The 122,051-nt window shown below is 45.9% G+C and overlaps 5 protein-coding genes and 3 non-coding genes across 10 annotated transcripts; 2 read left to right on the top strand and 6 right to left on the bottom strand.

Moving 5' to 3' along the window:
• Positions 1–1,906: 1,906 nt before the first annotated feature.
• Positions 1,907–12,860, top strand: CRTAM (cytotoxic and regulatory T cell molecule). Its single transcript, XM_027721022.2, has 11 exons — positions 1,907–1,955; positions 4,339–4,494; positions 6,668–6,820; positions 7,016–7,147; positions 9,641–9,811; positions 10,258–10,365; positions 11,101–11,172; positions 11,637–11,741; positions 12,148–12,294; positions 12,472–12,555; positions 12,701–12,860. The coding sequence occupies exons 1-11, from the start codon at positions 1,907–1,909 to the stop codon at positions 12,829–12,831; spliced, it is 1,308 nt and encodes a 435-aa protein (XP_027576823.1). The 3' UTR covers positions 12,832–12,860.
• A 981-nt stretch (positions 12,861–13,841) lies between these two features.
• Positions 13,842–32,181, top strand: JHY (junctional cadherin complex regulator). Of its 3 annotated transcripts, none has more exons than XM_039379992.1 (9): positions 13,842–13,910; positions 15,790–16,174; positions 19,291–19,720; positions 23,947–24,039; positions 25,655–26,241; positions 27,634–27,889; positions 29,815–29,895; positions 30,553–30,678; positions 31,777–32,181. In XM_039379992.1, the coding sequence occupies exons 2-9, from the start codon at positions 15,813–15,815 to the stop codon at positions 31,975–31,977; spliced, it is 2,136 nt and encodes a 711-aa protein (XP_039235926.1). In that variant the 5' UTR covers positions 13,842–13,910; positions 15,790–15,812; the 3' UTR covers positions 31,978–32,181. The 3 variants fall into 3 exon arrangements, with proteins under 3 accessions (XP_039235926.1, XP_027576821.1, XP_039235927.1); XM_027721020.2 differs by lacking the exon at positions 13,842–13,910 and adding an exon at positions 13,963–13,998; XM_039379993.1 differs by lacking the exon at positions 13,842–13,910 and adding an exon at positions 14,974–15,240.
• Positions 32,182–37,155: 4,974 nt separating this feature from the next.
• BSX (brain specific homeobox) lies at positions 37,156–40,412 on the bottom strand. Its single transcript, XM_027721015.2, has 3 exons — positions 39,991–40,412; positions 38,938–39,134; positions 37,156–38,684 (listed from the first exon to the last, which is right to left on the bottom strand). The coding sequence occupies exons 1-3, from the start codon at positions 40,256–40,258 to the stop codon at positions 38,445–38,447; spliced, it is 705 nt and encodes a 234-aa protein (XP_027576816.1). The 5' UTR covers positions 40,259–40,412; the 3' UTR covers positions 37,156–38,444.
• Positions 40,413–60,251: 19,839 nt separating this feature from the next.
• On the bottom strand, positions 60,252–66,146 carry HSPA8 (heat shock protein family A (Hsp70) member 8). The gene is made up of 9 exons (XM_027721004.2): positions 66,047–66,146; positions 64,934–65,143; positions 64,250–64,455; positions 64,010–64,162; positions 62,699–63,254; positions 62,184–62,386; positions 61,714–61,912; positions 61,220–61,452; positions 60,252–60,736 (listed from the first exon to the last, which is right to left on the bottom strand). Exons 2-9 carry the CDS (start codon positions 65,136–65,138, stop codon positions 60,551–60,553), a joined length of 1,941 nt encoding a protein of 646 aa, XP_027576805.1. The 5' UTR covers positions 65,139–65,143; positions 66,047–66,146; the 3' UTR covers positions 60,252–60,550.
• LOC113987893 lies at positions 61,059–61,155 on the bottom strand. Its single transcript, XR_003540700.1, has one exon. It is a non-coding gene; the product is annotated as a small nucleolar RNA SNORD14 (small nucleolar RNA).
• Positions 61,996–62,092, bottom strand: LOC113987892. The gene has a single exon (XR_003540699.1). It is a non-coding gene; the product is annotated as a small nucleolar RNA SNORD14 (small nucleolar RNA).
• On the bottom strand, positions 62,463–62,553 carry LOC113987894. Its single transcript, XR_003540701.1, has one exon. It is a non-coding gene; the product is annotated as a small nucleolar RNA SNORD14 (small nucleolar RNA).
• Positions 66,147–71,727: 5,581 nt separating the features above from the next.
• On the bottom strand, positions 71,728–110,438 carry LOC113987884 (CXADR like membrane protein). Its single transcript, XM_027721017.2, has 7 exons — positions 110,310–110,438; positions 78,067–78,224; positions 77,215–77,416; positions 76,317–76,481; positions 75,560–75,682; positions 73,867–74,008; positions 71,728–72,332 (listed from the first exon to the last, which is right to left on the bottom strand). Exons 1-7 carry the CDS (start codon positions 110,335–110,337, stop codon positions 72,038–72,040), a joined length of 1,113 nt encoding a protein of 370 aa, XP_027576818.2. The 5' UTR covers positions 110,338–110,438; the 3' UTR covers positions 71,728–72,037.
• Between the last annotated feature and the right edge of the window lie 11,613 nt (positions 110,439–122,051).

Genomic DNA, 122,051 nt, shown 5'->3' with positions numbered 1-122,051 from the left:
TATTCATGACCTGCACATGCTTCCTGACAGAAAACACACAGCCAGTTCCTTTATTATGTCCCATTCAAATGTATTTTCTGAAGTTTCACTCAGTGACATCCCTTCAAACTCGATGTTATCAACTTTCCTGGTGTTTCATTTTCAACCTGTTGTAGTATTCTGTTTATTATGTTGTGGTTTTTTTTTTTTTTTTTTTTTTTAGTATGAGCAGATTGTATTTATTTGAGGGGGAAAAAAAAATGTTTGCTGTTTAAAAAAAAAACAATAATTGTATTGCCAAAAATAGCTGTAATTACCTGTGACATCTGTATTTTTTTATTTTGGGGGCGGGAGGGGGGGTTGGTTGGTTGTTTTTAATCTCAGTTTCGAGTGCTAACAACTGTTAAAACAACCACTGCAGTTTAATTCGCTTCTGACATTAAATGGATTTCTCGGAAGTCAGACAAAAAAAAAAAAAAGTCTCATAGGTGATTTAATAAAGATGCCAAACACCCTTCCTATTCCAGTTTTCCTCTGGAGCGTGTTGGAATTTGAGGCACGTTTTTGTTCCCTGCACTGATGGTGAAGTTCATCCGTTTGGCAGCAGATGGCACAAAACCCTCTCGAGTGTGGTTTTCCCTGGGGTCTCATCTCCTTGTTGCCTTTCCCCCCCCAGACTTATTTCATGTGTGGAATGGAAGCACAACTTCTAAACCCAAAGCGCTGCTAACTTAAATTTGGATTTCTTTTTTTAATCCAGCAATAGTTTTATCAGCCAGAGAGACTCTTCCCTTTCAAACCAACTCCATGAATTCATGACCTGCAGCTCTGTACCCCAGTAAAATTGATTATATTATGATTAACATAGAAACTGTAACTTTCATAAATCAGATGTACACTAATAGAATGATGCACTTCCCTCCACCTGAAAGTTTAATGGAAACAGTTTCTAATAAATTAGAAGCCAAACCAGTAATGCATTTATAATTAACCATTTTGTCCACTTCCCTCAAGCCCACAGCCTGCAAGTGCACACAGCTTTTAAGCCATAATTCTGACCTTATTAAAGTCAGTTTATTTTGACAGTAATAGCCATTTACACTAAATTTTGGGCAGTTGCAAAGAAAGCTTAGGATGTGCCAAAGCCTTTTGGAAGTCACCACACATAGTTACACCATGAAACACATGGAAAAATCTTGTGAAAAATCACAGACCAAGGGGGGACAGAAGGTTTTCTATGTCTCAGATCACTCCTGAAATAATCAGACCTGCAAGGGGACACGGGGAACCCAAATTGTGCCACCAGTCCTGTGGGACCTGCTCACTGCCCCCATCCCTGCCCCCCGTGCTCGGTGCTCAGCAAACCTTTCACAACCACCTCACCCCAGCTCTGCCCTCCCTGGAGAGCCACAAACCACACACAGCAAAAATTACCTTTCTCTCATTATTTCACCCCAACAAAAAGAGCCAAACAAACCTCCTGGGGCAAGAGCTGAGTGACACAAGGACTTTTTTTTTCAGGGATTTAAACCACACAGTCAGATTTTCAAGCCACCTTGCTCTGCCTTCCCATTTTGGGAATGAAATCCTGGACACGGCGCAGCTGGAGCATCACAGGGTCATGGTTCTCTTAACCTTTTCCTGCTCCCCCCCCCCGTGCATCTCTCCAAGTCCCCCCATCCTGTCGCCCACCAGTTTCATTTTTGGGCCCTCTGAGGTCACTGATTTCTCAGCAGTCGCCAACACACGGGAAATGTGAGGTGGGGGCAGAGGAGAGTGGAACAGCGGCGAGAAGGGAAGGGGCAGAGACCCCGGTGGGGATGAAGTCATGGGAAATCTGCTCCCCCCGGGCTGAAAAGGGACCTGCTGCTGCTCAGCAGCCCCAGCAGAGAGAGGAAGCCAGCACTGCCTGTCCCCAGAGCACAGCATGACTGTCACCAGGGTGCTGCACGCCGTGGCTCTGCTCCTCGTGCAAGGTAAGACCTCTGGATTATTTTGCTCCACCTCCCCTTTGCGCCCAGTCCAGCCTGGAGAGCTCTATTCCCAGAGTTCCAGCTTTGCTACCTTGTTTTCTGGTTGACACCGAGATATTGTGACTCCACTCCCAAAGCTGAGTCTCAGCTGACTCCAAAAACCAGGATCTGTGAGACCAAGTCACCTCCCAGCAGCTGGTGACATACTGGAGATAACAAGGGATTCTCCCTTAAATTGGGACAGTAGATCACTGCTTACTTTCCATAGCTTGGATATCTGTGTGTGCATTGCGGAAAAAGAGGCTGATAAAAGTCAGAATAATTTAAAAAGCACTTGCAAAGTACTTTGCAAAAAGAAAAGCACTTTAAATGCTCCTGCTAGAGGATGTAGCTTATACCTGCTTTGCTAATCTTCTCTCTTTCCTACACAGAAGTGTGAGAGATTCATATTTGACTGTGTCAGACAGGGAAAGATTTAAGGAAAAAAACAGCAGGACAGTGATCCTTGCCCAGGATTCCTGCAGGCTTCACTCCTGAGCTGTGCAGGAGGAATGAATGTGTGGTCCCTCTCCCTTACCAGTTCCTGGAGCAGAAACCACAGCAGGGCTGCTGCTGATACTTTGCTAATGCCCTCAGAAGCTTCTGCTCAGAGTATAAACCCTCTCCCCCCTCACTGCCAGACTCCTGAAGGATGAACCTGGATCTTGCTGACCACCACTGGCTGCTTTGGGCAGCACAATTCACTCAAGCTCCACTCACAGGTCAAAAATAACCCTTTAAACAGGGTGTCTGTGTGGGCCACAGGTTCAGAGAGCTCTGCTCTGAGTGCACATCTCAGTGCACTGAGTTCTCAGTGCACTTCCTGGGGGCTCTTAGAACAGCAACCAGAGGCATGAATTACTCTGCTCAGTGCACCCTGCAATTTCTAGCACAAAATTGTTGCTCTTTCTTGCCCAGAAGGTGGATATTTCACTGTATTTGATGCCAGCCTCGCTTTTCCAAGTGGGGCACACGTGGCACAAGAAGCCCTGTCCCCTGGAGCTGGCACAGGAGCATCTCCCACTCCCCAGTGACTGCAGATCACAACCAGGTCCAACTGCCCCCTGTGCAGGGAACATTTGACCTGTGAGTCATGGGCTGGGCAAAGCCATGGGCTCCCATGGAAATTACATGTATGCTCTGCTTCAGAAAAGCAAACAACACCCCCATTTCTGGCTCAGTCTTGCTGTTCTCACCTCCAGAGGTGTGATTTGAAAAGACCCCACACTGCTGGGGGTGACAGGAAACCATCACGATGAAGAAAGGCCCCATGGAAAACCACAGACAACCCTCCTCTGCCACTCAAACAACACTGCACCTCCTTCCACAAGGGCCACAAACCCCCCTGGGAAACAATTGTCTTACAGGGAGACAAGTCCTTCCCCTGTTTCCAGTGGGAAAATAACAGTTTCCAGCAACGATTCTCTACAAAAGCTTCATTTCTGATACATTTAAAATCTTCAAGAACATGAAAAGCTTTCCCAAAGCCCAGAAAGATTCATTTCCCCAAACTGCAGTAGGAACTTGCAGCAAAGAGCTACCCAGAAAATAAAATCAAAACACATAAAAAGGGCATAAAAAGCAAAACCCTCTTACTGCCTATTTACTTAACTCCAACCCAGGCACTGCTCTTAGTAATTTCTCCAGGGCTTGCCTTTTTTCTGGAGAAGGTAATTCATTCCAGGTCAAATATCTTCACAGAAAACATTATATATCTTAGAATGTCTGGAGAGAGCAAAAGACATTTTACTGTAAAATGAACTGAGAGAAGAGAATGAAATTTCATTTTAGTAACCTGTGCCAGGCCAGGTTTGTGGATCTTATCTTGGCAAGAAGTTTCCAAGCAGTTGCAGCATCATGATTTCTGAATAAAAGAGCCTCATTTTTCAGAGGTGCTGAAAAAAAATCCTCCGTTGCTCAGTCTCACACACTTGCAAATCAGGTTCAACAGCTCCTCAGTGAAACACAGAATTACAGAATCACAGAATGGTTTGGGTTGGAAGGGACCTCAAAGACCATGGAGTTCCAATAATGGAATAAAGAAAATGAATGTTTTAACATGCAGGGAGCAAGGGCATTAAATGGGTCTACTACCAATCCTTTAATGGTTAATAACATTTAATAACTAAATCTGGTTGTGCTGATCACAAACCTGTGGTACAAGTCCCCACTGACCTCTCTAACGACTGTGATTGATTTATATCAGTACAACCACACTGGTACGTTTCCCAGGGCAGAAAAACCCCTTGGGAAAAAGGACAGTTGCAGTATTACTGGGTACAAAACATTGTGAAGTTTATTGTCACACTTCAAGAGGTGTTTTTTTCCCCCCCTCGGGCTGTGGCAGGGGGGTTTCCAGGGGCTGGCAGTGAAACTGTGACTGTGAAGGAAGGAGAAGACCTGACCCTGCACTGCACCTTCAGCCCCCCCAGCGCTGCCCCCAGCTCTGCTCTGCAGTGGTTGAACCCTCGTGGTTTCACCATTTTTCTCAACAGCCAGCAGGGTGAGTGTGAAGAGCTGCTGTTCCACTCTCCACGGGGGTGGGGGTCACTCGGGGTGGGCTGGCCCAGCTCCTGCTCTGACTCACCCACCACCCAACCCCTCCAGGGGCTTTCACAGTGGAGCCCTTTCTGGCAGGAAGGTGATGAGATGGAAACCCCCCCAGGAGGGGTCTGGCACTGGAGCTTTCAGCAGTGAACTGAAGTTCCCCCCAGCACCCAGAGCTCAGCACTAAACCCCACTCTGGTCCCACAGGAGAGACAGAGGTGGATGTGCCTGAAAGCCCTGGGCACCCTCCTGCTCACCAGGGAGTTGGATGGAGTGCACCAAGAGAAAGTTTTTAGAAACAAGCAGTGATTTCTTAGATGTGCTGACAAAGCCAAAGCTACAGTTACTGCATTCCCTTCCCCTCCCTACACCTCACCTCCCTCTGTCCCTGTCTCTCCTCCTCTTGGAACAAACAGCTCTGCAAGATGAGCACTGCTTTGGCCTTCCCTATTTGCACAGTACCCAGCCAGCATTCCTTGTTAAACATTCCTTGTTAAATCCTGTATGTTTTAATGATAATAATGGCTGGGATTTATCCAAATTGGGCACCCAATGCCCACTGAAACTGCCCAATAGGTTGCTCTGGGAATCACAGCCACCAGGTCTTGTCACACCCACACCAAACCAGCTCACTGATGCTTCCCTTAAATATTGCCAATGTTTCTAAACAGAAAATGCCATGAGTAACTGTTGTTCCTATTTACTCAGCTACAAGAGCAAGTGGGATGAGTGCCCATTAGCCATTTGAAGTGACTCACCCCTGTATGGATGTGGAACTGTTTCCTGGGGAACCCAAGATCCCAGGTTCAGTATTCTCAGGGTGTGAACCCTCAGGTTTAAATGGGATCCAAAACAACTCCGTGCTGAGCCCCTGACAGCTAATCCAGGTGGGAAATGGGGCTATTGCAACCCACCCTGTGCTGCTTGGGCATCCAGGCCCCCAAAATCCCAACAGCCTAAGGCAAGGGTTCCTCTCCCCTCTTGCAGTCTGTTAGTCTGCAAACCTGGAGGGAAATCCTCTCTCCATCAATTATCTCTATTTTTGACATATATCTGTATTCTTGCTATTTTACACCACAGAGGTAGGCAAGGGCAGGAAAACCCTTTTATTTACACAGGTTCTTTATGTCCACAAACTCTAAGCAATTTTGGACCAAGACACTTGATTCTGTCCATCTCCAGTTTTAAGCATCTGCACCTTTTAAGCTTCAGCCCTTTTGATGCTTGAGGTTTTCTGAGCTGACACAATTTAACAAGGGTAGGGAAAGGACATGTCCATGGGTGTCTACAGCAGCAGATTTTAACCCAAGGGAACAAAACTTCCATCATCTGAGGATTCCCCCCATAAATCCAACATCCCACAATTACCCTTCAGTCAGACACATGATACAACACCCACGAGGACCAGAGTTTGCAAAGCATTTGGATCCTGGATAAGTCAGGCACACCAAATATTCTCCTTTTGTATTACAAAAGAAAACAGTCCCTGTTTAAGGAGAAACCAAAGCTGACCCTGCACATGGAAGTTTTCATTTTTCATTCTGAGTCACCCCAGGGAGCCTCTGTCTCGTGGCTTCTCCAAAAACCACTTTGTGAATCAGTTCCCTCCAGCCTCATTGCAGCTACAAACACAACACATCCTGGTTATCTCAGAATCATTTAGTATTTAATCACTTTGGGAGTGCTGTGATTTTCTCCAGGCTCTGTATTTTTACAAAAACCTCAGCTGAAAAAAAAATTAGTAAAAATAAAAAGATAGCTTTTGAGGTCTTTTTCTCCCCGTGACTGGTGCACACCCCCAGTTTCAGTTCATTTTAAGGGCAGAAAGTTACAGTTTCTGTGCTGCAATGGTGGGAAAAGTCCAGGAACTTGGCCTGACCTTGAGGGCTCCTCTAAGTCAGCCAGGAGGGATGAAATAAAGATTAGAAAGTCAAGAGAGAGAAAGGGAACTGTACAGCAGAGTAGAGATATCCTAGGAGATGGTTTCATTAAAAACTGCTCTGGTACATCAAGTGAGGAATTTTAAAAATTCAATTATAAAAACTGTCCTCATTCACCACTGCTTTGATTATTTGCCTTCCTCTCATGTACCAACACACATGGCACGCTGGGTTTTGTTTTCCTTACAGTTTTAAGAGACAAGAGGTACAAACTCATCCATTATTCCAAGGATGAATTATCCATCCAGCTGTCCCAGGTCACAGTGCACGACGAAGGCTCCTACAGATGCTTCTACTATGGCAGACCCTTCCAAAGCAAGGCCCAGCCTGTTGAGGTACTGGGTAAGTCCCTTCCCCTGCTTGTTCCAGAGGAGCAGGACAACAGAGCCAGCTCCTCAACTCCAAGCCTTTAGTTTTGCATGGAATTTTAATGGTGCTTAACACAACAGCATCCTGGTCTCAGCTGAGCCCCCCCAGACACTCAGAAAACTGAGGAGAAAGATGCCCCAATACTGACTCTAAATCTTCCTGCCACAGCTGCTCCTTCTAACCCAGTACTGGAAGTATCCCAAGACACAGAAAGAGGTATTACACTGTCCTGCTACACCCAAGGATGCAAACCCCAGCCCCGGGTCACCTGGCTGTTGGACAACGGGATGGAGCTCCCAGGTGAGTGCTCAAGGACCAGGGTTGATCACCAACAATTCCTTCTTACCAGCCTTGGGCAGCTTAAAAATACTGGAGGGTGAAACACCTTCTGCAACACATCAGTTTGAACCACTACTCATCCCCTACTACTCCTTTAGTACAACCTGGGGCAGGTTTGGAGCCTGGGCAGCACTAAATCCCAGCGTCTGTGCAAGGGAGAGGCTCCTCTGCTTCACTCAAACTCAGCACAGAACAGCAACACCTGGCACCAAAACCCCTGGAGAGCAAGAAATTCCACTGGAATGAAATGAGCCCAGACCCCCGGAGACACAGTTTTCAACCCCCCAGTACAAAGTCTGTTAACAAATCCATTATAACCATATTTCTCTGTTGGAACCAGCAGCCAGATTTGCCTCAGCTTTGCTGAGCAGCTCACACACACCAGCAGCCCTTCTGCTCATTTAACTATATAAAGAGCTGCTATTCTCAGATCACTATAAATAGCACTATTCTAAAAATCACTGCCTTATCATCTCTGGTGCACAACTGTATCAAAGTGTGAGAAAAACACTCCCAGATGCAAATGCATTTTCTTTCACACATTAACTCATATTTTGCATCATCAAGCAACATATTCAAAGCTTAGCCTGTAATAGTCCTCTGCCCCCAAGATAGGCTTTTTTGTAACTAAGGCTCAAGAAAACAACAGGGAAGTGTGCTGGCCTGAACACAGAGAGAAATCAGGAGTGAATAAAAAAAACCCAGGCTGCCAGACACAAAGGCATTAATGCAAATAAAGTGCTCAGGGAAGCAACACACCACCCCTGAGCTTTCATGTATGTTTTTCACAGTGTTTTTCTAAAACCAGGGGTTTCCTCAAATCAGAAACAACCTCAGTTCTGGCCTGATAAAGTCAATTATTTGTGGCATCACAACGCACAACTCAGACATTAAACATCTCCATAAATCCAACAAAGCATTTCTCCACTTACCTTAACAGTTGGGCTCTTCCTTCTTGAAGGCCTGGAGTGACTTCCCTTCCATCCTCAGCTTTAACCACTTACTGCAAATATTTATACTATTCAGAAAACAGCTAATAAATCTTAATTACGAGCATCACCTGAGTTCCACCAGGGCCCAGCAGGGGCAAATCAGCTGTAATTACTGAGCTGTTGCTGACAAAGATTAGTTCCTTCCCAGCAAAAACCACTCTGAAAGCCTTTGGAGCTCTTCCATGACCCTGCTGGGGATGGAAAAGAGGGTTGGGAAATACTGGTCTGAGTGATACAGTAATTATTTGCAAAGGCTGATTTGGAAACAAGGAATTTCTTTCATTTAAGGGATCAAGGGAAAGCATCAGAACCTCCACATTATAAACAGACAGTCAAAATTATTGTGCCACCACATCTAGAATACCTCCCTCTCCACCAGGGCTGTTCAAACACATCTCTGTGTCACATGAAATGCATGTTTCTTTTTCCAAATCATATAAACACAGTCAGTATTACCTGGAGGGGTAGGAGCTACATCAGACAGGTTCCACGGCTCTCCCTAATTCATTCTGGCAAGGCAATGAATCTTTGTGTTTGACTTCCCCCAGCTGGAAAAGGAGAAAAGTCAAACCTGCACTGCAGGGATGATGGAGAACTGTTACAGAAATATTTATTTAGTACAAATGTAACTGTTGCCCATCACTATTAACTGTGCACGTTTCTCGATGTGCACAAATATTGCACAAAAATCTTTTTTTTTATTTTTGTGGTTGGGGTAACAAATGCACAGCTGCTAAAACACAAATTCAACGCCCTTGGGTGTCACATAGAATTGAAAATCTTCTCGATCTCAGTTGTGCTGCAGAGCACAGAGAATCCCAGAATAGCTGGGGTGGGAAGGGATCTCTGCAGATCACCCAGGCCAAGGCAGGGTCACCTGGGGCAGGTGACACAGGAACACACCCAGGTGGGTTTGGGATGTCTCCAGAGGAGGAGACCCCACACCCTCCCTGGGCAGCTGTTCCAGGCTCTGCCACCTCCATGGAAAGAAGTTCTTCCTCTTGTTGAAGTGGAACTTGTGTTCAGTTTATGTCCACTGCTCCTCATCCTGCCACTGGGCACCACTGAGAAGAGTCTGGGAATATTGTCTGACACTGAGACTCCCCAGCGTCCCACAGAAAGCAATTTATTGTGTCTGGTAAGGCCCAGAATTGCCAGTGGGTGTGTGAACATTTCACTCCAGATGGTGTGTGGGGAATTTCCCCGTGTGAGTCACGGCACGAGCAGAGGTTTGGGGTTTGGGTTGAGCAGAGGAAGCGCAGCCAGGCCTGCACTTAAAACAGCTGGGAGGAAGAAAACCTGACCTTTGGGCTCCCCTGAAATCCATTTGCACAACAAACCACTCATGCACAGCGAGCAGGTGCTGCTTCAGCACAGCAAGGTGAAGCAGATTGGCTCTGGACAGGTTTTCATCCAATTGTCCTCAGCTAGAAAGCACTTCAGTGTTTTCTGAAATGTTCAGGTGACACCAAGCACGAGCTGGGATCTGATGGGAAGAAATGGAGCACAACCAGTACATTGAGAGTCCTCTCCTACGGGCCCAACGCCACAGCCAGCTGCATCATCCACCACCCAGCCCTGAGGGAAGAGAAGCTGATGGCATCTTTCCACTTCCAGGACCTCCCCAGGACAGGTACTCCAAGCTCCTTCCAAGCTCCTTCCTATTGTACTGCTCTGAGGGGGTCAGAATTGCACAGATACACAGGGAAAGCCAAAGCCCAGAGTCTGCTGCCCTGTGTGTGGAATCTGTTTTTAAAGGAGAAGGTTCCCTGGGGCAAAAAGAATTTGGAGTTCTTCCTCGGGGTCAGGTCTGAACAGCAGCACAGCCTCTGCTCTAAAAACACACATAATAGTGCTTCATCTTCATTTTATTCCTCATTTCACAGCATTAAATATATTCAGAGAGCAGGGAAACTGAGGGTGGGAGAGTCGGACTGTGAGTGTAACCCAAGATCAGACAGAGAACCCAAACAGCCCAGAGCATGGAGCTTGTAGGGCAGGTTTAGCTTTTCCAGGTTCAGTTCAAGTGGCAAAGTGTGTCTTCTGATTTCTGTCGTGTTTGGGGGGGGCTTCCTTTAGGGTCCAAACAACCAACCAGCCCTCCTGCAGCACCAGAGAGTCCAGCAGGTTCCAGCTCAGCACCAACACCAACCCAGCAAAGCCTCCCACCAGATCTCACATCTGATTGTAAGTTTGGTCTCTGTCCCATGAATTTATCGAACCGGGGTGGAAATGCTGCAAGAACAGCTTTACATCCCACGTTGCAAAGAACTGTGGAGCATTAAACCCAGCATTTATCACTTGCTTTCCCAGTTTCCAGCCATGCAGGCAGCCAAAGCCTCTCTCCTCAGATGCAGCAGGATGGTGGGATCCAGGCTGGGATCCTCTGGATGGGTTGCACTAGATGGCACTGTGCAACAACACAAACCTGTGCCTGCACCACGCTGCACTTACCGAGTTCTTTCCAGCAGAATCAAGAGCTCCACTGCCCAAAGAAGTTGGCCAAACCCCACCAAGGGTTTTGTGCCTGCCTGGCACGAGAGGTCCCTGCTGTGAAAAGTCAATTGCTGCTTTAGAAATGCACGAACTCTTTGTTTATTTTTGTTCAAAAGTGCTACATCGCTGATTACAAACACCACAGAACGATAAACAATTCATGCATGTGTTGATAAACACACATGGAAGGGGAGCCTGAATCTTTTAAGGGTGGAACTAGTTGGTCTTTAAGGTCTTTTCCAGCCCCAAACCACTCTGTGATTGTGTGGTTTTCACAAGGTGTGCTCACCCACCTGAGAGGGAGGAAAATGCAAAGTTTTGGTGCATCATCATCATCATTTTAGCTTTACAAATCAAAGTTAATTACACAAGGATGTATTGTCTGTGCCCATGAGAAAGTCAGAACTCATCTCTCTATCTGTGCAGGGCCTGAAGGATCAGCAGCTTCATCAGGAGATGAAGAATTGGGAGGTTCCTCGGGTTATGGTGACCCCAATGGTACGATTTACATCATCAGACACGGGGGGTGATGGCAAAGGACAGGGATTGTCACACTAGGACTGCACCTCTGGGGGCTGTGAAGACACTAAAGGAGTAGCCAGGGATATGAACACCAAAATATCTCCTTTAAGAAGAAGGATACACACTCATTCCTGGTTTTCCCAGCAAAGGAAGCAAACTGATGGACAGGGAAAGCCCCCAAATGACCAAAGAGTCAAAGCTCAGCTTTGTTTTAATTTGGCTGCAAAGGGGAACCATTGAGTTCCACAATGTGTAAGAGACTCTGAGGATTTTCTGTTCACAAAATTTCAGATTTAAACAAAATCCAGAATCAGGGGAGTGAGCACAAAGCTCTAAGTCAGGGGAAGTCCCAGGTGCTTCAAAGCTGCTGGGAAAATAAGCATTTCTTAAGCATCTCTTGGTCCTTCAGAGAAATATTGTTCTCCTTTCCTTTCCTCCAGGGTCTGAGACAGCATCCAAAGGAAATGTCACAACAGAGGAACTTCCCAGGACAGAAGCCCCACTGCCACGTGAAAACACCACAGTGACTTCCACCTTCACTGCTGGTAGGAACTCCTTAATGAGCTTCCAAACATGAAAGGAGCTTTCTGACACCAGGCTGGGTCTCTGACCACATTTCCCCCTCCAAACCCTTTGTCAGCGCACCAGGGTAATGTTTGTAAGGCTTGTAAATTTTGGGGGAGACCACAGAAACACAGCCATTTGTATCATCTAGGGGGAAAAAAAAGCTAAATTTTGCTATTTGTTGTGCCAGAGCACAAGTCCACCGATTTCAATCGGTTTTTCTTATTCATACAATAAAAAAATTGACCTCATATCCTAAAATTAAGTCAAATAAGGTGAATTCTGCTCCTCTATCACGTTCATCTGGCCTGGTCCAGGTTATTGTGTTAATTACCAGAGGCTCAAAGGACATTTCACAAGACAAACACCCCCTTGCCTCTGTTCCAGAGCAAGATCCCAAACCCAAAGGCATCATAAAGAAGGAGAAGGACCTCTTGCTGCCAATCCTGGTGGCTGCCCTGATTTTTGTGCTGCTCATCATTGTCCTGCTTTTCATGATGAAGCTGAAAAAAGCTCATGGAGTGTGGAAGAGAGGTGGGTGATGGCCCTGGAATATTGACCATGGAATTGCTGTGTTAAGCCTGAACTGGTCAGGTTGATTGAACCCCCATTTCATAACTGGACCCTCAGAATTTTCATGCTCAAGGCAGAGGGTGAGAAAGAGTTGTGGGAAAAAAATCATTCTCGTAATTACACTTGTTTTCTGTGCAGAAAATGATGTTTCAGAGCAGACACTGGAGAGTTATAAATCCAGATCTAATGAAGACAGTCCAGGCCACGAGAAGAATGGACAAGGTAAAAAACTTTAACCAACATAAACTAATTCCTTTGGGGCATTTCTGCAGATGATAGTAGTAGTAGTAATAATAATAATAATAATAATAATAATAATAATAATAATAATAATAATAATAATAATAAATGTGTGTTTGTGTTTCAGTTGCCAATCACAAGCCCAACCTGCAATATGTAGCAGAAGGATATGGGGAAACCACCCTGAAGAATCCAAGTGACAAAACCACTGCAATAAGTGAGAAAACGTTTGCATGTGGAAAGGAAACAGATGTATAGCAATGGGAAACCTGTTCCATGTGCAGAAACCCCCCTTTTTCCTCATGTCAAAGATCTCAGGTCTCATGATTTCAAGGAGCAGGAGCAGCAGCAGCTGCTTTCCATCCAAAAGCCAACTGGGACTGCTTTTATTAAACAGCAGGACAGGTAGATGGGACTGGTGCTCCTGAAAACCTGTCAGCAATGGACTGGTTCACCTGGAATCCTCAGAGGATTTCATTATCCCCTGCCAGAAATAGAGCTCATCAATCCCATCCCAGATCCCACCAGCAACTGGGGTCCTCTGAAGATATTCAGTCCATACAAAAATATTAATGTACTGCTCCAGTGATCACAGGACTGAGCAGGAAATCCAAGGTGCTGCAAACCTTGTATGATCTCATTCTGCCTCCAGACATGGACCTCCAGCTGGATTTAACCAAGCAGGGGGTTAAAAAAAGAAGGTTATTGCCCCTCTCTAGGATTTCTGCCTCAGTTCCTCACCTGTCCAAGGATAACATTTCTCACCTGTCCAAGGATAACATCCCTCCCTGCTGTGCACAACATCACCAGTTACAGTCTCCCACATCACCTAAGATCCCAGGGGTGTTATAGAGAAGATGGATGTCCTTTAAGGTCCCTTCCAAGCCAAACCGTTCTATGATTTTATGCTTCTATGAACGTGAAGGGGATGCAGGATGTTACACGTGGGACTCCCCTAAATCCAGGAGTGGAGTCACTTCCCTGCCAGCAGGCGAGGTGGGAGCTTCACCAGGACTTGACACCCGCAGAGCTCTGCCACAGCATCGCCTTCCCTGTCGCAGAAGGGTAAAACCGAACGCCTGAAATAAAGGACACGCACGGGACAACAGAAAGCGGCGGTTTTGTCGTTCGAATTCGTTATTTCTCGCTAGAAAAAAAAACGATGCAAAGCGGGTTTGAATGTCTAATGAGAGAAACATCCCTTTCGGTTCCGGGGGGAGTGGGGGGGGGATGGAAATAATCCCATTTTTCGGTGGAAAAGCGGCTCCTCCCGGGCGCTACCACAGCCCCGCCCGGGGGGGGGGGAGGACGAGCTCCCCCCGCTCCCCCCGCGCTTGGTACGTGCCGACCGCGTCCTCCGGGTTACCATGGCAACGGGGGGGAACGGCCGGGAATGGGACCGGGAATGAGCCGGGAACTGAGAGGGTGAGAGGGGATGGGAGCCGTGGGAGATGGGATGGGGACAGGGCACCGGGAGAGGGGAAGGGAAGGAACGGGACAAGGGACTGGGGACCGGGAGAGGGGACACGGGTGTGGGGACAGGGACAGGGAGAGGGGACTGGAATGAACGGGACAGGGACAGGGGACACGGGTGTGGGGACAGGGACAGGGAGAGGGGACTGGAATGAACGGGACAGGGACAGGGGACACGGGTGTGGGGACAGGGACAGGGAGAGGGGACCGGAATGAACGGGACAGGGACAGGGGACAGGAATGAACGGGACAGGGAGAAAGGACATGGAACTGGGGACGGGGACAAGGGAAGGGGAAGAACTGGGACAAGGAGAGGGGCTGAGGGGTTGGGGACAGGGGACGAAGAGAGGAGATCGGGGACAGAAGACGTGGGACAGGGGAGTGGGTGAAGGGACATGGGAAAAGGGATGGGGACAGGGGACATGGAAAAGGGGATGGGGGTGAAGGGACATGGGAAAAGGGATGGGGACAGGGGACATGGAAAAGGGGATGGGGGTGAAGGGACCACGGACAGGGGACTGGGAGACAGGGCTGGGAACAGGGGACTGGGGTGAGGGGAAATGGGGTGAGGAACTGGGAGAGGGGAAAGGGACAGGGGGCATGGGAGAGGGGATGGGGACATGGGACAGGAGACTGGGGTGAGGGAACACAGGAGAGGGAACTGGGAGAGGGGACCAGGACAAGGGACCAGTGTGAAGGGAGCAGGGAAATGGGATACGAGCAATGGACAGTAGATTGGGAAAGGGAACCAGGGTGAGGGGACAGAGGATGGGGACGTGGGACCAGGGAAATGGGACAGGGACAGTGGATGGGGGATTGGGAAAGGGAACCAGGGTGAGGGGACAGGGGATGGGAACATGGGACTGGGGACACTTTGGGGAACACACACCTGGCCTGGCTTTTCTTCAGGGACTGAGGTCCTGCTTTGGCCCCCAAGGGACCTGGGACAGGGGTTGCAGGCAGGGTCTCACCTCTCTCATGGACACTGTGGAGGGAGAGGCAATTCCCAGCGAGATTCCACCTTCCTTGCCCGCCCCGGGCTTTGCCCTCCAGGCTGTGGGTGACCAGTGATGGACCAATGGGCACAGGGGTCTGTCCAGGTGTCAGGGTTAGCACTGCTGGTCTCACCTGAAAAATTAGGAATTATTTATCACCCACGTGCTCAGTTGACACTCCCTGTGCACCTTTACCCACGTATGTGCTGTGACTAATGTACCTTTTATCATAAACCACCCTTTTCCCCCCCTCCCAGACACTTTCCCTTAAGGACTTCTGAACACTTCAATCAAATGTAAAGAAACTCTCATCCTAATTTAGAATGTTCCAGTTCTTTTCACTGTGTTGTTCCCTGTCACACTTCCTTGCTGGTTTTGCAAGTCATGTCAAGATGGTATCAAGTTGAATAAAGAGAACATCCAGAATTTATTTGAACTCTCAGAAGTTAACAGATAACATCTTGTTGCTTTGTCTCAGCTTCATTTTCCTTTTCAAAAGCTGGTTATGCATTATTTATGACCACCAGTAGTTTAAGGTAGATTTCGTAGCAGTTGCTGCATAGGGACCTTGATATTAACTGCTTAATGAAACATGAGTGTGACAGAGGAGGATAAAGAATTCTTGAACAATAAAAGCTCAAATTCTGAGCCTTAGCCAACAATAGTACCCACAACTGCAGCTTTTCATAAATATTATCATTATTATAAGGCCAACAACCTTTTTGTTTGCTCTGTTTTCCAAACACAGGGCTGGTGTAAATAAACCACGGCATGAAACCCTCAGCTCTGAAATACACTGCAGTGTTTTCTCCACACTCTCGCACCGTGAATAAAATCCACGTGCCTCCAAAAGTCCTCGTGCTGCCCGTTTTCCACCCTCCCAAATGGCAAAGGGTGTCTGTGAGGGAAGGGGGATCTGCCTCCAACCCCCAGGACTCCCAGGACTCGGACTCAGAGAGCCTTCCTGAGGAGGGGCAGGACCAGCTGGGGCTCCAGCAGAGGATCCTGGAGAATGAGGGGCTGCTGGGACTGGGCTCTGAGGAGCTGGACAGTGACAGCCTGGAAGAGGACAGCCTGGAGGAGGTGAGCTCAGAAGAAGAGACCAGTCCAAAGGGAACACAGAAGAATGGAAGGTAAGGCTTAGATTTCAGTAGGTGAGCAGAACAGTTCATAGAATCATAGAATCAGCTGGGTTGGAAGGGACCTCTGAGATCATCAAGTCCAACCCTTGATCCAACCCCGCTGTGGTTCCCAGCCCATGGCACTGATGCCACATCCAGTCTCACCTTAAACACCTCCAGGGACGGAGAATCCCCCACTTCCCTGGGCAGCCCATTCCAATGGCTGAGCACCCTCTCTGCAAAGAAATTCTTTCTAATCTCCAACCTAACCCTCCCCTGGCACAGCTGAAGACTCAGCCCTCTTGTCTTGCTGATGGTTGCCTGGGAAAAGAGACCAACCCCCCCCCGGCTCCCCCCTCCTGTCAGGGAGTTGCAGAGTGAGGAGGTCTCCCCTGAGCCTCCTCTTCTCCAGGCTGAACAGCCCCAGCTCCCTCAGCCTCTCCTCACAGCACTTGTGCTCCAGTCCCTTCCCCAGCCTAGTTGCTCTCCTCTGGACCTTGTATTCCTCAGAATATACAAATGGCATTTCAAGACCAGTTTATGCTGCCCAAGTGCTATTAAAGCACCTACAGACATAGCTTTAGAGGACCTACAGACATAGTCACACCCCCAGATGTACTATTTCATCTTACATTCATAATTACTATGCCCATTTCTCAGCATATAACATCAACTTTTACTATGTTGGCTGAAACATAAAATGACCTATGACCAGTCCAGGAGGGTAAGACGAAGAAGAAAACATCCCTCACAAATCTTTGGGCAAGTTAAATATGAGTCACAGTCGCCCAGCAACCAGGAGGGACATCCATTGTCCTGGGGGGCATCACCAGGGGTTGGACTTTATGATCTTTATGACCCCTTCCAACCCAAGATATTCCATAATTCTATGATTCTGCAGTCACTGCTTGCAGGGAGAACTTGGAGAGCAAGACAAGAGAGGAAGAAAACAAGACTCAGTACTGAGCCCTTCTCATTCCTTACAAAAAGTGCTGAACAAACCAGGCCACTTCTTTTAGAAAACTTACAGGCAAAAATTAATGCCTTGAATAAATGCAGTTTTGTCCTCATGGCTGTGTAAATCTAAAAATGTCCAGGGTTACTGTCAGCTTTAAACATCCTTTAGAAAGCGTTAACTTGGTACATAAAATGAAATTTAATTTGCTGCTGTACACATGAAAGGTTTAACCCTCTATGAATTGGGAATAATTCTCAAGTTTAGAGAGATTAAATTAAACCTGAAGTAATAATAATGTGCAGTTTCAATTTAATTGTCTACTTAAAATAAAATGACAAACAAATGAAGGCTAAATGATTAATAGCATGCTTTTATTCACCTCCTCAACAAGCAAAATGGCCAGTTATTGAATATTTTATTGTGAGTGCAAATGATGTTAATTGTACTAGAAACATGCTCTAATTTTTAGTAATTTTTTTGACTGAATACTGCACTGAATGTGAGGCTCTTCATTAAATGGAAATTTGATTTTATTTTGTTTGAACTTAGCCCAGTAAGTACTCCAACCCAGTCCATTAACCAGAGTAAATATCACAGCATATACATATAAAACCCCCTTCTACATCCATTACTAACCCTGGAATTTGAAGAGGAAGTGCTGCATCTGTTGTCTGCACACCCCACTTTTGTGGAGGAGCTGAGTCCATCTAACCTTCCTCTCCACTTGGGGCTGGGAGGGGGAGGAATAAAAGGTGCCCTTTTTGTCTGGGGGATGATTAGGGCTGAAGGGGCTCTTCACACTCATTTTATCCCCGTGCAGTGACCCGGGCTGGAGCCCGCAATTGAGCCCCTATTTCAGCACAATGGGGCCCTTTAGCATTATCCTCTGAATCACTGCAATTATATCACATATTTCTGTACTCATTCCCAAATGTGGTCGCCTGTTTCTGTTTACCTGCAGCGCTTGGCAACGGGAAATAATCCTATTTTCCCCCCGGGGTAAATCAAATCACCTCCTCTCCAGGACAGGGCACACCAGTGGTTACCTGAAATGAAAATGAAACGTTATTTTGGTGTTGTCAGGAGCCACTTTGCCAGGCAAAGGCATGTCACTCATTTAGAAACGTGAATAAATGGTTTATGGAAACGGTAATAGGATTAACTAGGCCACGCTTTGGAGAATCCAGCACATCAGGACATTTCTTTTAATAGAGGCTGAAGAGTCAACCAGGTTTCACTCTGAAAGACTCATCATGCCAGTGGCCAAGAAACCAGGGCTGTACTGCAGGTCCAGAGAAATAAAAACAGTCTTAAAAGCTTTTTCCTCCCACATTTCTTACTCCTGCTGCTTCCTCCACATCTCCTGGAAGCCACTTGTGTATTTGGCTCCTGCAGTTGGTTTTCCTCCCGTTGGATCAGATCATAAATCATAAATTGAACCAATTGTGGATTTTTTTTTAAAGCAGAGCATCTGTGTTTGCTTCATGACAAATGTAATTCAGAGCACTGATTTGGCCACTTGTTAAAAAAATAGGCAGACCCACAGCCCTTTCTTATTCGTGTTTTTCTATGCTTAGCTTTTAATGAAAAGTTATTTTAAGTCTTTCACAGAAAGAGATTTTTATTGCAATATCATGGTGTTTCATAGGAACGAGAAGAGAAAATAAAAATACAGGGCTGGAGGCTGTTCCTGCTTGGACAGTCTCAAAAGGACACTTGAGAGAGTGATTTTAGCAGGAATATCACTTTTATTTCACTCAGCAGAGTCTCTGAAGAAGGAGAAACACACACTGCCTTTTGTGGGCTACGTGATTTTTAAGGAAACAACAGAAGCAATATGAGATATCACTTCAACTTTTAGCTGATTCTACCACTGCTACTTGTGATTTCTATGCTGAATTTAGGATAATGATTGTATTCAACTGTGATCTGGATGTTAGACCAATTTATCATTCACTGGTAATGCAAATTAGGAATGAAGAGAAGGTCCTGCCAAAATTTTCTCCTAAAAAATGTTGGATAACACTGTTCTGATTCCAATCCCAATTCCTCTATGCACTAAGTCAATTGGCCATATTTGCAGGACGTTTGTTGGCTCCTATTGCAAAATGAAATAATAAAAAATTTGTACAATTTGTGCAGAATAATTGTGTGTTTGTTTTTTAAATAGGAAAAGCCAGTCTGTGGACAAATATTCCAGCCTAAAGTACAATCCTAACTGGAAGAACACAAGAAAGGCAGGAAAAGCATCTCAAGTTGGAGGAAGCAGTGTGGACTTTTCACAAGAGTCATTTTACCTCCATTCCAGTGGCTCCTCAGAAGAAAAGAGTCAAGAGGAGGCAAACCCAGAAAATTCATTCTTAGAATTCGGTTCAGAATTTTTAAGCTTTCCTGAACCAAATGTCCTGGTCAGCAATGAACCCCTTGGGCTCCAAACCAAAAAGAAGGAATCTGGAGATGGTTTTCAGTCCAAAGATCGACCACAGAGAGCAAAGAAAAACTTTGTGAAAAAAAATAAGCAGACTTTAGGATTGCCCTCAGAGAGGATAAATTCCTATTTGGAGTTACACAAGAAAAAACAACAAGGTCTTCAAGAGCAGGTGGGTAATTTTTACATATTTTTACAAATTGAGGACTGTCTAGTGTTAAAACTCAATGCATGGTGAGGTTTGCAGAGGAGATAAGGAGATTTGCAACCTGTCATGCAACTGATAAATTAAGATTTCCAGGGAGAATCTTGTTCCCTATGGAAGAATTGCCAAGTCCAGTAACAACCCCAGCAATGGCCACGTTACAAGCCCAGTAAAGCCACGTGTGTTCTTGGCCATGAAGGTGTCCCAGAGGTGATCTCACACTAGTTTTTAATCTTGATGCTAAAGAAATACTGGTTCTACACTGCCCCTTCTCAGTGGTTCTTTCTTTGCTGCCTCTGATTTTTCCTGCTTGGCCAGCATGAATTTGATGATGATGATCTCTGCTAATAGCAAATTCCAAGTCTTGTTCAGTGCAGAAAATACCAATTGATGGGATCACAGTGTGGCCTGGGTTGGAAGGGACCTTAAAGCTCATCCAGTTCCACCCCCCAGTTTACACCTTCCACTAGCCCAGGTTGCTCCAAGCCCTGTCCAACCTGGCTTTGGACACTTCCAGGGATGGGGCAGCCACAGCTTCTCTGGGAATTCCATCCCAGCCCTTCACCACCATCACAGGGAAGATTCCTTCCCTATCCCATCTAACCCTGCCCTCTGGCAGTGGGAAGCCATTCCCTGTGTCCTGTCCCTCCATCCCTTGTCCCCAGTCCCTCTCCAGCTCTCCTGGAGAGCCTTTAGGCACTGCAAGGGGCTCTCAGCTCTTCCAGAGCCTTCTCTTCCCCAGGTGAACCCCCCCAGCTCTCCCAGCCTGGCTCCAGAGCAGAGGGATCCAGCCCTTTGAGCATCTCCATGGTCTCCTGTGGATTTGCTTGGCCTCAAGCCTGCCAAGATCCCAGTCCAGATTTCCTCTTGGCCACCAGCAGCTCTAGAATCACGTGCAGCACTCGGGTTTGAAGGGCCTGGTTTTCCTGGGACTGTGAAATCTCAGCCAACTTGTGTGAAGGATGAAGTGGAAACGTAATTACAGCTCCTAATGAACCATTACACAGGAGTTTGTTGCTTTTACTTGCTACTTACTGTGCCTAATGGGAAGGTGGGAGTCACTGGGTCGCTCCAGGAGTTGTGGGACAGAAAATTCTAAGCTTGGAAAACCACTGGGACTTTGTGCTTGGAGTGAAACTTCTGCTTCCCAGGGCTAATGAGCAGTTGACACAACATTAGAGGGCGTGTGGTGACTCCATTCCTCTGGCAGGAACAGTGGACAGGCTTTCTTCTAGCAGGGCTATTAAGAGCACTTGTTTTCTTCCAGTTATAATTTGGCTGATGGCAAAAATAATTAGTGCAGATTGCTGCTAATTAAAGCTGTGTTGATATGATTATGTTTGCTGTGCGGGGAGTTCTGAAAATCTTTCATATCTGAGTCCTGGAGCCAGGGATCAGGACTCCATTGTGTTGGCACTATTCAAAGATATGTAATAGGAAAAGAGGGTTAACATCAGGGCTGTGATATAAGATTTCCTTGCTGAAGGGGCCATGGGGACAGCAGAGCTGTGACAAGTGCAGGAAAGGGTGTTTCTTCCACCAAAAACTTGATACAGCCACAACAGCAGAGGGGGTGGACTCCCCATCCCTGGAAGTGTCCAAGGCCAGGCTGGACAGGGCTTGGAGCAACCTGGTCTGGTGGAAAGTGTCCCTGATCAAGGTAGGGGGGCTGAACTAGATGATCTTTGAGGTCCCTTCCAAGCCAGTTCTGGAATTCTGGGATTCTAGGAACAGCATCACCACCCATGTATTTGCTGCACAGGAGGAAGCACTTACCCCTCATGTCCTTAATTCATTGCTCCATCTTGTTGGAAGGGGTGAAAGAAGTCCTGAAGGAAGGATCTTGTTGGCCCATGAGAAAACTTTGGTCACCTCACCTGGAAAACTTTACCACAAAGTGCAAAAACACCAAGGATGTGAAGAAGCAAACAAGCCACAGCCTCTGCTGAGGCAACCAAACTGTTGTTTCCTAAACTGGATTAATCTGAGCTTTGCAGGGGGTTGAAGCTGGTTTTATTGATAGGATATTTTTATTGATATGCCACTGGTGCTGTGGTAATGAATGTGGTAATGTTTACACTGAAGACAGTACTTTGGAGTTAAAATACTGGAGTTAAAATACTGGAGTTAAAATACTGGAGTTAAAATACTGGAGTTAAAATACTGGAGTTAAAATACTGGAGTTAAAATACTGGAGTTAAAATACTGGAGTTAAAATACTGGAGTTAAAATACTGGAGTTAAAATACTGGAGTTAAAATACTGGAGTTAAAATACTGGAGTTAAAATATTTGCAGCCTCCTTCTTGCAAGATTTACATCTGTTCTCTCTGTGCATGCGGGCTGCATGTACCAAAACACACCATAAACCTGTGCTGATCTGTATATTTACTAATTTATACAGCATTTTATAAAGCATCAAGTTCTTTGCAGCGTTGCCTGATTCTTAAAGAACCCGATGATGAGTTTCTTTGAGAGAGAGAGAGAGAGAAGGAGAGAGAGAGTAGTGGCCCAATCTAGCTCAGCTGTGCTCAATCTGAGTTGCTTTCCTACCTACAAGCCCCTTACTTCAAAGCCAGGAACATAATGTACAATTTTTTAATGGCTCTAGACCAAGGCACTCAGACTCTGTGTGCACTGTGCCTTACCTCCGTGTAAACACCTAATCAAGATTGCCTGTGCTTCAACAATAGCAGCCAAATGCAATTCGAGAACCACAAGCCTTTGAAGTCCTCACTGCAAAGGCTGGTTTTCTAGTCTGGGATAATGACATGCCATGATTGCTGTCTTTGTTGTATCTTTTCAGTAGAGAAGCAATTACGGGCCTCAATTTAACAGAATAGGCATTACACAGCTTATGATTCTCAAAATGCAATTTCATTTGATCATTTTCTCAATTTGATTGGTATTAATAGAATGGTTCACAAAAAAAAAAAAAAAAAAAAAAAAAAAAAAAAAAAAAAAAAAAAAAAAAAAAAAAAGAGGAAGAAAAAAAAAAATGCTGGCAGAGGTTGTGTCCTGTTCCTCTTTCAAAGAGATAATGTAGAAGTATGTTTTACCTGCCCAGGAAACCATCAGTGCAGTGAGTCAGTTGGTTCCACCAAAAACATCCTGCTGCCTGCAGAGCTGTGTCTTTCCACAGTTCAGGAAACCTGTGTGCAAAGTTTTAATTTGCTTTATAATTTCTGCATTTCCATTTGGAGCAATAAACCCCACTTACCTTTGCTTCGTGGTCCTGATCTCTCACCCCCAGAGAGGCTCAGCTTCCCAGAAGGGTTCTTCCACACTTTCTTCCCACTGATTTCACCATTCTGATTTGGAATTCCTGGTCCTCTTGGTCACGGGTGTATTCTCAGTGCAAGTCCTGTGTGGGTCACTCCTCAGTGGGGTGACACTGCCCCCCTCATCGAGGTCACTTGGCAGGATAGTTTGGGACAGCACAAATATAAGTCGAAAAAATTCTAAAATATAATTGTTTTCCTGCAGTTTTATAGATTAAGGGGGGGGAGGGAAAATGATGCTTTCAAGGAAAATGTTCATTATTGCTGCATTTACAAGGGCATCACCGGGCAAAAAATCATTCAGATCAGATTTGCAGCTCCCACATTTGCAGGTCCCACATTTGCAGGTCCCATCCTGCTCCCCCAGCTGTGGCCACGTGAAGGTTTTCTTGTCTGTGAGCTTGTTTTGCCAGGTTACATGTGTTGGATGCTTTATTCCTGCATCTCCCCCTGCCCTTTCCTCCCAGTATTACTGTGGTTTGCCATCTCTTTCTGCAGGACTTGCTCAGGCCCTGGCAGAGGGGGGGGGGTGTGTCATCCATCAGTGTCTGATTGCTTGGCCAGGGATGGTTTCTGGTTGTTTTTCTGTCATTAGGTGCATCCACTCCTAGAAATGGAGCAGCCCAGACACTGGAGGCTCACAAGGAGGTTTCTGTGCTGCAAACTTCCCGCAATTTTCTTTTCCTCTCTTCCCCTTGAAAGTAGAAGGAGCACTCCCTAATACCACACCACTGTTAACTGGATTTTTGCTTCCTTTTCTCTTCTAACCATTTGTTTTCTTGTTGCCTATTATATAATGCCTAACTTCAGCATTTTAGTTTTAATAGGGGGTGAATTATTGCTCATTCTTTCCCCTAGACTTTTAAAGCCTTTCGTTTCTTTGGGCTGTTGCCATAAACATTCTCAATTTTCAGGTTACAGATCCTAAAACAGTTGATGAGGAGGAACCACCACCCCAGACTGTGAAAAAGAAGCCTGAAGACAACCTGAAAGGACAGCAGCTCAAGGTTCCTCTTGGCTAGAATTTAATAACTGAAATATATGTGTAAAATCATTGAAGTTTGGGTATTTAAAGCTGTCATCTTGTTACTTTTAAAGTACTGGTGACTGACAATAAATCCCTGAATATTTATCAATAGGTAATCACCAAAATTTAGTGCATGTGCTTTATGGAGTGAATATTTTTAAAGCAAAAGGGATCCCAAATGCCAACGAATTCTGAGCTTAAAGAATCTTGCCTATTTATGGCATTATTTCGTTGGTTTATGACATTATTTAGTTGATAATAATGCAAAATCACAATGGTACATGGTCATGCTTGATGGCTTATGAGGATTCTGAGCTAGAACTCAGTCACTGCTGCCTTATTTGTCCCCTAAAATCCCTGTGAAAATCAAAAGTCACCATAAACCAGAAAATGCTACAAGTAGAAGTAGTTGGACTCACCTCCTCTGTACACATAAATCTGTTTTCTGCTGGCTTTAAACCAACGCACTGTGAGTCTTTGGAGCGCTGAAGAGACCAGGTTCTGATCACTGATGACAAAACAGGAGCTTCAGAACCAGCCAACTGCGATTATTTCTGGCAAACCTGGTTATTCTCAACTATTTGAGGTAATCCAGGCACTGCTTAAATTCCCGGCTGTTCACGCTGGAGGCTGCACCTCTGCAAAGCACAAACAGGATTTTTAGGCTGCTGTTCATCTGGACAGCTTTGCTTTATATACCTGGAATTTCAGGGTGTTTAAATGGGAAAACTTTGGCCTGCTCCCAGTTTGGCAGCAGTGGCACAATGTGGATTGTTAAAGGTTGAGCTAACAAATCACCCCGTGGGCTGCAGGAGGCAGGACTGCCCAGTGCTAAAGCTTTCACCAAAACCCCCTGGTCTCTATGTGGATTTAATTCCTGCCATTAAGCAGTTATTCTGAGTGCATATGCCATGTGCTGATTGCAAGTGTTGCTGACAAAAGAACCCTGGAGAGACGGGAGGATGAAATGGAGGATTTTAGCCCCGACAAAGATTAAATGGACTGAGAATGGATTTGTGTGTCCCCGTGTCTTCCCTCCAAGTGGGCAACACCTGACGCTGTAATTGGAAAGGGATAAATCTTAAATAAACTCCAGATTTAGAGCAGGGCAGTTCAGCTCACAACAGCAGCCCTGGTGTGGTTAAACTCTGAAATTGTTCCTTATCATCTGGGTTATGTTTTGTGGGGTACAGGCAGGGAGGAGGTTTAGAAATAAAATCATTCATATGATTGACATCAGTCTGTTCCTGCTGTGGATCAGTCTAATAGTGTGGACAAAGCCACCTTTCCCTGAAATTTGGGACAGTTTGGTTTGTACAAAGCCACCTTTCCCTGAAATTTGGGACAGTTTGCTTTGTACAAAACCATCTTTCCCTGAAATTTGGGACAGTTTGCTTCGTACAAAGCCACCTTTCCCTGAAATTTTGGACAGTTTACTGTCATTAGGGAACAAAATCCAAGAGTTGCTTCGATTTTTGAATGATTTTCTCCAGGTTGACAGTCCCCAGGGTTGGGAACAGGTAGTCCTGTGCATTTAAGAGCTCCTGTTGAACACCTAAACTGAAGCTCACCCCACTTTTGGTGACTTGTTTCAGGATCAGCACAATAAGTTCTCCCAGAGAGAGAAAACAAAACCCACCGGGAATCTCGATGGCAAGGATTTTCCAAGGAATGGCAGCCAACAACCACCAGGAAGAGCAGCAGAACCAAAGCCTTGGCACCACAATTCCCGGCAAACACCAGGATTTCAGGCTGCTCCCAGTGCAGAGGAGCAGGACAAGGGCACTGCCCTGCAGGAATGTCTGCATCCCAATCCTGCTGCTGGCCCTGATGCTGATCCGGCAGCAAAATCCAACACTGGCTTCAATAATTCCCCAAATTCGAGACATTTTGTTAACCAAGGCTTTCCCACACCTACCTGGCCTGTTCATCCCACATCCCAGCACTGCAGCCCAGCAGACACCAGCAAGGAGAACAAGAAATATCTGCAGGATTCTCCACGTGGAATTCCACATTCACCCCACCACATCCCTGGGCAGCATTTTGCAAGTACCAGTGGCCAAGCAAATCCGAAACAGAGGAACATTTCAAACATTTCATCTGCTTTTAATGCCAGTTTTCAAGAATTGAAGGACCAAATCCCGCTTCAGGACTGCAAGAAACACATTCATGAGGATAAAAGGTACCAGAACTATGATATCAGTAGTTTATGGTAAGGATATAAGTGTTGAGAGAGTATTATTACAGCACTGTGATGCCCAAAATATATAGAAATGGACAATAAAATGCTTTAAACCCAAAGTAAAAAGTTATTCTGCTATAAGGCTGCCACTATAGATTATTATTAACTTAAGATTCGTTGTAGCTATTGATTTTGAAATATGGCACAATTGGCAAAGGACACTTCCAGGCACAGAACTTCCCACAGCTGGAAGTTTCTAGAAGGAAAAGTTTAAAATATAGATAGGAAAGAGAATTTGTGCATAAAGCAAACCTGGCCTTCCAGGTGGATATCCAGAGTCAGTCCAGTGCCAGTTCTGGCTCCCTACCTGTGGGAAAGAGCAGGAAAATCCTCAGTTATGTGGGATTTATTTCAGTGCTCAGTGGGCCTGACCCAAAGCCATTTAAAAGCAGCTTTCCTTGGCTTTAGGTAACTTTGCATCAGGCTGAAAATCTCCCCATCTATAGTTTTTTCCATTTATTTTAAGCAGTTTCCATACACTGTGCAAGCAAAGTCAGTCATTGTGAGATACCCATTTTTCCATCTTCATGCTCCCAGTATGTTCCACGTGCAGGTTGCTTGTTGAGCTACCTGCTGTATGTAAAAAAAATACATAATAAAATATAAATAGATATCATAATATAAATATATAAAATAGAAATATCATATATAAAATATAAATATAAATATATTATATAAAATATAATATATAAAATATAATATATAAATATAATGTATAAAATATGAATATATAATAATATAAAAATATAAAATCTACTATATAAAATATAACATATAAATATAATATATAAAATATGAATATATATAATCATATAAATATATAAAATATATAATATAAAAATATATAAACAATATAATATATAAATATAATATATAAAATATAAATTTATAATAATATATAGAAATAAAATAATAATGTTCTATATACATAATCATACATAACAAAACATATATTTATAAAACTGTGAGAAATATTTATTTATAGAAAAATAAATTTATATAGTAATATATATTATATAATATTATATTATAGACTATATAAATATATTATAGATTATATAAATCATATGGATTATATATAGATAATCTAGATATAATATAGATATATATAGATTATATATCTATATATAGATATATATAGATATATATAATTATATATAGATACATATAGATATATAGATGATATATAGATATATATCTAGATATATATAGATTATATATCTAGATATAATATAGATATCTATATATATATAAATATCTAGATTATATATATTATAGATTATATAAATATATATCTCACTTTTTAAGGCCTTCCCAATGTTTTGTTCCCAGCTCAGCACCAGCTCCTTGTGCCACCTCTGGCTTTTCCCAGCTGCTGGAGCAGCAGCTCCCGGGAATCCCTGGCTTGGCAGGAGCTCCCTTTGCTCACAGGTGGCTGCTCAGCCTCCTCCCCCCTGCACTCCCACGGGTCCCCAGTGGTTCCCAGGGAGATCCCGAGGCAGGGAACCCACTGGCGAGAAGCAGGAGCAACTCAGAGGGCCATCTCACCCAAATGAAAAAGCAAACCCAGCCTAAAGGCAGCAAGAAGGTAAGAAAACAGCTGTGGATTGGATGGTTTAACGTTTCTATTCCCCCTCTAATTTTTTTTTTCTTAGTAATCCAAAGTTCTTTAGGGAAAAAAAGTGGGTGCACAGAGGAGGTGAGTCCCACTTTTTCTACCTGTAACAGTTTCTGGTTTATGGTAACTCCTTGAGTTCTACCTCAGAATCCTCATGAACCAAACACTTCCCTGTTACAGAGAGCACCCACACCAGCTTGCCCAGAGCATTAAAAAAAATCAAGGGACAAAGGTAAGAAACAGCCACTAAAATCATTCAGTGCAAAGAACAAGGTGATCCCCCAGCTCTGCCCGTGTCACCTGGAGTCCTGATGACCTTCAAGGACACAGAGGGCACCGTCTGTCCCTGAAGTTCTCAGGGCTAATGTGATTTAGGAGCTGTTTGGATGTGCCAGCAGGCAGCCTGGCCTCACATCTGAGCACACCATTATCCTGCTCAGGCTCATTTGCTGGCCAGCCCAAATCTCCTGCTTTCCAAGGGATTCCCAGGGAACAGCACCAAACTCGGAGGATTTGCAAAGCTGACGGCATAAACACAATTCCAAGCCTCCTGATGATCCCATTTGGGTCTTTTTGTCTCTTTTTGTCTCCTCTGTGTGTCCAGTTTCACAGTGGAACCAGTTAACACGGATGCAGTGGAACAGCATAAAGGGATCCCTGTGTGTCCATGACAAATTAAACGTTTAAGAAGTTTGCTCCGAGTCTCGGGGCAGACAAACTTAAGCTGGAATAATTATTGCTGTGTTTCATCTGTGTCTTGCTGCTTGGATGCCTCTAAGAAGAATTAGCAGGATTATGATAGTAACTGAAGGGCAGATTTCCTTCCCTTTCTGTTCCCCTGAGCTCAAACCATTGCTTATATCCTGTATTTTCAGTGGTTTTCTCACGCTTCATATGTGAGGAATGCCCAGAGAATAAGAGTGTTTGTGTCTCACAAGAAAATCCAGCTTTTCCTAATAAACAAATGCAATTCTACTCATCATTTGAAGTGAGAAAACCCTGATTTTGCTGTAGACAGCTAAAGGATTAACCACTCACAGCAGCTAAAATTAAAAGTTAGTAATTTATATCATAGGGGTAGCTGACACAGAGAAACCTCAGACAGAAAATTCAGTGCATTGAATTAGTTTCTCTGCAGTTGAGTTTTCAATAAATGCATATTTTACTTGCATATAGAAATGTCTTGGTGCTTCTGCTTTACTCCATGATTAAAATTACTGCGGAGCTGATCATGAGGAGGAGTTTTTAAAACATAGTTCACTTCTAAAAATTAATCTGGTACTCTCAAAAGAGCACTTTTCATCAAAGTTTATATTTAAAAAGCACTTTGTACTAAAGAATCTTTTTATTAGAATATTCTGGAAGCATTGGGATCTTTTTATAAAGAAGGATTGAAGTGGCATCACCCATCACTCTTCTCTTCCCATGCACTTGTGAAGCTTTTGCTGTGCTCAAGGCATGGATTTTTCAACTGCCTGGGGATAATTTTCCATTGCAGTTTTGAGAACAAAGAAAGGTTACTATTGCTATCAACATTTGCCTCATTTTTTTACCACCAAAATCAGGTACTTTTATCTGCTTCTCTTACAACACCTCCTTTGGAGTCTCTTATAGCAGTCAAAGGGGTCACTTGAAGCTGTTTAAAAATAAAGCTCACAAGAGGTCAGTTTTGACTGAGAAATTACTGCTTTGTGGTTCGGATAATTGGCAATTTCCCACCCAGATTCAAAGGAAATACAGTGTCCTTTGCCTTGTGCAATTAGCTCAGTCTTGTTGGTCACTCACTTAAAATGAGACGTGCCAGGGGTAAGGCTGAGACCCCGTTTGAGCCCCACTCCTGCTTTAATTATGAACCCAGAGGAAGGAAAAATCTCTCACTGCTGTTTGTTTTTCAGCCATGTGGCCCAAAAGTCTGCATAAACCTCAATGTGAAGCTCGGGGGCCTTGGACCTGACTATGAGGCAATCAAAGAGAAAGTGAGTAAATCCCTCTTACCTGCCCTGCTTTTCAGCTGTGCAAAGTGATTTTATAGGCAGAGAAATCACTGCTGGGAAGCAGCTTGTGGCTGTTTGGTGCTTCCTGTCCTTGGCTCTGGGTCTGCCTTGAGATCCTGAAGGGAAATTCAGATAGAAGGGAAGATAACTGGGTAATTTTAACCCTCTGATTTTGTAGTTCTAGAAGCAGGGAGTAGCTCACAGAACTCCTCAGTAAATTATCCACCCATGTGACTCGAGCTGCACTGTCATTCCCAGTGCTGAAGGTCTGCCCAGCCTTCCCAGTGGAAGTAAAACAAGTTGTGTGTGAACAGAAGCAAACAGCTGGATGCACATTTATACTCTGCTGAAATGGAGGCAGATTGTTCAGAACACTCAGATGTCACCTTTCTGCTGAGCTCTATCCTCAGCCCGAGGAAAAGCTCTTAAAAATGAAAAGCAACTAAAAAAAAAAAAAGCTGTGCCATTTATCAGGGTTTCCTGTTGTGTTCTGCTGAGGGGGGATCAATGGCCTGGCCAGGTTAAACAGCAGCAGAGGTGTAAATGGAAGGCTTGGCGGAAAAAGTGGTTCACTGATGGATCCACTGAGACATTCAATGACAAACCCTTTTTTCCCCCCCTTTTTTTTTTTTTTTCCAGAAGCAGAAGTTAAAGCTGCAAAAGGAATATTCAAGGCAGATTAAGGAATACAATATGAAAAATATTACTTTGGTTCAGAAGTTACCTGCAAAACCTCAGGTCACATCTTCAGTGTCGAGACAGAAGGTAAGAACAGATTCCCTTTAAAATACACCCAGGGAGAGATTCTGGGCTTTGCACAGAGGAAAGGGAATAAATTTAACTCAGAGTAGGCTAAAATAGTTTCTCCACTTTGATTTTCCTTCTAACAGCTCCATGAATCACAGATTTCCTCTTGTTAATTATTATCCACCTGCCCCTCAGGCTCCCTCCCAAACGTGCCCATCAGTCCCATAGCTACAGTAATTACTCTGATTTTTCAAGCCCACACAACCGTCACTTCAACCTTCACTGGCCTCCAAAAACAGCCCAAATGAGCAATGAGGGACTCCCTGGCATTGCATCCACACACACAGACCAAGGGAGCACCTTTTCCTCATTGCAGGAATTAACAAATCTCTGGAAATAACATCTTTTGAGCCACCAGTTCTGCAGGAACTCACCTGCCTGGGGATGTGTTTCTCCAAGGGGACAAAGGGGGACCTGCAGGGCTTCAGGAACAAGGCTGGGGGGTTGGATTTCAGTTGAATTCCTCAGTTACTTGCAGTTATTTCCAAACTTCACATGAACCACAAAGTGACAAAACTGAGTTCTCTAGGTGCCAGAAGGGCTTTGGGTTCCTTCAAAAGGCTTCCCACACACTCTTGGACCACGAACATGCAGCTTCCACTTGGGGCATAACAGGTGTTTTCCCAGTTCATGCAGCAAACACAGACACCAAAACACATCCCAGGTTAAACCAGGGCTCTCTCAGATCCAGGATTTCTGCAATCCTGTTCCCATTCCCTCTGCAAGACAGCCTTCAGCTTCCAGACATCATTCCTTACTACTGGACACTGGAAAAAAACGTTTATAACCTTAATAGACTCGTGTTGCTCTTTCCTTTTTAACACTAAAACACTCTTTCAGTGTCTGAGGTGGCTTCCAGTAGTGCCAGAAAGCAAAACTCCTTGGGGTGGGTTACTTGGCAGTCACCACTGAACCACCTGCTGTTGAATTCTGTCAGAAACAACATCAGGAATTAGGGGAAATATTAATTGGACTCAGCATAAACCCACCTAAGTGCTCTTGGAAACATTGGTCAGGTTTTCTCCCCATCAGTTACCCCAGTTTTCCTGGTTTTAGGCACTGGAATATGCCAAGAGGATTCCAAGGCCAAAGACTTTCATGACAAGACCATCAGACAAAGAGGTGAAAGAGGAAGTTCTGTCCCAGACTTCAGAGGGAAGCAGCTTCCCCAAAATCCCATCCCTGGAAACCCTGCGGAGCAGACACGAGAAGGAGAAGGAGGTTGTGGCTGCTTTCAAAGCCCTTCACATCCTATAAGGGATACATTTGAAAATATTTGGGATGTCTTCAAATCAAAAATGCCCAAACTATTTAATTATGAGCTCTGACCATCACATATTGATTTACCAGCCCACTGAAATACAAAGTGGCTCAAGTTTAATCACTGATAAATTTTGGACTCGGTTCTACCATACCTTTTTTTTTAAATAAAATAAATCTTTGCATGTGTAGCATTTTAAATATGGTCTTCTCTGTTACGTTTCTTTAAAATAACTGACCTAGCAGTTGCATCTTTCAGACTAATCAGCTGTTGGCTTGTCACAGCTGGATCATTTTTGGACATGTCAAACACATGGACACATCTACAAGACATTAAAAATGAACTTCTGTTTCACAGGATGATCTTAACACCATCAATATTTCTCTTTTTGAAGTGTAGAGGAGATTTTGGCAAACTGTCCAGAAACAAAGCCAAAAATAAGCCATTGCTGGTAAGGGGAATAAAAACAAAAATATGCACCAAACCCAGCAGTTGGTAATGATACAATACTAATTATTCAAATATTACTCTGTTATTTACTAGGGAATAGTTGTCACATTAAGACCAAAATTTTGAAGCTTCATCTGGGACAAGAAAACTCCAACCAAGTCCTGGCTGAGCAGGCAGACAATCTGTTATTAGCCAGAAGCAGTTGGAAAATGTATTGGGTGACTGAGGATAATTGAGAGCTACATGTTGGAGAGGAAACAGCTTTTAACAGATTAAGTCCATAAAAATAACAACAAACAGATGGGTTTCTTATGGTGGTTCCATTCCTTTAACTTGGTAAATTATGAATTAAGTCAGCACGTGAAATGTGATTGGAACTCACAGCAAGGGAATTTGGACTAAAATCTCCAAGAAAACAGGCTGGTTCCAAGGAAAATAAATAACCAACCCCCTTGGGATTGTGTGCAATTGCTTTGTCCGATTTGTTAGGTCTCTTTTTGTCTCCTACTGAGTTGGGCTGGGCAGCTGGAAGTTTGGGACACACGTAACATTTGGGGAGAGCTTGGTGGGAGAAGCACCTTGGAGCATGGGGAGGATGCTGTGCAAGGATCACCCTCCCAAACGGGTGAGGCTGCAGGGGGGATGTTTGGCACGTCTGGGAATATTTCCACTTCCATCCTCTGCCTCAGCCTCCCTTCTCCTCACCCTCAGGCACTGCCTGTGCCCTCTCTCCCTGTGGAAGGTGGTAAAATCCACCCACCCCGGCTGGAAAAATGATCCCATGCTCTGCCAGCCGCTGCTTTCCTACTTTTCATTTTGAAGCCAAATGGTAGCACTTGGAAGCATTTCTGCTCAGGGAACCTCAACTTGTTGTTTCTGCTTAAAAGTGATAATCCCCCCTTAATACAAACCTCAAGTGCCTATTTTAATGAAACCTTCAGATGAATATCAAAGAGCTATTTACTCGTATCTAATATTTTAATTAGATTATATTCTCAATTTAACCCATTAAACCCCCTTTGATGATCTCCATGTTTAGTGTTTAGCCCCAGATGCTGGAGGTAATGAATATTGGACCTTTGATTTAATGAGAACTTCTGCCTTTCCAGCCTGACTCCCTTTGTATCCCCCTTTTTTTTTATTTTCCCAGCTATAGAATCCAGTTAATTGAAGAAGTCTCTTATCACCACACATTAAGGAACCTAAATTAGCATCCCTTTTCTGATTAGAAAATGCGAGCAGACATTTTCTCTTTGATCTGAGGATTGAGTTGAAGTAGGCAACAGCCCCCTGAAAATGAGCTGATGGCCTTATTATTTGGCTGCCATGCAGATGCACCCATGTGGTACAAAATGCTTAATGTCTTAATTGATCACCTTCCTCCCTATCTGGCATCCCACTACCTTTTAAAGCTCCCATAAATTAGGGGGAATCTCTCTGGGTTTGGGGCTTTTTGAAGGAAACAATGAGCTTCCTACTAAACTAAAAGCCCTGGATGTGAAGCTGCTCCCGGGGGAGGGGGAGGTTTCTTTATAAACACTGATCAGCTCACAAAAATTCAGAAAAGTCTCTTCGTTGGGGTGTTGTTTGGGGGGGTTTTCTTCCCAAAAATTTGCAGCATAGGGTGGAAAGAAAATCTTTTTGATCTCCCCCAATACCAGCAGACCTTTTTTCCTGCACCCAGCAGGTCTGGTGGCACAAAGAGGGACCACACAAGTGAAAGATGAGCATCCATCTGCTGGAAAGCAAAAGCCAAACCTTCGTGTCTTTCACATCAGGAAGACAAGGAATTTCAATGGGAAACAGGCCTTGAATGTGGCATTAAATGTTGAAGGAGGGGTTGAGCTGGAGCAGAACCTGAACTAGCCTAGACTGACTTTATTTTAGTTATTTTAATTAGAGTAAGGGCAGTGACTTAGGGATCAATTTGAAAGAAAGAAGTAAAACATTTTTTGATAATGTAGGTAATGAACTGTCCTTTTGATTTTGATTCGAATTGCTGGGAAAAGTGTTTCGCTCAGATAACAAAGGCACTTCAGTTATCCATGCAGAAATATATGTAAATTTGTATATAAAAAATGTCTGCTGGTCCCATGGTCCAACATGGGGCAGAGAGGCATTTGTGTGCATCATCCCACGGAAATTCCCAATATTTACTTGGCAGGCCCTTTGTAGGGCCATAATTTCTTAATATTTTGGCTTCTGGGAGCGTTGCAGCCCAGAGAACCTTCAGGGGTCAAAGACCTGGGGTCACTTCTATTTAGGAACAACGTTGCTGCAGCAACATCAGCACCTCACCAAAGGTGTGGACAGGCTGCTGACCCCCCCCAAAAAAGGTGGGTTTATCAGTTAAAAACATCAAATAAGGCAGAACCTCAAAGCCACGTTCCATCATCACGTCTCTAAAGACAAAAGGTAAACCAGCAAGGCTGTGTCCAACTCCTGCAGTCATTAAATACTTGAACAAGCTCTGATGTTCAGCAGCCCACAAGCCAAGCATTTGATTGTTATCAACTCCTAGTAGGGTAAATTCTACAATAAATTACAGTGGCACAAAGAATATGCCCCTTTTTTTAATTATATTTTATTATTTAGCTTGTTTATTTTATTATGCTTATTTTCGCTTTTTATTTTATCATTTTGCTGGGCTTATTTTATCATTTTGCCCAAACCCGAGTGCTTTCTGCGTGAGGAAAAGCAGGAATGTGAAGAAAGGAGTGACTCTGACCTCCCAAAAACATCCTTTACACCCACCTGCCTTGCTACAACTGCATTAATCCTGCGAGGAGCTGCACCCACCCCTGGCAGTGGACCTGGAAGGGTCTCATCTAAGCTTATAATTCCTTAGAAATAAGATAATTCCAAGACAGAAATCAGCCACTTTTTAAGCCCTGTAAGACCATCCAAGCAGGAGTTTGCAGTTAATTAAGGTGGGGCTGTTTGTTATTGTGACCAGAAGTGAGGAAGAGCAAAGTCAAAGCTGTCCCTACACGTGTTTAACAGCAAGGTTTTGCAAATTATTCACTTTATAACTGCCCACACAACCTGCATATCTGATCTGCTTTTATGTAGCTCTGGCCACTGAATGAAAAAATTCGCTTTCCAGATCCAAAAAAAGTTAAAAATGTTTAGGGCAGCGAACGGGAAAGTGTTTAACATCCAAACAGCAAAGGTTCATGGAAGGATTTTAGGCTGCTGTTTGATTTTCTATAAGGAAAACCACAAGAAACCATTAACCGCTTAGGTGTTAAATAAATAACAGGAAACAATTTCATTTAAAAAAAAAACTCACTGAAGAATTTCAATGAAAATCAATCTTCAATGGATTTCTTGAAAAATAGGAAATCCACCAATTATTTCCTGCAAGCCACTTCCACTCCAGCATTTCCCAAATGAAGATATTAAATATCCTTTTAAAAAGAGAGAGAGAAAGAGGCAGCTCTAAACAATCTCTCCCCTGCTCCTCAAGCTTTTGGGGAGAGCACGGGCTGTTGTCATGGAATGAGCAAGGACCCAGGAATAAAAAATTAATTAAGAGAAAAATCGCTGAAATGAACAAATAAAACACCTCCCCAGCCCTTCCTTCTTCCCAGGGCCATCTCCACCCTCCAAACACGCAAGAAGCTCTTCCCAAAATCTTGCTCTCCCTGTCTAGAAGCTGCATCTTCCCAACATCAACCTGGCAGGAATCGCTTCCCAGCTGGGAAGGAGCTGGCTGGGGCCAGAGGGAATGTCTCAGGCAGTGACTAATTCCTTCAACTCTCTCAATCTCAGGGTTTTCCGCTGCAAACTTCCCGGGATAAGCAGCCTGTTCCCAAATCCTCCCGTTGCCTGCAAGGCTCAGTGCTCACCGCTGGGATGGGGACATCCCCGGGGTTGTCCCATTCTGCCCTCGTTTGCCAGAAATCAGTGACTTTTGTTCTAAATAATATGATTGTAGCTTTAAACACCGTCCCAAAAGTGCCTAAAAGCACAGAGAGGTGGAGATGGGCGGGTGATTGTGGGGGTTTTATTTTATTGATCAGCATAAAAACTTCGGGAAGAGAGTTCCTGTAGTGGCAGGGGAGAAACGGCAGAGACTTGAATGTTATTTGGGTCACATTCTGACCCTTCCTGGCACATCGCAGACCCCCAGAGCAGAGCCGGGCCAGCCCTGAGCTGTGTGCATTCCACAGGCTGCTCCCAGCCCTGGGAACACGGTCAGGAAAACACGATCGTGAAAATATCACGGCAGAGCTTCTCTTCTCTATCATTTTTAGCAGTTCCCGGCCAAGCACACGCTCGGGGGAGGCTGACAATGAGCACAGAGCAAAGCAAACAAAATCCTTGACGGGCAGACGTGGAAAAGCAGCGTCAAACTGAAAGGATTTTGAGGCAGTTTCCATCGCATCCCTGCACGTGTTGGGAGAAGGGAAGAGCCACGGAGCTGGGAGAAGCATTTCCAGCCAGAGGTGGGAAGTGACCTGCTGGACCTGCCCTTGGCTCCCTGAGCTGCTTCAAACACAGCAAGGCTGCAGGAGGATTGGTTGATTTACCTTCTGAATCATGATTTTTAGGGTGGCGTTTTGTTGGCGAAAATTATTGCCCTGAAAGTATTCACTAACACCACATTAAAAGCTTTTTCTGGATAGCTGGGATTTTTTTTCCTCCCCACAACGTGTAACTTTTATTATTTTACATGTAAAAAAAACCATAAAGAAAAACCCACAAAAAGGAAGCAAACGTACACTTTTCAATCATCTGTATTTTACATATTAAACAGGGACTATTTTCCCCCTCACAAAACAACACGTCCCGTAATCCAAAATACCCTGAAAGTGCTGATAACGCCAGACGACCAAAATTAAATTCCCGATTAAATCAAAAAACGTAAGGAAAATAAATTAAATAACGTAACGAGACATCGACGTGCCAGCGGGTTGTTGTGCAGCGGGGGCTGCACAGGTGATTTCTGAGCCAGAACAGCCTCTGCTCCAGGTTTTTATGGAGGAAATCCCCAATCCCACCATCTCCTCCCCGAAGATGCTCTGGGAGCGCGGCGGAGGCTCCGCGTTTCCCAGCCGGCAGCTCACAAAAATAAATGATAAAAATCTTAATTTACCTGGAAATTAAAACCATTTCCCCGGCGGGAAGATGAAGGCAAAGCGAGGGCGGCCGGTGGCTGCTCCGTGTGACCGCGACACTGAGCGCAGGGAGCCGGGGGGAGATGCAGGAGAGGGGGGAACAGGAGCCAAACCTGGAGCAGGAGCAGCTCCGGGGCTATTTGAGGGGAAAAGGGAATATCCGGGAGCTGATTCCCACCTGGAAGCCGTGAAGGCATCAGGCTGCCAGCGCAGGTGTTTCTCCAAGCTGTAGAAAATCCCTTTTGCTCGGTGGGAGCGCGTTTGCTCCGAGCATCCCCGGCAGGATCGAGTTCTTGGCGATGCTCCCCCTCTCCCTTGTCCGCATCGGAATTAAATAAACCGTAATTCCGCTCTTACCTGTTTCTTTGGAGGGCTTTTCTGCAATTCTTTTTTGTTTGAGTGTGTGCACGTCCTGGAAGCTCTGCCCGGGCTCAGCGTTAGGGATGGAGGCGGCGAGCCCAGTGCGTGGAAAGAGCGGCGAGGATTTAGGGATTCGGGGAATGGGGTTAGGGCTTACCCTGCCTGCCGCTCCCAGGAACGACAACATGCTGCCACGAGTATACATTTATTTGAAACTCCGGGAAAGTTCGGGGAACGGGGAAAAGTCCGACATCTCGAGGGGAAGGGGAAACCTAAAGGAAACTCGGCTTAGTTTACTCCCCCCTCCACCCCAACATCAGATTTCCAAGCAAACCTCAGGCTTGGGGTGATGCGGGAGGGAACCGGCGGTACTGCCTTCACCCCGGGGAGGGGAGGGGGCTCCTCCCGCACCAACAAAACCTGTGCCCCCCTTCCCTGTGCGCGTTCCTCAAGGCTGGGGAGGAGGGAGCGACCTGCGGGGTCGGGGCTGGGGCAGAGCCTCCCCGGAGCGCAGGAGAGCCCAGGCCGGGCTAGAGGCGGTGGGGGCAGAGATCCCCCTCCTCCAGGATGTCCACCTCGTCCTCGGGGTCCTGGAGCAGGAAAGGGCCGGGGGGACCCTTGCGGGGCTCGGCGCCGGCCGGCTCGGGCAGCTCGGGCTCGGGGGAGCTCGGCTCCCGGCTCTCCTCGCCGCCCGCCTGCTTCGGGTCGTCCTGGGTTTTCCTCAGCTGCTTTTTGTGCTTCATGCGGCGGTTCTGGAACCAGGTTTTCACCTGGGGAGAGCGGGGAAAGAAGGAGAAGGGAGGGGGGAAAAAAAGTAATAAAAATGAAAGGGAGAAGGATGTCGGAGGGGATGTGGTGATGCTGGATGGAATTTGGGGATGCTGGATGGGGTATCGGGGATTCGGGATGGACGGGATGTGGGGATGCTCAGTGTGATACAGGGGATGCTGGACGGGATTAGGGGTGGGCACAGGTGCCAGAGCCCTTCCCGGCAGGGTGATGCCTGTCCCCGCCGCCCCGTACCTGGGTCTCGGAGAGGCTGAGGGCCGTGGCCAGCTCCACCCGCTCGGGCGTGGAGAGGTACCGCTGGATCTCAAACCTCTTCTCCAGCCCGGAGAGCTGCGAGTCGGAGAACACGGTGCGGGCTTTGCGGCGCCGGCAGTGCTTCCCGGGCAGCTCGGCGTGAGCGTGGTGCTGGAAAAGGGCTGGCACCGGCATTCCTGGGGGGACACACGGCGGAGACCCCGGGCTGCGGTCGGGAAGGGACCCGGGGCCGGGAGGAACCCGCAGAGAGGCTGCGGCGGCTCGGGGCGGGATCTCCCCCTGCCTCTTTTAAATTTTTGTTGTTTTTTCGTTTATTTCGTTTCTGAGGTCCATTTATTCGTTTGATTTGGGGGATCCTGTTGGCTTTTCCAAGCGCTTCGAGCTCACCCAGGGAAGGCGAAGGCAGCGCGGGCAGTGCCCGCAGCGCTGCCACCGGAGGGGAGTCGAGACTGCGCCCTCCCGGCAACGAAACCACAACGAAACGGGCATGGAAAAACACAAGGGAGCCCTGGAAAAAGCTGGGAGGAGGAGAGCGGTCCTCCGCGTCACCGCTGGTGCACATTTTGGGTGCCCAGTGGGAAACTTTTGAGGTTTTCTTCTTCCAGAGCAAGAAACGGGCCCGGGGAAGAGCAGACGGAGCTCCGGGATGCGGGAGAGGAGCGGCAGAGCCCCGGTGGTGGGAAAGCGAAGCCCGTTTGGACAGCGCAAGGAAAAGGAGAGGCTATCAGTCTCAAAATAAAAGTGATTCTAAAAAAAATAAAATTAAAGGCACAGACAGGGAAACCCTCAAGATTTCGGGCAGCCGAGTGAAGGATGAGCCGCAGCGCGGTCGGCTACTCTCCCTTCTCCCCACTAACGAAGCCGGTGCTGCCCGGGGCTCCCCGGCGCTCCTGCCCCGGGGGATGCAGCCAGCGCGCCGGTGAGGGGTGTAGAAGATGCCCACCCACCCCGGAGGGGCTCGTCTTTCACTCCTGTCCCCACCCGAGTCCCCACCTCACCTTCCCAAACTCCCCGAGTCCCTCCCGCGCTTACCCGAGGTGGTGAGGAAATAGGGGTGGTGGTGGTGATGCTCCGGCTTGTGCAGGGCAGGGTGAGGGTGAGGCGCCAGCAGGGTCGGCGTTGGCATCAGGGGGTACCCATAGTCCAAGAGGGGCACGCGGGAGGCCAAGGAGCCCGGGAAGTGCTCGGGGGGCACCTCCCGCAGGGGTTTGGGCTTGTGCAGCAGGATGTCCTCGATGAAGAAGGAGGTGGGCCTGGGCGCCGACACGGGGTGCACGGGCGACGTGAAGTTGAGGTTCATGTCGCTTGTGTCCCCCTAGGGCAGCGCGGAAGGGAACGAGCCGGGCTGAGCTGCCGGAGGAGGGGGAGAGGGGGGCGGGCGGCTGCACCCCCGGGGGCGGAAAAGGGAATAAACAAAAATAACGACGACAAAAATAAATAAAACAGCAGTTTTTAAAAAGAGACGGAGTAAAAATAAATAACGATAATAATTTAAGAAATAAAATAAAATAAAATAAATACAATATCCCCCGGCCAGAAATAACCTGGCGGAGCCGGGGGAGGCGAGGCGGGCGGGTCGGGGATGCGCGGGGCGCTGCGCGCCTTTGAGGCGCGGTGGGAAGGGGGCTGCGCTGCGAGCCAATGGCGAGCAGGGGGGGGACGGGCCTGCCGGGCCACCCAAACCACCCCGGGGGCGAGGAGCCGCTTTGGAGCAGCTCCGGTGCCTCGCAGCACCCCCCGCAGCATCATCCGCACCCCGCAGCCCGCACCGCACCAGCCCGCTCAGCCCCCTTGGAGCGTTTTCCCAAATCTCAGGGTTACCTCCTTTTCCCCCCCTTATTTTTAAAAAGAGAAAACTTCGGGGGAAATAAATTAGCGGTTAAAACCGCTCCTAAAGCTCCCCTGACCTGTCCCCGCGCACGCAGGTTCTCCCTTCCCGCTCAGCTTCTCACCCCCGTTGGGGTTTTGTTCCCGTCCCTTCCCCGCTCTCTGTTGAGCCAAGACTTTTTTGGGGGGTTCTTTCCTCTGTTTGTCTTTTTTTTTTTTTTCCCCTCTAATCTGTAACATTCATTTCCCCGGAGTCAATTTGCTAAAATGAGGGTGATACACCACATCATAGCCGAGGTAATTTCGGTTCGCATCTCGGAAAATTGCTCTAATTATTGATGTTAAACTCAGGGAAATTAAAAGAAGGCGCTTCTCCTTCATCTCCTGATTTTAAGCTCTAATTTGTTGAAATCGAGTTGTCATCACAATTCCAATCACTACCGTTAATAGTAAAAGTGTTCTAATAGAGCCAGAATTCGCACAACCCATGCTATTAGATAATTAAGAAAGATGTTAGAAAGGCAAGTGCTAATCCTTGGGCACACGGACAGCGCTTCCATCTGATCCAGCAGGTAGAACAAATTAATTACCCGAATCAATTAGTCCTAAAAGTACAGTTCTCAGGGAAGTGTAAGCCATGTCTTCCATATGGATGAGCTGGTAAACGGTAAATAGATGAGGAAAAAGCTTTAAAAGAATAGAAATGGCAACCGTCGGGCTTTAATGAATGTGCGACGCCGTCGATTCTCCGCCACCGCCGGGCACGGACACGCGGGGGTGGGATGAAGATGTGGCTCCTGCAGCAGTGCCAAAACTCGGGGGGGAGCAGAGAGCTCCCCATCCCACCGGGAAAACCCACGCGGGCGTTTTTCACCCTGTATGTGTTAGAGCCACACACCCCCCTTGTTTTACCCCTGTAGTGTCCACATGCAGGCAGTCAGCACTCACTTAAACAACATATATACGTATTTAATATATATTTTTAAATCTATTTTACTTATTATATTTATATATTACATTCTGTTCTCATACTGTATATTTTGTATATTTATATATTATGCCAATTATTATATTTCTATTCTATATTATATTGTATTCTTGTATATATTATAGCTCGGTATATCGATATATAGGTATATAGATATATAGATATATAGGTATATAGATATATAGATACATAGGTATATAGATATATAGATATATAGGTATATAGGTATATAGGTATATAGGTATATAGGTATATAGATATATAGATATAAACTCTTGCCTGCAGAGTATGGATGCAGGTGCACTAATTCAGAGAAGCAGAAGCAGCCCCTCAGAACTGGGGGAAAAATCTCTCCCCTCCCTGTGCTACCCACAAAACTCCCTCTTTTTCTCTGGGAAGAATAAATAAATAAATTGATAGACGTATGAACAGATAAATAAATAGATAAATGTAACAAATCTGTCGCGGTGTCCCCTCCTCAAATGCCCATTTCAGCATCACCACGGGGTTTTGGCTGGGGGTTTAAAAACATGCCAACAACTTTCTCTGAGGAGCAAATGAGTAAGTGAATTAACAGTGATTAAAAGGGTCTAAAGCCCAACATGGAGTGTATAAGCTGCTTGACTGGCCATTTCATCAGCTGAGATTTCTTCTCTGGGAGAACTGGGGCTTTACTCAGCCCATAAATATATTTATTTAAAGCAGATCTGAAAGATTAAAGTTGTGTTTCTTCAGCCAGATTGGGTGACAGCTCTGGGACTCAGGCAAGAGCTTCTTGCCTGAAACCACATTGAGAGGGGCTGCTTTTTGGGGTCCCTCTTTGTTTAGGGTACAGAGAAATAAAGGAGAGGGGGGGTTGGGGTCCTCTTTTGATGTTTTCTTGCAACAACAGCAGCAAAACCCATCCCCAAACCAGGCAGTGGCACTTCAGCTGCTGGTGCCAGTTCAGGGCAAGAAGGGAAAGGCTCCAGGAAGGAGGGACCTCTGCCCTGCAGCCCTCACACCCAGGGATGTTTTAAATTTAACATTTCGTGGCTTTTTGGGACAGAAATGGGGTGCCAGGGGCTTCCCACCCTCTTTGCCCCAGAAGTCTCTTACCTGTTTTCTCCTTTTGCCCCTCTCCTGCAGGTCCCTGGGGTGGGGGGGCCCAGCAGGATGGATCTCACCCAGGGACCCCCAAACGTGCCCTCCCCAAGGAGCAGCCCCCAGATCCCAGGCTGGCCCTTTTTGCCTGCCAGACATGCCCACAGCAGGTATTCCTGGGGGTTTTTGCAAGCACACATCATCCCTTTTGCTGCCAAACCTCCTGGGTGAGCAGGGCAGGGGCTCCTGGGGAGGGGCTCCCACGGCTTTTCACCAAATTCAGCAGCAGCTGCCCCAAAGCTGGGCAGAAGCTGAGGTTCTGCTGGGCTGAGGGACACATCTAGGAGGGAAAACAAGAGGGCAAGGCAGGGAGAAGCTGCAGGTTTGGCTGTTTTACTCCCTGTGTGTTTCCCTCCCCGTTTGGGAGGAGCAGAATCGCCCCTCGGAGCTGCACTTTTACACCTTGGGGGGCTGGACCCCCAAACCTCATGGTTGATACCTAACCCAGGCAGCCACACTGCTGTGGAGTTTGTTTGTTGTTTCTTCAATAAAACAAAATGATTCTTACAGGCTCAAAGAGCTTTATTAACTTTTACAAACACATCCTCCCCGTGTATGCACACACCTCTCCCTTTCATGATTTAATAACACACATAACACGTGTGCTTTGCTTAGATAAACCCCAGCCATCATTACTTGCACGCTTAAGATCATTTCAAGGTATCACAGGGAGAATTTTGCCCAGGAAAACAGAAATTTATTTGACTCAAAACCTCGGGGGTCATTTAAAAGGTCGGTGCAGCCACACTGATGTTGGCAGCTTTATTTCAGTGTGCTGCATTAGGGATAAGTTTGGTGCAGTTTAAAAATACATGCACTTACCTTCCTGTGGCTCTTGAAGAGGTGAGGTAGCTTGGGAGCCCGGCCTTTTCATGCCTTTCAAGACAAATCCACTCCAAAAGGAAGGGTTAAATTAAAACCAGGCAGCCCTGATATGCTCAAAATGGGAGCCTGGCTGCAGGAAAGAGGTCTGAAGAGCTCAGGTTGAGTAGCCACACACGTAACATAGAGAGAGGTCTTTTGAACACAAAGCATGGCTTAATGGAGAATGTTCCATCCTGGTGCTTCAGGCAAAACCACTTCCCACCCTGCAGGAGCAGGTGCCCCTGACCTGTGGTGCTGCTGGGGAGAGGCAAAAACACTCCTGTCTTGCTCCAGCCCCTCTGCCCTTCCACACCCCACCTACCTGTGCCTACACCTGGCACCCAACCCTGCTTCCCACCGCCCTGCAGGCTGTGGAAAATCCATCCAGGAGCAGGGATGCTGTGATTTTATAAAATTCAGCTCAGCTGGCACGAGACAAAGGCAGTGGTGGGAACCCCCTGAGTACCAGGTTGGGTCTGCACCAGAGGCTTCTCCTGGCATGTCAGCATTGCCACAGAGAATCAGGAGCTGGGCTCTCTGTGGGTCCAGCTTGGAATATTCGGTGATTCCATGAATATTTTAGTGTTTATTGGAAATCCTCTGCTGTGCCTTGGCACCAGCCAGAGGACAGTGTGGTGGATGGGCTTTGAGGTGAAGTGCTGCCTGAAAGCACAGGGCCTGGGAGGTTGTGCCAGGGCTGAGAGAGGGTGGGAGGAGAAAGAAGCATCAAAGAGGGGTTTAACTCCTAACCAGGAGAATATTCAGAGTTTTCCAAGAATCAGAACTCCCCCTTGGCTTTTGCTGCCTCAGAAATGTGTCATCCCATGGACTGGCCCTGTCCTTCGTCTGTGCTGAGAGGAAGAGGAGGCAGAGTGAGAAACAGAGAAGAAATCAGCCTGTTGTTTTATCCCCTGACAAGAAACACTCAGGTCAAAAGCTGGGTCTGTGTTATTCTCACAGAATCACTGAATCTCCCCATGAACAGCACAATAATTTCAGGGCTGTAGTTCCAGGTGAAAAGCACAGGGGATGGAAGGGTGGCTGATGCCACATTAAGAAGGTGTTGAGACAGGAAGGCATTTTTGAGGTTTGTATCACTACCAATAACTGCAAGAATCTCGGGGATAAAAGGAGGTTTGGCATCACTGAGGGGCAAAATGAAACTTAAAGTGTAAAACCAGACTGCAGCTTCCTTACACACCTCCCAAACCCAACTGTGTGTGCACGAGCTCAGGGGTTCTATTCCTAGACCCAAAATTTTATCTCTGTGCCAAAAATTGACCTCATTAGCTGGAAATCCTGAGCATTTTCTGAAGGCAGGGAACTTGCAGAAAGAGAATGAGGGTGTTAGCATTGGCAGGTTTGGCCTAAACACTTCCATAAAATAGTGATTCTTATTAAGCAAGATTATTCCTTCTTCTTTGTTTCTTTCTTTCTTTTCTTTTTTTTTTTTGTTTTTTTTTTTTTTTTTGGGGGGGGGGGATGAGTCAGAAATTGGGAGGGAGGCTTAGAAGTTTCCCTGGGACCTGCTTTCAATTAGTCTCCTCTTCATTTGGTTGCATCTCAATTCCTCCTCATGGTGTGACCAACCCATGGGCACTGCTGGCTCCCTCGAGGCCGAGGTGATTATTTCACCCAACACCATCTGTACTTTGGGATCTGGGCTAATCCTCTGCTCTCTGAAAAATCCATTCTTGCTCCTCTAGTCCCTGCTTTGTTGTTGCCTTTAGTACATTAATGCTCATTGGTGTTCTTTCATTCCAGCTGTGTAACAAGCATCTGCATAACCCAACATTTTGAGTCACTTTTCTGCATTAATGGCTCAGGACCTCCCTTGTTTCCCCAGTTTCGTGATGTCTGAACCGTGTATGTCCTTGCTTTTAACCTTTGGGGCAGGATAATCCTCCTTTTCCCTTTCTTATCCATTCAACCTTGATTTTATTCCCATTGTCTCCCTACTTTTCTTTGTGGTTTTCCTTGTGAAAACCTCATATCCCTTTTCCACTTGGAGGAACACTGAATATACAACCCCCAAGCGTGAGCTCAGGCTGGAGTAAGTGAGAAGTAACTGAAGTAAAAACCAGCAGAGCACAGAAACCAAAATGACTCAAATACTTTGATTTTCTTTCCAATTCCGCTCTTCGCTTTCCAACCTTAAAGTGTCTCGTTTTGAAGCCTTAAAACCAAAAAAGCAGGCAAATGATGCACTCTGAGGTCAGAGGGAGCTGTTATGACCATCCAGGCTGACCTCCTGTATCAGACACGGAGAAAACATCCAACCTTGGCAGCCTGTGGAACAAAAACCCCAGTTTTCTAAGTCTTTAAATTTATAGTTTGAATCACAGTGTATGCAGAGGAAATAAGTGTTTATAAACAGGGTGAAAGAGCAGCTTTCTCTCATTCCTAGATCTCTATCAAGGCCCTCAGCTCCGTGTTTATATTTTGTATTTTGAGCAGCTCCCCTGAAAATTATCTCCAAACCACACTCAGCCCCTGTAAACACGATTCAGCCTCCAGTTAAAAGGTCATTTCTACTGGAGAGTGGATTTTATAAATCACTTAGGACTGGTTTTTAAACCCCCTGCTTTAAACACACAAATGGTTGTATCACCTGAGGCACACGAATGTCACGACTCAGGTGTGTGTCACAGGGATGGGCCCAAACCCAGGCACTTTGTCCAAAGAAAAGGAGTTGTTCTTGGTTGAAAGATAATTAAACCTTTTCCCTTTCATGTTTACTCCGAACAGATTGCAAAACTAGTCGGACCTAGTTTACAAAAAAAAAAAAGAAAAAGATAACCTTTTTTGATGATCAAAGGGAGAGATTGGTTCCATTACTTGCATTAGTCAGAGTTGCCTGCGCTGTGGCCTTCAGAATAAAGGCAGAAATGTACTTTAGAAAGATCTGAGTAACACACTTTACTCGAAACATTTTTGTATTATATGGCTTCTTGACTGTTTCAGCTTACTCTGTATCTGTGCACTTTATTTTAAGCACTCCAGAAGTGGATGACAGGTCTGGGAGGGGAGGGAGGAAAAGAAAAAGAAAAATAAGGACAGAATCCAGTCAGCATCTCGCAAATGCATCTTCAAATAACGCTTTAAAACTGGAAATTACCTTCTGAAATGGGATTTTGTCCCTTTCCAAGGGTGAGGTATTCAAATGGAAGGGAATATTACTTAATGTTAAGAACACTCCCTCACATTTGTCAGTATAATTTTTAAAGGGAAGTATTAAAATGCTCTGAGTCATCTGAAACAAGTGGTGATGCAGGTGGGTTACAAATCAGTGAGGTAACATTTCCATGATTTGGCCATGCTTAAAAAATAAACCCCATTTATTTAGTTCTGCAATGTTTGATTCAGCCCAGCTATTCCTTGCTCTTTCTGGTATTTTATTTTAACATGATTTCCTGCTCAAACAAAAGTGAGCCTTGTACATCCCTCTCCAACTCTCCTTTTCCCCCTTACCGTGGTTTTAACAGAGCAATCAAATCCAGTCAAATTAGTTGGACAATTAGCAGCCTCAAACATACATTTTGCCCCAAATATTTCATAATTAAGTGGCTGGAGAGAAGGCAGCAACTCCATTGTTTCAGTGTGAGCCTGAAAATCACTGTGGTGACTTTGGCATTTGTTTTTTAGACCAGAAAGGTGATGGAAAACTGCCCAGACTTAAAAACACGCTGATTTCTTGCTGAGGAAATACACAAATTTGATATTTTTAGGTGTTGATTTAGCTTCCACCCGTCTGTTATTTTTCATAATGAGTTATGGGGCTTCTTAGTCCATAAATTCATTTTCTGCTCTTCAAAGCTGGTATTAGAAACACTCAATTCAATGTAATCGCCAGATTCACCAGTGTAAAGAAAATATTAGTTTTCTGCCCAAACTTTAGGTGTTTTTTTGACTTTGGAGGGGATCAAGACTTGGAATTCAGCAGCCCAAAGGAGTCTTGGCAAATGAGTTTGCCATTTGTTGTGGTAGGTGGAAAATTCAACCTGCAAGTCCAACAGGTCAAGTAAAATAAGCTTGGAGAGAGTGGGAAACAAACAGATCATAGAAAATGTCCTCAAAATAGGGGGGATTTTAGAATTTTATAAGCCTGTGCATTTTCCTATATAAAAGAGGTGTCTATAATATATATAGAACATAAATAATAACCATAAAATGACATAAAATGTGTGTGTCTGCTTGTCGGTGCATTTCTGCCCGGCCGAGATCAGTCCTTGAGCCTCCAAATAAGTACAAAAAAAAAAAAAAAAAAAAAAAAAAAAAGAGAATTTTCCAGTTTGTATCCTCTGGCAAATGCAACACACATTAAATTCATTTAGCCTAGTGCATTTTTAATAGGCATTATTCATCTATTACCTTAATGAGCTTGTGGTGAAAGCATATTGCCTCCCAATTTTAACAAAAGCAGTCTAATACTGCTGCAGCTTTTTCCCCTTTTGCCTTCTAAGGCAGCAACACGGAGGGGGGAAGAAAAAAAGCCATAGAGACAGATAAGGTTTTTATTCTGTGTCACAACACTACATTAAGAATAAAACCTTCCACTTAAACACTTAAATGAAAACATCGAGAAACTAATTTACCATTTGTAACCACATGATTTAAGTAGGAGCAGCTTTAATTTTCTTCCCATTTTCCTCATATTCAATGTGAGCCCACATTAGATTTCACTGGCTCAAATCACAACACTTAAAGCCACTTTCATTTTCTTTTTGATTAAATAATTGAAATTCCTGTCACTGCCTGCACTTTACTAGCACACAAATTTTCTGTGTAAAGATAAATACTCTTTTTTTTTTTTTTCTCACTGGCTGTAGGGTTTGGGGGTTGTTTTGGTTTTGTTTTTTTTTGGCTTTTTTTTTTTTTTTTTTCCAGTTTAATCTTAAAAGCAGGCAAGGTTTAGTTTATTGATGGTTCCATAAAATGGATCACTACTCCATTCACCTATTTCGTGGAATTACACCGCTCCCATTAAGTGATTGTTTGGAGAAATTATGGAAAGCCATCTTGGCTAATTTAGCTGTCAGCGTTGGGAGGTTATTGCCATCCAACCCTAAAAGGACAGGAAAGCTGGTTCCTCCTGTGCTGCTCCCTTTCCACACACACACACACATCCATCAATTCCTGGAGCCGGGATTTTTAGGGAAAGGGTTTGTTTCACAAGTTTGATTAACTGATTTTATTAACTAATAAGTTGCTCCCACCAAATTCAGGACTCTTCCCCTGGATGTGCAGCATCCCTGGGGTGGGAGGGAAAGCTCCCAGAATTCCACAAATTCTGGGATCTGTTTTCACTTTTGGGCTGTGGAGGGACTGACCCTGCACGGGATGTTTGGGTCTGCTCAGGGACGGGTTAACTCTGGGTAACAGGGTTTAATTTTGGGCTTCACGTTCTCATATTTATATTTATTTATATATATAATATATATATTTATATATATTATCTATAGTCTGTGCTTCAATTCCTTATACATATTATACATTTATATATATTATATACAGTCTGGGCTTCAGTTCCTTACATAGGAAGCATATACATATATATATATATATATGTATAACGTATATATTGTATATAGTCTTTGGGCTTCAGTTCCTTATATATCAAGCATTTATATATATTTTATATATATATAAATTCATATATATATTCAGTTCTTCATATAGAAGAAGTTCCATATATAGAAGTTCTTTATATAGAAGCATATATATATATGTATATATATATATATATAAAATGTAAGTGTTATATATAGTCTCTGGGCTTCAGTTCCTTATATATCAAGTATTTATATATATATATATATATATATATATAGTCTGGGCTTCAGTTCTTTATATAGAAGCATATATATATATAAAGTGTAAGTATTATATATAGTCTCTGTGCTTCAGTTCCTTGTATATGAAGCATATATATATTTTCATACATTATATAAAGTCTGTGCTTCAATTCCTTATATATGAAGCATTTGTATATATTTATATATATTATTGATAGTCTGTGCTTCAGTTCCTTGTAATAAAGCATTTTTATAGATTTATATATATTACAAATAGTCTGTGCTTCCATCCCTTACATATGAAGCACTTATATATATATTTATATATATTATTGATAGTCTGTGCTTCAGTTCCTTGTAATAAAGCATTTTTATAGATTTATATATATTACAAATAGTCTGTGCTTCCATCCCTTACATATGAAGCACTTATATATATATTTATATACCTGATCTATAGTCTGTGCTTCAGTTCCTCTGGGAGTTTGGGTTTGGTGCTGCTCATCTCATCCCCCCACCAAAGCACTGACGGCCTTGAGGTTTGTGCAGAATTCTTTGAGAAGAGTTTGTGACCTTCAAAAGGTGTTTCCAGGTTTTTTCTAAGTGTATCTGCTGAGCTCTTGGAAGGTGTTGCCCTTGGATCCCAGCCTGGCCAAGATCACCTCAATCATCAGCAGCAAAAACAATAATTTAATTTTCATGTAAGAGGAGTCCATTCCACACAGCTGAGAAGCCTTCCTGACAGCGTTGACTGTGCATTTTCTGGTTTAAAAAAACCCAAATAAATAAATCTACGGACAAACCCAAACTCCCAGAGGAAAATCAGCCACGTGAGCCGGGGCCAGAAGTTAAGGACCTTTCTGTGGACAAAGCAATGCACCAGGTCAGCCCAGGCTTTCTGTGCTGAAAGGAGCTCCAAGGAGCAGAGGGAAACCCATCTTTGTGACTGCCCCATCCCTTCCCCTCTAACCATTCACCCCAGAGCACATTGTGAGCACAGAATAACTGGGCACGTCAGCCTCAATTAGGCAACTGCTAATAAAGCAGATGCTGCTATTGTGGGCACCAAGTGTGGGTGCAGGAAGGCCCCCAGCACAGCCCAGGCTGAGCAGATATGATGCTAATTGAACTCTTGCTGGCAATTTTTCACCCCTAAATGAACAAGAAAGAGAGGAACCTTGCAGTCTCATCTGTTCAGCTCGTGGGCAGGGAAATGTTTTCAAGGCCAGCAAAATGAGCAACTTAATCCACGGGGATGTTTGGCAGGAGGGGCTCCTTAGCAGAAAGCAACACCCCAAAACCCCGAGAGGGTGAGTGTGGGTTGTGCCCTGTTCCCTCCACAGCAGCAGGGCTCAGGGACTTGGTTATTTTGTTTAATCTTAAGGAAACTGAGGGTTTCTGCAGTTTTTCCTTGCCCAGAGGCTGGAGATCCAACGTGAGGCAGCAGGAAGGTTTTCCAGGCTGCTTCCAAGGCAGCTTCAAGGAGGCTCTGACAGCACAAATGTTTCAAAGAAGGACTTAATTAACCCCTGGGCACCTGAATTTAAACCTACTCTTCTCCTGCCCCTTTACTGCTAAACCCACATCTAGAACCTGCCTCTTAAACCTGCCCCTTCTTTCCCTCTTTCCTTTCTAAGGGTGTTGGGAAGAGGGAAGCTCAGCCCCAAGGCTTTGGTGTTTAAACCCACTCAGATGTCCCTGATGCAGCCAAGCAGCTGGAGGTACCAGCAGGCAGGAAATTTGGGGGCCTCTGGGACCCCCTTGGCACTGCTCAGCACCCCCTCACCCCAAAAAAGACAAGAGAGACCTTTCCAGGAAGGTGTTGGTGCCAGTTTGCAAGTTAAGCCTGACTAAAGTGAAGCTGAGGACTCCCAGACTAGGACTAGAACCTAAATTCCAGGGTTAAACCTGCTGGGGATTATTTTTTTGGCTGAGAGCCTCGTTTTTTATCACTCCTGGCACAAAAGAGTTGATTTCTCCCCCTTATTGTTATCAATGAATAATTAAGTCTCTCCTAGTAACCCCGTGCTGAGACTGCCTTTTAAATTAAAATATTTTCCATTTGATTTTTGTTTGCTACTCATTGAAAATTGGGAAAAATAGGCTAATTACAGCTATCCTAATTAAGCTCCTGCAATAACCCATAATTATGCCCGTATTTATCACCTTTGTGCTGGGCACTTTAACCTGTTGTGGTTTGTAATTAGCGTTGGGGGCTTTAATTTTTTTTATACCTGCCCCCCCCCCAGTATAGGTGGGGTTTGAATTGAAAGTGTGGAAACAAACTCTCTGTTTGTGAACCTGTAATTGGGGTAATTTAGGAGGGTTTTCACGAGCAGCAAGCCCAGGTCAGAAAGCTGGGCTAGGTTTAAGCACACTTGGGTGAGTCTGAGTGGATTTTAATAAAGACAAATTGCAGCGTCGCTGCTGAGCAGCACAAACTTGGCCTTTTTTTCCCTCCCCTCCAAAAAAAAGAAGATGTGGAGAAAGGCTGAAATGCAGCCAGAGCAAACTGCATGAGATGCCAGCCCCTGCTTTCAGGGGTTGTGTTTTACTGCTCCGTGCTGGGGGAAGGTGCACGTGTTGCAGTGGAAGTGCTTTCCTTCCTCCCAGAGCACCTCCTTTAATGGACACAAAAATGGGTTTGCAGGGGAAAACGCCTCTCCTAGGCTGGTAGTTGCTAAATTCTATCCGTGCTGACTGCCAGGGAGGAAGGACTGAAGGACTCACAGATCCAGAGGAGCTGCTGGCTTTCCTGAGGAAAACCCCTTTTCCAGCAGCTCCCTGGAGTCCCCTCTGCAGAAAGGCCCTTCCCTGGTGCCTGCCCTTGCAGGGAACCTGTGGGTCCCGTGGTGTAAAACTGCAAAATAAGGGGTTTTTTTGCTGCTAAAATGCTCCTATTTCACATGCCCAGAGAGCTGGGGTTACAGGAATGACTTGATTTCTCAAGGCACTGCAAGACTTGAACCCCCTTTGGTTGAAGAGCTTTCCCAGGAGAAGGGGAGGGGAGAGAGAAAGGAAAGGAGAGCTGCCTTTATATTTATATAGGGAAACCTCCCAGATTAAACCACTGAGGCTCCCTTGGCTCCTCTAAACACCCAACAAGGTGGGCTTTGATTTCTGGATCCTTTATTAGGACCCTTCTATTTCTCCTGCTTTTCCTCCCTGGGTGGTTGGATAATTTCTGTGCCTTTCTATTAAGGGATGTGCTTTGGGGTCTGGTGATGGTAAAACCATCCAGCTCATGGGCACACAAAAAAGTTTGTGGCTTTCTGGATGGATCAGCTCTCTCCCCTGATAGATTTTGGGAGCTAAAACACAACGAGGAGACAGGGATGTACTTTGTGCACTGGGAAACCAGTGGTGTTCTGCATCCACCTTCCCCAGCTGAAAAACTGAAAACAAAGAGAATTTCGTGAGAGAGAAAATGTGGTCCCAATGAATTGTCTGCTAATAAAGCAAACTGAAAAAATGAGATTAAATATGCACAGTGAGAGAGAAAATGTGGTGCAATGAATTGTCTTCTAATAAAGCAAACTGAAAAAATTGGATTAAATATGCACAGTGAGAGAGCAAATTGTTGGAATAAATTGTCTTCTAATAAAGCAAAGTCGTCTCAATTAAATTTGGGGGGGAGGGGTCATCAGTCTTTTGAGGACAAATCAGAGAATATCCTGACTTGGAAGGACCCACAAGGAACATTCTGACCCTGCACAGGAACACCCCTAAAGTTCTAAATAAGCCCCACAGACTTCAGCAGAACCCAACCAGTGCCACAACATTTATTAGTTCATGTAAGAGACAAAAATTAAAGTAGAACAAGGGGTGTGATATTTGCACTAAACCCACTGTCCTTATGGACAAACTTGGAGCAAGGAAAGGAGAAATTTGTTAAATCAAGTCAATTTAGTGCTCTGAAATCAGGGGAGCCCAGCACTGGCCACACTTATGAGGCCATTCAGGGCTGATTTATTCCCTGAGACCACAGAGACAAAATCAAGCCATTACAACCTTTTTAAAAGCTTTCTTGCAACCAACTAAAAATATCCATTGCTGACAGATGCAAGCTGTCAATAAGGAATTTAAGAACTCAGTATGAAGAGTGGAAAGAGTGCAAAGTCTTGATAAACATCTCAAATTGGGTCTTACTCAGTGGGAAACAAGTAGTTTATAGTGGTAATTGTAAAGGGCATTTTACATTGAATCAATTAAATGAAAATCTTTTAAAGCCTTTTTAAAAAGAGACCTTTTTAAGTTAACAGGTGATTTTAATTGGAACCATGGGACTTGCATCACGGGAGGCTGGGTGGGTTTTTTTGTTGAGGTTTTCTTTTTTTTTTGGAAGCATTCAATATAGGGCAAAATCGATACACTTCCATCAGCATCTGAACTCCCAGAGTCCTGCAAGTTGAATAGTGAAGGCAAGCAAGAATTACAGTTTGCTCTGGGTTCGTGAGGCTTTTTCCAGCAATTAAATGTGCCTCCATCACAACTCCTTCATTGTGAAAGGTGCAGGAGAATTTGTCAAGACTTGGTTGCTGAGGATAATTTTTTTTAGCCAGAATCCTCTGCCATCACCCACTATAAAACTTCTTTTAATAGATATTTTTGACATAATCAAATGCAGTAATTGCAGCATTTAACTTTTAAATTCCCTTTTTTTACCCCTTCTCAGCCCTCTGAAGAATTATCAGCAGCAGGCAATGCCTGTGAACCTGAGGGACAAATGCCACGAGCACAAAACCTTCCCTCTAAAGCAAATGACACTTTGGGCCATTGCCTTTTAGAGCTGGTGAATCCCTGCTCTTCCCAGTGCTCTGCAATCCATCAAATCCAGCGAGGTGAGATCCAGGAACAGCAGCTGCCTACCTGGGAGGAGGAGAGGGAAAACCAGGGGCAGGAATAACACTCAGGAAAAGGCTTGGAACTGGTTCCTCTGCAGAGCCCTGGAGGCAGAATTCACTGGGATAACCTGTGGATCTTTTATTCCTCAAAGATCAACTCCAAATTTCAATCTCATCTCCTAAAAGTCAGAGGGAAATGTCCGGTGTGTCTCATCCCAACAGGGACAGCTGAGATCCAGGGGGAGTGGGGTGGCAGAAGAGGCAAAAAACCGCATCACACAACCTGCATTTTGGGTGAAAAAAACCCTCAAAGGGCCACTGAGAAGTTCCCAGGGGAATAAACATGATCTTTGCAAGAGACGGTGCACCTTCCTTAAAGCAACCCTGGAGTTACATCCTGATGTTACCTCCAACAAATAAAAAGGTACAGAGCCTCTAAAAGAAGCATTGAAGCCTCTGAAAGAAGCATTGAAGCCTCCTGGGTGTGGACAAAAAAAGAAAGGCTGGAGAAATATCTCAGCTGACTGACAGGAGGAATTCAAGGAGGGGCAGCACCAAGGAAGGGGCATCCCAACATCTTCCCTCCCTGAAGTGGAGGATTGAGGCCAGCAAGGTTGAAGACATGAGTATCTTTATTTTAGGGTCATGGGAAACATGAAACCCCTCTAAGTATAAACAGCACATATTCCCTGGAGGTGTCCAGGGCCAGGCTGGAGCAACCTGGGATAGCGGGAGGTGTCCCTGCCCATGACAGAGGGTGGACTAGATGAGCTTTAAGGTCCTTTCCAAGCCAAATCATTCTGGAATTCTGCACTACAGGAGGTGGTTTGGATCCCTCCTGCCCTTCCCTACCCCTGCAGTGACTCCCTTGCCCTCACACACAGGGCATTCCCAAACTGGTGGGTTCCTGTGTGGCTCCAGAGACCCACCAAAATCCCAGCAGGGCAGGTGGGGAAACTGAGGCACAGTGAACCCCAGCAGGGCAGGAGCCAGCAGCAATCCAACCCCTCCTCCTGGGCATCACACCCTCCCTTCCTGCCTGGAATTGCTGTGCTGCTGCTGTGCACCCAGTGATTAGTGAGAGTGTGAAGTTATGGAGTGGGAGATCCAATCACAGCCACAACTCCAGCTCTGCACAGGCCTATTTGAAAGGGTAAGTGTTCCACAGTTGTTTTTTTTTTTTTTTCATGCCTGCAACAATCTACACAAATAGGCTTTTAAATTAAGCAGTGATTTGGAATATAAGTGAGTGCATTTAAGCTGCTAAGAGATGGAAAGATCCTAATGGCTGAAATATTTGTCATATCACAAATAAACTGGCTGTATGGGGAGCTACTAATATAACTAATTTTTACCAAATCCTTCACTGCTCTGTGACAGAAAATGAGGTCAGCACAGGTTGAGGCAACAGCAAATGAGCAGCTGCCAGAAGGCAGCACAGAATACTGATAAAGGACTCTGCAGGAACAGTGCTGCCTGCCCACAGAAACAGGAATCAGTTTGTTCAAATTAAGATAGAGCTTTTCCAGAGCATCCAAGGTTTTAATGGAAAGGTGCCGACGAATACAGGCTTTCAATGGATCTGGAATACAAATGCCTTCCCAGGTGTTTCCTCCCTGTCCCTCCAGGCCTGGGCACACCCCGGTCTCTCCATGAGTTCTGTGGGATTTTTGAAAGGCACTGGGGTGTCAGAGAGGGCAGGAGGTGCCCCGGGGCAGCTGATGAGAGTCCCTGGGATTCCTAGGGTTCCTCTGGGGTTTTCCAGTTACAGGAATTAACCCCTGACCTGATCCGCCACTCACAAGGAGGAAAAGTGAAAGGAAGAGGATTTTGGATAACTTGGGTCACTGTAATAGAACAAACCAACCCCAAAGCCCACAGAGGTGGTGCCTGGCAGTGCCTGGAGCACCTCTAGAGGTTGAGGAGCCTCCCAAAATCACTCCAGTACAAGGTGCTCTGAGCTGCCAGATGGAGGACAATATACCCAGGGAAGAGGGAAATGCTCCATGCCAGGGCTGCAGCAACAGCCTGTGTTTTTCTTGCCATGCTCTAAAGGCTACCTCAAACATTTGGGACCAACTGGGATGCAGCCATAGTGTGGTTAGATGAGGAAAACAACAGAATTGTTTTCATTCTCAGAAAGAAACCAAGAATGCTTTGGAAGGGGGGTTTTCCCCCTCCTTTACAGGGATAAGAAGCCTGTCTTTGAATAAGGGGAGGATTTTGGTCCAAATGAGTGAAAAAAATCAAATAACTCCACTGGTGAAGAGGGAAACTGAGATGGGGAAACTGAGACATGGGGAAACTGAGGCACAAAATGTCTTCCATAAGAATTATAGAATCAGAGAATCCTGAGCTGGAAGGGACCCTCAAGGGTCATCCAGTCCAGCACAGACACCCCAACAATCCCACCTGTCCCTCAGAGCGTTGTCCAAACCCTCCTGGAGCTCTGGCAGCCTTGGGGCCGTGCCCACTGCCCTGGGGAGCCTGGTCGGTGCCCAACCACCCTCTAGGGGAGAAATCTTTTCCTAATATCCAACCTAACCCTCTCCTGACAGAACTCCAGCCATTCCCTCAGATCCTGGTGTAAGGGAAAAGACTCAGTGTCTTCACTGTGGCAGCCTGAGAGTGACCCCACCATGGCAAAAACGGGTCAGAGAGGGGACCAGGGTGTCCAGTTTTAATTTGGGATGACAATCACACAAAACCCCAGCTCCCTGTGCCACATGAGAGGGGCTCTCCTGGGATCACTGCCCAGGGAGCTTTGGGAGTGGAACAGCACCCACTTGGGAGCATCAGCCAATTTAAGAAGAATAAGCTCCACATGGATTAGCAATAAAACTTAAAGCTCGCCACACTCCCGAAATGGAACAGTGGAAAGGGTTCATATTTGATAACCATTAAGTGGTTTAATGAAATAATTATAACCCAGACTCCTGAGCCCGGCCGGGATCAATAACTATGAGCTCTGAGCAACAGCATGACCCAAGTCCTGCCATTTTCCCAGTGCTCCCCAGCAGGCAGAGTGTGAGACCACAAATGAGATTGACTGGAAAGTTGCATTAAAACCCCCCCATCAAGGGCACTCATGGATTAAGGGCCGCTGTGGCGCTGCAGTGGGCTGGTCAATACGCTTTATTTTCCGCATCAGCCCCAATTTTGCCACCTTCCCTCCCACTATTAGTGGGAGTCGATGTGCTGTCGATGCCTGGTGCTGGCAGAAGCTGCATTAATGCAGGCTCACAAAAGCAGGGCTCGTGGCATTATCACTTCACTCACTTTCAAATTACAGCCTAATGTTGTCTCCAGGCAGCCTGTGACACGTTAACACTATGTGTGGTTTGCTGGTGCCGGGCTAAATATTTCATGGCTAAAGATTTCAGGCGAGATTTGACGACTGAAATAAACCACTGCCCGGTGGGAAATCATTCCAGGCAGGAGAGCTGGGCCTTGGTGGAAAATCAACAGGAAAGGGGTGATGAGGGTGATGATGTGGGAGAGGGGAAGAAGAGCAGGGAAGGTGTGAGGGCAGAAGGAGGGCTGGTGTGTCCCCGTGTCTGCTGGGTAAAGGCAGTGGGGCAAATAAATCAAATAAATGCAGTGATGGGGCAGAGGTGATGAGAAAAACAATACAAGTACCTGCACCTGTACTGCAAAAATAATACAAGGTACTCACCTGTCCAGGTACTCACTTGTTCAGGAATTCACTCATCCAGGAATTCACTTGTCCAGATACTCACTCGTTCCTGTACCCTCACACAGTACCTGCACTTGCTGCCAGGCACAGGTTTAGGTGCCCTGTTGCTGCTTTTAAATGTCAAAGTGTTCCCCCTGACACGTGAAATGCAGGTGGATGGACTTCAAGAAATGCTTTGTTTTGGTGGGTGTCCCTTATTTTGCTCCCCTGTTTTGCAGACAACTCTTTAGGTTTCTGTGCCATTATTAATGGAAAATCTCATAAATTTGACATTGTTTTCACTCATTTATTCACAAAACCTGCAGAACTCTGCAGCAGCCCCTTCTGTCCCACTCTGGGTCTCACATCCCTCTGGCCAGACCCTCAGCCTGTACCTGTGCTTGTTTAGGATTTAGGAACCTCCTCCCTGAGCCTGACCAGGCTGGTGGATTTGAACCAGAGCTCTGACAGCCCCCACCAACACCCTCCTGTGAGCCCTGTGCTGGCTTAACCCACTGGTCCTAAAATACCCTAAAATACCACTTTCCCACCCCCATTTCCACTTAGTATCCCTTAGGGCAACAAAGGCATCACACACCATTCATGAGAGGTGCTGCCACGGATCCAATTCAATGCCATAAATATTTTTTGGGTGACATCATTCAAAACATTAGAGGGGCAACCAAAAAAGGTGCCTCTGTGCCATTCCATGGTCAGGTGCTGCTATCTGGTGGCCCAGCACCAGCAGTGCCAGCAGGGCCCCCAGCCCCCCCAAACTGAAAGGAATTTAAACCCTGCAGTGCAACATTTATTTCCCACTCAATTACGTGGGATTAATTAATGTTGTGGTTATTCCCCTAATTATTATCAGGGGACTATTAACAGCTGGCAGTGCAGGGGATGTTGCAATCAGCAGGCACAGGCTGAGGGGACACTGAGGGACAGTCTGTCCTATGCCAAGGTCACCTGGGACAGGTTTATTTGTTCAGTGGTTTGCCCAGGGCTGTGATTGGGGTTTGTGATGAAAACAGGGATGAGCACACGGGGATGGTTCAGTTCCTGCTGAGCAAGGTTGGCACAGAGGCCTCTTCTGCTCCTCACCCCACCAGGGGAGGCTGGGGGGGCACAAGGGGACACAGCCAGGTGACCCCAAGGGACCCCCCAGACCCTGTGGGGTCATCACCATAAAGAGGTAGGGGAAGGAGGAAGAAGGGGACACAGGGATGGGATTTTTCCTCCCTGGTCACCCTCAGGTGTGATGGAAGAATAAATCCCTTGTTTTGCTTTCCCATCACCAGTTAAGCTCCGTGTCACCCCCTGGGCTCTCTCAGCATTGCTGTGCCCCCAAGTACCACTCACAGCTCTGGCACTGCAACCCAAAAATGTAGGAATTTGAATGCCACAGGCAGCTGAGGGAGCTGGGTTTGCATTTGGAGGCGACCTCGTGGAGGGAACATGATCCCTGCCTGGGATCCAGTGGCAGGATGCACAGGAACAGCTCCAAGCTCTGCTGCAGGGTTAGACTGGAGGGGGAAATCCTTCCTGAGGTGGGCAAACACTGGAAAGAATTCCAGAGGTGATGTCCCAGGTCAGTCCTTTGCCTTTAACACTGGGTCTTTCAGCCCTGCAGGCAGCTGGACTGGATGATCTCTCCAACTTCCTTCCAACTGATCCTGGCCTAGAGGTTTTCATGGACTGCACCTGCAACTGAGAACTGCCACTCCTCTGCTCCAGGCTTCACTGGGAGCAGATTGCTGCTATATAAATTGATATTCAACATTAATATACCAGCAGTTTCCACAAAATACGTGCCATTACTGCTCATTGTTGCTGAAAAGGCCACCCAAAACCACCTCCCCACCCAGCAATGGCTTCTCCAAACTTCAAGCCACCTCTGAACCCCCAACTTCCTGCAAGTCAGATGCTTCAGCTCCTAAATGCTTTTAAAGACCAAATCATTATCTGTGTCTACTTTAAAAATGCCACTTATTGGTCAACATCTATGATTATCAGCTTTTAAGTTCTTCCCCAAAAATGCATCCACTCCAGCATCCACTTGGATCATGTTTAGGTATCATTAATATCTTTATTTACCCTGAAGTTTACTTTCCTTTCCCTTAATGTACAAATACAAAGAAGTGAAGACAGAGACAGTGTGATGCCCATTAAATAGTTTTTATTCTTTAGGACATGAACTGCATTTCCACTCATTACAGTACTGTAAAGTGCAATGGTTTCATCTCCCTCCTGTGCACACTTTCAAGTATTTAAAATGCCCAGAAAATGTTTCTTTTTTTCTCTTGAATTTTTGTTTTCTTTTTACAGCAGCTGAGTTATGGAGTTTTAATCTGGCAAAACCAACCCAGATGTGCCTACAGGTTTGGGTCCTTCACTCTACCCCCCACCTGGGGGTCCTCCAACACTAACTGCTAGTGGAATGCATTTCCCAGTGTCCTTAATCCACCTCCTCGATGGTTGGTCCAGAAGAGGCTCCACCAGAGGGAGGAGCTCCACCACCTGGGAATCCTCCAGGCATCCCACCGGGCATCCCTCCAGCGCTCTGGTACAGCTTGGTGATGATGGGGTTGCAAACCTTCTCCAGCTCCTTCTGCTGGTGCTCAAACTCCTCCTTCTCGGCCGTCTGGAAAACACAAAGCTCAGTTAACGTTGCTCTCACTCATGGACACAGCCCAGAAACAAAGCAGGATTATATATTCTAAGAATCTAGGCTTATTTTTAGTCCAGATCATTGTTATTATTATTTTTGCTTATGCTCAGCCCCACCAAGTCAGACTTGCATTGGACAGATGTAAGATAACTTCTGCTCGGTCTAGTTTCAACACTACCTAGTACTTTTATCACTCTTTAATCTTAAGGTCCTGCTGCTTCAGGAGCAACACATGAGGTCAGATCACTCATGGGAGAATCCCAGTTGGAAAAAGGAGGGTTTTTGGAAGCTGTGGTCGCTCAGACATCCAAGGAAGGAACTTGGACCAACACAAGTCTTTCGACTTCTGGTGGAAACTACGAATGGCTTTGGAGTCACTTTCATCACAGCAACCAAAGCTTCTCCAGCCTCCTGGACCAGCCCAGCCCGACACCAGGACCATGGAATGTGACCTACCTGATTCTTGTCCAGCCAGTTGATGATCTCATTGCATTTGTCCAGGATTTTCTGCTTGTCCTCGTCAGAGATCTTGCCCTGGAGCTTCTCATCCTCCACAGTTGCTTTCATGTTGAAGGCATAGGACTCCAGGGAGTTCTTGGAGGACACCTTATCCCTTTGCTTCTCATCCTCTGCCTTGTACTTCTCTGCCTCCTGCACCATCCTCTCGATGTCCTCCTTGCTCAGCCGGCCTGCAGAATACAGGGCATGGTTTGTGCTCAGTCACAAATTCCCAGGAGTTAAAAATCACACATTTCTAGTTAGTTTGGGCAGGCAGAAGAGGCCCAGAATGTGCTTTCTTAGGAACTCGTGAACTACTGCACCAGCAGCAAAGCAAGGCTCACAGCTATAATCAGTGTGAAAGTGCCAATTACAGCCAAATTGTGATTAAAATAAAAAGCACACTTCAGAGCTCTTCAGCCTCCCACCCTCAGGAACATGCGGGTCCTTACCCTTGTCATTTGTGATGGTGATCTTGTTCTCCTTGCCAGTGCTCTTGTCCACAGCAGACACGTTCAGGATGCCATTGGCATCAATATCAAAGGTTACTTCAATCTGAGGGACACCTCTGGGAGCAGGGGGAATGCCAGTCAGCTCGAACTTGCCCAGCAAGTTGTTGTCCTTAGTCATAGCACGTTCTCCTTCGTACACCTAGTGAGCAAAACCATCCAATTATGATTAAGGTTGACATTATTAAACCATAATGAGCTATTAATTATCCTGAGGGGACATGGTCGCTCAGACATCCAAGGAAGGAACTTGGACCAACACAAGTCTTTCGACTTCTGGTGGAAACTACGAATGGCTTTGGAATCACTTTCATCACAGCAACCAGGGATTTACAGACTGCAAGGACACACCACCTCTGGCCTAAGAGTTACTGCAAGCATCTTATCACCTCAGCCCAGAGCTCTGTGCTCACCTGGATCAGCACCCCGGGCTGGTTGTCAGAGTAAGTGGTGAAGGTCTGGGTCTGCTTGGTGGGGATGGTGGTGTTGCGCTTGATCAGCACTGTCATGACGCCTCCGGCTGTCTCAATACCCAGGGACAGCGGGGTCACATCCAGCAGCAGCAGGTCCTGCACGTTCTCAGACTTGTCTCCAGACAGAATAGCAGCTTGCACAGCTGGGGAGAGAAAGGGGAAGCGTTAGGAGCCAGATAATGCTACAGATAAACTGAACACTACAGTCAGGCACATGGCTCGCTCAGACATCCAAGGAAGACTTTGGCCATCATTAGCAGACTTCTGGTGGAAACTACGAATGGCTTTGGAATCTGATTCATCATTGCAAGTCCAAGGAGATTTACTGATTTGAAGAGCTTTAGTCATCCAGGTGGTAAACAAAGGGCCTACACCTGTACTGCTCTGAGACCTGAACTCAGGTAGCAGCTTGTACCACCACCTCCCACAGCTGTGAGTTATATTAACATAGTTACCTGCACCGTAGGCCACGGCCTCATCAGGGTTGATGCTCTTGTTGAGCTCTTTGCCATTGAAGAAGTCCTGCAGCAGCTTCTGGATCTTGGGGATGCGCGTGGAGCCGCCCACCAGCACGATGTCGTGGATCTGGGACTTGTCGAGCTTGGCGTCCCTCAGGGCCTTCTCCACGGGGTCCAGGGTGCCCCGGAACAGGTCGGCATTGAGCTCCTCGAAGCGAGCCCTGGTGATGGAGGTGTAGAAGTCGATGCCCTCGTAGAGGGAGTCGATCTCGATGCTGGCCTGGGTGGAGGAGGACAGGGTGCGCTTGGCGCGCTCGCAGGCGGTGCGCAGGCGGCGCACGGCGCGCTTGTTCTCGCTGATGTCCTTCTTGTGCTTGCGCTTGAACTCGGCGATGAAGTGGTTCACCATGCGGTTGTCGAAGTCCTCCCCGCCCAGGTGGGTGTCCCCAGCAGTGGATTTCACCTCAAAGATCCCATCTTCGATGGTCAGGATGGACACGTCGAAGGTGCCGCCGCCCAGGTCGAAGATGAGGACGTTCCTCTCAGCACCCACCTGGAGGAGACAGACCAATGTTTTTAATTCACCTCCTGCTGGGGGGTCAACAACTTTTCTATTTGGCCATCAGACAGTTAAACAGGTTTCATCATAGCTTTAAACAATTACAGAACTTTTACCTAAGCACCTTTTCTACTGACTTCCAGAAATATTAATATTTCTTGTCAACGATTCCAATGGATAAAGACTTTTAGAACATTTAAAATACATATTATAGATTGTAGTACAGCTTTTAGCAGTTTTAGAGTAGAATCCTTAGCTAAGCACCTTTTGCACTACATTCCTGAAATGTTTTAATATTTCTGGTCAGGGATTCCAACAGATAAAGACTTGTAGAACATTTTATCTATAGAAAACATACTTAAAAAAAGACATTAACAGGCACATTGCTTGAGATAACTGAGTCAAAGCTGCTCAGAGGACTCAGAAACCTTGAAGCTGTTCCAAGGAGGACAGAAGATGGTAAAGAGGAGGATGAAGAGGAAGGAGAGGTCTTTGTGACTGCTTATCAGTCAGGAGAGGGGTGTCTGAGGGAAGTCTGATGGGACAGACAATTTTGGGCTGGGTACAACCGATGATTTAATATTCAAATATTAATTAGATATAGTTACACAAATATTAAGGCCTACACTGTGGTGTGTGCAAGTGCACCTGAAGTGCTGTGATGTAAGAACTGCTTTCTACTCTTCTCTACTCAAAACTGTCCAGAACTATTTCTCCTAATTCAGACCTGATTTAACACCACACCATACCTTTTTGTCCAGCCCATAGGCAATGGCAGCTGCTGTGGGCTCATTGATAATTCTCAGGACGTTGAGCCCTGCAATGGTTCCAGCATCTTTCGTAGCCTGGCGCTGGGAGTCGTTGAAATAGGCTGGGACAGTCACCACTGCATTAGTAACAGTCTGAAAAACAGCAACCAACAGCTCAGTTATCCACATCAACTGCTCAGAGAATTACTCACGACACTCCACTCGAGTCCTAAACCTCACCTTTCCAAGATAAGCCTCTGCAATTTCCTTCATTTTGGTTAAAACCATGGAAGAAATCTCTTCTGGGTAGAAACTCTTTGTCTCGCCCTTGTACTCCACCTGCACTTTGGGCCTGCCAGCATCGTTCACCACAGTGAAGGGCCAGTGCTTCATGTCAGACTGGACCACAGAGTCGTCAAATCTGCGCCCAATCAACCGCTTTGCATCTGGAAAACACCATTTGAACATGAATATTATGTTTATCCACAATTAAAATCTTTAAGTTCTTCCTAAAAATGCAGAAAACCATGGAACATTATGCTTAATCTGGAATTATTACTGCCTGTGTGCAGGCATTGCTGACTTTCATCTCCTGGATATGCACAAACTCAGTGGTACCATCTCAGAAATGCTGCAGCTGGACCATAAACCAGCATGAGACAGTTAGTCAAGGCCACTTAAAACAAAGTGCTAAGAAAACCTGCAGCAAGGCAAGGTTTTAGCCCTAAGGCAATTACCTTCCTTGCATATAATATAAAATTAATTAGCAGTAATCTAACTGTATTAATCAGGCTAAAAACAAATTAGGGATTTTAATTTGCAAGAGGAAGCTCTAAGCCTGCTATTAGTAATTACTGTAATCAGGTAACATTTATCCCTTTGCTCAGCTTCTTTACACCAAGTCTGGCAGTCCTGCAGCCTTACCAAACACTGTGTTGGTTGGGTTCATGGCCACCTGGTTCTTGGCAGCATCTCCAATCAGCCTCTCTGTGTCTGTGAAGGCCACGTAGCTCGGTGTGGTCCTGTTGCCCTGGTCATTGGCAATGATTTCCACCTTCCCGTGCTGGAACACGCCAACACAGGAATAGGTGGTGCCAAGATCGATCCCGACAGCTGGTCCCTTCGACATCTTGTCTGGAAAATAAAAATAAAAAAAGTTTAATTAAAAGGGCAGAACTGCTGAAGGTTGCCCAGAGAAGCTGTGGCTGCCTCATCCCTGAAGACTTCAAGGCCGGGTTGGAGCAACCTGTTTCAGTTAAAGGTGCTCCTGCTCGCAGCCGGAGGTTGGAAGCGGTCGATCTTTAACATTCCTTCCAATCTAAATTACCCTGCTACTGCAGGATGACCCCTGCAATCCCATTCCCGTTATCCCACGTGGCACCGGGAGCACACCGGGTACATTCCCACTTTCCACCGCTTGGCGTCCTTTGCGCCCCCCACCACGTGGTGCGCGACTCCAAGTCCCGGCGTGCCCCGCGCCGCCCGCGCCGCGTGACGAGCACAGCGGGGCGGGCCCGGGGGCTGCCGGGAAATGGAGTCCCCGCCGGGCGGGCCGCGTGTGCTGGCACAGCCCCAGCCCCGTGCGGCACCGACCCCACTGCGATCCATCCTCCCGCAACACCCCGCACCGGGCCGCTTCTCCACTCTCCCCTCCTTCCTCCCCGGCTTCGGGCACTACATGCCCCGGGGCGGCCCCTTAGGGATTCAACTTGGGCGCTGCGTCTTCTGCAGTCCTCCCCCTCCCGCCCTTTCACGGGGGGGTGGGGGGGGTTCGGCGGGGAAGGAGCGGAAAAACCGCTCACAGATCAGGAGTAAACCGGGGGTAAAAAAAAGCACTGCAGCGGCAAAAAACGCGTCTGCACGCGCCATTCCAGCCCGATCCCCGCAGCGAAAAGCCCTCTCAAGACACAAAACCACCCGCGCCCTCCCGAAGCCGGCCCAAAGCTCCAAAGCTCCCTCTTTCCGCGCCTCCCCCCACGCAGCCACATCCCCCCGCACCCCCCGCGTGCCGCACAGTAGCTCCCCCAGCGCCATTACCCGCAGTCCGGCCCGGTCTGTTTCTCACACGGGATCAGACGCTCCGCTCAGCTCCTGTTCGCCCAATGCCCCGCGCCCGCCGAGCTGGCTTTTTATACCCGCCCAGAACCTTCCAGAAGGACACGCCCCTCGAGCGCTGCCCGGGCCAATCAACGCGCGGGTTCCACCCCCTTGCCCGCCGGTGATTGGTCGTCGTCCTGCGTGACGCGCACCGGAAAGGGGCGTGGCGCGCCGGCCGGCCCCGTGTTCTGGAACCTTCATGCGCTTTCCCCGCGCACCCCCCGCCCGCTACGAGCGGGGCGGGGCTTCCCGTGCGCCGCGGCCAATCAGAGCCCCCGTCTCCGGCCGCGCGCGGGTGACGACCCCCAGGGGCGGGGACAGGGAAGGGGCGGCAGCCAATCGGCGCGCGGCGCGCCCGGGTTTCGTTTGCATATTTCGCAATGGGACCAATGAGAGCGCGGGCATGGAGGGTGATTTGCATAGAGGGAGAGCGGAAGGGGGGGAACGAGAAGATGGCGGCGCCATGAGGGGCAGGGACCGCAGAGGTCCTGTGGGGTTAATGAGCGTTAATAATTAAGAGATCCTGTGCCCCCGGGATCCCGCTGTGCCCTCAGAATTCCCTCCTGCCCCCCCCCCCCGGGAATGGCGGCATTTCCCGTTGCTGTGCTCGCAGCCCCTCCCCACAGCCTTCCCCGCAGCGTGTGCTCACTGATCTCCCCGGTACAATAATCACCGTCCTCCATGTTCCCTTCAACAAGGCTCCCGGATTTGTCCCCGCGCCCTCTTTCTCTCCCAGGAAACCACGTTTGTGGTGTTTTAGGGAGACACGGGGTTTTTCCACAGAGCAAAATCCACCTCAGCGTCTCCCTGCTCCATAATCCGTCCCAACTGTCCTTATCCATCAGCAGCTCCAAAGTAAGCCAAGGCACAGGGTGTTCCCCCACATTGGCACGTCCCTGCTGCTCACTTGCAGTTCCCAGCAGGGATTATTTCTGTGGAAATAATGGAAATAATGTGGAAAGCAGGCTGTGTCACATCCCTTGGGATCAGGGGAGCACGTGGACACCACACAAACACTGGGATGGTCCCAGCACCTGAGGCTGGAGCAGAGGTCAGGAATCACCTGAGGTCGGGCTGAGGACTCCATCCAGTGTTTACACGGCGTGAAGGGCAAGTGGAAAAGTCAGGGAGTCACCAGGAGGAGGGAACACAAGATAAGAGCTCTCAGCGTGACCCCTGACCAGGTACACCCTGTCCAGAGTACACCCTGCTCCCATATTACACCAGAGATGCTCCTCGGTGTAACTCACACTCAACACACCACACACAGGTGCAGTGCTGTTAGCCTTTGGAGTTTTTTTTTGTTTGTAAATCATGAGCAGAATTCCAGCAGGACCTAAGAATAGCAGCACCTGCACCTCGAAATTCCACAGTGACATTTAGATGTGCAACCACACTTGGCAGAGCAGAGTGATAGCAAGTGAAGGGAGCCCGGAACAGCAGTGAGTCAGTGCAGGGAGGAGGGCAAATGACTCATTACATTAGGAATTAAAGGCTGTTAACCAACTGGACCAAAGTAGCTCATTTACTGTGTATCAGAAAAATTAAGGCTTGGCAGGCTGGACACTGTTAAGTATTTTGTGTGGAGTTTCTTCAAATTACTGATTCCAGTTATTTCTGGACGTGAATTTAGTACGTTAGGGATCAAGCACTGCTTCTCCTTTAAGAGTTTAAAACAGAATTGGGAGGAGAATAGAGATTATCAAAGACATTCCTCCTGCTCACAGCAGCAACATTTATTTATACAACACTTGCATCTACACTCCCTGGCTGAAGTTTGAAAATCACACATTTGCAAGGCCATCCCTTCCCTCTCCCACCACATTCTCCCCCTCCAGCGTGTCAGTACAAACGGATCCAGGTTAAAAATAACCCCAGATTCCTGATACTGTACAAAAGTATGCAACTGCTCCACTCCTCTGAAAATCCCTAATCAGGATTTTTAATGTCACCAACTCCAGTGGGAGCCAGTGACAGCATTTTCTCATGAATCAGGGACAGCCAGGACACACCTATGAGACCACTGCGTTCTGTTTTAAATCCTGTCTGGTTATGTTGCAATTTTTACTCCCAGATTTCAGAAAGGAGCACTGCTGATGTGGGGAGACCTCTGCAAAACACCCTCGGGGAGAGGAGGCTGAGAGAAATCAAGCACAATGACGTTTAGTTACCCTTAAAATCCCACCTCCAGCTCCCACACTGGAGATTCCTGTTGGCTGCCTCAAACTGTTCAGCTGCAGAGAAGATCTGAACTGTCTGAGCATGGGTCAGGTGGCTGTTCCAGGTTTCCTTGTCACCTCACAGCCCATGAGATCAGTGAAACACCGGCTGGTTCAGCAGTAAGGTCACAGGAGTGGGAGGATAATGTCACCAGGGGTTTATATCTGTGCTGGCACTATTTCCCACCTCAGTCCTCAGCCAGAATATCTCAGGTGGAAGAGCTCCATGGAAGACAAAACACCATTCACTCTGTACACCCAAGGTCTCACACATTTCATACCGTGGCCTGTAATTTAGACTGAAAAATACCCAGGAAAAAAAACCAGCTTCTCCATGTTTCCATGCAAATATGCAAATAGTCCTCATTGGCTTAAAAATGGTATTTTTAACTCTGTATTTTTTCCCTTGGATTCAGCTTGACAACATGTAATACATCACACCACAGAAGATGGAGCACTGTGCAAGTTGAGTTGAGCTGCAGCACTTTACTGCAGCACCTTTATTTATAAAACAACCAACCAAAAAAAAAATTATGAAATCATTGATTCAAAGGAATCAATAATAAATATTTGCTTTCCTCTGAGCTGTTCGGACACAGTACAAGTACACCAATTATAGCAGGTAGAAGAGATGGAAGCTTAGTTCAGCTGCTGAGAAACAAAAAGAAAGCTACATAACATGGTCTGCATTTAATCACACAAGTAATAACTGGTATATGACAGTAAATGCTTTAATACACTATTTTACAAAGAGTTTGGCTTATGGTTCATTTGCTTCCCTTGTGCAACTCCTGAAAGTAGAATACCTTTGGAATGATCTCTTTCTCCTGTTCCCTTTGAGTAATGAATTTTCCCTCTGGGTTTCCTGCTGGCAGCAGAAGTGCAGCACTGACTTTGTGTTCCCCTGGGAGATCTCTGATGTGGGGGCTGGAAAGCACCTCAGTGTCTCAGAGTTAGTGATTTTAAATCATTGTGGTGCCCACGTTCCCTAAGCAGGGCCACACACCTTTGTTGCATGGCAGGAGAGGTGCTTTTTCTGGCAGGGTTTCTATGCAGATACCTGGAAAGCAGGTACCTGAACTGCTTCCCAACAGGGCTTGGAACAGCCAGGAATGATCACACACTCCAGGCTTCAGCCATTCCTCCAACTGACCTTCACCAAAAGGCTCATAAACCTCTCAGCCCCTGCAGTCACACCGATGCCTCATAGGGCAAGGAGTGACTTCTCTGCTCCAGAAGGGTTGGGACACCAGGAGAGGGTTGCCACAGCTGATCTGTCCTGCAGCTAATTCCCAAAGGCCTCCAGAAACTCCGCCAGGAGCAGGCTGGTGCATTCTCCGAGCCTCCAGGCTGCAGACAGAGGATCCTCCTCCCTAATAATTACAAGTGACTCAAAGCCAGCCTTTGGTTCTCAGGCTGGGACCAGCTGAGCTGTTGGAATTGTCACCCTCAGTTTGTGGTGAGGAGCTCCTGCTTGCCCAGGCAGGACAGAAGCACTCGGGGGTTTGTGTGCACGGAGTGAGGATCCTCAGCTGCAGCACAGGTGACATGAAGCACAATAGGCAGCCACAGGAGAAGCCCCAAACTGCTTCAGCCATCCTATTCCTGCTCTTGGGATTCCCCCAGGGCTCAGGAAAAGAGCAACTGCAGAGGAATCACAGGCACTTACAGCTGCTGCAACGAACAGCTGATCAGGAATGTGCTCCTGGAGCACCCAGGGAAGCTCTCTGGGTAAAATGACAGAGGATCCAACACCAGGATCCAACACCATGGAAGCAGCAGCTTATCAAACACCTCACACCAGATCTCCTTTGCTTCAACCTGTGACTCAGGATTGTCTTCCCTGCACAACATCAGCACTTTGTCCTGCCAAGGGTTGACTCTGGGGTAGAGAAAGCGAGTGAAATTTTGGTACATCTGATGAAAATGGGTGACTGCTCCTAGGAAAAGCAGTTCTCACATAGTAGAGGGCAAGTTTGAAATCTATTTCCCATATGAAAGCAGCCCAAGCAGGGCTTGGCTTTGATCAGGTTGTTTAAGATCTCAAGTGAGGAAGTTATAATTCCAACCCTCAGTCAAAAAAGGAGATAAATTACAGTCCTAGAGTGAAAGAATTATAGATCTGTGGTTTTTCTGTGCAGGTCCATCTTCTATAGACTCATCCCACAAATTGAAGAAAACCTTCCCTCCCCTCAAATGGAAAAAAAAAGTCCACCCTCTTTTTTTTTAACAGAAAATCATCAGTCCAGGAATACAGGAATCTAAAACCTACAAGCTCAGTGTCTTGTGTGTAGCAGTGGTCAGAGCCAAGTCCTTCAGAGGAAAATACAAATGACAGAACTCTGCATCTGTCTCCCATCCTTTCCTATTGGCCTTCAACTTGAAGTGTAAGACTTTATGTTCCTTGCAAATGTTTAGTCTGGTTAATCACAAAAAATATTCTTTACAATTCTTGCAGTTTTTAAAGAACCTTGCTAAAGGTCTAAGCCTCAGCTATAGCACGTGGCCCAGCATTTGGTGTAGGAATGGGACAATGCACACAAATATCTCCTAGTGGAAGCAGCATTGTGCTGGTTTACCTGTCCCAGGTGTGTTTTCCTCATGTCCTTCAGTCTTACCTGGAGGCCACCTCAAGAGTGCTGTTGGTTCAGTCTTGGGAAGAGCTCTCCATAAGGCTTCTGCAGCACAGCTCACCCCAAAACTGGGGAACTCGCCACCTGCCAAGGACAAATATCTTCCAAATGCTTCATCCAGGCTTTTTGGTAGATTGGTGACCCTTCCCTTCTGAGGAACTGCCTCCCTCCTGGATTCAGGGCCCAGTTCTCATGTCACTAAGGCTCATTTGCCACAGACCCCACTCCAGAGGGGTTTCTGTGGCTTTGCAGTGCTGGCCATGAAAGCAGAGCAGGCTCCAGGCCGTGTCTCTGGGTGCACCAGTAAGTTTATTCTGGCAATTAAAGCACCTCTGTTTTCTTGACATAAAAGGTCCTTTCTCTTTAATACAGAGTTCAGTTCAGACACTTGCCTTAATACTGCATCTCCCGACCTGTTGGAGTGATCCTTTCATTTCCACTTCAGTTCTAGCCTCCAAAAGCATTTCACTAGAAGACTGAATGGAGAAAACGTGAAGCACCTTCAGTCCCCTTTGAGGCTGGACACCAGCCTGCCCTCAAAATCTTCAGGTGAGACCATGCATCTTTGAGAAAGTTCTCCAAAACCAGTACAAGAGACTTCTCCCTCCCCACAAAACCTCTCTCTGGCACATTATGCATCTTTATGTCTCTGTTGATCCCTTTTAAAAAATCCTGAGGTTTGGTTTCTTTTCACCTGCACAGCGCTTTGCTGTTGCAGTTTTTAAATGCTCAGTGTTCCATTTCCAAAAAAAAAAAAAAAACCAATAACAGATAATTTAAAAAGAAGCTCCCTTTTCCCTCAAATGGCTTCCTTTTTCCTCAAATGGCTCCTTTTTCCCTCAAATGTATCTTTCTTCAATAAAAGAAAATCCCGTATCGGAACTTCAATAAAAGAAAATCCTGTATCATAACCTCAGTGCTGGAAGATGTACGAGAGTTAAGTGGGAGGGCTTCTTGTGGTGTGAATAATCACGAGTGATTAAAATGAAGCTGACCAGGAAGATAATTAGCTAATCTAACAACTCCTATGTGGCTGGTGGTGTGTGAAGTGTTTCTGGGCGGCAGGAGCCTCCCGAGGGTCACACGGTCTGGAAGGCCCGGCTCTGGGCAGGCACCATCACCAGCGTGGCTCCCATTTTCATCAGGTTGTTGTAGTCGACCTTCTTTGGCTCCGTCTCCTTCCCTTCCATCGCCCTCTGGCTGTACTGGGGAGGGGTGAGGTGAGGGGTGGCTTCCGTGGACAAAGTCCGCTGGCTGCGGGAGGCACTGTTGGCTGTGGACCTGGTGGAGGAGGAACCTGAGCGGGAGCTCCTGGAGCCAGAGGAGGAGGAGCTGGGCTTGACCAGATGGGCCTTGGGTGCCTCTGCATCTTCTCTGCAACCAAACAGATGGCAGGGGCTCAAACACCACTTCCTCATTTCACCACTGCCATAAGCAGTTGCTCCCTGAAGCTGCAAATCACCAGGGAGTATCTGTCCAGGAATAATTTCTGTTATCTGCTTTCTGAATTCTGTGCTCTGTAACTTGGTGGACTGAACCCCCTATTGCCCTGCAGAGCTGCTGGTCAAACAGGTTTGGAATAAACACACACACAGCTCTGTGTGTGGAACAAATAACAAATACCAAGTGTCACTGCAAACAGCTCAGATAGAACTGTCTGCTCTGTAATCCTGACTCATAATGAGAAATGGCCTGGGCAAGACTAGCTGAAACCAGTTCTTCCACTTAAAATAACCTGTGGGTAGAGAAAGAAGTGCAAGAACTGGGTCCTGAGAGAAAGAGAGAGAGGATGTAACAGTCAGGCGTGAAAAGGTGATACAAGAGGGTGAGGCTCCAACTGAAAATTCATGCAAGGTGAGAAAGCAAAGAAAGCAGGAAAAAGGGAAGGGAAGGAATCAGCAGAGGCTGCTTTCAGGCTGGCAACCTGAGTGTGAGGCAGAGGAATCAGCTGCTGAAGGGATTACAGAGATGTCATATGAGGGCAGTCATACAAATAGACACAAAGATGGATCAAGGCACGGGGGTTGTTTCTTCCAGGGCGGGAGCAGCTAAAACTCCTTCCTGGAAATAGATCTTTCCAGTGCTTTCCTTCCTGAGGGGTTTAGGCTGGGTTGGCTGGAGACCAATCTCTGCTTAGGGGAGTTAAGGGGCAGGCCTGGAACAGATGAGCTCCAAGACATGTGTCAGCATTGCCGGGGTGAGACTGCTCCCCTCACAGACAGCTCAAGGATTGCTCACCCAGGCTAAATCCAGAGCACAGTTGTTCAGAAGGCTCAAGGAGGACTGAGAGAACCTGCCAGTCTTGGAGCATTCCCAATAAAAACTGCGATTGAGAAGGAGAAAGGAGAAGGAGAAAGAAGGAGACAGAAAAGGAGGAAAAAGAAGGTGAAGGAGAAGGAGAGAGAAAAAGAAAGAAAGAAAGAGAAAGAAGGAGAAGGAGAAAGAAGGAGAAAGAAAGAAAGAGAAAGGAGGAGAAAAAGAAAGAAGGAGAAAGAGAAGGATAAAGGAGAAAGAGAAAGGAGAAAGGAGAAGGAGAAAGAAAGAAGGAGAACTAAAACCCCCCAAACCCTCTCAGAGCCACAATGGGCAAGTGGGTTGGATTTAACAGCGTAAAAGATTATGCAAATGCTTTAAAATGCTGAAATTGCAAATGTGAGAGAGAGTTTTATGCTGATTTGCCCCGGGGGTGTGGGGGGGAAGTTTAATCTGATTTTCTGGAAAGTCTTCACAGAGATTCTCACAAGTGAAGAAATTAGTCAGTGCTATTTCACAGAGACTTTAAAAGCTATTTAGAACAAACTTTGGCAACACTTATCCCTACTTACAGGGACTTAAATCCTTACTGAAAAGATGTGTGAAACTGCGAGGAGGGAGCGTGGGAGGTGGGGGATTAAGTGCAAGGCGTTACCTGATTTCATTTGGTGCCTCCTCTTCCTCATATCTCTTCTTTTCTTTCCTCCTTATCGTCAGCCTCACCACCAGGAGGAGGAGGGAGAGTCCCACCACCACCCCACACGCTGCCCCGGCGATCATGCCGATATTTTGGGCATCTGTTGTCCGGAAAACAGATGGATTAGTTGATAAATTCTCACTGGAGTTGCGCGGTCGGGTTCTAGTCGCCACTACAACTTACAGCACCGGGTATAAATCAGTGCCAGTTTGTTTATTTAGGTGTGTCTCCACACAGAAGTTGAACCAGTTTATCTCCAGGCACTGTCGCTGAAGCTGAGCTGAGGGTGAGAAGAGCTCTGGAAGGGTGGGATCACAAGTGCTGTGCCTTCAGCTGTGGGTCAGAGTGAAACGAGGAGGAAAAACCCTCCCCTCTGAGCACAGAGCCACCGAAAGCACAGACATGTGGAACACGGCACCGAGCAGGTTCCTGGAGGCACGAGAGTGTTTGAACTGCGAATGTTTCCCCGGGAGGATTTTTTTTTCCCCCCCTTCAACTTACCCTGCAGTGATTACAACCCCTTTTCCAGAAAGAATTATTTAATCGTGGGGGAAAAAGTGACCCGAGCTGGGGTAGAGAGAGGAAGAAAGAGGTAGAAAGAAAAGAGCATCCTGTGCGTGGCATTTTTTCCTCCAAAACAGAAAAGATGAGACATTTCCCAGCGATTACGGGCCCTTGGTTGATACTTTATGACAACTTCTGGTCGGTTGGGCTGGGCTTGGCTAAAAGTTGTTTCCTTAAGGCTCGTCCCTACGGAGGGTTTAGCAAACCCGAGTGAGGTTTTAAACCAATTCGGTTCAATTGGCATAAAAGCTGCCCGGACGCTTTTACTTCAGATGCCTGAGGCAAACCGGTTTTCCTTGCTGCGTGACCGTATTCCAGTTATTTCAGGCTCGGTCGGGCAGAAAAAGTTCCAAAAGCTGTGGAATCTCCAAGAAGAGACCTCGCCATTAGCAGTCTTTTATCACAGCAGTTCGAGCTCCTGCTGATCTCCTTTGAGAGCTGCTAAACTCTATTGTTGGGATTTTTAGGTGCTAAACTCCACCCTTTTCCTGGCATGAATATGCAAAGGACGCTCCACCCTTTATGGGTTTTATCAGCTAGAACACAGATTTTAACTTCTGGTGCTCCGGACAGAATTTATTAAATTTGGATTAAAACCAAAATGTCAACAGTTGCTCCACGTTACTGTGTGTCACAATCAGCCCTTCCAGCTGTCTTTAGATAGTTCAGTGTCCCGAGTGCAACAGATAAATAATTTGGAATTGAACTGATGGAACATCCACAGAAGGAGTTTATACCTGAGAACAATATGCAGCCACTCCAGCCAGAAGTACCTCAAAAGCTGCAGGCTCTGGAACCTTTAACTCACAGTTTTCCCTCCTTTTATGCCATTAGTCATTCTGAAAATCAACATTTCTAACAGACCGAAAAATCTGAGCCCAAATGATGTTTTAGTCACTTTAGGTTGTGATGTTTTTTGTCACTTTAGGTTGTGATGTTTTTATCACTCTAGGTTATACAGAGGGCTGCTGTGCAAACCCTAACTGCAATAAATAAGTATAAATAAGAACTGTTTTATGGGATTAAAGTACAAAAGGGCAAAGGTGTGGCCCCACGTGTGTGAACCCCAGTTTGCAGCAGTACTTACGCTGCACTGTCACCTGCACAGCACAGCTCTCCTGCCCAGCCTCGTTGGTGGCCACACACTGGTACAACCCCGTGCTCATCTGGGTGAGGTTCTTCAGCAGGACTTGCCCAGGATTAGAAATGTCTGAAACGGGAGAAAACACCACTGGGATTAATCAACGTTCCCAGAGCTCTGGGAACTGCCCCGACTCACTGACCCTGGAATTGAGGAACAAGGCTGGGGAAGGGACTGGAGCACAAGTCCTATGAGGAGAGGCTGAGGGAGCTGGGGGGGCTCAGCCTGGAGAAGAGGAGGCTCAGGGGAGACCTCCTCACTCTCTGCAACTCCCTGACAGGAGGGGGGAGCCAGGGGGGGGTTGGTCTCTTTTCCCAGGCAACCATCAGCAAGACAAGAGGGCTGGGTCTGCAGCTGTGCCAGGGGAGGGTTAGGTTGGAGATCAGGAAGAATTTCTTTGCAGAGAGGGTGCTCAGCCATTGGAATGGGCTGCCCAGGGAAGGGGGGGATTCTCCATCCCTGGAGGTTTTTAAGCAGAGACTGGATGTGGCATCAGTGCCATGGGCTGGGAACCACGGCGGGGTTGGATCAAGGGTTGGACTTGATGATCTTGGAGGTCCCTTCCAACCCAGCTGATTCTGTGATTCTATGATTCTATGAACTGCCCCTCTGGAATTGAGGAACTGCCCCTCTGGAATTCAGGAACTGCCTCTCTGGAATTGAGGAACTGTCCCTGTGGAATCGAGGCAATGCCCGGACTTACTGACTCTGGAGTTGGGTGGGAGGTGCTCAGCTCTGTCCTCCTCGTCGATGCGCTGCCAGCGGTAGGAGATGGGCACGGTGCCAGAGGCAGAGCGGCACTGCAGGGACAGCTCCTTCCCTTCCAGCATCTCCCCCTCCAGCCAGCACTTGGGCTTGGAAGGTTTCTCTAGGGGGAGCAGAAGACAGGTCATGCAAACACAGCAAACCCTTTCTTTGGCAAGGTACAGTCATTGAAGCAGCTTCCAAGAGCTGCCTTCCCTGGAACGTGTTCAGGAATCACACCAGTGATGGATTTTAGGGGATTGAGCTGCAATTGTGTGCAACTTCTCAGTGTGTTTATGATACTCTGTGGAGCTGTACCACCACATTCCTCTTCTGGGCACTATTTAGAGAACATCCTTTCCCTCCCCCTACTTCCCCATTTCTTCCTTTTCCCCACAGCACCTGTCAGGACACAGCACTTCTTCCACGGGATCACAGTGTACATGGAAAAGCCAACCTATGAGCTGAACTCAGGGAAAGGAAATACTAATTATGGCAGCCTATTTGTCACCTCCACTGACTTGGGACCAGGCTGGGGTCCTGGGACATGAACTCACAGCACATAGCAGGAGATATGGACAGGGTGATCAGCCCAGTTTGGGTGATGAGATCATCGGGATAATTTAAAGAACAGTTCATATGTTGTTGTGGATAATCACTTACCTCAAACCCACTCTTTAGGCTCTTCCTGTGGCCTGTCCTTTGCCAAAAAAACACAAAGGCAGACATGGAGTTGGACAGGGAAACCTGACTGTGAGATGTCTCTGTGCATTTATACCCTGCTGAAATAAATCTCTCTCCAGGAAGCGAGTCTGGAATTATTTTTTTTTTTTTTTTTAGCAATAAAGTGTCCTTACCTACCACCTTGAGGGTGATTCGAGACCATTCGTACCGCCCAGCATTTTTCACCTTGCAGATGTACTTCCCTGCGTCGCTGGACTGCAGGGAGATGATCTGTAAGGAGGCATCTCCAGCCAGGAAGTTGGATGTGAAGGAAACACGGCCTTTCTGCTCCTCATTCAGGTCGTCATAGACACGGCCCCCGGAGTAGGTGATCACCTGAGGGGCACAGACAGGCACTGACAGCCAGCTGGGATTGTACTTTCACACAGAACAACAAATAAAGCCTTTCCAGGAACTCCAGCCCAAGGTTCTGCCTGGTTAAGTGACTTGCCAAGGGTCACACAGGAAACCTGTGGCAGGGTGGAAAATTAAACCTGGATTTCTAGTCTGAGAATGGCACATAAAGTGTATTTATGCTAGAGATTGGAGCATTTATACAACTGTCAAAATAGACATCAGCTCATGTCACAATATATCCAAGCAGTCTGTAGGCTTGGCTGAGCTAATTTAAGTTACTGCAGACCTCATTTTTATAAGTACTGAACTCCTGTATGTTTTTCCTGAAACCAGGGATTCAAAAACCGGGCCTGCAAAACCCAAGGTCGTTTTGGAAAACCTGAAGGGCAGTTCTGAACTTGAAATATTATCAGTCACCCTGGGATAAAGGAAACGTGATTGTAACAGAACCTGCTCCAACACAGCACGTGTGGCTATCAAATAACCTTTATGCGTGATAAATCTCTCTAAATCAGCCGTGTTTTCTGAAGGTCAGCAGAGTAACTTGCAGGGATCATCACAGGAGTTTTGTTAAATCAGTGGCTGGTGGTGTGAAGGCAGAAAGAAGAGGATTTTCTCAGCCAACCTACCGCTTTCTGCACGGTTTCCGAGATGTGCAGCAGCCACTCGATGTCCAGGCTGCCCTGCTCCAGGAGGCCCAGGCTGTGGTGACAGGGCAGGGTCACGTTTTCCTCAGCCACCCTCTTAAACTCAGTCTGAGCCTTGCACATCCAAACAGAACAGGAAGCTGGAAAACAGATGCCAGTGGTCACAGTTCAGGGGGGCATCTCTGCCCTGGGGGGTCTCACCAGCCAGGTCTCGGCTGGATTCCTCCTCCTTTGCTTCCAGCATCAAAGAAAACCCACCAGCTTGGCTTCCTGGGCAGATTGCAGCTGATGAAAGGGGACATTGCTACAAACACAGGCATTTTCACACCCATATTGGAGCAGGGAGAGCAGATGGCTTCACACTGCAGAGCTGTCAATACTGAACTCACACCCACACCCTCTGTGCACTCCAGATAAACCCCTCAGTTTTGCCTTCACCTCTTATCACCTTAATTTAAAAGCAGTAATTCCACCCAGATATCCTTCAGAGCCCATCACTTTATCCCTGTGTCACTCTGACAAGGCTTGGAGTCTCTTCCGTGGTGATGCTCTTTTATTTCAGCACTGGAAATAAAAGACCGGCCTGGGAGGAAGAGGGTTAAACTTCAGAAAAGCGTGGTACAAGTAGGACAGGGAAGTGTCTTTGAACAGCAACGTCAGGAAAAAATATAAATTGCCAAAAAGCGTTTGTCAGGATTTTAAACAGAAAGAAAAACGGGAGGAAAGTGCCAAGTGGACCCACTAGAGGGAAGCAGAGCCCTTGAAATGTCAGCCAAAAAACCCAAAATGTGTGTTAACGCCCTAAAACCTGGCCCAGGAGATGATACACCGCAGAAAAATAGGATGTTCGGCCAGCACTGTCTGTTCGAGTTTTGACACTGCATCCACACTAAAACTGAATAAAAATCAGGGATCAATGGTTGGATTTGCCCATCTCCAACTTCTGAACGTGGACACGCCATGGTAAGTTCAAACTCAGTTAAAAACTGACCCAAAAGATCAGAGGTGTGGAAAATTACAGGCATTTGGGGGCAGGGATCCCCCAGGTCTGCCCTGGCACCAAATATTTTCCAACCAGGTTTCCACGGGGATTTCTAGGGCACAAATGCCATCTGCCTCCTGGGTATGAATCCTCAGAGGGCAGTTGGGTTGTTCTTCAGTTTTGTTGTTCAAGAGAAAATCCTAAAAACATGGGGTTTTTTCCCTGCGAAAAGAGAGATTAAATATTTTGCTTCTTGGGCCAAATATTGTGAAACTGGGAGAGTTCACAGCCCTGGGAAGTCACATTGTGACTGAACACACAGCCCACAGCAGGAGCATAAGCTGTTCCTGTTACACAGGCTGAATTTGTTCCTATACTTGTATTTAAAGAGTGGATCCTCAGCCTTCCCTTTACCTTGAAGTGAAAGACAGAGAGAAAAATTACATCCAAGACGACACTTGTTCAGCTCTGCTCCTTCAGGAGCAATTTGGAAAATTCCTTTTGGAAATTAGAAAACGTAGAATTTGGCTTTTAGAAAATTCCTTTTACTCTCAGACCTACCTCTGAGTTGTTACCATGAGCATCCCCCAGCTCCTAATTTATGCTTCCCAAACACTTTATAAAAAGGTTTCATCTACTACACTCATGCACCTTTATAGAACACCCAGAATTACAAGACAGGTGGAGCCTTGCAAAGGATTAATCCCTCCTCCCCTGCATTGATCCCGGCATGAATTAATGACAGTGAAAGCTCCTTTTCAGCCACATTAGCTGCTTTCTTTAAAGGGAAGAGTAATCCAGTTTATCACTGGATTCGCCGCTCTCAAAGCTCCATCTGCCAAATACAATTACACGTCGTGCCCAGGACGAGCCCTGCTCTCCCCTCAGCTCCCATTGCTGCGGGCTGCCCTCATTAGCGCCCTCATTAACGCCGGCCCTTGTTAGATGGTGATCAATAACCTTAATTTAACCACCACAATAGGGACCGTTCGCATCCCATTTGCGGCGCTGTCAAAGCCCGGTGCCAGCGGAGCGCTGCGGGTTTGGGCACACTGCGGTTTAAAACTTGACTTTACATTAAAAGTCTCGGTTAGCATTAAAAATCGCCGCTCGAGAGGGTGTAAGAAGTATCATTTCCATTCCTTTCTAGCTTGGACACACCGGTTTTAGGGGAGCTCACAGTCTGGTACTGCTCCCAGCAAACATCCCTGAGGAAGGGCCTTCTACCTCAGAACTCATCTTCTAAATGGGAGTAAGAGAAGAGAAATAATGACTACAAATTTCTAAAGCCTCCCTTTTTCTATTTTTCAAAGGTGCCTGCAATCAGAAATAATTTGGAGCCGATTCACCATTAAACCAATAACCAGATCCTCACACACTGTACACTGTGCATACTTTTCTATAACATCATTTTTAAAAGTCTTATTAAAACCCCCTTGTCTTGTCTCTTTAATCCTTACTAGTGGTGTAACAATGCCCACAAGCTCCCAAAGAAGTTTAAGTTTTGCTGGTGTTTTAAACAAGACACTCACTTTATTTTCTTGCCAGGCAGCTGTAACTGTACAGAATTAAAAGGAAGCTCAGAACAGCTGCATAAAAGTACCCAGAGAGGTGCCAGTTACAGAAATTACTCGTGAAAAATCCAGAGAGAGCTCAACGTGAACAATCCTGATGTTTTCCACAGTTTGGGGAGGGTCTTGCGGTAACAAGCAGGGATGAAATGGAAATTTTAACTTTAGACACGTGCTGGAATTTCCCTTATATACCTCAAATAGAAAAAGCAGCTAGAAACATATGCAGGTCCCTTCTAGGTTATTAAAAGTGGTTTATTATTCAAAGAAGAATAAAGGCCGTCTGAAGTTATATTTGTGTAGATGAGACCATGCAAGCAGGTCGGAGAAATGGGATGCTTTTAACTAAGCCTCCCTCCTCCCCAGTTTAAGTTTTATTTAAACGGCTGCCAGAGGAGGGTGTCTGCTTATGGACAGCCCCTTCCAGCAGCAGTGGCCGGGACACACATGGATTGCAGAGGAATTTGCCCCTGGGAGCCCCTTTCTGTGCTGGATGGTGCCCAAGCGGCTCCAAACCCTTTCTTTCCAAAGCTCCGCAGCCACGCGAGGGCAGAGCCCGCCCGGAGCCTGAAGGGCTGGATCTGGCTCGCGAGAGATGAGACAATGGATGATTTTCCCAGAAATCCGATCCAGGAGTAACGCCACATGTATGCAGGCTCCGCTGTTCTTACCCGAAAAACCCTCTTCCCCTTCCTGTGGGCAGCTCTTTGTGCTGGGAGCAGCAATTTGGGAAGCGCTTCTTCCAGCTTTGCTCAGGTTTTTACTCAGCCCCCGTCCCACGACTTCAGAAAGAGGTGGGATTGTTTTTCCTGCTTGTTTTCCAACCGCAGCATTTGGGGAGCCTTAGAAAAAAACCCCAAGCCTTGGGTGCAGTGCCAGGCTTGGTGCCACACCACAGGAGAGCATGTTCAGCATTCGGGGGGGAGACTTTGCCTTGTTTGACTGTTCCCTCTATTGTTCAGAGCACAATAACTCACCGACACCCTGCAGACAAGGACAAAGGCTGTCTCAGCCCTCACCGATGCTTAAATCTCCAAGGAACACAGAGCCACAAAGATTTTAAACAAGCCCAAAGGCACCGCAGGCAGCGCCCACCCGGGTTTGGCAGGGGGAGGACACACAAAAAGGGATTTCAGCCCTCTCAGCCCCTTCTGCCTCACGTGCACGGCAGATTTTAGAGTAAAAAAAAGATGTGGGCAACAGCCTGCGTCTCTCTCGTGGAAAGATGTCAGCCTTAAAGTATTTCCCAGAACTCATTTCAGCATTTTGCAAGGACCACTGATTTCAAAACTGTGTTTTAAAGGAGTTTGAATTTCAGCAGAGTCAGCCCTTTGACATGGATGTGGAGGGAAGGAGCCACGTCCTGTACAACACTGAGTAAATTGGGACTGTGTATTTGGCCTTATCACAGATTATCATCATCCAAAGTAGTGTTTTCATGCCTGAATCCATACCCTGCTCACACTTACTTTCCTGTACATGAGGCTCACTTGATTTTCATGCCCATCCAATAACAAGTACATGTCTATACACAAACACACATATATACCAACATCAAATATACATTAACAGACAAGCAGAATCAAAGTGGAAATGAATGTTTTGCTGACATTTTTATTTGTAGGCAAATTCACATCCTAAAAGCTAAAGAGCTTCCAGATTTAAATCTTTCATTAAGTTCAGAAGGTTTGGATTAGGGAGCAATGCTAAAAATAGATTATGCTTTTTAAAAAGTAATAAGTAGTGCTGTATCACTTAACTGCTGGAATCAGGAGGAACAGCCTGGGGAAGAGTCAGAGAATCAAGATACAAGAAATGCATAATCATCCTTTGTAAACTTGGCCCAAACCATACCTACATTTAGGGTATGAATATCCAAAATGGGCCTTGAAAAGTTTCAGCTGCTCCAGCGAAGTTTATTCTTCAGCTACACTTACTATAATTTACCTTGGCTTTTTATCAAGGATGACATTTGCAGCAGGCTATTCCAAGACACTGATGTCCCAGGAGGAGTAGAAATAAAACCTGTAATTTTGCTGCAACTTGAGACGTCCTGTCCCAGCACCAGAGAGAGGGAAGAGACTCAGGAAGAGACTCAAATCTTCCCTGCACCAGCAAGGGCAGGAATTCCACTGGTATCCACACACACAGTTTATCCACTGTCTGAACAATTTCCACTCCACCTGAGATAGGTGCTCTGCCTGCTTTTGTTCATTAATATCAGAATGTTTCCTGGGTGAGAGTGTGACAGGAACAGTGAATAACCACTGATGTCAAGGCTCATCACATCCCCTCTGAAACAAGAACAGTTGCCCTACAGACAAGTTCTCAAGTGCAACCAATAATTCCCTGCTCTGATTTATTTAGAGGCTTTCCTGGGATACTCTTAAAAGTCATTTCCACGTCTGTCATTGCACTGTCTGAAAATGGGATCCTTCTGAGAAGGAGCTTTTGGCCCTGTAGTCCTCTGAATGACACACTGAAAAGCCAGGACACCTCAGGGCATCCAACAGTCCCATGTTAGAGCTGGTCTCAGCTAGACCTTCAGGCTGAACTCATTTAAGGTACTCATTTAAGTACCTCATTTCAGTAAAAATAATCCAAATCAGCAAGAACTGCCTACTTAAAGTTTAAATTAGCCCAGGGGGAATAAATATCCACAGAACTACACCGGAGTGTTCCTCTGGGTGAATAATCCTGCACTTTTGCCTCGCTGTTCTTGTGCTAAAATCAAAGCATCTGAAAACAGAAGAGGTCTAAATCATGTCTATACAGAAACAACATCTTGTGGAATATCTGAAAACAGAAGAGGTCTAAATCATGTCTATACAGAAATAACATCTTGTGGAATAAAAAACAAAAAGCCCAGGACAGTTGAAGCTCCGAACCACCCCTTCATTCCAGGAATTTAAGACATTTCACATCTGTTAGAGTTCAGTCCTGCTAGAGCCCTGTAGGAAATGATTTACTACCTTTCCTCAGGAAGAAGCAAAAGCCTCTTCCCCCTCTCCCCCACCCAGTGCTAACCAGCAAAACCTGAGCGTTTTGCAATAAGCAAATTCAGAATTTTCCATGCCTGAGTAGGAGGCTGACAAGTACTTTTATGGCCAAAGAGTCCCATCCCGAGCGAAACTTCGAGAGCTGCTTGCGTGACTTGGGAGCTAAATCAGCTCAGTGCTGAGGACACCCCGGACTGGTTTGACAGTCAAGTATTTGAGGCTCAGTGGGCCTTAAAATTAAACTCTGTTGAGAAGCCAAGCATCTTCCCCCTCCCAGTGCTGTTCTATAATGACAGACACGGGCACATCAGAGCTTTGATCTCCCCTGGGACTCTTCCTTCTTCCCCCAGTTTCTGCTGTGGAGAAAGGACAGTGAATATGTTGGTTTATTCCAGACTCAAGAAGGTCGACACCCCACTCATCCTCAGACCACACAGCCCTAATAGTTACCCTGACAGCATCTGGGGCCAAAATAAACATGGAATGGTGTCCTCCTACAGACAGACAGCTCTTCTGCATTCTTTGCACAAGTGGGGGCGGGCCAAGTCTCCTAAGGATAATTACCCGAGCCAAGGCTGTGCTCTGGGACATCTGCTTTGTGTATTCCTTGGCTGGCAGACACACAGAGGCCAAGGGTTGCCTTCTCCCGAGAGCCCCAGTGCTCCCAGTGCCCAAGCCCTGGCCCCAGTGCGTGCTGCCTGCAGCCGGCTCCCCTTTGATGGCAGGAATTTCCTTGGGAAGTGAAAGCATCCCAAATACCAAAAAAAAGGGAGATAAGAGTCAGCTCCCCCCGGAACGGGCTGGCTGTGGTGGAACAGAGAGGTCAGCCCAGCCCCAGCCCAATCCACACAGCCCTGCAGGGGCTCTGTAAGTGGAACCACATGTGCTGGAGGAGCCTGTTCAGACAGAAAGAAAGGGAAGAGCCCTGCATGTGGCAGAGTTTCCAAGTGGTGACGTGAAACGTTTGGAATTGGAACTGCAGAGGAGTGAGGAAGGCCCGAGGAGAACAGAAAAAAAAACACATTTCACAAAGCAAAGGCTCTGAATTTTAGAGGTTTGCAACAACTAAGCAGCAGTGCAGGAGGGGGCTGGAACTTGGCTGGTGATACACGGGTCCTGTGAACAGAAAATCACGAGCAGTCACCCACCAATCCTTCCCTGGGCATCCTTGGAGGACCCAGGGAAGGGACTTGAGGAATGATTGGTACCAGCACAGTGTCACAATGTGTGTCTAAATGTACTACAAATGTCTACATGAGATGGTCCAGTCAGGGCAAGTCTGGGTCTCACAAATGCCCCCAGCAGCAAGGATGCAAATTCCCCGAGGACAATCCACTAAGGAACCCCTGAATTTAAGAGAGGTGAAAGTGGTCCTGCAGCACCCAGAAACCACATGCAACTAAGGATCTTACCTATACATTCATACAGTCAAGAGGTAAAATTCTATCCCTGAAAGTGCCAACAGAAAGTTTGCCTTCAACACCAACCCACACAACTGAATCCAAAGTCTAGGGAGACTTGGGAATATTGGGAAAAAGCCCATTGAAGCATTCCATTAGCTGAGGGCCTTCCCAGGCAGCTCTGGGTGTGCTGTGGCTTTCCTTTTTTTCCTCGTTGCACTTCAGAAACCAAGTGCATGTAGGAGATTGTGGGTTTACATCCCCGGAGACCCAAGAACAGAAAACAAGGCACCAGAACTGCATCTTCCAATTTAATGGTTCACGGAGTGCTTGGGCAGGGGAACGTGTGAAATCCCTTTGCCTTTAGTCCAGGCAGTTTTATCAGTGAAATGGTCCAGGTGTCTCCTGTTTACAGCAACACAGCTCAGCCAAGCCTTTCAGAAATGCAGCTGCTGATTTCAAGCTGTGAGGACTAGATGTGTGCAGAGACCTTGTCAGTGCAGATCTCAGGTTCCTTGAGGGATGAAGCACCTCTGGCTGCCTGATATTCCCTTTCTCTTCAAGCCTGTGAGATAAATACAGTACTTCATGCACCTTAAAGCTTTGTATTGAGGGAAGCAAGAAAACTGCACATTCCAGCCCTGAACATCAGGAATTTCACTCCTTTTGCCTGGTTTCAAACCAGGCTTGAAAGTGTGAGGAGGAATGTGGTTTCAATAATAATTTCTAGGATGTCTTTTGTCTGAGAAATGAGGCCTCTGTCTCCCAGGGAGCCTATTGTTGCTGTCAGTTCAGGGACACACAAATGAAGGCACACAGAAATGAAGTTATCTGCCCAAGGCAGACACCAAGCAGAATCCAGAATACAAACCAAAAGAGACAGCAACAAAACTGTTTTCAAAATAGTTTTTGTCCATCAGATCTCTCCTCACCCATTTTGAAATCCAAGGAGTGGGTTGCATCAGCTGAGGTAACTCCGAAAATTGGGGAGAGAAGAAGAGACTTGAGAGATTGATAGAGATTGCCAATAAAACCAGTTGTACTGAGGATTCCCTCTCTTTTTTTATATCCCTTAGCCCAGTGTAAGATGTTAACTAGAAAGCACTGAATTAACTGTGCTTTTCTGCTACTTTTTGTCGTGGAAATCCAGCTTTTTTTAAACTTGCCAAAAAAAGGTATCAGGAAACCCGGGGTATTCACAGGTGAGCTTCATCCCTTCCTGCAGCTTCCTCTCAGATCTCATTTCCAACAAAGTTTGATGTAGTTTTAAGGTACAGCCTCCAGTCCCTGCTCAGCACATCCCTGTTACCTCCCTGAGATGTTCAGTTGTGGGCTCCTAATTGCACATAACAGGGGCTGACATCTCACTTATCCACGACAAGCCCCACTAATGTGATACAAAATGAATGCCTAATGTATTAGCACTCTGTCACTTTTCATATCCACTCAGCCTCAAAGCCTGGGCCACAGCCTGCCCTGAGGCAGGAGATGAACAGCAGCAGCTCCTCCCCATCACCCCCAGAAGTCTTGTGAATGAGACATTCAACTTAAACACTTCAGAGCTGAACCTGAGGTTCAGTCCCTGAGCTCTGAGCACAGGACCAGGAACAGCAGCAGCTCAGAACTCCAGGAGAGTTGTGGTCACAGGCACTGGCAATGCAGCTCTTTATTTCTCACCAGTGCTGGTGTGGTTTGCATCAATGACTTCTTATTTGCTGACTCCAGAGGTAAGAAAACTAAAGAGACACCTTCTCTTAATCCTCATCTTTCACTGGCTTCACTGTGAACGAGATGGAACTAAAAAAGGGGGATCAAGTTCTTAATGATGTTGTCACCGTGGTTCAGTTCCCTCCCTATGTCTCCCCCCGAGTCTGGCACATCCCTGTACCAGCTGCAAGCAGACTCTGAGGACATTTGCATCTTCTCCCTCACTTTTTCCACAGTTACCAGGACTTCTGGCATCTGGACACGACACCGAGGTCTCAGACGAGTGGAGGCGGAGCCCTAAATCCCACTTTCTGAATCAGAGCTGCAAATGGAGCAACTGGGATTTGCTGAGGAATGTAAATCCCTCTGCAAACGCTGGAAGAGACACCCAACTGCACTTTAGGAAGCAATCCACTGAAGCTCTCCACGCTGTGTGTGAGCTCACGCTGTGCTGAGCAGCCTGGGAGCACTGGGAGAGGCCCCGTGCTCCAAACGATCCCCAGCCTCTTCCCAGTAATATTTACAAGCCAAGGAAAAGCCTGGAGACTGCACTCCTGAGAACTTGCACGGACTTCAGAGAGACAAGCCCAATTTGGGAAGCATTCTCCCTTTGCAGGGAAAGCTTTCCAGAGGGGAGCACAGCAGCTACTTGAGCTGACAACGCTGCACAGCTGCTGCAAGGGATCCTGAAATCCAGGAAAACACTCCAAAGTCTGACATGGGAAATGGAAATGTTCTTTAGTACAGAGTATAACAGATCCCTGCATGTATATATATATGTATAGAACACCTCAGGTGTTCTCCTGCACTGCCACAGGGCTGAGGGAACAGGGTGAGGAGGATCCTGCTCCCCCCAGGACTGCAGGGTGGGAGCTCAGGGCCAAATTCCAGCTCCTGGATCCCTTCCACTTCACAACAGCCTACAAACCTAAAAAGGACATGACTATAACAATAAACTTGTTTAACTGCAGCAGTGCTGCAGCCTAAGAAACAGCATAAGAAAATGAACAAATATTAATTTTTTTCTGCTTCTGTGAAAGCTTTGGAACATTTAAGAACATCTGGAAAAATGTGTTCATTGGTTTTTCAACTTATTTAATTATAAAATTTGTTTCTTCTTCGATCTCAGTGTAGACTTATCAACCCCCCGACCTTTAAAAGTTCAAAGCATGAATTAAGTTGCCATGTAGGATGCTTGGAAAAGGCATAAGGACTAAACCAGAAAGCAGCTCCATTTCACTTCCAACAGAAACATGTTCAAAATAAGACTTTTCAAATCCAGTTTTAATGGGCTTTCGTACATGCAGGTGGAAAGACCAAAACAAAGCTTCAGAATTCCTTGAGTTAAAGAAATATTATATTTCTTTATATAATATATATTTATATATGATATAATTCTATATATAAAATAATAAATAAATATTTATTTTTATAATGTGTACTTATATATAATGTATTTTTATATATAAAATTAATAAATTTTATATTTATTTATGTATAATATATTAATATATAATATATATTTTATATATAAGAAATGTTATATTTATTTTTATGTAATATATTTTAATATATAAAATAAGTATTATATTTATTTATACATAATATATTAATATATAATATATATTTTATATATAAGAAATGTTATATTTATTTATAGATAATATATATTATATAATATATTTTATATATAAAATAAATAAATATTATATTTATTTATATATAATATATTTTATATATTTTTAATATATAAAATAAATATTATATTTATTTATATATAATATATATTTTATATAATATATTTATATATAATAAATAGATAAATATACTTATTATTGAGTTAAATAAATAAGTATAACCTGCAAACTGTTGGGGGGACAGAGGGATGCTATTCCAGGGTCAGACAGCTCCGAATCTACCAAAGCTGAACCACACAAAGGAGTTTCCAATGGTCATATCCAAGTGTCTCTGCAGTGGGAATGAGGTTGGGAGGGAAGCAGATGTTCCCGTGCCCACCACGGGCTGCACTGCCAGCAGCTGAACTGCATGTTACATCTATTTTGCATGTTTGCAAATACCAAGGGTTCTGCAAAGCAACCAGGATCTGTCAGAGCCCAGGGCCATTGCTGGGGGGGACCCTGAGTGAGAAGATGCAGCAGCACTCCTGCCAAATATTCCTGTGACCTTTGCTGGAAAGAGCAGCCCAGCTCCTGGCACACATCCCTCCCTGGAGAGAGGGATGCTCCGAGGGAGGCTGCAGAGGCAGAGCCCTTCTGGAGAGCAGAGCTTGGGGATCAGCCTTCTGAAGGCAAAAAAAAGCCCTGTCTGAGAGCCACAGAGCCCTGGTGAGCAAGCAGAGGGTTTCCAAGCTGCTGAAATGAAGAGGGGCTTGGAGGGGGGAGGAGGAGGGTAGAAATGGGATTCGGGCAATGGCTGAACCAGTCTGCTAATTGGATGTGAAAAGGTCAGGCATCCGATCGGGAAACACGCTGGAAAGGTCAGGGGGAGCAGAGGGAAGAGGCCTGGGAGGAATGGAGCACACATGGCCCAGCTCCACTGCTGGGGCTCCATCTCCACCCTCCTTCTCAGCTCTCCTCAGAGCTCTGACCAGCCTGAAAGCATCACTGAACCTCTCCCGTGTCCTTATTCAGGCTCAGGGTCCCCACCACAAGTTGGGCAATGGAGTTCCTCAGCATCAAGAAGTGGTTTTATCAGCAGCCCTGACTTAGCATAAAGCTGATGTTGAATAAATATTGGAAAACGCAGAGAAAAGTTGGAAGGATAACAAAAAATAGGAATAGTGTAGTAAAGTATAGTCTATCTTGGGAAAAAGTATTTTAGATTCTGCTGTGATCATAATAGAATCTATCAGAGCCACTGCTGTTGAGGACAATAAAATGCCTGTGGTACCTGCCATAAACTCCTGATATCTCAGTTTTACCTGAAGTGCTTTAGAACCACAGAATAGAGGAGGACAGAAGGAACCTCCCAGGAAAATCCAGTCCAATTCCCTGCTCCAAGCAGAACTCAGTCCCTTCATCATCCTTATGGCCCTTAGCTGGACTCATCCCAGTACATTTATCTCCCTGGGGACCCCAAAGAGGGCACAGCAGTTCCTGGGAGGACAGCTCAAGGTAGAAGAGGACCTCCAGCCCTGCTGCACACGTCAGGTTTCCTGGACAAGCTGCAGCTTCTCTGCTCCTCACTCCTGTCCTTTCCAATTTGTGTAAGCAAACCTGCCTGCCTGGGGGATGCATATGTAAAGCTTACAGAGGGAACAAGGAAACGATGAAGGAGTCAGAGCCAGACTTCTCAGAGGGGCAAAGCTGGATGAGAGACAAGTCCTAAAAAGGGTTATTGTGGTTATTATTCGTTATGGGAACGGTCAATCCCACTCAGCATATTCCAGGATTGGGGCTCATAGCTCATGGAACCAGCACCCTTGGAACTATTCCAAACTCAGCTCCTGAGCAGCCTGACATAACCTGACCCTGCTTTGAGCCCTCCAGAAATCCCTTTTCATTTATATCCTCCTCTGAGTTTTCCAGCAGGTCAAACAGACACTGACCAGGCTCCCCAGGGCAGTGGTCACAGCACCAAACCTGCCAGAGCTCAAGGAGTGTTTGGACAACACCCTCAGGCACAGGATGGGATTTTTGGGGTGTTCTCTGCAGGGCCACGAGTTGAACTTTATCCTGATGAGTCCCATCCAACTCAGGATATTCTGTGATTCTGTGACTCCAAGTCTCACTCTCTAAACTCCAGCCATCTGTCAGCCACATCCACCCCTCCCAGCTCCCCCAGCATGGGTGGTCTGTGGGGAAAATTCCCAATTTATTGGATGAATTCAGCCTCTTTTCCTGCTGACAGTATCTCTGAGAAGGTCACAGCTGTCTCCAGTTTCACTCCAGTACCAGCTTTTCTCCATCTCCAAAACTAAACAAGGACAATAAAACAAGAAAACTAAACATCAGCTACACATCACCTGATGATGTTTCTTGGTTGTCTGAGTTTGCAAGTAAAAGCATAACTACTGAACGTTTGGGGTTTCCCAAGATTTGTTTGGGCAACACTGGAATTTCATAGTAGCAGAAAAACATCTAAATAAACAACTGACCACAGAAAGCAGCACAGAAAGGGACAAAGCAAATGTTTTACCTTAGCAGAGTACTTGACATTATCCAACAATTCTCTAATTTGGGGAGGTGAGGCAAGAACTGGGGAGCTCAAACACTCCAGTTTGCTTCCTTTGGCTCCATTCCCTGTTGTGATCCTGGAAACGAACATCACCCCAGGTTTACAGGGTTTACCCTCTCTGCAAAAGCCACAAAATACACTTTCCTGCAAGGAATTTGAATTATCCCAATTTAGTGTTCCAATGGGTTAATTTTCTCTTCAAAAATTCCCAGGGTTCTCCAGCCCAGAATTGCCACGAAAAGCCACCAAAAATCTTTGGCTACTCTCTGCAGCACTCATGAGGTTTTGCTGGCTTGACTTCTCCAGGAAAAGCCATTTTCTGTAATAGGAGCTGACACAGCTTCTCCCCCCCTGCTTAAAAAAAGGCATTTTCAGTGAGAACAAAGACCTGATAAATCCACTGAGCCCTCTGCTCTCTCTCTGCCTGCCCAAGCTGCTGTTCACCCTCATCCCCTTCACCCAGGGCATCCACAGCTGCAGGCCCTGAGCACCTCTGCAAATCCAGGAATTTGGGATACTCAAGCCTGTTATTTCTCAGGGACTTGGATATCAGAGAAACAGAAAAGTGCAAAGAAAATGAAACAGTGCATTCAATAAAGAGTCATTTATTTACTTATTTAAACCTTCCAGATTTCATCCACTGGCAGTTAATTAACTTTTTTTTCTTCCATAAGCAAAGACATCTTTAACATGACCCTGTGCACGGTGCACAATGAACCAGACAAAAAATTCCAGCTTCCCTCTGCTAAAATCTCCATGTTCTCCTCACAGCCCTTTGCTGAAGCTCCCAATTAACACTGTTTTCAGTTTGCAAAGGAAAAAGAAAACAGGTTTGAAAGCACAACCTGCCCATGGATAACTAGGGATACAACCAGGCTGACCAAGTTGGGAATCAGATTTATAATTCTTAATTCCACCCAAATCAGAGGGAGCACAGGAAACCTCTCACCTGCAGAAGGCAGGAATTCTCAGTGCCCCTCACCATAAGGCCAAGCTTAACTCCAGCTAAACTGAAGGCACAGTCCTTTTGTTTCCTGAAAAAATTGAGGTTTGTGGAATGTCATGCGAGGGACCACTCAGTGCCAAGGGGAGACCATGGAAAAAAGGCCATATGCCCACACTGTGCTGACTTCCAGAGACTGGAACCCTCCACAGACCACAGAATAGAAAAAAAAAATTATTAAAAAAAAAAATCAATTTATTCCTTGTTTCCAAATCGGACAGAAAGTGAAGCCAGCCCAGAGCTCAGGCTGTGAGGAGGTAACTGGCTTCTTGCCCGATACATTCATTTTTCTGAGGCCCCTCCAGCTCCACATGGCTAAAAAAGGAAGTTGGAAAACGGTTGTGCTGGAAGCAAGAAGTGCTGCATCTCTCCCTGTCTGCCTGGAGGGAGCAGCTCTAGGTGAGCTCTGGGCACCCAAAGGAAGAGCAAAGTGCTGGGATTTGGGATTTCACCCAAATCCTGCTTCACGAAGCGAGCAGGGAAATAAGGACCAGCCGTTCCTGACACCCTCCATACCCCTGGCTGCTGCTCCAGGGCTTGGCTGTAAAATACAGGTGTCAGGTTCTCCCACATCCCCCAAGCTCTGAGCAACTGCAGGCCCTGAGGAAAAACACTCCAGTTTCTTTTGCACTCCATGTGCTGGTGCCACGTGAGAGCAGAACTGGCAGCTGACGGCGTTTCCTCCCCAACCTGGCACAGCTGTTACAAAACCTAAGTATTTTCCCATTATTACTAAAAATGGCAACAAAAAATATCCCTTTTTTCACTGCAAGGGCCAGGGTTTGGTTTGTTTGGTTTTTTTTTTCCTTTTTTTCCAAGGTTTTTTCTGCCTGGAACTGCCCCAGCACAGGGAGCAAAGGTTCCACACCAACTCCACCAGCTCTGCTCCAACATCCCTTTCATCATCTCCTGGTGCTGATCAGGAGACCAACGTGACCAGTTCTGTGCCAGTTTTGAATATCTGGTACTGTTTTACTGGGTGGAGAATAAACCAGCTATTTCACCCCATTCTAAGTGGTGAATTCCAAGAAAAATTCCCCTTCTCCTTCCCGAAGGAGCCACCCCCTCCCTCCAGGATTTCTCCCCATGCAGGAGGTTTTGGGACCAGGCAGTTACAGGAGGTTTTGGGATCAGGCAGTTACATAAGTGCTGCAGGAAACTTGAGGGGGAGAATGAATGTCAAAGCCTGCTGGAACAGGGACCCGGGAGCCTTGTGGGTTCAGTCTCCAGCATCCATCAAACATGATTAATTTTAATGTCACAACATTTTAATGTCAATTACTTTTAATGTCACAGCTTCCTATTTACTGGTGCAGCCGTGTTTTCGAGCCTGATGAGGAGATTCCCCCCAAAAGAACTTTTAAGATCAAATAAATAAACAATTCAGAATAACTGTAGCAAACAAGCACCAGCCCAGTGCCTCCCTGCTTTTGGAAGGCTCTTGGTGAGGGGGAATCTATTCCAAAGGCCAAGGATTGAGAAATAGAGCATCTGAGGTTTTCATGTTTGGGGCCAAATTACTGCTTAGAAAAATTGTCTTCTGCTCCTTTTTTTCCCTAACTACACAATTTTGCTAATTGTGGCTTGATATTATTCACACAAGGACATATTTTGTTTAGATGCTGCAAAGAGAATAACAAAGACAGCGTGATCTTAAAATCTATGTACAAAAAGAGACCACAGCAAGTTGAGACTGATGAAGAAACTCGTAGAAGAGGATTTGAGACTTAAAATCCGGGGAAAAAAACCAGACAGCCAAAGGTTTTTTGCAAAGCAACAGGGATGTTTCCAAGCCATTCAAGTGCTGCCTGTTTAAAAGCCTTTACTTTGAGTCAAATTCCTCTGGTTTTATATTTTTATGAACTTTTGTTTGTTAAGTGTTATTTTAAATAGCTGGAGAGGTTGACAAAGCCTCAAACCCCACGAGGTTTCTCAAAAGAACAAAAGCAGCCCTGTGGGTAACTTTAGAACAAATTATAAGACTGAGGATAAGTCAGGCCTCTATTCTGATGTGAAACTTAGATGGACAACAAAAGATATTTGAACAGACAAGCTAACTAAAGAAAACAAACAGGAAATTAAGTCAGACACCTGCATGGTCTTTTTTAGTCTAAGAACTGACTTGTTCCACTCACTGAAATACTTTTGAGTGCCCAACTGCTGCAGCTTTGCCTCAGAATGCAGGTTTTAAGCCCATAACAATTCAGTGGGAACTTTTAAGTGCATAGTTCCACCAAGTTCAGTCTCACCCAACAGTAAAACTGTAAAAATGAAATGCACCATTTATTAAGAGAGTTTCCAAAGCAGAACAGATGAGTTTGGGTTGAGTTTCAGCGCAGAGGTCACAGAACATCAGCGTGATGTTTGCAGTTGGACAGCTGGCTATTCTATCAGCATCTCTTCCTGAGAAACAGCCCTTCTTGCTCCACTGATGGACTGGTTCAGGGACAAATTAAACTGCCTGATAATTCCTTGAAACTTGGTTTCTATCCTGTATTTGTCAAGGTCCAACTTCCAGCTACCAGCTCCTAAAGACCCACATATTTACATTATTAGGTAACTGCTCTCAGAGGGCTCTGCAAAGAGAGCAGGGACTGATCCTGGGCTCCATCCAGGCAGGAGGAGGTTTAGCACAAAGCATCCTGATTTTGGGATCCAGGGCTCATTAAGAACCGAGGAATTTCCTTGACTCCATGAGTTTAATTCTCCCTCTTCTCAGGGAATCCATCCCAGCACCGTCCCTGGGTGTCAGACCCAGAGTGTCTCTCACATCCTGGTGTTTGTTCACCTGGACACTTTGGTGCTTGTCTAAAAAATATTAATATAAAGGTGAGCAGGTAGAACAGGAGGTGCCAGACAGCACATCCTGCCAGAGCTCTGGGTGTCTGACAGGGAGCACAGCCTGGAGTCACTTCCCAGCCTCCCACAGTTCCCATTCCCTGAGCTAAACCCAGCTCAGCTGCCTTGTTTCACCAAGCTGAAATCAGCCTCGTGCCTGGGCTTTGCTGCAGGGACCTTTCCCCTGACCCAGACTAAGCAAAGGCTCTCCAGGCACCAGCTCCTAAACAAAGCTCCACATTGCAATTATTTACTCATCCCTTCCATCCTGAACCAGCCAGAGACAACGAGAGTGGCTGGGGGGCTGCAGGGACATCTGCCAGGCCAGCCCTTTACCTGAGGCTACAGAGCCAAAGCTCACAGCCCTCAGCAGGTTCCCCAGCCTAGTTTTGTTTGAACTCCTCCATCAGCCTGAGAAATCCTGTCTTCTCTATTCCAGCCAGCTCATCAGACCCACTGCAGTTCAGCACTTCAGGCTGATAAACTCAGCCAGTGTCCATGCTCTTTATTTACACTCAGATGTTTGCCATGAAACACGTTCTCCAAGAAAATCTCAGTAAGCTCAAGTTCCCTCTCCTAGCTTGGTTCCCCTTTTCCCCATGGCAAGCTGGGTACACCCCATCAGGGCTGTGGATGTGCTAAATAGCATCCACACCTTTTCTTAATGCACACAGCACTTAAAATCCATGGGAAGACAGACTTGGATCACACTGGGTTTGTGATAAAACAGTACCAGCAAAACCCGACACATTGTTCTTTCCCAACCACCTGAGAACAGCAGAAGCAAAACTTGACTTTGCAGTCTTTTAAACAGACTTCCACCTTGCCCTTTGGAAAGGTCTAGGCCCACAGGTAATTTCCAAAATCTACCTCATCAGTGGCTACTCACCCTCAGTGAAAAGACATGATGCTAAATACCCAGTGTTGCAGTATTACAGACTAGCAGAGGTACAACTGGACCCATTTTCCTCACAAATGCACATTGAAATAGAACATCCAACTACTAGAAAACAGATTCAAAGGGCTTATTTTCCTGAATAGAAGTAACTTTGAAGGCTCAGTGACAAGTTAAATTTATTTCTTCAAGTATCCAAATGCATCATTTTCTGCCTAATATTCAGCCATAAGTTCCCCACGTAACCCTGTGATTTCACATCCTGTCACTTGGGTTTTTTTCCACCTCCACCCAACACTGGGCCCTTCTGGAGTGAAACACTCCCTCAGATCAACTGCTATCCCCTCTGATCCCGTAGTTCCCAGCTCCTTATTTCCATGTTTGCTCTCGGGCAGGAGAGTCTGACTCACACAGGCTGAATCTCTGCGAGAGAAATCAAACCCTTCTTAGGGTTACCCGAGAGTTTCCAAGGCATCTGTCAGAGCCTGATGCAACTGTGTCATGAATAACTGTGGCAAAACCTATGGGCAGGAGGAGCTATGGATAAATGAGTGCATTATGTTTGCTGAGGGGAAAAAAATGGCTGAGGAAGTTTTGGTGGGTTTTTTTTTACCCTATTGCTGTATTTTTGCCCTCAAACCAGCTCCTGTTAATAACTGGAAACAAGCTAACAGGCTAAGTGGGTATCCCAGCCCTTATTGTACCTGTTATTCTGTGACACATGCTCATTAAGAGCTGGCACTCAGTCCAGGACACAGCTTTAATGTGTGAATTTTGCACTGCCAATTAATGAGCCCATTGGCTCCGTGTGGAATGACAGGAATAGACACCCCTCATGTCCCTGTTCCGAGCCTGAATTCACCCTCCCAGGCTGCTCCCTGCCTTCCTCGAGCCCAGCAAGCTCAGCAAAAAGTTGCAGCAGCTTCATAACACTGGAAATTGTTTGTTATTTTTGCTTAGTAAACAAGGGGGGAAAAGAAACATCCAGTGGCTCCAGAGATGACAGCAGCTCATCAGCCCAGACTACAGCAGGGTCCATCTGGACCTCATTAACATCTAGAAATAAACCCAATATCTGCCAGGCAATGGGGCTTATTTGACATTTACACAGGATGTGCCCACTTGCAGGGTCCTGGTTGATCCTGAAGGATTTTTTGGGATGGTTGCAGGTACCAGGCTGACTGGGGAAGGCAGAACAGGGTATTTCTGAGCAAGATTCACAGCCTGGTTTGTGGTGAGGCCAATTCCCTTGACCATCCAGCTGCTCCTGGCATCCTGCAGGATACAAGCTGCCGGTTCAAGGGGGGGGACATTGTCATGGGTTTGCTCAGAAATGTTTTATTCAAGCTGTTTATCCTCAAAAGAACATTTTCCTTTTAGATTAAATTATCTGGATTCTGTTTATTCTAAACACAGGAGACAGGACTCAAGCATTTCCTCTTTTAGGAAGTATGGCTGAGTGTGCTTCCTACAAGATTTATAAAGAATTCAAGCAAGGACTTGTGTGGCTCCTTAAGACTTCAAACTCTTCCTCCCTAAATGCTGAAAGAGCTGGCTCTGTCAGAGCACAGTTACATCCCAGTGACATGGAATACAAATGCAAACAGACAGCAGCTATAAGCTCTCTGCAAAGGGCAGGATGATAAAAAACACGATCAAACTATTGAGCAACACTCCACATTTGCTCTGAACACCATAAACTACGTTATATAATGAGATATTTCCCTTTTTACAGCTGGGGAAGCCCAGGCTCCCAAAGGAGTCATAAAACCACCTCCTGGGATTAGAGTTGAGATGAGACGAGTTAATGAGCAGCAGAATTGAGTTTTAAGAGGGAAAATTTTCATTCCAGTAGACTACAAAGTCACCACTGGAACTGGAAGCAAAGCCAGAGATTCTTATCTTGTCTCCTTACCAACAGTTCTGACTCTTCTGCTGTGAAGCCCCTGCCATGGTTTAGATGCCATTTTCCATGCAGGAATTCTCCACCTCCACCTGCAGCACCAGGGCAGTGTCTTGCTCAGTGTTCCAGGAGACCTGAAAGCCAGACCATGAGCAGAGCTGCCCTGCCCATCAGGCCAACCTGTCTGAGCATCCCCAGCCCTGCTCAGGACCCAAACAAGTCTCATGTTCTGGTATCTTTAATCCCTCACAGCTGCCCAGGACATTTTCCCTGGCATCTGCTCTGAAAGTTCATCTATTATGTACCACTCCTGCATCAGAGAGGGACAGGAGAATATGAACAGTGACTGCTATTTAAAGTGTCTGCAGGAATAACACTTATCTGCTACATGGAGTCTTCCCTGCCTGAGCTGGGGGATGGAGGGTGTTTATACATCATGCATAATAATCATTACCTGCTCAATTAGTGCTGTTAGAATGCATGGCTGGCACCAAGTGCTGCCCCTCGTGCTGCTCTCCACCAGCTCCCTCTGCTAGGGGAATTCTTCCTGGTTTATTTTTAATTCTGCATCATAATCAGGCCCTAATTTTATGCATATTGGCTCAGGATATTTTTTTTTCCTTCCTCTTACATTGTCAGTCTGCTTGTCACATCCTTGCTGAAGGGGATTCCTCACTTGAAGTCCTTCTCTTGGTAGGGTAGGATGGCCTCTTTTGGCTGAGGATTATAGGCTCTGACAGTGCTGACACAGAAAAATAAAACCCCAGAATGATTTAAAGCCATGAGCAGGGTTGTTTCCTCCAGATCAGGGATATATAGCTCCTACTGCCCTTTCCTCTTATAACTCAAACCCAGCCTAAACCCAGCTACTTAAACCAGAGAGCAACCACAGACCCTTTGACAGCCTCCCCCCACCCAGCTCTCCTCACTTGCTGATAGGATTATCAAATTTATTTTCATTGTAATTTATGTTATTATCTATTTCATTACCGATTTTGATTGTTCTATTAGAATTATCTAATATTTTACTATTTTTGCTATAAATTTATTATCATCAAAGTAACAAGGAGACCACACACTGTCTCTCCCCACCATGAACTAAAGCATTTATGGCCCAGGGTCACAGCAGAAGTGAGACTGAAGCTGGGACAATAAGACATAAAGGGATGAAGGGACTTGGATATACTCAAAAGAGAAAGGACAACACAAACCTCCTAAATCCAGGGAATTAGATCACTCTGCCAGGCAGATCCACACTGGAAGGGTGCTACAAAATTTCTTTCCAATAAAAGAGTGAGCTCAGTTCCAATTTGCTTCACGCAGATGCTTTAGAGAAACAGAATTTATCTACTTTTTAGTGGCTTTTTTCCCCTCCCTGCTTATACAAGACAATCATAAAAAAGTGAAGAAGCATTTGAATCAGCAGCAGGGCTGGAAAAGCAGTGCTAATCCCTCCCAGAAGAAGCTCCTTGAAATTAATTTGCCTCCCATGGGCTGAAGCTGTTCTGGTGCCAGACTTGCTCTATCAGGTGCTTGCAGTGTGGGGAGATGTTCCACCCCACTCTGACACTGCCAGGACCTGGAGATTTACAGCAAACACCCCAAATCCCATATAAAGCCCCAAAACCACCAGAGAAGATGTGCACATAGAGTTAAAAGAGCTCCAGCATACTCCAAGCATGTCTCATCAGCACAAAAGATGCCAGGAGCTATTGGAGCTGCTGTTTTTCTGGGTTTTCCACGCACAGGGCTGCAGAAAAGGAAATATTGAGAGGACAACCCCCAGGACAGGAACTAGGAAAGCTACAGCCAGGAGCAAGGCTGGGTTTGTCATGGGGGAGAGGCTCCAAGTCTGCTCTGGGAGCAGGGAAGACAGGCAGGAGTGGCACTGGAAGGGGAGAGGTTCTTCCATATGTCACATGCCATTGCAAAGTGATAGAAAGTATTTGCATTCAAAGGATTCTCCTCAGGGAAGGGAGCCTTTGTCAAGATAAAGGACATTCCTCTGCCCAGCACAGCCTCCATGAAGTGATGGTAATACAGGATAAATGTTCCAGCTGTAGTAAATCACTTACAGCAAAAAATTAGGCTTTTTACCCCTCACTTAATTTAATAGTCACTTAATATTCCTGAGCTGGGCTAGGACATGTCGTACACCAGCATTATAATCTATAAAATCAAGCATGTGTCAATTATCTGTGCATTGGCTTCTGGAAACAAAGAATGTAACAGTGAACAGTCCTCAGCAGTGCTCAGAAAACCACTAACAAGGGAGAAAAATTAAATGTCAATATTGTCTAAGTGGCTAGTTAAAATCATTCCACATGCATGAATAATCAGCTTTTCCTTCCCCCCATCTTTTTGCTTAAAGGTGTTTCTAAAGAAGAGGGCGAATAAGGAAAGAATTAATCTGAGTATCTTCAGTCCCCAAGTTTTCTGCCTTGTCCCTGCATGAATTTATGCTCTAGAATTACACAAATAGAGGTTAATCTGCTGCCTGGCTCGTTTAGACAGGAGGCAGGAGGAAAACCAAGTTTAAGATGTTTTGGGTTGCTGTGCAAGCTTTTGAATCTGCAGAGCTGTAGGGAAAGGAGCAGTCCTGGTCTCAGAGCACTTAAAATCCAGGAAAATATCATCTGGTTCCTGCAATAAGACCCAGTTTATTCCATCCATGTCCTGGTTTTGTCTTTCCTCCTGTTTCCTGGTGCTTCACAGAGGAGGATGTGGAGAGGGGAAGGTGCCTGATACACTCCAGGCTCCACTGCATTCAGTGCCTTTTCCTGATGGGAATGTGCCCATTGCTGTCCCTCAGAGCCTTTTCCTGATGGGAATGTGCCCATTGCTGTCCCACAATGGAAGCAACAGTGCCCAGGGCATTACTAAATGGGAAAAAGCTCAAGTAATTAGAGGAAAGAGCATTGTGTAATGCAGGATCGTTATCTTGGGAGCAGCAGAGTTCTGAGCTCCTCCTGTCCCAGGTCATGTTGGGTCTGAAATTCACTGACAGCTGCAGAATTGTCCTTTTTTTTTTGGCTCCAGGGGCAGCCTCAGGCTAAATGGAAGGAGCTGACAAAGCCAGACAAGCTGGGATCCATTTGGCACAGCGAGTGACACCGATGGGAAGACTTTCCCCCCATTAAACCACAGGCTCTGGAATTCTTCAGCTCCATTTCTACAGTGATTTCAGAACCTTTTACAGCTCAGGAGGGAAAGGTTGTTACCTTGTGAGTGCTCAGAACAGCAGCAGAGGCACAAAGCAGCAGAAAGCATTTTCAAGTGCACCCCCAAAACTTGGAGTGGTTAAAGGACCCCTCACAGCACAGAGTTGGTGTGACCAAATCCTGTGTCCTTAACACTCACATCTTCCAAAGTACCAATCCGTGAAATGGAGACACTCCAAACTAACAAGCACTTAAAAATGGGGCCTGAATTGCTAAATTACTGAGTCACTGGCCAAATCAAGGCTGGAATTTAGACATCCTGAATGCCTCTTTGACCAGAAGACACTCACAATTGCTTAAAAATCCCCTTTGAAAAGAAATAATAAATTAAAAAAAAAAAAATCCCAGCATTTGTCAACACAAAAGCTATGCTTTGTCTGGTTAAAATTCCCTTTGTCTCCAAGCAAGAGCTTGAAACAATGGAAGGGAAGAGAGGTTTTGCCCACAGCACAGACCACATGAGGACTAGACAAAGCTGCACTGTGGAAACATCCATCCCTTCTGTGGGCTCAGTCAAGCAGCTCCTCCTGGGAGATGCTGATGCTCCTGGGGATCAGGAGCTCTCCCAAAGTGCCACCTCAGTGACACTCTGGGATGGAAGCCTGCAATGGAATCCACACCTGCTGCAGGCACCAAAACACAGAATGCCAGGAGAGCAGCAGAGCTGAAGGCCAGGAACACTTTGAAGGTCTCAGAACAAGCCCAGTGCCAAACTGCTCATCTGGAACGGAGCTGCTGAGCTTCACTGACAAATGGATGTGCTCAGGTGACAAACACCCAGTGTTTGCCATGTCACAGCAGCATTGATTCTACAAGGACACACCAGATCTCCCTCCCAGGAAGGGATGGAGCTGGCACAGGTGGCTCCCAGGGGCATCCAACCCCTGGCACATCGGAATAAACACCCAGAAGGAACACTACCAGCACTTTAGGAACTGCAGCAGGGGGTTCATGGCAGTAAGAAGCAATCTCTAGAACTTCATTCCCACTTTAAAAGTAGATTAATGATAAATATCATTCCCCCTTTAGAGGTAGAGCACCCTCAGTCACCACATGAAGCTGAATTTCACTTGATGTTTCTTTTGGAATCTATTCAGCATTGCAAATTAACTCAGGTTCTAAAATATCTGGCTCCAAACACCAGGTCAGGTTTGCTGCTCATCTCGAAGTACAATATCCAAGAGTCTCCCCAGGGTTTGCAGAGCCCTGCTCTCAGTGGGGCCCTGAACCACCATAAAGCAAATAAAGCAAATAAAGCACACAGTCACCAATAACCCCTCACTCAGCAGGTCCAGCTCCCCTCAGAGCCCAGTGAAACGGTTCACTAAGTGTGATTGAAAGCTCTCACACCGTTTTAAGACTGGTTTCACGCTCCAGGAATTTCAAGTAATGCTACCAGAGACATCTGAAAATGAGGTGCTGCTGCAGCTTCCATTGGCAATCGTGTGCTACTTCATTATTTTTTTTTTTTTGGAAGCACCAAACCCTGTATTCCATGTCCCTGGAAGTCAGGCAAGGTCCCTTATTTCCCATTTTTGAGCACACTAAGCTGTTGGCTTTCCACGAGCAGCACTTCTGCCTGCTCATGTCTTCCAAGACCCAGAGAGCATTTAGCAGACATGCACTGCAGCCTCATGCTGCTGCTCTGAAATGAGTGCTAGTGCCAGTTAATGCCTGGGGAAAATGAAGCAATTTCCTTAATATTACTCAACAAGGCAGGATCAGCAGCAGGATTTTCCCAGCACCAGCCTCGAGTCTCACTCCAGCAGATTTAGTCTGGAATTACCCCACCACAGCAGACTTCCAAATCTGGCTCTGGGTACCTTTTTTTTCCTGCAGAGCTTTGATAAATTGTCCTTTGTTCAGGAAAAAAAAAGGGGGAAAAAAAAAAAAGCCCTGATGTTGGAGAACGTGGCTCCTTTTTTCCTCTTGTCCCTGGAATTGTGATTGGAAATAATTGGAAGTGTCACTGGAAGTAATCAGAAGTGACAGTCCCTGGGCTACGAGGCTTTTGCTTCAAGTCTAACGATCCCCCCGCAAAACAAAACCTAAATTTAAACAATGAAGTCATAAAGTGATTTGCCTTCAAGGTTGAAAACCCTGCAATATTTTTTTTTAAACAAAAAAAAAATAAAAAAAAAATAAAAAGGGCTTGGCTCTGGTTTAGTTCAATATTCAAGGCTTGCTGTGTTATATTAAAGACAACCCCCTGCACATACAAAGACACCTCAGGATTTCCTGGCTCTCTGCAGCCCTACAGGACAGAAAAAGGTCCATATTGATATTAAACATTTCCATGGCCTTTAAAATTTTATCAATCCTTCAGGGAAAGAAATAGATTGAGCAGTCTGAGCTATGAGACTCAGCCACCACCCATCTCAAATATCCCAAATACTGGAAAACCACCTAATTCCAATAATTTTGATGAAGCACAAAGGGAATGGAATGGAGTCACTCTTTTTTCATGCTCTCATTCTGAAAAGGCCTCTCACTTTGTACTTAATACCATCCAGACACTTAGGGAAAGAGTCTCTGCTCAAAAAAAACCTTACAGCCAACATAGACTCCACAGGTATATGCTGGATAGAAAAACGAGATTTTTCTTTTTCATATGCAGCACAAAGTAACTCAGACTCAGCACACACAGCCCAGAGTTTCCTTCCTGTGAGGTTTTTCTGGTAACACAGCAGCCCTTCACACCAGGAGTGGAGTTTCTCAGCATGTTGGCACTGAAAATCCATTAATACTTGAGCAGGTATCTTATTAGAAAATAAGGATAAGTCCCTCCAGCTCGACCAGATGCAGCTGTTTGTCAGTGATCTGCCCATCACTACTTCCACCCACATTTGAGGCTGTATCAGGAGGAAAATGGCTTTGAATCAGGGCTGCAAAGGTTTTAGACAGGGAGCAACTGCTGCATCACCTTTAGGCTGTGTGTACCCACCTCATCTTGGCTTTCTCCTGCTAGATGGGCTTTAAATATTCTCTACCCAGTATGGCCCTGCTGGACTGAATCACCCAGAGCTTTCTCCAAGTGTGACCCTTCCCAGGGAGCTGCAAACCCAGCCTGGCCATGGTCATCCCTTGCCTCTAACCCTGCACGCTCCAGTTGAGAAGCCTTTCCAGGAGAGCAGCCTCCCCCCTGCCAGGGCATGTTACCAACACAGCAGGATCTGCACTGACCTTTTCCTTCCAAAGGCAATTAAACTGCAGGCACTAAGCTGAACTCCAACCTTTCCACCCAGTCAGTCACACACACACCCACCAAAGGCTTCAGACTCGCTCTCCAGCCCCAAAAGTGGAGTGGCAGCTCCAGGGGAGGAGGGACAGGCTCAAAGAGGGCTGTGATGTCCATGGATTGCTCTAGGACAGCAAATGTGATGCCCTGAATCGGGGTCTGCCCCATGAGGGAAAGGGCTGAGTTACATTTGCCTTTTGGAGCTGCCAAAATGCTTTTCTGGAGGTGAAGGAGCAGATGAGGACAGGGCTTGCTTCATCCCATGCACCACCTTTGATGCATCTTACACTCAGTCCTCTTTGCAGCTTGTTGCAAAGGAAAGTCAGAGCTGTTGAATGAGTGAAGAATAAACCAAATACCAAAGTGTGGCTGAGGAAAGCCTGGCCACGGTGCTTGGCTGAGCAGGGCAGTGCCCATCCCTCCTCACATTGCCCAGCTGCTTTTCCTAGGACTGAGGCATTTCTGGGAAGAAGGACAAGCTTGAGTCTGGGTTGCAAACCCAGTCTAGAACTCCCAGTTTGTGTTACATGCACCTCCTCTGGGTTCTGACCAGGGAAATGCATGTTTTGGGCAAGGTTTGAACCCCTGGCTGGCAGAAGTGGGCAGTGGTTCCACCCAGCACTGAAGGGAGAAGCTGGAAGTTCACCCTCACTTCTGTTGACTTCCCACCATCACTTCACACATTTTCCATTGTTGTGCTTCCTGCATCCTCCACCTTCCCGTCATCTGAGTATCTATTCCCAGACCTCACTGACCCGACTTCACCCTTGACTTTTTGCTGGGCTGCTTCTGCAAACCAACCATTTCTAAAAACAGGTGAAGAAACAGCTTTGGGGGGGAAGGAAAAAAAAAAAAAAGAAGAAAAAAAAGGAGAGCTCCATTCATCTTTTCCACAGGACACCACCAACTTCCCTCTGCACCCAGAGCAGCCTCCTCTTAACACATCAGTGCACGAGATATTCACAATATTGTGTGTGCACCTCAGCCAAGCTTTCCCTCCAGTGTGTTAAATAAATACATCACACAGAAATGGAAGGAGTTAGAAATAAAAGGAATAGTTTGACTCAAGCTGTGGGGGAGAGGCACAAAAAGCAGCTTTCAGCAGCCCATTTTAGTGCTCCTTTACACACTCACAATCACTTAGCCCAGTGTAGCAAAGACTCAGACACAGAAGATGTTCCGAACGCGCTCAAGACTCTCAGAGTGACTGTTCACATTCCTTTTCCAACCCAATCCCACGCTGCAAACCTGCTCAGTTCCCTGCAAAGCCCCGGGTCTGCCTTGAGGAAAACAGGGAGCGTTGGTTGTGATCCCGAGGATAAAACCCCGGGATATCCCCGAGCCAGCTGTGCAGTGCCATTCCTGGGAAGCTCGTGCTGCTCTTGCACAAAGTGTCCTCCTGAAGTGGCCCAGAGCACCCCCCAAAACAGACCCACGAGGCAAAACACCACTTGTTTTCCGTGGGAAGTTCAGAGAAGTTGCCCTCCCCCGAACTATTTCCCGTAAAATAAATTCGTCTTCCCAATTCCAGCTCCATTTTGGCATCCTGCTTTTCCTCACTCTGGCAGGTTACTTTTTTTTTTTTTCCTCCCCTCCTCTTCTTCTTCCACGGGGTAAAATGGAAAAAAGCAGAAAGGATAAAAATAACCCCCAAAATAAACTTTTTCCAACGTTAAAAATCCAAACTATTCCATATAAAACAAAGCACCACTGGAGCAAAACAGAGCATTTTTCATTGAGTGTCTTGACAGAAAATATTTGATGCAAACCACCCCTGGCTTTAGAAGAATTTGAGTGTCTCACAAGGAGTGTTAACCCTGATGTTGTGCCAGGGAGCAACTCAATTTTGTCTATCTCCTTTGAATCCCCCCAAATAGATACATTGCTTCCCTTAATTCCTTTCCTTAGGTATTCCCAGAGCAGTGTTACAATCAAGAGCTTTTTGCCCTGTCTTAGAATTAAATTCACACTATTGTAACAGCCTGAATCTTGAATAAAGTTGGTGTTTTGTTGACTGTTTTTTTGGGTTTTATGTCATAAACTTTCACCAGCTATCACTTACATGATGCTGCCCTTGTGAAAAGCTTTTTGAGCTAAATACAACAGGAAGTTACCTGCATTCCTTCAGAATCCAACCACACAAAGAGGACGTGAAATTCCAAAAAAAACCCAAACAACAAAATCCTTTTCACAGCACGAATATTTTGGTTTTGTGCTCCACTCCTGAGCCAAGGCTTTGTTTTGGCAAAGTGCTGTAAAAACACAGGGCAAAACCCTCGTCCCAGTAAGCTTTTAAGTACACCAGGAAACAAGGTGAAAGGCAGGAGAAGGAGCCAGGGAAAACTAGAAAACAGCAAGTGTATTAAATGCTCTTATTGCTGATAAATGGGACAAATCCCTTGCCCCACCAAGCTTTTAAGTACACCATAAAACAAATAGTCAAAGGCAAGAGAAGGGGTCAGAGAAAACTAGAAAGCAGCAAGATTATATACTATTCTATATATACACTCTACTATATATTATATATTAGTTACCACTGAGAAATTTTGAAAATACCTGGACAATCAGCAGAAATAAAGACCCATAAAGCTTTGTTTTAAGCAACCTGAAAACTGTCTGTCTGTTACTACTTCCAGACAGAGCCTTCCATCAGAAAATTCCCCCACTGAGAGCACGAGTGGTTCGGGTTTTTTTTTTTTTAGAAAAGCTCAATATTGCAGTGTCTCTTGGCTTTCTGGGGCACAGGACAGCAAGGATTCAGGGAGAGGGATCTCAGGAGGATGTGACAGGCACACTGTCTCCTGGAAGGGGAGAGAAAGCAGTCTCCTGCAGCAGAGCACAGCCCCGGGCTGACCTGCCGACAGCTCCCGGATCCGAGCGGATCCTCCAGCTCCAGGTCTGGTGGATACCTGGGCTGTCAGAGCCGATTCCTCACTCCAGCAGGCACTGGGAGGGATCTGCACATTGACCTTTCTCCCAGTGCAGTGAGACAATCTGAGTGTGGGGGCTCAGTGCAGCCCCCGGGCAGGGCTGTCAGACACTCCCCGACCTCGGGGCTCACAGGGCCAAGTGAAGCTCCAAATGCACACCAGGGATTCCTGCTCTTCCAGCTGCTCCCACCCCAGTAACACCAGGATAACCCCCCAGTTCAGCACATGTGGCTCAGCCAACCCTTAACACCAATGTGAGGGTTCACTGCCAACAGCAGGACAGCAGAAAAAACAGTGATGGGTTTGGTCCCAGGGACCTCACTGAGAGCAGGAATGTGGGGTTTTTTTGTTAAAAATCCCCAACATTGCAGCGTTTCTTGGCTTTGCTGGGGCACAGGACAGCAAGGATTTAGGGAGAGGGATCTCAGGGAGATGTGACAGGGCACACTGCAGGAGAAGACCAGTCTAACCCCCCAGTTCAGCACATCTGGGTCAGGCAACCCTCACATGCACTGGGGTGAGGGACCCTCGACACCACTGAAGGTTCACTGCCAACAGCAGGACACCAGAAAGCTGGAGGACTGATTTAGTTTGGCACATCTGCTGCTCTGAATCCTAAATCCATGGGTTTCTGGAGGGCAGAGCACACACACCAGCCAGCAAGTGAAGGAAAAGCACAAACCCAGTGTCAAAACCATCACCCATCTTTGATTACAAAAATCAGCTTTTTACTTGAGTGGAAGGCTCGTTAAAAATATTCATGATGGAATTGAAGGAGGTAAAAGAAAGCAGAGCAGATTTGCCACCCCTGAAAATTTAAAGCAGTTCGCTAAAACTTTTAAATGAAAGCATTTGTTACTTTTTTTTTTTTACACAACCTTCTATTATGAAGTTTTTCCACTCAGAAGTGAAGAACCACAGATATTTCCCTCAGAAATTTCCATTTTGATGTGCAAAATCAAATCAATTTTGATTTGCAGTGGTGTCTGAAACAATTTTGACCCGGGATGAGAATCAGTTGTCACACACAGGTAACACACATAACAACATGCACCACCTTCCCCTGCTGCCTCATTCCCCCAGCCTTTACTGGCAAAGTGAGCATCTTATCAACACTTAGAAGAGTCTTTAATCTTGTCTTGTTTTAAAAGTCTCCTTCAAACAAATTGCCTCCTGTTTCCTGTCTCCCCACACGTGCCCCAGAGAGGTAAACAGTGTAAAGGACTCTATATATTAGCCATGCTCCTGGTATGTTTAATAATGAAACCCCAAACCAGGCAACCCTCCTTTCAAGGCTCCTCTAAAAACTTCTTTTCTGCTCTAACCTTTCACTTTTACGGATTTTCTGCAGTTAAAAAGGTATAGAAGTGCCAATGGTGACTTTGGTTTTTTGGTGCTGATAGACTTTCTCTAGCCAGGAAATGAGTTCCCCCAGCCTCCTTGTACTCGGGGTGATCTGGGAACAGGGAACCACTGTGCTTCCCTCCTTTTCCCTGGAGCACGCTTCTGATGCTGGGGAATGAAGCTGCACACAGAGCACAAAGACCAAGTCACCTGTTGACGAGGCAGGTAAAGCAGAGGAAAGAAAAGGGCAATTCAATGACCAGGAAACAGAATATTCCAGGTTTTGCTGCACCCAGTGCTTGGACAACTCCCACAGAGAGGCTGAGAAACCTGACTCAGGTGAGGCCTTTTGTTCTGCACCCCTGTGTTCCTGCCATGGGGGAGATGCTCAGATGGCAAAGATAAAAGATAAAATGATAAAGGCCATTAAGATAAAATGATAAAGCCCATCGTGTTTCATAAATAAAAGCAGCAAAGGCAAGTTGTCATTACATCACAGCCAAACCCACACCTTTTCTGTGGCAGCAGTTTATTCCTTTTGCTCCAAGCATTCAACATATGGGAATATTCAGCAGCTGAATAGGATCAGAGACTGCAGTTCTCCATCAGCAACCTGCCCTTCTGCCTCCCTGATTTCCACAGATCCACTTTCCTGAGCAGCCCAGACACCTCTGGCAGAAGCTCAGCTGTCCCTAAACTTGCTGTCTCACCTCCTGGGGTGCTCTTTAAATGCCTTGCCCACCACAGGGACACACAACTGGCCAAAGTAGATGTGCAGGGGGGACAAACTGCTGCCTGAAGGTTCTCCAGCACATCCAAGACCCATCCCATTCCCACAGACAAAACCTTTGCTGACAGCAATCTCTAGAGCAAACAGCTTTTTTCCAATTTATTCGGCAGCTCTACAAATTTTATTGTGTTTCAGATGGCTAAAAAAAAATTAAAATCTCTCTGGTCCACATTCCACACCTGAGACTGAAGGACTGGGCTGCCCCTGAAACATTTCATTCTGGCTGCTCAAAACCCCTGTTCTGCCCGTGCCCAGCCACAGAAATGCAGCATCCTGTGGGGCTCAGCTCCTCCCAGGGAAGCAAGGACCAGCCCACTTTTCCACACCTGTATCCAGGTGCCCGGGAAGACGCGGAATTCCCGGTCTTTGCCCGGGCAGGGCGGAGGTGGGAGCTGAGGGGCTGTCGGCAGGGTGTGGGGAGCAGAGCAGAGACAGGGGCTCACTCCTCACATCCCAGAGGGGCACAAACCCAGGCTGCTCCCGAGCCAGACCGGGGGACAAACCCCCTCCCAGACCTCGGCTCTGCAAACTCTTCTCTCCGCAGGCTGCAGCTTTAACAGGCAGCTCTTCTGCTTCCCTCTCCTCTAAGGTCTCCTGTTCCATTTTCCACTCCTCTCCTACTCAATCAGCCTCCACCTCTTTCCTTTCCCTTCTTTCAGCAGCCCTCTCTCTTCCCTTCCCTCTTTGTGTCCCTTCTCCCATCCTTTTCTCCCCCAACTCCTCCCTCTTGCACTTCAACACATCTGTTTCTAATCTTAACCATCCATTGGAAACAATAACCCCTTTTTATTTAAAAAAAAAACCCAAAACCCAAACAACTGAAAGCTGAGTGCCCAAGCAAATCAAAACAGTTACACAAATTTGACACTACGCCTGAAACAAAGACATTTTGTTCACCTTTTTCTGCCAGAGAGGCTCAAGCCCCTCATTAGTTTATCACTGAAAAGCAAAAACAAGAGACACACATTCCCAAATGAGCCCATTTAACCAGCAATTTTAAAATTAATCCGGATATTAAGAGATCTCTGGTGATCAACCTGCTAATAAAGCGACGAGGAAAGCATCAGGACCCGAACACTGCTGAAATTACAGTTTTCCATGAAAGTTTTTGCCTCACAAACCCCTCTCTCCAGCTCACCAGAAACGAATTTCACTCATACAGAGGAGACCCGTGGAAGTTTGATTAAAAAAACTAAACAAAACCTACCTAGGAAGAGGATTGGAAGTGCAGACATTCCGTCTCCAAGCAAGAGGGACTTTTCCTCCCTTTTTCTTCCTTCCTTTCTCCCAGGAACAGCAGGCAGACCTGCACAGGATTCAAAGGAACGCCTCTGGAATGCACTGAGTGTAATTGCATCCATGTGCCAGAAAAATAACCAACTTCACTCCTTCTTCCCTCCTGCTATCCATCTCCTTGTCCATGTTCCACCGGGGGCCGGGCAGAGCTTTCAGGGCTCTGCAGCTGCCGACTGAGGCCCGGGGAGTTTGGGGAGGAGAAGAGGCAGAGGCAGTGCAGGGACTTCACATCCACGGCGGCACAGAACAGTTTGGCTCGTGTGGAAAGGAGAGAAGCAGGAGAAAAAAAACCACTGTGCTCAATGTTCACCACATGGCTGCCTCCCCCAAGAGCCCCTCCCTGCCATCAGCTGGGATTAATAGCCAAGACCAGTCATGTGGGTGAGGTGCAGCTCCTTTCTAGCAGCAAAATATATGTTTGGGGTTTTTTTTTTGAAGTGTTAAAACAGTTAAGTTTGGAGGCAGTAAAAATCCAGCCTGGAAAAAAAAAAAATTAAAAAAAAAAAATCAGATTCGTCACTCAAGGGTTAGAAAGACACTCTTGGAAGAATCACACACACTCCTCGGATCATAAACACACAGATACATTAGCTTTGTTCTCTTTCCTAGATAATAAATTGCAGGATTAAAGCTTTTAGTCTTGCTGGAAATACTTGCTCTGTGGTTTTCTTTTGGAGTTTCTAGGAGAGAAGAAAAAAAATTCCTAAAAAGGGATTTAATTTTACACTGATGAGCGAAAAGCCAAATCAAGCACAAATTGGTTGTCTACATGTAGTGGGTGCAACTTATAACTCACTCCCAAAGGGCATTTTTTAGGCAGCCTGAGAGACTTTTACAGCCCATCTTCAGCTTCACCTCAGTGCAGTCACAAAGGGGGGCAAGTTTTAAAAATCACCTCAGATATTCCTCTCCATCGAACACAGGGGGTGGCAAATCAAACATCTTCACCCATCGTGGTGCCAAAGGGAAGCTCTGGAATACAGGACAAAAATTCTTCCCCTTAGGAGCAATTATGAAAGTGTTTCTAAATCCTAAGAGAAGGAGCTGCCAGACTGTGCTTTGGGACATCAGACTCCAGTTTCAAGCTCTCTCTCCCCCTCTCTGTAATCCCACCTACACATAATTCCTACAGACTTCACCATAAAATCAGGGACTGATGTTCTTTCTCTCTCCAGGGATGGAAATAAACCCTGTGCAGAGCCAGGAAGTGGACTCAATGATCTTTGTGGTCCCCTCCAACTCAGAATATTCTGCTTTTTTATGAAATACAGCAATTTTTATGAAGTCCTTAATGAGGGGCACAACACTTGGAAGCTGCATAGGAATTTAGCACCTTACCTGTCCATGACAGAGCTTTGCAAGCACTTACAGAAAGACAACAAACACTGCACAAAGATCAAACCTCAGATTCAAACTGATACCAAAGACAATAACGTGGATAAAAATCACCCTTCTGCATCCAGTTGCATGAAAGTTTTATTTGCCCCTCCCAGGCTCAGATGGGAACAAGAGCAGCATTTGGCTCCTCCTCTCCAGAACAGCTGTTCTCTCTTAAAACACAATGTTTTAAGCAGCAAATTCAAGGAGCTCTTTAGTTGTTCACCCAACTAAATCCCTGCTCACGTTTAGTTGTTAAGCAGCAAATTTAAGGAGCTTTTTAGTTGTTGGTTTCCCCCTCAGATACATTTCCTGACACTACGAGTGCTGAGCCTCTCTGAGGTGAGGTTTTTTTTCACCCAACGTGGGTGGGTGATACAGGATCAGTCATTATTAGGGAATGGAACAGTTCCCACAGAGCAGCTCCACTAATCCATCATTTAAGAGCAGATTCCCTCAGAACTTTTCCCCCACACTCTTGGTCAAACCTGCTGCTGGTTTCCCAGCTGGGGGAAGGTCTGCAGACCCCGTGGATTCCCAGTGCAGGACATGGATTGATGGAGATCCATGCCTTGGATCCCTCCAGGAGCCGATGGCACCGAGCCTGTCTCCCTGCATTAGGAGCCTGACAGAGGATGTCCCAAGCTCTGCTGCAAAATTCCCAGCACCCTGCTCAGCTTTAACAGAATCAATACATCAGGAACCAGGAGAGGGAGAAGGGTTGTCACCCTCCAGTTGTCACCCTCCGTGGGAATTCCGGGAGCTGGGATGCACAGGGAGGAGGAGGAGGGATGTGGAGGATGCAAGAGGAGGAGGAGGAGGGATGTGGAGGATGCAAGAGGAGGAGGAGGGGGATGTGGAGGATGCAAGAGGAGGCCATACACGCAAAAATCTCCTCTCCATCACCTCAGACAAGTCATTCCACAGCCCTCACTTCACCTCCAGCCCCTTCAGGAAGCTCCTCAGAGCTGGGGGGGGCACGGGGGGTTCTCCCTTGGGTGTTTGGCTGTGGCAGGGGCACCTCACTGGTTTGGGTGACAGTTCCCAGGCAGGAAAACAGGGACACCCCAGCACATCCTCTGCAGGCCTTTGCTGGTGTGTTTTTGGGGCAACAGCTCCTCTCCACAGCACAGCATTTTTCCAGAAGGGGTAAATTCTTCCAGGTGGGTTTGGGAACACTTTGACTGCCCAAGCACGGGAGGTGCATCGTGCACTTCCCAGCAGGCAGAGCACTGAAACAGCAGCAGGTGATCAACATCAAATAAAAACATCCCATGAAAACCCTTTAAAAACTGCATTTTTCAGAGTTCCTGCACTGGTCCTGGCAGACCCCAAGTTTTAAGTCTGGAGCAGGTTCAAACTACAACTCCTGTATTCAAACATCTGCAGAGACCCTCACGGGCCACAGAGCAACCACTTTTGGGGTGTCTTCCCTGGTGCTGTCCCACTATCAGACATTTGGATGATAAATCCTTCCAGAAAGCACACTCTTTTAAACATTAAATCTTAATAAACCCGACAGTGCCCAGCACCCAGTGGCTTGTTCTTGTACCTCAACTAGTAGAAGCACACAGAGGGACCCTTTAACTACTTTCTACTGGGTTTTTTTCATGTATCAGGTTATTCCTTTCACCTCTCTCTTCCCCCTGGAGTTGGAGCTTCCCCCCAGTGCTGCAAACCCACTCCCCACCACCCAAAACACATCCAGAAGCTCTCTTTTGTTCCAGAATTGTTATGACCCAGCAGAAACACAGCCTTGTGCTGGCTCTTTATCAATCCTGTTCTCCAGGACTCCCTACATAAACTTATCTCACACAGTTTAAGTGATTTAAGCAGATTATTGATATAATAAGTAGAAAAAAACCACAGTTCATTCCTCAGGAGGGCTCAAGGAACACTTTGAATTAGGAATCTCTCGAGCAAAACCACTTGCTGTTCTGTTTTTGGATTTATAACTGAGAGAGAGAGGCGCAAAAATACAAGGGGAAAAACAAACAACACAAATAAACCAGTCTCTCAACAAAAAAATCAAATTAGAAAATCAAACCCTTCCCATGGATTTCTTTTCACCATAAGCCACTGGAGGAAAGGCTGCTTTGTTCTGTATTGGGACCCAGACACTGCCTGGTAAAGCAGTTGTTGTTTAAGGAGCTCTCATTTCTCCAGGAGGCTTCAATAATTGATCACAAAAGCACTATTAGTCATTTAGTATCACTAAAAAAATCTCACTTCAGAGAGGCTCAGCACTTGTAGTGTCAGTAAATGTATTTGAGGGGGAAACCAACAACTAAAAAGCTCCTTAAAACTTCAGTCCACGCAGCTCTTTACTCCAGTTTTTATTTGTTTTATGGGAAAACACCCTTGCTGCTGCCTTTTTCTATAGCTTTATTTAATATGTGAACCTGTAACTCAACTCAGGACGTTAAATATAAACAGTTCTTCATACACAGCAACAGAATTTTTAATCCACCAACTTTATGCTGATGCTACAAAAACAAAGAACTGAGCCCAAGCTACTTACAATATATTATTGATTTTATACCAGAAGGCAAACCAGGTCAAAACCTATAAGGTTTAGTTTCCATTACTATAAAAAAGTTTAAATATTTTTACAATACAAGGGCTTTGTTTTCAACCTCAGCTCTAATACAAAAATGCCTGAGGAAAAAAAAAAATCACTAACAATTGTAAAAAATGCACAAAGACATTATAACCAAACAGTAATGTCCCTTTACCTTCAGAATCCAGGGCTCTACTAACAGGAAAAACACAAAATCAGGACCCAAGGGGCCCCCAATGCTGAGTTTTATCCTGTTCCCTCAGAAAAACCTGCCAATGAAACTCCGGGCTTTGATTTCCCAGCTGTGAGATTGGAAAATTGGCAAATCAAGCTTTCCTGTGTCTCCCAGGTGGGGAGAATAAGAGAAATCACGGGGACACAGGTGGGCAGTACCTGGGATTAAAGAGGGAGGGTCAGAACACAACTTAAAAAGCAGGGCAGAAGCAGGGCTGGTTTTTTAGGTGGCAAAGTCGTGGTAGAAAACAGCAGAAAAAAAACTAATGGCTTGTAGTTTTAAAGGTTTTAATTTTTTTTTTTAATTTTATCTTTTTAATGATAATGTGATTTTAACAATAGCGATTGAAAATGTGGCAGGAAAAGCTGAATAAATTGGCTGTGAAGAACTTAAGTAAAGAAAGAAGTATTTATGTGAAAATTATGGCTGGGGAAATGACTGTTTGCTGCTTTTACTGTAAGGTAAGCAAGAACCTTGGGGTTTTTAATGCTTCAGAATAACTTTATTTGAAAACAAGTACGGTTTTTATGCACTTTTATGAAGGGTTTGAGCACATGAAGTTAATTTTATCACAAGTGAAATACAGGAAAATACAGAGATATGCTGGAGGAGGATTGAGTGAGTTTGCTTAAGAATTACTGTGCCTAAACCTGAGCTTGGGAAGGCTTGGGGGTTTGTGGGGGTTTTTATTTTAAGTGTCTGTTACCTCTGAACATCAATAGTTTAGCTCTGGTGGTGCTTCTTGTCTTGGTGTGGATTTATTTTAGAGAAGCTTTGAGGCTTTTGAAGCTCTTAATGCAGGAATAATGCTGAATGTAAATTATTAAATATAGCTCAGTATTGAATTAATTGAATATCTTAATGTCAAATGTAAATTGAACTTTTAAAATTACTTTTCCCAGCGTGTAGTTGTTCCTCTGAGTTAGGAATGGCTTAATAATTTAGGAGTGGCTTAGTAACTTGGCATGTGGGAGTTGGAGATGCCCTCAAGCCTTGCTGCTGGCCCTGTCACTGACCTGTTTTGTGAAACTCAGCACTTTTTCTTCCTCAGTTTTTCTTCTCTATTCCTTTTACACAGCACAGTCATTGTTAACACAGCAACTATGAGTATAAAATCTACTTTAAAACCTCTCACAGCTCATTTTTATATTGAAATATCTGTGCCCTCAAGTGCAGCAGAGGTAAAAAGGCTCATCCTGAGCACTGTCTCTATAGAAACTTATTTCTTAAAAAAAAAAACCTCAAAGTTTAGTAAAGTCTGACCTGCAGAAAAACTTAAGGAGGTTTTCTTTTTTACCCCAAAAGCCTTTTGAAATGAAATGTTCTATGTGAAAGGTAAACATCGTGTTTCAGTTTTCTATTCTGCTCCTGCTTAAACAAATATTTTGGTACTTTAAATGTAAATATTAGTGTTGCTTGTGCACAAACTCATAACGATGTGCTCTAGAATAGCAAACCATGATGTGCCTCTGAGTTGCTTTCAGGTAACTGCTGTCCAAGGACTTCTAAACTCTCTCCTAATAAACAACCAGACTGGAGTTTCTATTCCTGCCCACTCCCATCACAGGATGCACTTTGTGTGACAAAGTTTTGCCAGCTGCCCATAGAAAAGCAAATTATTTGCTTTGGTTACCAGAATGTAGCACACCTGGGTTAGCAAAACCCCTCAATATTAGGAGAGATTTTTAATTTTTTTTATAAGAAATGCTGATTTCAAAAAGAATTCCCTTGGAAAAAAATAAATCAAGGGAAAGGAATTTATGTGTTTTGTTATAAATATGTTCCTGACTGTTTAATGGACGTTCAGTGAAGTTGCTGCCACACTGGTTCTCTTGTCCTTCTCATTTATTCAGCCTTAGAAAAGGGGAGAGGAGGATCCAGGAGCTCATTTCCAGGTGGAAATGGTCACTGTAGGATTTCCACATCCCTCCTGTCTTCACTTCTGGTCTTCTCTCTGGCACCTTAATGCCATATGTAGCATTACTCCTCTCTTGCTGCTTGATGCTGTATGGAACTGCCAAATTTAATTATTGCAAGCTAGGATTTACTTTCTCCTTCTCTTAGGATTTCATGAAATCCCTGAGATTTTTGGGTGAAGCCGACAGTGTTGATTTTTAAGGAAGGCAGCCACGTGCTGACTGCCTGTTCAAAAAGTGCTGTATCGTTATAAAATACTGATTTCTCAGTGTGGTTTTAACGGGTTTGGGTTTGTTCCCTGTGTGTCCATATGTTCCAAAAATTGTTGGAGCTTCTGGACTTGCCTGGCCACACCTACACGAGCAAACATGTTGTTGTACACTCATTTATAGATGAGCTACACAATGGCTCAGCTCCTCTGCTGCAGCTTTGCTCCAGGCAAGTGTCCTCTGAGGTTATGTTTAAATAATGCCATCTAAGATAATCATTTAATGTATATAACTAATTTAATGTGAAGTGCAAGGAGTGAAGGTTCCAAGACCTGCTCTTTCAGCTCCTATTAAAGCGCCAGAGTGGTCACTGGGGCTGTGACACTGACTTTGGATGGATAAAAAAACCCTTGGAAAGGCTTCCTGCTCAGTTCCTAAAGCTTTTCTGGCAGTCCCAGTGGCACCAGTCAAAGCCACTTAAACCCAAAGGACACTTGAGAAGTGGAGGGAAATCCTGAGTGCACTCGAGGGACATGGGAACCTGTGATTCTAATGTGGGTAAATGTTCTTAAAAGTTCCCCTTCCAGCTCTGCATTTGTTTCAGGAGGTGACTGGATGAAATTCTAGCCTGGTCCCTGTTGGAATATTCTGTATAGACTGGTGTGTTGGACTCTCCATCATGTTTTGAAGGGATTTTATTCCATCTTTTCTTGTTCATGTGGGTCTGATAAAATCTCCCTCAAGAGTTACTGTTCTGCTCTTCTGCTTCCTTCCACCTCCTGTGACCATTCCTGGGAGATGGGTTTGAGGATTTGGACAAGCCTTGCCACCATGCTGTGAATTAATCATGTTATTAAATGAATAATCTTTCTCCAAGGGATTCCTGGCTGTTTGAAACTGGATTTCTGTTCGTTACAAGTTTTAGTTTTAGGAGAGCACACGGACAAGATGAGTTTGTTCCTGTTTCTTGATAGCCAAGTTAGAGCAGCCCAGCATGTCTAAGGAAAACCAATTTTCCTGGTCCCAGCAGTAAGGACAGAAGCAGAAGGATCTCCTTCCCCTGTGCATAGAAATATTCATGAAGATGTTGAGATTGCTAGACTGGAGTGAGAGCACTCCATCAATAAATAAAGAGCATCAGTATCTCATGACATCAGTGAGGGGGAAATGACATCCCTTTTGCTTTTATTTCCTTCTATTTTGGAACATTCAAGTTATAATATTCAGCTCAAAATGGCACTCGAAGCAAATTTCTGAGGACTTGATTAAAAAAAAAGAAAAAGGTACTTTGTGTTGAGCTAAAGGAATCCATTAAGCTGGGAGGGGGATGAGCAGCTGTGGAAACCTTCCCTAAACCCTGTCCATGGGCACCTCTGTGCCTGAATGCCCTGACCCCGGGCTGGAGAGCTCCTGGAGGGATGTGAGGGATGCAGGTTCCCCAAAAAGTGTACGTAGGGAAGGAAGCAGAGCCAGCTGGTGGATTCTCCATGCACTGTCAGGGATGGTCACCATGGCAGAACTTAAATCCTGTTTTTTCAGAAGGTTAAAGATTTTGTTTTTCAAAGTAATTAGTGTGGTATTAATTAAGATATGAACCCTATCTAGTGAAATCTTGCTCTCATCACATCACAACTTTTCCACATAGAGGGAAACCATTTTTCAGCTCTTCTGTTACTAATTTTCCTTCAGGAATTCCTTTCCCCTTCCAGATTTCCCTGTTCAGGTGATCTGCTCATTGTCTGTTAGGATTTAGGCAGCCTACAGGCTTGAGTCCTGGTCAGAAATGCATCACCTATGAGGCAGCTTTATTTTAATTTGGAATTGTTTGCTTTTCTTGTAAGAAGAACTGTAGGTTGGTGGTCCCACCTTGTTGATCCTGAGGTCCCCTTCTGGAGGGGAATTCTGGTCTGGAAGGTTTTCCAGGCAGTGCCTCCTCTGCTAGGTTGGAGATCTTAATCTCTGAGAGGGAACTGGGGAGGGAATCCAAGTGTTTCAATGGGATTCACTTCTAATCCAAATGTATTTAAACCTAAAGCCTCCATACAAATGTGGAACATACCAAACAATTTTCTGGCCCAAGCAAACTCTCATAACTATTTATATTATTGTTTCTTTCCTGTTTGCAGCACAGAAGTGCTGATTTATGGCAGAGGAGGAGGCTGTTCCCTTGGTATATGTGCAGGATACTGCATACATATATATATATATACCCAGCCATCCTAGGCTGGGAGGAGCTAAAATGTATAATCCTATAGGTTTTGGAAAAAAACTGGCTTTTCCCAGCTGAGATTCCCCCCTTGATGACTAATTTGGGGGGCTGTTAAATACCTGTGGAGCTGGAGGTGCCCACATGTCCGAAATAAGCTCTGAAAGGAGCTGGTGGTCCCTGTGAGGGAATTGCAGAGGGGAATCCCATCAGGATATCTTTGGGCTCCCAAACACACCGTGGGAGGGTTATCACTGCAGAAGTGATGCTGAGCACCCAGGGCTGTGGTGGCACTCGTGGAGCAGGGGATGAGGAGGGGCCTGGCACTCAGCTCCTGTTCTGAATGACTTTACCTGGAGGTAATCTCTTCCGCCAGGCTGAGCCTGACATTAAAAATGGAAGAGGCCAGGGACATTTTCCACCCAAAGCTCAATGGAAAGTGGCAGGTGTCAGATTTTTGCAGATTTCTTTCTTTTAACTCAGAGGCTTCTGCTGACAGGGACTTGAAGGCTCCAACCTGGAAAAGCTCCAAACTGCGAATTTTTTTTTTCCGCGGCGGACTTAAAATACAAAATATTTTTAAAAGGTGGAGGGGAGGGGAAAGGACAGGGAGGTCAAAGTTAGAAATGGAAATGGTTCAGCATAGGGGAGAAATCTCATTTATACACTGCCAGGCAGCTGCAGAGGTTCTGTGGCTGGTGCAGTCACTCAGAACACTGTGCCTTTGCCAGAAACACTGGACTGGGAGCAGGATTTTCCTTCTCTTGTCATTTAAAGTGCACGTGGAGAGAACTGCTCAGCAGTCAGGTCCTTTGGCTAACCCCTCCTGGGTTACCAGCTGCACCTTCTTGTGTCTGTTGGGTTCCAAGGTGTGTACCCTGGGTGTAAGCTGATGCTCAGTATCATGCTCTCCAGCCCTCTGCCACCAGATGAGGAACAGATGCTGCAGGAAAGTAGATCCCGAATTTAGGTGACTCATTTCCTGCTCCTCACAGATACATGACAGAGCTGTCTTGGGCAACACTTGTGTCTTTTGTCATGGCAATAGATTTCGTGGAATTAATCAGCCCTGCAAAGTATGACTTGGATGAGATGAAGCCTTTTAGGACTTGAGGCGTGTGATGAGGATGACACATTTTAACCAGTTACTGGGGGGGGATTCATCCTCCCAGGCTGCTGTGATTTGAAGGGTTTGAAGCTTGGTTTGGATTGTGAATGGGAGACACCCAGTGCTGGGGGAACCTCTGTTTGAACTGGTGCTCAAAGCAGGTCAGGCTCAAGGGCAGCTTTCACACAGCCACTGTGGAGGAGGGTGGGAATTCCCCCTGGGAGGGAGAGCTCTTCCCTCTGCCACTCCCACCAGTGCTTTCCTCGAGGAACAGAGTCAATCCAAACATTAAACCTTTGGCTTAAGAGGTAATTTAGATATAATTTAGGTATATAATTTAGCCAGACATCCAATGTAGAGTCTGTCTGGCTGCAGAGGTAGGAGAGCTCCTGTGTATTGATTACTTGGAGGAAACTGCTTAATAACCAGTTTTATTTAGGGGATTAATCTGTACCTTAGGAACTATATGTTTGACTGCAAAAAATAAACTATTTTTACTCAATCAAGGGAAATGAGGAGAAGAAGATAAACCCAAACTAGTCTATTCCTGACTTGGTGCTGTTTCACACAAGTAGATGGCTCAATGTTTTATCTGGAACCCCATGCCAGGGCTCTTGTGGAACTTCAGAAAGAATAAACAGTTCTGGGCTTTGAAATGAGTCACTGTGTGCTTAGTTATGGCTCTATATATCTATATAGAGATCAGATGGGTTATCAACCTCTGCTTGTGTTCCAGGATTAAGTATTCTCTGCATTACTGAACTCCTTGAAGCACCTTGTGTGTTTTTGTGCTTGGTGCTGCATCACTGCTGTGCTTAAATAGATTTACACGCTGGATGTAACAGCCCACAGGTTGCCACATCTGTGATTCTCTATTGATGGAAATTGGTCCTTTAACTCCAGAGTATGTAAAAAGTTGAGCTTTGCATGTTCCTTCAGTATGTGGCTCTGAATAATTTATGAGTGACCTTCAAAAAGCAAGTGGGGGGGGGGAAGTAAAGCCAGTTAATGGAAATGCTTTCAAAATGTAAATATCTTTGCTAAGTACACTGTGTGTCTGTTTGGAGCTGAAGACAAAATAACATGTCTGGGAGACAAGGAAAAAAAAAAGCCCTTGGGAAGATAAATTGTAGGAACTTGTGCCCTGCTGTCTCTGCCAGGGGATGCTGGGTGGTCTGTCACCCAGGGGAAGCAAGTTCTGGCATTGGACAGTGTGCAGATGTAGCTTTTCTCTGATGCTGTATCCCTTCTTCATAGCAAGAAGAAAAACAGGGAGATAATTCACTTAAAAAGTTCATTTTCTGGGAAAAGGGGGACACTTAGTCACTAATATTACTATATCATTAATATTACTATGGATTTCTGGTTTTGCTGACAGATGGACCAGGCTGTGTTCTGGCCTTTGCCTGACACGAGCAGGGGGTTTAAATGGAAGTGAACTTGGCCTTTCAGAGAATAAAGGATATTTCCTTTTGGTTTTGGCACCACTTTTACTATTCCATGTAGTTAGTTGGCAGTTCTGACTCAGACTGGATGTGGCAGTAATGACTGGACATGGCACTCATTGCTCTGCTCGACCTGACAAGGTGGTGTTTGGCCAAAGTTTGGACTTGATGATCCCAGAGGTCTTTTCCAACCTCGGTATTTCTGTGATTAACTTTTCCTGCACCACCACCTCCTCTTTAGCAGGTGGATTTTGATCACTTGCCTGCATAACTGGAGTTATTAATCCTCTGAGTTTCAGAAGGGAGGGAGAGCTGGAGCAGGAGTGTTACTCTGAGTTCCACCCACAGCTCCTCTGCTGGGCTGGGTGGGCAGAGAAAAGTGGCAGAAAAGCTGCTGTGCTTGTTAACATCTGCTGGGAAATGTGGTCCTGTGCTGAGGCAACTTTTTCCTGTGCAAACAACAATGAATGTCATGGTATCCCCTCTGCTCGTGCAGGTCCTTTCCCTGTTGTGTATTTTACTGAGTTACTTTTAAGTGAAGGCTTTGCTGGAGCTGAAGTGTTGAGATGGAGGATGCAGGGCTGGAGCAGTAAATA

This window comes from Pipra filicauda, unplaced genomic scaffold, assembly GCF_003945595.2.
Source record: "Pipra filicauda isolate LSUMZ 115617 unplaced genomic scaffold, ASM394559v2 scaffold182_size1470994_pilon, whole genome shotgun sequence".
Taxonomy (NCBI): Eukaryota; Metazoa; Chordata; class Aves; order Passeriformes; family Pipridae; genus Pipra; species Pipra filicauda.
This window is presented reverse-complemented; position numbering and strand designations above follow the sequence as displayed.

Excerpts from the sequence above, each read along its gene's own strand:
- CRTAM (XM_027721022.2), top strand. The coding sequence starts at position 1,907 with ATGACTGTCACCAGGGTGCTGCACGCCGTGGCTCTGCTCCTCGTGCAA. Across the intron at positions 9,812-10,257 it reads CCAGGACCTCCCCAGGACAG|GGTCCAAACAACCAACCAGC; the intron begins GTACTCCAAGCT and ends GGCTTCCTTTAG. Across the intron at positions 11,742-12,147 it reads GACTTCCACCTTCACTGCTG|AGCAAGATCCCAAACCCAAA; the intron begins GTAGGAACTCCT and ends CCTCTGTTCCAG.
- BSX (XM_027721015.2), bottom strand. The coding sequence starts at position 40,258 with ATGAACCTCAACTTCACGTCGCCCGTGCACCCCGTGTCGGCGCCCAGG. Across the intron at positions 39,135-39,990 it reads CTATTTCCTCACCACCTCGG|GAATGCCGGTGCCAGCCCTT; the intron begins GTAAGCGCGGGA and ends GTGTCCCCCCAG. Across the intron at positions 38,685-38,937 it reads TCAGCCTCTCCGAGACCCAG|GTGAAAACCTGGTTCCAGAA; the intron begins GTACGGGGCGGC and ends CGCTCTCCCCAG.
- LOC113987884 (XM_027721017.2), bottom strand. The coding sequence starts at position 110,337 with ATGTCTGCACTTCCAATCCTCTTCCTAG. Across the intron at positions 78,225-110,309 it reads ACTTCCAATCCTCTTCCTAG|CTTCCTGTTCTGTTTGGATG; the intron begins GTAGGTTTTGTT and ends TCTGTTTTCCAG. Across the intron at positions 77,417-78,066 it reads CGGAAACCGTGCAGAAAGCG|GTGATCACCTACTCCGGGGG; the intron begins GTAGGTTGGCTG and ends TGTGCCCCTCAG.
- JHY (XM_039379992.1), top strand. The coding sequence starts at position 15,813 with ATGAAACCCTCAGCTCTGAAATACACTGCAGTGTTTTCTCCACACTCT. Across the intron at positions 16,175-19,290 it reads GGAACACAGAAGAATGGAAG|GAAAAGCCAGTCTGTGGACA; the intron begins GTAAGGCTTAGA and ends TTTTTTAAATAG. Across the intron at positions 19,721-23,946 it reads AACAAGGTCTTCAAGAGCAG|GTTACAGATCCTAAAACAGT; the intron begins GTGGGTAATTTT and ends CTCAATTTTCAG.
- HSPA8 (XM_027721004.2), bottom strand. The coding sequence starts at position 65,138 with ATGTCGAAGGGACCAGCTGTCGGGATCGATCTTGGCACCACCTATTCC. Across the intron at positions 63,255-64,009 it reads CCTATGGGCTGGACAAAAAG|GTGGGTGCTGAGAGGAACGT; the intron begins GTATGGTGTGGT and ends TGTCTCCTCCAG. Across the intron at positions 62,387-62,698 it reads GGCCGTGGCCTACGGTGCAG|CTGTGCAAGCTGCTATTCTG; the intron begins GTAACTATGTTA and ends TTCTCTCCCCAG.